Here is a 134,575-nt window from a genome sequence, read left to right on the forward strand (position 1 = left end):
GCTTCGATTCCAATAAACTTTCTGACTCTGAAGGAGAAGTTCACTTCTGAAGGGCTCTGAAAATGCTTTTGCAATCCAGTAATTACAAAGTAATATATGCATTACTTTAAAAGCAATACTCTATGCATTGCAATAAGCATCTGCCATTTATCTGAAGAGTACAATTCTACAAGAAAAGATTTTAAATGTGAAACCTTTGACCAAGTTGGCTGTAATTTGCAGTGTTACCTCACAAGCGGCTTTAAAGATAAAAAGTGTTCTTGTGTTGTTATTTTTTCTTTGACCGTCCCCTTCATGTATAATTTCATGTATAATTCTTTATCCTTGTGACCAAATGAAATAAGCAGGATTATGTTGCATTTGCAACAATCCATTAGATCACTGACTTTTCCATGCCTAAGGAACTCAGTGAAGCTCTGCTCTGTAGGTCAGTATAAGTTATATGAAGCTTAAAAGAAGATATGATGATGGAATTTTCATATTTGGGTGGAGTAACCCTTGAAGGAGTTTGTTTTGATCTTAACAGACCAGTGATAACTACAACTAAATCTAGTTTCAGGTACATGAAATAAAGCTGAATTAAAATAAAAAATTAAGAGTCCAAACACTGAAACAAACATGATTCCGATATTTTTCTGACAATGACCTGAAATTAATAAAGTAAAATCCCATGACCAGGTGTGTTTGTTGGACCAATCATATCTTTATCCGGCAGATTTATCCAAAACTGGTTTTATTTTCGAACACAAACTGAATTAGCATAACAGTTTCACCGTAGCTTTTACTAGATGTGCTCTTGAAGAGACTGAAATCATACATGCATGAAAATATATTGTCTTCAAAGCACGTGAGGTACATTAACCTTTATTATGTGCAGAGATTGCTTCCATTCCCAAAGTAAAAACAAACTAGAATTTTTTGACTTTTGATAAATTACAAATGAAAAAAAAAAAAAAAACACTTTACAATGATCATATTCACAGATCTGAGTATTCAATGCTTTCTCTTGAAAGCTGTAATCCTGTTATCTTTCACACCCAGCATTCTAAACAAGATATTACAATTCTGTATACAATCAAAATAATATATTATTTGTAATTATTGATTAGAATCCCACCTTTATTCCCTGATCAGCAAAAGCTTTTACTATAGAGATTCCCAAACCCAAAATAACTATAAAATCCAGACAATTATTTGTTCTTATAGTTCAACTCATCCAATTCGACTGCAGAAACAAATACATTTTCAATATCCACACTTACTGTATCACCACACATTAGTAAATCTATCATATGAAATATTCATTTAGTGCAAATGACAAATAAGGCATCAACTCTGCAGTTCCACAGGTCACTGAAGCCTCTGAGCACCCATGACTGCACCACACTTCCATTTCTTTCTATCGTCCAGTGTATTTTGTACAAAGGCTCCTGGGTAAAAGCAGTTGTATATCATCATATATAAGAGTCCTTGCATGTCTTCCATACTATAGAACAGAACAGAAGTAAGACTTTCTATAGAAGATTCTGATTAATGATCTTCTCAAGGTCTGTGAGATGTCTGTCCTTTCATTCTTGCCGTTTTCTTCACCCAGAATTATCTCTCTGCATTTCCGGATTATTGCAAGAGCTTTGGTAATGCAACCTATGAAAAAATGATTCATGGTGAGTTAAAATGTTCAACAATTTCACAGGGAACACGGTATAATAATAAACTCCAATATATATGCATATATGTGCATTTTTGTTAACATATGAAATATTTTTTACTATTTTTACTATTATCTACAAATATATAATCTACAATTTAAAATGTATATTATTTATATTATTACATTTAAATATATATAAATTCCTACCTTTTTGAGCTGTCTGATATTGGTGCCTCTAATGGAAGCCAGAAGTTGGTCCCTTGAGTTTTGAGCTCCTCCTCTTCCTCCTTTCCTGTCGTCTAGTTTCCTTTGTGACATGGGCGTCAGGGAGTTCTTTAGGAAGTCTCCGTCTAGCATTGGAGGTGGAGGCGGTGGTGGTCCTCCAGGTGGTGGTGGGGGCGGAGGTGGTCCACCACCAAGCCCACTGACCCTTTTCTTTTGAGTCAACTTGGGTGACGGGGTGGGTGACGGTACTGGAGAAGTTATAGGAGACGGTCTAGGCGAAGCTTTCGGGGAGCCTTTACCAAAGCCAGGTTTTGGAACTTCTAATGTGTCTTTCTTGTCTCCAGTGACTTGTGCCTGCTTCTGTTCCTGCAGCCGCTTTTGCCGCTGACGGTCCATATTGCGACTAAGTATATTGGTCATGGTCATACGAGGACCAGCTAACTCAAAGTGGTAGCCCAGTTTCAGAAGAGTTGTGTTTTCTTTCAAGATTTTGGTCATCTCCATTTCTGACTTTCCTCCAATGATGTGTCGTTGGTTGTGGAAGCGTAACTCAGTGAGGGTGGAGTTGTGTTGGAGGGCATGGATCAAGGCCATAACACCTTTGCTAGTAAGAAGATTGGAGTCCAGGTTGATGCTAATGATGCTTTTGTTATTTCGTAAGGTCCCTGCAATAGCATAAGCCACGTGGTCATCGGCACGGCAGTTAGCCAAAGAAAACACTTTGATGTGTGTGTTGTTTTTTAAGGCTTCGGCGAACTGAATAAGTGTTTTGGTTTTTATGACCTCTGAATTGTTCACATTGAGGTCAGTCATGCTCGAATCATTGCAACGAACTCTCTCCAAATCTTCATCAAACATGCTGGCCGACTCATCCTCCTCTTCCTCCTCATTTGTCTTACTTTTTGAAATAGTATCTGAGACACAGTTTCCAATTTTCTCTTGCTTAATGGGTTCATGAACTTCATTGTCAATTTCATTTTGTCCCATTACTTCCAACATAGGGCTCTCTTTCACCTTTTCACTTAACCTTCTTATTTGGTTTTCTTCATTGACCTTCTTCTCTTCTTTCGTTTTGTCTTCTAGAACCTGATTTTGCTTTTCCTCTAACCTGGATGTATAACCTTTAGTTTTGATTTCCTCTCTCTTCCTAAACTCTTCCTTTCTATCCCTTTCCTTCTCCTCTTTCTCCTTTATCCTAGAAATCATCTCCTTTGCTCTACTTTCCCCAGATTCCCTTTTCCAACAGTCTTCCTTTCTGTTTTTCTCTTTACTATCCTCCTTCTTCTCCTGAAGCTTGGATATTAATTCTTTGGTTTTGTTGCTACTACTTTCTCTCATCTCTCTTCTATCTTTGAATTTACTCCCATTATTTTGTTCCTTCACTTCTGTTTGCTTCTCACTCTCCTCGTCCTTCCTAGAAAGGGCATATGGGCCAAATTTGTCATCTTTGCTGGCCTCTGTGACTCTGCGGGTCCTGTCCTCCATTCTACCATCACGTTTAGAGAAAGAAGAGGTAAAGGGGGTCCTCTGAAGCCCTCCATCTTTGCTGTCAGACGCGGAGGTATTCTTCTCTTGGCTCAGGCCCATCTTACGCAGGTACTCTTGCTTCCGGCTCTCCTTCTTCGGCTCTCCCTAAGAATTCACAATGTATGAATTATGGACAAGCAAGGTGACATATGCAACGTTTTAGATTTTTTTGTTTTGGGGAGCCGACTGGAGGAAATGCCAGCAGCTTAGGCCTACATATCAATATTAAAATGTTCCACCGAAGACTGGGATTTGACATATGGATATACAAAACCTGTAATGCATGAACAGTGGATGTTTACACTGGATGTTTCAGTGAAGATATAAACTTGCACAGTGGCTGGGTGTTTGGTTTGTGAGCCACGGTCTTTTGCACTAGAAAGCTCAAGCCTTGAAAGACTTATCCTTAAAAGGCAGTGAGCAAAGGAGCAACCAACCAAGGAACTTCAAACGGGCCAACATTTCAAGAGACTTAAAATACAAAGATAGATATATCTCCTTTAGATATATCTTAGGAGGTTTTTTTCTCCTGTTTATCATGCCTCAAAAAGTAAACATTTATGACCATCACCGCTTTTACATTTAAAGTCATTTGTAAAAGTTGAAAAAAGATGTAAAAGATGTTAAAAGATGTAAAAATAAGGTGACTTTCGCCAGACTACTAGAATCATAAAATTATATAAATACAGAAAACATCTGTCTATTCAGAACCTGGAAATAATTGGCCAGAAAACCACATTATATTTATTGATTTGTTTTGCATTACTTTCAAGCTCCTACTGCATTAAGCATGTTGGTTCAAACTCAAGCATTCACATTTTCACAGATGAACTTGTACGGTAGTGAATATTTTACCTCGGTTGACAGGTTCCTCTGTAAGCGGGATCTGAAGTCATCGGTCTGGCTGCTTTGTTGTGATTCCCTTTTAAGTGGCGCGGTGGTTGGTTTAAAATCCGTTTGGTCCAAAACGATTATTTCACTCGGATCTGGATCGGGAACGACGGAAACCTCTTTCTGCAGCTCCTCCATTTCTTCGGGCGACAGGTTTGACAGTAAACTGTCGAGGTCCGGGTCTTCGCTCACCTGTCGCCCGGTTTTCGTGAGTCCCCTCACTTTCCTCCGGGACATGGCTGCGTTCAGTTGTGATACAAAGTAATATAGAATTCGCTGAAGATAGCACTGTTTTCCCACTTACTTTACCTTTTTTTTTTTTTTTTTTTAAATGTTCATCAACAGTTAAAGTTTAAATGGAGGAGGTTGAAAAGAGTAAAACTGAAGCCTTTCTGGATGTGAAAGAATCGCGTGAGCAGCGCGAGACACGATGGACTGTCAGCGCAAGTTTGTGCTGCTTGGACATTCCTTGAAATCCATCGCGAGCGCATGCCCATATTTAGATGGGGGTACATAGTCCTTTAAAGGCAATTGGGAAGGCTATGGTTTACTAAAACCCAAAAGCATCCCAGAAACAAACTGTTACTTCCTGGTCACTAAGGAAATCAGGATTCCTTGAGTACTGACAACATTTTTCCAGCGATGTTATAGAAAGTTATAGAAATATGTTGGAATAATAGGCTGCTGTGCTATTCGTTTAATGTGGTTCGAATAGTCTGGGCTATTCATAAATTTGAAGTGATAATGTCATCCAACCAAAATAAATAAAAAAATAAATAAAAAGGGCAGACTAAACATTTTTATTTATTTTGGTCTGGCTCAGCCTACTTTTCAATAGCTATAATTAACTGTTTTTTTAACAAAACACTACTGTTATTCTGTGGTATATAAAATATATTTGTTATACTTCAAAATTGTTGTGTGTAAAAATAAGGAAAAATAATGAAAATAGGCAAATGCTGATTTCAGGAACTGCATCAATGGAGACAGCATGCAAAGTCAATTCTGTTTTTATTGTAAAAAGAGATTATGCAATACTCCTTATCCAGTCTGTTCAATTAGACCTTTCTTACAGGATGATTAGTGCCACTACAAACACTAGTAGCCTATTAATTACACCCCCCCCCCCCAAGTTGAAAATACCTGTTAATATTCCACATTGTAAAAATTCTTCTTTATAGATCCTTTTCTTATTTTTACTTCACATTCCAAAGTGACAAATACAGGAGCATATCCTGTATATAGCAAAACAACACTGTTAATTATACATTAATTTAAATAACTAACTAGTTATTTAAACAATGCAAAAAGCATCACAACTAATCTTACAAATGTGAGATGATGAGGTAGCAGAAATAATTTAAAAGTAAATGTAACAAATGCAACAGATTATTTTTTTTAAGCTGATACTCATTTTAATTAGAATGTACTTTTAATTTACATTCAAATCTATCAATGAAAAGTGTCATTTATGATGAACTTTAATTAAGGAAAATTAATTAAGGTCCACTCTTGTTAATATGAATGGGAAAAAACCCACCTTTATGTGTGATCACATTAGTGAAATTTCAGCAACAATTTGTAAGCAAAAAGGTCTGTTGTTTGTTGTCATTAGTGTAGCAATGTATGAAGTTCCTGAATGCATTAAATCACACTGAAAATTTTGCCATCTCACAATTCCAATTTTATATCTTGCCATTTTTTTTTTCATATCACTATTCAGATTTCCTTCTCAGAATTTGGAGGGAAAAGTAAAGGAACTTTGTTTAAACATACATCACTGTGAAGATGTAACAAAACAACATAAATGACTGTAGTGTTTTATTATATTTAGTGTTTTATATCTATAAAATTGTTTTATAGATCAAAAAGCTTTTTGAAACAAATAAAAATGCACAGACGGACAGCTAATTGAATTCAAACATTACAGTTATTCCCCTTGACAACTGGCCTTCGTAGCATGAGATAGTTAAAGACATGCAAAACTATAACTTTACAGCTGCTCAAGCCAGATCTAAAAACAGTTGATGAACTGCAAATGCACAGATTGATGTTTGGTTGGATGCTATGAAACATGAAATTCATTCTTAATGTAAGTTCTCTCTTATATACATACTGCATGTTAGCTGTCTATAAGACATGAAAAGCATACAGCATGATTTGATGTTAATGATGCAAGTGACATGCTCGGATTAGCGGTCAAATAAATTACATTTTGAACATGTCTATTGCAGAATAAAGTGCAAATAATATAAGCTTCTTCTCATTTGGTTGAACAAAGAACGATATCCTGGGTGAATCAGAACTGGCAGCCAGTCTCTACTGCAAGACAGTCATATTTAACAGTCCATTTCGGAGAGATGGACAAAACATAATGGCACATTTAAAGCAGTCTTTTGAGTCTGTGAGTTGCTGGATTAAAGTGGGCACTGATTAGTGACACATGAAAGCTGTACATCAAACAAGAAAACACTCCGATGCGTGAGTCGATTTTGAGGTCAGTTCATGCTTCACTCAATAAATTAATCAAGATATAAATAACATAAATCATTTTTTAAAACGGCTTCTCATTCAAAGGATTCCTCACAAGCATGGGCCCTCCTCATCACCCACTTTATGGGTTATCTTCTCCTCATTGAGGGACTTCAGCTCTTTCAGTGCCCTGGGTACTGGGGAGGGGAATACGGCGGAGGAGCTGAAAACAAAAACAACACAACTTACAGAAAACGGTTATATTGTCTGTGCAACTATATGCAAGTATGGGGTTTTTATTTCCACTATACACTTTAAAAATGAAGCTTCTTATTGGAATTGATGGTCCATGAAGAACCCATAACATCCATGGAGATGTGCCATTATTATTTAAAGTGGAAAAAGTTTCTTCAGATTATTAAAACATTCTTCACAATAAGAAAAATGGTTCTTTTAAGAACTGTTCACTGAAAGCCTCTATGAAAAACCAAAAATAGTTTGTCTATACCACTGATGTGAAACACCCTTTTTGGGACCTTTGTTTGCAGTATGTGATCTCTGACACAGGCAGTTTGAATACCTGCTTGACTGTATCCTGCGTCAGGATGATTAGGAGGATAAGGACCCTGGACCATCATAGGATACTGGAGGGGGACACCTGGATACTGCGGCACCATTGGATATCCAGGATAATCAGGATGTCCAATGGGTTTACCAGAAGCATCGTACATGTGCTCCACAGGATACCTGGCCATTGGAATATGCTGGGCTGAAATTGAGACTCATGTTAGTAGGTGATGATTTTTATTCTTCATAAGAATCAGTTCATGCAAACAAGTATTTTGAAAATTAGCCATGGAATTGCAATAAGAAGCCACGGGTTAAGTATGATAACAAAGAGCAATGCAACTGCAATACCAGAAAGAGAAATAAGAAATCAATCAAATTATTTATATAGTGCTTTTCACAATATGCATTGTTTCAAAGCAGCTTTACAGAAAACCACAATGATAATCCTTAATAACTTCATGCCTTAAATTCACATTTAGCAGACTTGAGCTGGAAGATAATATAGTTACATTTTCCAATAATACAAATAATCAAGCTGTTGTAGTATATATGTGAGTGCTCTCTGTGTATACTGAAAAAAAATTGAACTTTACAAATAGAGCTGTGTGATATTATACTTTACGTTTTATATATACAACTTTTAGTATATGTACTATAAAATAGTTTACATTTTTACATGATCCAAACAATCAAGCAGCTGAGTTTTGCGTGATATTATATCCAGCATTATGTGAGTGTACTGTATATCCAGGTAGGATTTGATTTATTTATAGTTGTAGTATATCATGCAAGTAACCCAACAGTAAAAAATAAATAAATAAAAATGCATCAAGATACATGCTAAGTATTACATGTAATACATTCATGTGTCTCTTCAAAAATGTGATATTTACTTTGTTTATTTTTTTTTTTTTAAAGTAATTGTGTTTACCTTCATAAGGAGTTCTGCCGCGTTGCTGGCGGCGCTGGTACAGGTAACAACAGGAACACATGAAGCAACAAACCATGGTGGCTATAGCAGCCACAAAGAGCAGGATGGATGAAGCAATGCCAGCTATAGTGGAAGGGCTGAGAGAGGCAGGACAGAAAACTTGTCAGGAAAGACAACACCAATTTTTAATTATCTGACTTCTCTGGGAGAAACTCAAAAAAAAAAACTGTGGATAAAAGCATGATGATGCTTAAGATGAATAAATGCAAAATAAAATGCTTGCTGTGAGGTCTAGCAATCAGCACCTTCACCATTAAGATTTTTTTTATAAAAGTAGTTTTATTTGGCAGGCAGATGTGAGGTAGGGTGGCCATATGCGCTGTTCATACGGGACACGTTCTGGCCAGGATTTAATATTTAATATTGCCCAAAACATCCAGAGCAGTTTGACCAATAACATGCAGGTATTGGCCACCCTAATGTGAGGTTGAGGAGCTTCTCTAGGCCACTAAGTGGTCAATAATCTAGAATCCTGAAAAGTGTACCTGAGATGGAACAGCATGCAGCGCTTCTGTCCCGCCTCGGTGATCATCTTGAAGCCATCCAGGCAGCAGTAGCGGCGGTGACAGTTCCCACAGCAGAAGGATATGAGTGGGCAATCAAAGCCATTGTGCCAGGTGCCATTTTTGTCCACATACCACAAGCAGTCCTCATCCGCACTCACTGAAAGAAAGAACAAAGATAGTGGTTAAATACACACAGAGATATATTTCAGCATAAATATAACGCAAAAAATCATCAGATTTTCATGCTAGTCCTAAAAGTTGACAATGAGAACACAATCAAATCAGATGAAAATAATATATACTTTGTCATTAATTTATCCAAAAATTAATTGGAAAATTATCCAATACTACATATCTGTGAGAGGCAAAAGTATGTGAATCTCTAGGATTAGCTGTTAATTTAAAGGTGAAATTAGAGTTCATCTGTTCAGAGGTGTTTTCAATCAGTGAGATGACTATCAAGTGTCAGTGTGTGTCCTGTTTTATCTAAAGAACAGGGATCTATCAAAGTTTGGTTATGTTTGTAGAATTGTATCATGGCACAAACAAATGAGACATCTGAGGACCTCAGAAAAAGTGTTGATGTTGCTCATCAGGCTAGAAAAGAAAATGCATTTCAGCATAATAACCTTATCCCATCTGTGAAACATGGTGGTGGTAGTATCATGGTTTGGGCCTGTTTCGTAATGGTTGCCATTATTGATGGAAAAAAGATTTCTGAATTATACCAGCAAATTCTGAAGGAAAATCTCAGGACATCTGTCCGAGAACTGAATCTCAAGATAAAGTCAGTCATGCAGCAAGACAACGACCCCAAGCACGCAAGTCATTCTACCAAAGAATGGTTAAAGAAGAACAAAGTTAATGTTTTGGAATTATTGAGTAAATTTATGGACCTTTATCCAATTGAAATGTTGTGGAAGGACCTGAATCAAGCAGTTTATAAGAGGAAACCCACCAACACCACAGAATTGAAGTGGTTCTATAATGAGGAATGGGTTAAAATTTCTACAAACTGTCGTGCAGGACTGATAAGCAGTTACAAGAAACATTATTTGCAGTTATTGTCACAATACATACTTTTGACATAAATATTTAAAACCGGCTCATACAAATCAATAAATAAATTAGAAAATATATATTTTTTCTCTCCTCTGTTAGAATGGATTCTCTTTGTCTACCTTCAGGATTGATGTGAAAATCTATTTATGTTTTGGGTTTATATATATATATATATATATATATATATATATATATATATATATATATATATATATATATATATATAAATAGGCTTATCGTTACTTCCGCGTTGAGGAAAAAGGTGGATAATGTTTCAGTTAAGTTACTGGTTCTGCAGTGAAGGACCGGTGTTATACAGAATGCAGAAGAAAAACAACTGCAGCCTCGTGTGAATTTACAAATCTGAGGGGTTTGAGAGCTGTTTGCATATTCGTTTTTTTAACCACGGCAGCTATGTATATATTAATTGCATTAGATAAGCGCTATACGTGGCATTTCAGTTCAATTTCATTTAATCTGCTGATGAAGATATTAAATTATGAACAAACGTGTTTGTAAGTAAATATTTGAGACAATGAGGCCTATGAAGAAACTACATTATCATCTTACCCTGCCAAGCCGAGAAAATGATACAGAGGACCGTTATAATGACGGCGTAGAAGGACATGCTGTTTCCAGTACACTTTCCGTTACAGCAGACTAAACGGTTACGTTTGCATCCTTTGAAAAATAGAACTTAAATGATACAATCTGCCACGACTCGCAGACAGCGGAGCTCCGAATCAAGCGGCTTCGTGATCACCACGCGATCCGAGTGGAATGACACGCCGCCCGTGACGCTACACGCCAGGTCTCCAGTACCAGCCTCAGCCTACTCTCTGATCAAATAGGCTACACTAAAGGACGTTCATTTCGCCTGGCTAATGCTTAGATTTCGTACACATTAAAAGTGTAAATGAAGGGAATTATTCAGTAGATTGACCGCAGAAGCGCGAAATTCCACGAGGACAAATGATGCCCGTGGGCTCCTGTAGCAGCGCGCCCCTGCCTCTCTGAATAGTTCACATTTCTGGAGATAAATACACTCATTCACATCACATTATATGTGGAGACTACACTGTATCTTTGTTATGTTAAATTTAATGAAATATATGAGTTCGCAACACACACACACACACACATATATCTAATGATACTTGTTCCATTACCTCTAAGTTTGATAAAAAATAAAATAAAAAAATCCCATTTTTATCTGCTACAAAACAATTGTTTTAAAATTTACAACTTGTTTTAAAAATGTGTAAATTAAATGTAGTTTTATAACAAGGTTCGGGAGAAGCACGTCAGATACTTAACCTAATTAGCACAGGTGGAACCACTCAAGATAATCAACCTTAGGGTATAAATACAGCTGAATCAGCCTACCTGTCTCTATTGACGGTTTATCAGCATCCCCCCTCCACCCCTTCTCCTCCACCAGAGTTCACTTTACACTTCATATACGGGGGGGGGGGTACTCTAGGTTCGGGCCATTCCCGAGCTCGGAGCCCCTTCCCCGGACAGCACGCCAAATACGCATTATAATATTCAGTTAATTATATGTAAGTGTGAACTCGTGAATGTATTTTGTGCAACAACCGGTGTAGGCTGTACTGGAAAACAATTAAAACTTCATTTTTGAAATATATTTTTTATAAATCTGTAAATAATTGTGTAATAAAGTCCATATTTTCCTAAATATTAATTTAGTTCTTAAAAGTATATTTTTTTAAAAACAAAACTGCCACATTTGTTATGAAAAAAACAATGCTTCGTGACCCAACAACATACATCTTCTGTTATACACAAATACTTTTCCATTTGCGTGTTCATAATCAAATGATTTAAAATTATTATGGCAAAGTACAGTTAACTAACATTTGTAGCACTCTGCAAAATATATCTTTAAGAGTAAATGAAGATTGTTTACATAAAAAAAATATTAATCTCCAAAAACTTAATTTAGAAACTAGACACTTAAAATTTAGAACTTAACAGGCCTTTTATTTTGAAATTCTTCTCATAGCTCAATGGAGACAATGCTGCCAATAAGACTGTAGGATCACTTTGGTAACACTATATTATTCTTCATGCTCACCCAACAGTGTAGCCATAAAGATCATGCTCATGAGACCACGTAATGACAAACATGGAGAACTTTAATAAGGCCGCCAACAGTTCCAACTTATTTTCAAAGTGTAGATTCATCATCTGTCAGAAGTCTTTTTCCTTCCTCCACAGAAAGATTTTTAACCATCATGAATAAGTAAAGTGAGAAGGTACAAATGGACAGTTGATATTTTTAAATTATTCCTATAATGTTACCAGTCCCATTGCAAAAAAACATTCATCATTCTAGACAGGTCTATCAAAGCACAGTAGTGTTTTGACATCCGATGCACAGTCCTGTCTGTGTGCCCCTCACACCCTGATCTTATAACATCCCTGGGAATCATTGTCCATCCCTTCCCTTTATAAAACACAGGGAGAGGCACGTAAACCTTTAAGTCCTCTTTTGGGTTGTGGATCAAGAACGTTGTCCGAAAGGCATTCCGAGTCCACTCAAATGTTCCAAGTTTTCAGAAAGGATGACTGAGTGGTAAAGATGAAAACGAAGGACAAGGAGCCGATGTTGGGTATACAGGTCATATACCGATGGACTGCAGGGCTCTTCTCTCTACCTCATTCAAGTGGCTTGAAAACATGCTATAGCAAGGCTGCTGAGCAAACTGGGTAAGGAAATCTGTCAGATACGCCTGTGGAACAAAAACATGGAGACAAGAGCAATGAAGATTTGAGGTCTGGTTACAGTAATACTTTAGAGTCGATGCCAAATAACTTGCCTGAAGGTCAATTTGATATATGGGATCCTTTAGAGCATCTGGATCGTCCTCATCATCATCCTCATAATAATCATCATCTATGGGGAAATTACAATCAGTGTTACAGACTATCCATAGAAAAGACAATGTAGTGAATATTGAAAGATTTGTGTACTTAATGGTTTTACTCATGTTTTTGTTCTTTTGCTTTTACTAATAAATCTTAACATGTAAAGAATGGCATATGAATGTCCACCACAAAAGCATTGCAAAAGATGTGAAGCAGTTATTATTGTTAACTAAAACTATTAAAACATTTTTGTTCATTGAAAAAGCTGAAATAAAATAAAACAGATATCAAACTTAATAAAAAAAAAAGTAGGTAGCAAATAAGTAAACAAATACATTTAACCCCAGATAATTCATTTAAAAGTAAAAATACAAATATTTAATTTAATGGTATTTATAAAAACATAAAAATGACAAAAGCACATAAAGTACTAAAATTTAAAAGTAAAAGTAAATTTAAAAGAACACTAAAAATGTAAGAACAAAATTCTAATTCTAAACATTAATAAATCAAAATGTAATAGTTTACAAACACTAAAATAACAACAACAAAAAATCTTATGATATAGGTTTGATTCCAAGGAAATTATAAAATTTCTCTATGTCTCACAATATTTGTAATATTAATACAAACGTAACCCCGTGTTAGTCATTTGAGACTTCACCGTATTTGTTGGAGGCAATGAGATCAGACAGAAGCTGTCCTGCTAATCCTTCATCTTCCTCCTCCTCATCCTCTTCCTCAGCCAGATCATCCCACATTCCACCAGAGTCTGCAAAGTAAACGTTTTAAACTCAAGACGGCTCCACAATTTAATGTCATCGATCAATACTAATAATCGGTGTAAACCACAGAAGTACCTTGGCTCCAGTCTGCAGGATTTGCTCTATTTGCATTAGCCTCCACCACAGAAGACAGTTCATTGACTATGAGTTTAAAGATCTTTACCAGCAAAGGAATGTTGGTCCAACGCTGTGGGTCTGAGAGAAATAGGTCAGTCAGATATCTGAGACAATAACAATCATTCATTTGGTAGTTAAAGAGATCATTAACTTACTCTTGGCTGATTTGGAACGTGTACAGATTCCCTCGTCTGGATTAAAAATTTCATCTCCTTTGACGACTATATCTTGGAGGCGCTTGTCGTTTGTATTCAGACTGTGCTGGAGAAGTTTACACAAGGCAACAGCACTGTGGACAGAATGATTACAGTGTTATTTCAAACAGAAGCTGTGCCGTTCTTCAAGCACACTGTAGACATGACTGGAAACCCTCACCTGACTTTGCCTTCATACTGGCCATAGAACAGATGTTGGCGACTCATCCACTCAGCCATGACAAACTCTAGGGCAGGTTTTCCTGTGGGACCTGGAAGACTGCATAGGAATTCCAGCAGGGGATCCAACTGGGAATGGACCAGGTGGGCAAAAACCATGATCAGGGACTGTAAAAATAAAGAGCAAGAATGTATTTCACACCTCATTTGAGCCAGCAGCTACAGCACAATAGACTTATCTGCTGTACAAGAAAATTAATGTTCAACATGAAAAAATAAGTAAACAATTAGTTACTAATTATAAGTTATTATATTATTAGCTTATTAAGTGAGAGCTATTTTTGTACCTGTCCTAACATAACTTCACAACATTTAAAGTCAACATATTAACTTTGACAGCCCTGAAAATGAAAATCAGCATTGTGGTATTGCACCCAGACCAAAATTCTGGTATCAATCCAACCCTACCTGCATCACACTGAGGGTCTCGGCCTGCTGCATCTTGCTGAGAATAGCACGGAGTATTTGGTCCAGCTGGTCAGCCAACTGAGTGCCAGCACGGGCAATAAGAGTGGACACCAGACGACCTACAAAAGCAGCGGTGAACTCGGATGTGCGGGGGTCCAGGAGCTGACTGACAACCTGCATGACATACCACAGGCCACTGTGGCCTTGCTCATCTTGCCACTGGGCAATCTGTTCCAGCGCCACAGACACATAGGCCCTCAAGCATTCACCGCCATTCTGGGAAAATCAACAACAATGAGGTTAGATACCAACTGACAGGAGGTCTCTGAAAAGACCTATCGGATTTGTTTCTAGGACAATGATGCTACCTGCATTGTGGTGTTGTCATCTGTGCGGAGAGTGCATTGGGCCACTGCAGGAAAAGCTTGGCACACCAGCATGTCAGTCAGCGGGGGTTTAGTGTTACGAACAACCGTAGTTAGGATATCTATGGATGTCTGTAGGAACCAAAAATACTTATTACTTACAAATTACAGTAAGAAGAAGAACAAATGTAGAACTTTAACTTACAGAACAAAGGCCAGATGGGATTTTATCAGGCGGTGCCTGCATAATGCTAACAAGAGTGGGAATGAGGCGCATTTGCATGGGTCCTTGGCAGGCTTCTATCTGGGCAAGCTCCTTGAAGATGTCCTGCGCTAAAGACGCTACAACAGGATCTAACAGAAAAGGAAAAGCAAACATAAGCCAACAGTAATTTTCCAAATTAGAAATGATACTGGCTGTTGACTATAAAATAATCGTACCATTACTGTACTTAAGGAAGATGGCAATAGTGAGTGGGCAGATCTTGTTCTCAGCACTTGTGGTGAAAGCCGGATCCACGGTGCAAACAATACAGAGGGTTTCCATGACTAAAGTGAGAACTTCAGAGCTGAACTGAGCCGCGAGCTGCACCAGCCCTTCCAAGACACTGGGCAGGAAGGGCTGCAGGACGTGAGTACTCTCCGACAACTTGAGCTGATCACAGTACCTGTAAAACCGATATAAAGAGGGATCACTCTTTTTGTGGAAATCCCGTATATTAAAAAAACCTTGCATTATTTGTTGATTACCAGAGAGTTCAAATTACTAGCAATTATTTTAAATAAACTTTTCTAAATGGCATTACTGTTAGTAAACATTTTTCAAAATTGATTTTTGGCATAAAAGAAAAAAAACAATCATTTTGACCCATACAATGTTTTTTTGGCTATTGCTATAAATTTACCCCAGCAACTTAAGACAGGTTTTGTGGTCCAGGGTCACATATGTACATTTATTTCTCAAGATATTAATTATTTTATTCAACTATTTGAAAATGAAAAATTAAATCAGTCCATTATTAATGCTAAAAATTATAATAGTAAAGAACATTTTAAAATATTGGCATGTATCCTTCAAATATGTTTCAATTAAGTATTGCTTTAAAAGGGTCAAATGAAAACTGAACACCTCTGATTGGCCATTGCATTTTTTTTTTTTACATGCAAATGTGCTGATTCTGATACCAATTTGCTAATATGTATTATTCTTTTTTAACACAAGAGACAAGATAATGTTTTTTGTTCTATTGCAGGCAGTACTATCTGTATGCATTTAAAATTAGTGGCAACCACTGCATTTGAATCACGATCCAAACTAAGATGCTACATAGAGGAGCAGTTTCTGATTTAAATTAGATTAACTTAAGATGTCATTTCAAAATCTGGAGACAGAAAACAAAAGAGACTTTAGCTTTGTGAAATTATACTACATAAAACATATTTACACAAAACAAAACCAGCAGACGGACTGAATGAGAAAGCAAATTCACTCTCCGACAGCTGGTGACATTGGGTGGCACTTCCCAGAAGGCTCAGTGGTAGAGCATCGTGTAAGCAGCACAGAAGGTTGTGGGTTCGATTCCCAGGGAACATGTTAGGTAAAAATTTTTAGCCTGAATGCATTGTAAGTCGCTTTGGATAAAAGTGTCTGGTAAATGCATTAAATTACATTAAATTGATTAAATTCTTTGGTTGTGCCTAGAAATACTAATTTAATATGCATTATACAGAGGCAATATGAAAAGAGAAAACAGGTGGGTCCAAATTTATGGCCGTTCGAAAGTTTTCTATTACTAACATTTGCTTAGGGCAAGTGGTAAACGGTTGGCTCTTGGCTAAAGGAAACACAATCACATCTTTTAAAATAATAATTTTCCAGGACAACTACAAGATTTTCCAGGACATTCAACATATTCTTTCATTTTCCATGTGATTTACAGGATGCGTGGGGATCCTATAAAAGGTGTAGAACCAAATAAGATTCCTGAATAAGAGCAGCCCAAGCCATTTCTCATTTGAAAGTGTATTAAATTGATTTCAGGCTTAAATAGTGAAAAAGATATAATAAATAAATAAAAAATAACTGCAAACAACAACCTTATCGTTTGGCGCAAATGATTAAACACTGCACATGAGAGACTGGAAATGAAAGTCCTACCCCCAGATGGCTCTCACAGCAGAGATCCGGACAGAGGGTGGCTGGCTCTCATGTAGACCACTCACAGTGGCCTGGAGGAACTGCTGAATGAGCTCTGGGGACATTGCTGCAGTGAATCGACTGGCTGCCCATAAGGCCCGACCCAAGAGGAATGGAGAGGCTGCTAGGAATGAAAAAACATGGGGATCACATCCACAGGTCAACAATCAGGCCATAAACAGACATAAGATCAAAATGAAAGTTTAGGACAAGGTTACCTGGTAAGTTGAGGTCAGCAAGAATGACACTGGCAAGGAATCCATGCATATCGAAATTCACACGACCGTTTTTCACATTCTCAGTGATGATGGTCTTAACTGACCCCAGGGCCAGCATGCAAGCCTCATGCACCTTCCACCTGCATATTCATGGAGATACTGATGTAAGGCAGGGGCTCCCAATCTTTTTTGTCAGCCGAACCCCTTAGACCTAACATATTTACTAGAAGTACCACCAGACATAAGGGTAATACTTCAATTATTTAACACATTTGCATGTTTATGGTTCTCTGATGTTGGCTAATGATCATATGACATGCAACTGAACAGATAAAAGTAGTATCTCTTTTCTAGTGTTTTATTTAAATTGGGCAAATGTGTAAAAAGGCTATAAGTTTAGTTGTGACAGAGGATGTTTTTCTCTGTTTACCAGTGTTCACTGCCTGTGTTCTTGGCTTGCTCTGCCTCTTGTAGGTGCCGCGTTGCAGCCGCGGCTAAAGCAGCAGCACTCTCATTCTGAAACTCAGCAGCAACAGCCTGATGGACAAAAGAATGCATTAAGCATAAAGGAGGGAAAACATTTAAACACCTACAAACAAACTCTCTGTGCTCTCACCAGCAACAAATCCTGAGCAGATATCCGGACTGAATAAGAGAATGTGTCATCATCCTCATCCTCAACAAACTGCTGTGGATTGGCTGTCCATACCTTGATCTGTGAGACGGATGAGAACATGAAGATAAAGTCTATAAAAAAAGACACATGACACACTCACAATGCCCACAAACCTGATCCTCTGTGATCTGCATGTAGAGGATGATGTAATATATGAGCTCTGGTAGGGCTTTCTTCACTGTGCTCTTGAACTTCTTGTTCTCCAGCAGCGTGTGGACAAACTCGAAGATGCTGAAGACGAGGTTCTCAAAGCCAAGGACCTCACCTGTGACGATCAATTAACAGAGCTCAGCGCTAAATGAACTAGTTTGAATAACAATGATCAGTTCTTGCAAAAATCTAGTGCCACATACCATCAGAGTCAATTGGATCGTCTACTTCTTCTGTGTAGTTGACCTCAGTTCTCACATAAGTGCGTGCTTGGTTAAGAAAAATACTTCAACTTTCATTCTGAAATAACTGCCACCGATAAAAACATCAAAAAGGCCTGAGACATTAAAGAAAAGTTTACCCAAAATTTTTAATTTGCCTCAGATTTCCAAGATGGAAAAAGCAATATTATGGATGTTAATGAACTCTATTTTAAAGTTAAAAACATCTTAATGAGTTTTTAGTTGTTTATTACAAACACATCTTTTCACTTTCTAATATGTGAACTGATGGAATGGAGTCGTTTGGATTACTTGTGGATTATTGTGATGTTATTATAAGCTGTTTGAACTCTCATTCTGACGGCACCCATTCACTGCAGAGGATCCATTGTTGAACAAGTCATGCAATGCTCCAAATCTGTTATGATTAAGACAAAAATATACATTTTTGATGGCTTGAGTATGAGAGTAAATATTCATTTCTGGGTGAACCTTTTTTTTGACGGTGATACAAATAGCAAAATCTGTCATTGAATGGATATAAAGAGGCGCTTTCTGTCAAGGTGTTCCATACGATAGGTAGAATCTGTTGCATGGAGGACACCATGGGTTTGGGGAAGTTTTTCACAAGAGCCGTCACTGCCTATGAAGAGATAACTATTAATAAGTACATTCACATCATGTCATGAGGGTAAAAAGTTTTTTTTTGCATGATGCAACAGCTAGTCACCTTTAGCACTTCCATCTTCAGACCACTATCTGAAGTGGGACCATCTGGAATCTGCAGGGCCTGTATGAAGGCCTCGGTGAACTGCTGCACCACCGGGAAGATCAGAGTGTTGGCAGCACCCTAAAATCAAATAGAATTGTTTAAAATGTCAGTTACCCCTTTAGTACTAACTGTGAGGTATAAGGTATTTTGAAGTCACAAATTCCACTGCAAGTATTAATTTAGTTTAATGTTAACTGAATACAAATTGACATTAAAATGTATACATTACAGTTCACAACTTTGAGTTTTTTTTTTTATATTTTTGAAAGAATTTATAATTATTAATGCAATTTAAAATAACTGTTTTCTATTTTAATTTATTTTAAAATGCAATTTATTTCTGTGCCACAAAGTTGAATTTCCAGCAGTTATTACGCCAGTTTTAAGTCTCACATGATCCTTCATTTTGTCAGGATTCTTAAATAAATAAATAAAATTTTAAATGATTTTTAAAAAATGTTTTATGTGTTTACTGTCTAAAGTGTTACCTGTTTAACTAGAAAGAAAAAATATTTCACTGAAACCTTACCTTTGCTACTTCATCAATCGCACAGATGAGATTAGCACATGTGGTAAAGATCTCAACTGCTCTGGATCGAGTGCGAATACTGTAAACCTGCAACAATAACATACATTACACATGACTGTCTCAAAAACAAGGACTTGACTCTGTTTTTCAGCTGAGTATAATACCTCTGCCATTGTAAAAATCTTGTACATTTGAGGCAAAATGACAGGTGCAACATCCGGCATCTGTACATCAGTCACCTCTCGGGTAAATTCTATGAAATGCATGATAATATGTGGCTCAGTAACATCGCAAAAACATTGTCATTTGTTACAGTATTTGTAACTGTAATGAAGAGCTGTAGATGTTCGGAGTCATTACCTGTGAGGACCCTCATAGCGCCGTGTACAGCGTTAACATCCCCACTGGCCAGCATGTCCATGAGCAGCTTGAAGAGCCCAGGCCAAGCTTCAGGCCAGTCCCAGTGTGCAATAGCCGACACGGCGTAGGCCACGCTGGAGCGCACCTTACTGATGGCCTCCCGCAAACCACTTGGGAGAAGCTCACGGATCGCAGCTTTGGCCTGAACAGAAAGGGATATGGGAAACTAACTAACATAATGCCATATCTCAGATAACATCACATCTAATCATAAATACGCAGTTCTTACCCATTCAGTCGTCTCTGGGGGCCTGTATTTCTCTGACTGGGCACACCAGTGGGTCTCAACATACTGCTTCAGAATGACAGAGGCCAACTACAAGAGACATATAGCAAACAAATTAAGCAAATGTAACAGTAAGAATCAAATACTATCTGCTTATTTATGCTGAAAATATCTAGTCTTACTTGGCGAATAGCAAGTGCTCCGCGTGGGTCGACAGTGAGCTCTGCAAGGTGAACGCCAAACTCTACAAAACAGGTGCAAAAAAAAAAAAAAAAAAAGTTTACAAATAAATATGGGTGTAGTTTAAGCACAACCAAAAATCTGTCTGATTATCAATAAGCTAAGAAGCTAAGACCACAAATGCATTGGAAGCGAAGTCAGATGAGCACGATCCAAAAATCATGCTTCATTCACAGCACCACCATATCTTTCATCAACCATGGATTTAGCTCAATGAGAGACTGGTGGCCAACAGACAATGTTACTGCTGACGCTCGACACACAGAAGAACCCTGAGAGAGAGGCCACAGTCAGCGACCTGCTGGGTTAAACTGGCCAACTGATTTTCAAGGGCATTTCTACCTTTATGTGGGCATGTTTTCTTTCTAGACTTAAAAGCATATGATGTACAGTCCGTAACTAATCTACTGTTGAAAGATTTTGGGTCAATAGGATTTATTTTTAAAGAATCTACTACTTTTATTCAGCAAGGATACATTTAATTGATCAAAAGTGACACTAAGAATATTTATAATGTTACTGAGGATTTCTGTTTCAAGTAAATGCTATTCTTTTGAACATCCTATTCATCAAATATGATGGGGGAAGTCGTGGCCTAATGGTTAGAGAGTCGGACTCCCAATCGAAGGGTTGTGGGTTCTAGTCTCGGGCCGGACGGAATTGTGGGTGGGGGTAGTGCATGTACAGTTCTCTCTCCACCTTCAATACCACGACTTAGGTGCCCTTGAGCAAGGCATCGAACCCCTAACTGCTCCCCGGGCACCGCAGCATAAATGGCTGCCCACTGCTCCGGGTGTGTGCTCACAGTGTGTGTGTGTTCACTGCTCTGTGTGTGTGCATTTCGGATGGGTTAAATGCAGAGCACAAATTCTGAGTATGGGTCACCATACTTGGCTGAATGTCACTTCACTTTCACTTTAAAGTGTTTTCAGTATTGACAATAATACGATTTTTTTTCTTTAGAGACAAATCAGCATTATAATTATTTCTGAAGGATTTAATTGAGCTTTGTCATCAAGGGATAATAAAAATATAAAACAGTGATCTTAAATTGTAATTGAAACTGAAGAGAGTAGCATACTTTAACATGTCGAAAATTGTATGAAATATATGAAATACTGGGTACAAAAATACATTTTTCTAGTGAAATCATATAGCTTTCCTACGTTACTGATTCTTAAACTTGCACATTTTATTTTTGGCCATAGCTTCTGACTCGCATTCAGCCACAGAAACAAAATTCTGCTCTTTTTCTCCCGAGAGATGACGAAAGATCCACAAAACTCTAAGCAATACCTGAACTTAAAAAATACTGGGTGATGTAACGTTAACATTGACCTTGATGATTAAGGATAACGTTCCTCTGAATTAATATTGATAAAGACACTCCGAAACCAAACCTTAAACTATCGCTGAGGAACTTAACATATTCTCACAAAGATGACGCGTATTTATCAACACGGAATTACCATCATGTGAGTGATTTTAAAAGTGAAACTGACTAAATACAGATCGACAGAACCGAACTTCTCAATTATAAGAACATTAAAATTTGACTCCACAACCATTAACTGAAAATGCGGGAACATGTTGGACTCAGATGCACTTGCTTTCGCCTCCCCCCAACTCAAGCCAATTCGTTGACAAATTCACCGTGACTGCATGAGTTATAAACACGGCCGACAAGTATCATAAAATCAGCAACCGTTCACCCGAAATGACAAAGCGAGTTGCCCATGAGTAAAACTCTGCACTTCACATGGTGTCATGCATGTTGTGGCAGCATCTCGCGTCACTTCTTACCCTCCGTCACTTCCAACACTTTAATGCGCTCCTCCGCTGCAGAACGCACTTCTTGCACCGGCGACAGAATGGCGTTTAGCGCGTCTATAAGAGTCTCCTTCAGTCCTTTATCGACCTGGTCGAGGGTCGAAACCGGGCCGGGACCCGACGCGTTCATACCCGCCATATTTTCGCCAGTCCTGCCTAGGCTAACGGAGAGAGGACCGGGGACCCGACGGAAGGATGCACGCACAGCGCGCCAATGCACGTTTAGGGAGGGACTATGAAACGATGAAATGCTGCCATTCGTGAATCATTGGCGCTTTCATGACCATAATGGCTCCATCCACAGGAATGGAGGTTGAACAGCTATACTGAACTGCATTTTTACTTGGTCGCCACATGATGCTCAGATCTACGTGATACTCGTATTGAGTTACATACAAATAAAGACACGAAGGGCTCATGATATCAGAAGTAGATCAGTATTTATAGGTGAGAACAAACCATTTTATTCCACAATTGAATTAGCATCGGAAAAATCGGTTTTGAATTTTAAAGAAAGCCACAGTATACATCACAAAGTATATTTCACACAGCTTTTTCTTCTGCCTGCTACATCTCTTTTGTCTGACAACCTACATTAGGATTCTGTACAAACCCTTCTAATGCGTCAAGCAGATCTCAAGCTACTGGAAATCAAGTAACCAGCTGGGTTAATGCTGGGATAAATAAATAATATTTTATATTATTAGGCATGTGTACCAAAACAGTGGGTTCCAAAAATAATTTTAGACCATTTTGTTTAGTCCAATTAATATTATTTGGTGTAAATAGCCCAGATTGAAAAATTCTAAAGGTGACTGGGGAAAGAAAAAAATAAATAAAACCATAAATATGAAAAGAAAAATACATTTGCGGAAGGTGAAATTCCCCATTGTTTTGCATTTATGGGATGGAAACCCTGAGGTACATCTATGCATCACGTTCTCTAGAGAAGAAATACAATTTTATAGAAGGAAATCTTCAAAAAAACAAAAACAAAGCAGAAGAATCATATAGATTTTCGTTAACAGTCCTATGAAGAAGGCAGTAGCACCAAAGGAGCAGAGGAAGCGGGATTCAGTTAGAGGATGATATCTGGTGCATTCTTGGTGATGTAACTTATGTGCAAAACGAGGAGCCTGTTGACTATCCTTCGAAAAACATGCTTTTGGTCCTCATGCCGTCAGATTGTTTATTGCGCAGCTGACGCATATGTAGTCCTCTTTCTCAGCCTGCTCAGCAGACACTCCCACACAAATCTGGTGGAACCACTGGTTACAGCTGCCATCACACTGGACCCAGTTTACCTGTGAGGATGGGAAACGGCATCAATTATTCATGCAGGCAAAGAGAGACTCACAATAACCCAATTGTAGAAGCAAGAATAATGCAGTGGATAAGAAAACAAAGCCTCAAAGTATTTCAATTATGCCAGAACTAACCTCATTTCCTTCTGGCTGTTGACACTGCTTAGCAGAGCACACAGACCAATCCTCCTCTGAGTCGTCTGAATACGATAGATCAGAAAGGGAGTTGGAGGGGGAGGTGGTTTGTTTCTCCTCTCGTCTCCTTTCTTTCTTCATTTTAGGCTTCTTTTTCTTGGGCTTCTTTATCTTGTCTCTGTGCTGCCCTTCTATATTCTCTTTCTCTAGACGCCGTTTGCTGTTCTTCTCAAGCTTTTCGGGTTCCTTCTTGGTTTCTGACACTCCATCCTAGATTAAACAAACAAATTACATCAAAATCTGTCGAAAGTTCCGTTCTAAAACTTATTGAGCCGTCTCGCTGCCTACATAAACAGCGATCTTCTAAGTAGCACCTCAACAGTTAAGGAACCTTGTTATTATTTGATTTGGGCTTTCTACAAAAAGGCAGAAGTTCACGTAAATTGCACTCAGGTGGCTTCATTTATAACCGATTTATTGTATGACTTCTGTTGCTACACTAACAGCACAACACCGTAATCATACAGAACATACAAATATCAAAATATATATTTTAATTTGATTTTTAACAACATTCACTACTGAAGAAAATTTTTTGAATAATTTATCTTGCTAATTTGGAAGTATTTTCACATTAAACCGGTTATAAATTGGGGTTTCTTAAACTTGGTTTTAAGAGTTGATAAAAGCTAATAATTAAATTATAAAAATATAACATTAAAATACATAAATGTTTTTAAAATCAAATCAAACAACAAGCACGTGAAGCTTATTCCTGTCACCTTTATGAAGAAAAAACAACAACATTCACGCTTTGGTAAATCATGACTTGGACATTTTATCTCATAAGTCCTAATTTTGACTTTGTAAAAAGTTAAGATTAACAAAGTCAGAATTACTACAAAATGTAAATTGATTTTTTTTTTTTTTTTTTTTTTTTTTTTTTACCTTTTCTTCCATGTTAGTCATAATTATGATTTACCAATGATGATTTGCCCATGTGGCAGAATTAGGCATCCACAGAAACCTGCTTTTTGTTACAACTAACAAAATATTAAATATTTTGTTTACCAACATGTCATGTGACCATAAACTAACAAAAGAACCATAAATGTGAATGTTACATAATTGATATTAATGATGTCAAATAAAATAAATATTTTTTTCGGTTGACAAATTTTGGGAATCCTTTGTCTAAATCAGAGGAATTTGCAATGCTACAAATCTAATACTATTGGAGGACAAGTTAGGAATGTTTGCCCACCGGTTCCTTGTTGTGTGGGGGGCTTCTGTGAGGTGGACTTCTGTCTTGAGCAATGTGATACTGGTGATCATGTTCGCTGCTCTGCAGGGAGTGCTGGGATGGTGAAAACCTGCTGAGCAGGCTGCTATAAAGCTGCTGAAGCTCAGGTAAAGTCACCTGCAGGAGAAGACCTTCCACCAACAGCTCCTCCAACTCAGCACCAAATTCTAGAACACATAATACAATCCAAATTATTTTAATTCAAACATTTACAACCACTCTGTATTAAGACCAGGTGTGGTTTACTTGCCATTGAGAGGAATACAAGGCTGCAGCATGTAGAAAGAACCATTGCTCCCAACAAGTGTCTGAGATGATGCGATTCCAGAGATATGTCTCACCTACATCATATTAATAGAATGGAATATGAATATAAAAAAATTGAAAAAAAGTAATCTTCATTGATTTTCAAACTAATTAACATGTTAAACTCACTTTTCCATTCGGATGCGTTGTAGGAGGAACCTGTTGCACTTTGTGTTGCCAGCGCACCGTTCTCTCAATCACATATCGCAGAGCATCACCCTCTGGAAGACGAACCCTAATCCGCTGTAAGGAAGCGAGCAGGGGAAGCACCTTATCCAGAGGCGGCTTCTCTGAGCGCTTGCAGAGCGGGCATAACCACGGTAGTCCTGTCTGGATGTCCTTAAACCCTGGCACACAGCCGCTGTGGTAGGCTTCTCGACAGAGTTCACACTGTAGCATAGGGCCTGCTGGGACAGTGTGGCACAAGCACACTGTGGGGGCCAAACAGCTGGGTGAAGACTGAAACTTCGACTCATTTGAGGTCCTCAACATAGACAGGCTCTCCAGCTCTTTCTGATGAACGTCACTGAGTGTGGCCATCTGTTCGGAGAACACACAAGTCAAATACCCAGATGTCCATCGCAGATGTGTACAGTGAGGACCCAACAATAAGGACTGCTTATTCTAGAGCACAGCTTGGGGGGGTGGGGGGACTAAACAAAAACAACAGGGTTTCTTCAGAGATTTAAAAATCCCTTTAATTAAAGCTCTATGGCCAAACAAAACAAACAAATTCAACTAAAGCAATGTAACAGTTTATTATGCATAATGAACGACTTTTAAATCATAAGCCTGATATACACTGGTCCAGTGACTTTGGTTTTCAAAAAACACAATGGACCAACACCACCAGATGACATTGCACCCTAAATCATTACAGACGGTGGAAACTTAACACTGGACTTCAAGCAACTTGGGCTATGAGCTTCTCCGCCCTTCCTTCAGATTCTAGGAACTTGATTTCAGAATGAAATAAAAACTTGCTCTCATCTGAAAAGAGGACTTTGGACCACTGGGCAACAGTCCAGTTCTTTTTCTTAGCCCAGGTAAGACGCCTCTGACATTGTCTGTGGTTCAGGAGTGGCTTAACAAGAGGAACAGGACAACTGTAGCCAAATTCCTTGACGTGGAGTTCACTCAAATTAATGATTTGAGTTTGCTTGACAATCGTCATAAGGTTGTGGTTCTCTCGGTTGGTTTCTTTTTCTTCCCCACTTTTTGCTTCCACTCAACTTTCTGTTAACATGCTTGGATACAGCACTCTGTGAATGTTTGTGGTTTACCCTCCTTGTGAAGGGTGTCAATGATTGCCTTCTGGACAACTGTCAGATCAATCTTCCCATGATTGTGTAACCTAGTGAACCAAACAGAGACCTTTTTGAAGGCTCAGTAAACCTTAGCAGGTGTTTTGAGTTGATTAGCTGGTTGGCAAGTCACCATATTCTAATTTTTTGTTGAGATAGTAAATTGGTGGGTTTTTGTTAAACGTGAGCCAAAATCACCACAATTGAAAGAACCAATCTCTTTAAATAAGACTTTTGTTATACTATTTAAACGGGCCATGAACTGCATTTTTTTATTTATAATGTTCTCCAAGGTCAATTTATAATGTTAGCAAGATCATATAATGTTATCAAAAACATCATAATTTAAAAATAATAGGCTATTCTCTATCCTGTTTTTGACCCCTCTCTGAAAAACCATGTTTTGATAGGTGTACCGCATTCAAGTTCATGCAATTTTCCTAACGTCACACTGTCTCTACACTGCACACAAGAGGCCCAGTGTGACGCGTCTAAAAGCAATGGAACCCAACAGTTCTTTTTGTATGTTTATACGAAAAATTAAACAAACTTTTGGCAGCTTGGATCCCATCATAATCAGTGATTGCCTACTCTACACTGGCTGCAGCACTGCATAAGAACCGAAAAATCACTGACAGTAAACTGATGCAGAGCAGTACTTCCTACGCAAAGGAGAAATGGAATTCTGATGCAATGTGATGTGATACAACAACTGTCGAGTTAGGTGTTGACAGTCCATGCATTTGCCTTTCTTTAATCGCCCTAACACTGTTTTTCCACAACTTGGCAAAACACGATGTCTTGTAAACCTCGGAGGAATCTCTATAGTTTTGTTGCTTAACAAATCCTGTGTTTGCTTCTCTATTGTATGTACTCACCTCCTACTACATGTGTGAGTCAGTGGGTTGGGCTAAAGAGGCAGAAGTAGGCGATGCGCTTCTGCAGGAGTGCTTTTTCACTGTACTATAACTACATATTTCATACCAAAATGTGACTTACTGCTGAAGCGGTGTCTGTGCTCATAGAAAGCACCTTTTCCACATCAAAAAGGGAGTCCAGTTTTACTTCAACTTTCTTGCAGGGTACTGAGACATCCTTGCTTTTTTTGGACTTGGACTTCTGCGGTCCAGTCTCACACCTAGGACACAAAACCTTAAAGACACAAATACAAATTAATACAGAACAATACATTTTACTCAAACAAAATCACATTTATTAACATCCTAAATAAGTATGTACCTCAAGGAGAGAATGGGATGTGTTCCTCAAAAGGAATGTTTTAGCTGCACTCTCCTTCCAGGCCTGTACCTCAGATATTAAGCTTTCCAGTCGAGTTAGTGGTTCCAGCATTACCGAAATACCTCTGGCTCTTGACACTAGCTCAGACAGGGCAGCAAGACCAGGAACACGGCCTCCAGCCTGTAGCAATAAATGTTTAAATGGACTGAGTGCTACTTGCACAAGGTTCTATGTATCCAGTCAGAGTTACAAATAGAGCACTACAGAAATGTGTAAAACACACCTGAAGAGCATCTGCTTCCATTATCCACTCCCTGGCCCTGCTTACACAGTCTTTAAGTTGAAGACAGCTGGGCAGGTATGCTGGGATGCTGTCCACTTCCTGTATAGCTGCGTCAAGAGTCTCAATACTATGATGAGGCCTAAAAAAAACAAATGAGAGTTTTTATTATTTTACAGGTATAACAGGTAAAGATTAATATCCTTGGTTAAGAACAACTATCTAAATAGGGAAAATGCTGCTTTCCTTTAAGAATACTACTAATTTATATTAATATAAAAAGAAATTTGGATCCAGTAATGCATTTCAAATATAAATATATATGATATAAATATATATTATATATTATATGATCTTTTGAAGCAATAAAGTTTTGGTGTAACAGACTTGTAATGGAGGTACAGAAATCTCTCAAGTTTCATCAAACATTTCTTTAAAAAATAGTTTTGGAAAGACATGGGGATGAGTAAATTATGACAATTTTCATTTTTGGGTGAATTATCACTTTAAATCGCATTCATATTTAACAATACAAACCTCGCAGTGAGCATGTTATGGGCCTTTTCTTCCCAGTGTTCGCATACAGTGAGCAGCTCCTGCAGGCGGGCCATGGTTCTTTCCACACAGGCGTGTGGTGCCAAGCCCACTCCTTGATCTATGAGCCTCCTCATGCAATCTAGACTGAGGTCAGCCGGCTGATCGCTGGCTTCCTGAACGGCCTCCACCCAGCGGGCCTGCTCCAGCCTTTGCCTCAACACCGCCAGCTGAGGCAACTCGACATCCAGGCTTGCGCCCTCATCTAGGAGCCTCTGAAGAGCAGAGGAACCAGGCATGTCCTCTGCAAGGAGATCCGAGCTCTCCTGCTGGAACTGTTCAACACGGTTCAAAAGAGCCTGACATGGAAGAAGAGGGAGAAAAATGTCAGATCAACACATCTGGGAAAATTACATTAAGCCTGTTGTGAGGTTGGGTACCTTTAAGAAAGGGGTCTGTCGGATGGAACAGGGCAGGTCATACAGCTGGTTGACAAACAACCTCAGTTCCTCCACCGTGAGCTGGTTCTGGGACTTTCCCCCACCGGAGCGATACCTATTAACACAAATACAGATTTGCAAAAATTTTAAACTAGCTAAAAATGCAAGAACTTTGGATAGTGCTTCATAACCAAGGAAAGAATAAAATGTACCTTGTCTGTCTCTTGCCATTAAGGAGTTGTTGGGCCATTGATGTACACCTATCTGCATTCTGAATGACTTGACGCAGGTGACTTAGCAGGTCAGTCTCTGGATAACTCTTCTTCTCTGCTTCTACTACCAATGACCGAAACTCCTCCAAATCTAATAAGAGAAGAATACCTCATTTTAGATATGCTATAAAAGTGCATTTAACCCTCAGAGACCCATTGTAGAAGAACTGCAACATTTGTACAAAGCAATTAAATAATACCTAACTTTCACTAAATACGTGAAAAAAGAAAATAAAACAAATACTAAGCTAAGGGCTTATGTGCCTTCAAAGTCTGAACATAAATTAAGTCTAATAAAATGCAACACTAGGCTTTGGGGGTCATTCTTTTTCTACTGTTCCCACACAAGTGAGCCTATTCAGCCTACTGCTAATGTGGGTCCAGAACTTTCTTAGATTTAGGACTGCACGTTAAAATCACATGCAAAATTTAAAGCAAATTTTCAGTAAAGCCGGTTCTGTAATCAGCGGTAAATCTCCATCACCTGCGCACGTTCAAATGGAGCAGTATTTACTACACAGAGCCCTTGTTCACGGACAAGCTGCACAGAACATGAGCAAAATATGATCGCGTTTTATCGTGTGGTAAAATTCTGCAACCTTAAATGCTCAGTATACCAATTTTGCTAAACTTTTTAAAATGACACCACAATGCAAATGGTCAAAAAAAATAACCCTGAACTTCCTTAAGGGTGACCAAAGGTTGAAAAATATATATAATACATTATGAATATCAATACTTGGGATTTCTAAGGGTTAAAGACAAACATATTGCAATAACTCACCACTTTTATTATCTTGATCTGCCTTCAAAGTCTTGTCAACTTTAGATGCCCAGTCTTCATAGGACTCAGCACGAGCCGTCAAAGCCTGGAACAATGGCTTCAGTTCAGCAAGTGTGTATTTATAGCTGTGCAAGTAAAAGACAAAAAGATTATTTTAAGAAAACCTGCTAAATAAATGCACACACTCTTTTGCATTTGATCCATCATCCAGAGTTTTGCCCTATGCTTTGGCAAACACATACTTGAGCGTGTAGCTTCTAGCAGCGCAAGAGCAGAGGTCCTCGATGTGGTGGAGACAGACCAGCTGGTCGGGGCTACAGGGACAGGTGATGGCAGACAGGTAACAGGTGGTCCGGCACTTAGCACACTGCCTTTCCTCATCTGGCAGCAAATCATAGTCAACCTGTTGAGAGTGCCACACGCCCTAGAGAACAGAACAAACACAATGGGATCAATTAGTAATAGACAGACAGACCATGTATACAGACAAAATGAACCGAGATACATATGTGGGTAATGAAGTGCAAGTTACACCAGCTTAAACAATCTCACAACCTTTAAAATGGGCCACCCACCAGTTTATAGGCTTTCTCACGGAGCATCTTCTCTTCCAGAATCATGGCGCACATGTCCTTCTGGACAGCAGAGGCCAGTTCTAACTCTAGAGCGTTTGCCTTGGTGGCAATATTACAAGTCATCTCATCGTGGGAGAAAACACAGTATCTGTTGAGAGATCTGTAGTGCTCGACACACAGACGACCAAGAGGCATCTGAAACAAGACCGTATTTGAGTTAATTATGATTAGAACTTATTACAATTTTAATGCTTATGTTGCATTAAAGTCACAATGAAAGTAAAACAGCCACAGATCTTTTCTTCTGTATTGTGATGTCTAGCATTATTATTCCATTGGTTGTTCATTTGTTTTTCAGATGTGGGTGCTGCACTTATAAATTATATACATGTGGATGGATGAATCATTCACAATAGCATAAATAACATGCATTTACAAATGAAATGGGGTGAATTTTCATTTCATGCTTTTAAGTGTCTTTTACCCAGTCTGCTGTGCAGAAATTGACTGCCTCTGCAAAGTTGAAGCCCTGGTTGAAACCACTGTGATAAGACCTCGGGAAGGTAATGACAAACTCACCAGCACACTGGTTTGTACGGTAAATCTAAAAGGAATTAAAAATTGATTAAATGCACCTAAGATTAATAAACAGGGCTCTGTTTTATGTTATTAATGGTCCTTGTTTAGTCCATTACTCCACTCACTGGTACTCCATGCTCCATGAGCACATTTGGGTTCATGATGGTGACCAGCTGGTGGAGCAGGTCTGGCTGAGACTCAAAGAGCTCAGGGGCCAGGTTCTTCATCACATTCTCCAACTGCTCAGCAGCGTAGCCAGGAGCGCCATACCAAGTCTTTGGCTCTCCCCTGCAAATCAAAACAACTAAAGTGAGTGGAAAAACAACAAGTTCAGAAACTGTTCAAATGAAGCATACACAATCCATTTAATATGCCATGTACATGAAAGTTGATGAAGAGTGGATACACTCACTCCCATCTACCATGTAAAACGGGTTACTTTCGTTCTGGAAAGTGCGAGTGGATTACCAGTGCAGATAGTTGACGGAATAACTCCAATGGTCCTCAATGTGCCAGCAGAAGGAGGAGAAGCACATGCCCACATAAAGCCACGGGAGCTTCATCCCACAGATGTCCGCTGTGACATGAGTCAGCACAGATGCATCCAACACTGGCATGTTGTTGAGGTTCCAGCCACTGCTTAGATAACCCTGGGCAAAATGAAATATGACTTCATGAAACATGCATTTGTGAGGCTTCGTTCTAGACTTTCAGCACACAGATGGCAAGAACAAAGCATTTCAGGTCTGTTTTTTTTAGACTCTGTACCTCCTCCTCTGGTGAGACTTTAAATGTGCCGTTCTTAACAGGGAAGCCGCTTCCGAAATCCTTTGAAGCAATATCAGCCCCATACTCTACAGTAACATCCTCCTCAATGGTGCTAACCAGCCTCCAGAACTCCTTCTCCACCAGCTCTGTGGGAACCATCTGCCAAAAGAGAGGGCCGATCACTTCATATTCTACAAGGTAAGCAACCACATTCGTCTCACAAGAGTCGTTTAACAGACATACGTGAACAGGCATGTTAAAGTAGTCAGACTTGAAAGAGTCAGCCATATCTCCAAAGGTGCGGAGGGTATAGTCTCTGGAGGCCTGCTCGAACCCAAATGCCACCTGTGGCTTACCACACTCCTAAAGGGAGAATAAAGGTCAATCACCACAAACTAAATACAAGTGACGGTTAAGTACAATCCAGTGCTACTAAGCAACATCACATGTACTAACAGACAGTAGATAATAAGTGCAGAGAGCACAAAAAGTAGCAGCTGTAATTTAGTTAATGAAAACAGCTTCTAAGAATATGACTTCGTATTTAAGCAAAGGTAACATAAGTATCATATGAGGTCACCAAGTAAACGTGACAAAGACAAAGAAGCCGTCATGATGTCATCAGTTTGCAAAAGTAGACAGTTGGGAGTGGCTCACCTGAGCCAGGCACTTGGGGCACCTCCAATCACCTTTGGGGACGTCATGGAGGGGTGGGATCAGACAGAAGGTGTGATAACTGTCGTCACATCCATCACAAAGCAATAGTCTGTCTTCATCACCTCCACCCCCACATACCAAGCAAATGTACTGCTCCACCTGTGGGGAAAAAACAAAAACATTGCCATAAAGAAATACAGTAAATACTTTGTTGTGTAAAAACCAAATGGTCCTCTGACCTCCACCCTCACCTTCGATTTTTCACCTTCAACTTTTTGCTCAACGGGTTCTTCTTTCACATCCACTGAAATATTCTTTACTGAAAGAAATTTGTAAAGAGTAATATCATGAAATTTTAGCATTTAAAATAATTTTCTATTTTAAAACTTAATTTATTTCTGTGATAGTAAAGCTGAATTTTCAAAAGCCAGTATTTTTTTTTTATCATCTGATGTTGAAATTTACTGTGATAAATAAGTTAAAAGTCTTTACTGTCACCTTTGATCAATTTAATGCGTCCATGAAGTACTGGGTATTAAGGTCAAAAAAAAATAATTCAGTATTTTTGGGCTGAATTGCAATATATACGGTACATATTTAATTGGATTTTTTAAACCTGCCTAATGTTGTCCAATGAAACTAAATTACTAAAAGGCAATGAAACCAAATATGTAGGCTATGGGCTATTATGTGCAAAAAAAAAAAAAAAAAAAAAAAAAAAAAAAAAATTCACCTCACATTATAATCTTAGAACAAACTTAGTGATTTTTAAAAGGAGAAGAAACTAAACTAGGACTAACAAAAAAAAAAACAAAAAAAAAAGAACTAAAAAAAGCATTATATTTTGATTCTGGATAAACAGCACAATTGAGCCCCTTTCACACTGCCATTCCGGCAAATACACATATACATATGTTTTCATCGTGAACGTTGATCTTCCTTCAACACAGCCGGTAAAAGAGCTGCGCGATAACGCACGTCATTACTTCGACACGGAATTAGATCTGGCTTTTGTTCACACAGCGCTCGTCCCGGGTCGAACCCCGCAATGTTACTAGGTCCCCGACCCGGGTTCATTGGGGTAATCAATCCCGGGACGTGGTTGCTTTCACACAGAAGGCGACCCGGCAATGTTCCGGAAATATTGCGGGTCCGACGTGCAGTGTGAAAGGGGCTCAAGTGTCCTCTCTGTCAGCATCACATGTCTCTGCCAGAGCATCTTACGGGGCAAGCCGCTTTAAACAAGATTTTAACTACCGTTTATCTTAACAAGTAATTTAAAAGCCCTTAATATAAAGCATGTCTCATGTTTAGAATGAATCTGCATACACACACACACCTCGTCCAGCCCTAACTTCCATGCAGAATAGAAAGTATTTATTTATAAATAAAAAGTTAATTAGATGGATGTTAATACCAAGCCATGATGGACTTCAAACCATGCAAAGTGATTTTTGTTAGTACATGTAGAAGTAAAAAATATGGATCTGTACCTGGTTCTGGTTTTGCCACATATGAGCCCATTCTCCTCCTCAGGTTGGGTTTTTCACAGACCTCACCCAGTTCTGATTTAAAACAGCGGCCCTATGAAGAAAGGCAATGTCAGCAACAAAGGCATTATCATCTAGTTAGAATAAACTGGTCCAGGTATGAATCCGATTTCTGTATTGGTCCTTTACCTTGGTCCGTTTAGCTCTGCGGGCGATAGTGCAGGTTTCTACTGGTTGCACCGACTGACGCTGGGGCAGGTCATGGGGTTTGTACTCCTTGTCTTTGGTGTCATTAGTCAGAGTTGGCTTCTGTGAGTTCTGTTCAAGAAAGCTTTAATGATTAGGTTGGGCGATGTCTACCAATGATGTCTACAGTCAAACATTGTGTTGGACGATGACATGGGGGGGGGGGGGGGTCTCAACATTGCGATGTCCTTCAGCCATAGGCGATGGACGATGACTTATCAACCCAAACCTATTAATGATGACAATGTGAATGCAATAAACCCATATATTTACAATAAAAAACCCTTATAATAAAATGTTTTATACAAATGCATAGCTGTATTTATAACACCATTGTGTGTGCACATGTGGCTTCACTCTCATCTAATTAACCAGAGAGCCACACGACAGCAGGGTGGACATTATAAAAGCCAGTAACAGTGAGAGGCAAAGCAGATCACCCCTAGGGTATTAACCATAGGGCAAAAGCAGCAGGCATGTGGGTCTACAGCTCAAAGCTCATTGAATGAATTCACACCCCTTTATGGATAGGGGGAGGGGACCATGGGTACAGCACTAAAAAACATGCACGTCAGAGAAATCAGTTAACCACTGAACCCACAGGAACACCAAAAAACAGATGAACAGCCCTCCAGACACTCTTAAAGAGTAAAAACAAACTACAAATGACACCATCTAAAAACATACACAGGAACACCACCTCAAGTTTGTTCACCGTGAAGACATTTTCATGTAAATAACGGAGCACGCCACCTAATCTGCAAAGAATATACATGTTGAAAATAAACTAGGCCGCTTAGCAACAATGCTTCATACACTGGGGCACCCTTTCTGTTCAGATACAGATGAGCTCTTTGCCAAAAAAAAAAAAACATGGACAATGGCTGTCATGTGTGCACCAGAACAAAGAACATTTATCCTGATAGGGATGACATGAATGACATGAGGCTGGAAAGGGAAAAGGGGATGTTATACAAGCGCTTTAGCAACCTCACCATAAGATTAGCTCCTGTCTGGAAAAAATGATATGGGTAGAGAATCCTCTCATAGTGAGCACGAAGGTGAGAGCCAACTGCTTTGCCGGGAGCAAAGCCCATCTTCAGTGCAATCTGGGTCCATTTCCGCTCTTTACAGACCACATCAAAGCCTCCATCTTCTTTGACCAGCTAGACAGAGACAAGGGGGTCACCAAAGACATGTTTATTGCAGAAATTAAGCATTATGCTTAAAACTATAAAGATGACAAACTCTATATCTAAACTCCTACCTTGTAAAGCACATATAAGTCCAGAGTTTTGCGCTCAACATGAGGAATTTTCAATGTACAACCCTGCAGTTCCCAGAACTTTGCTATCTGGTCCAGGAAGTTGAGCTTCACTCTGGTCTGGGCCTACAAAACAACACAATCAAACAAAGACCTTGTTCTTTCAATAGCTTTGGGTTTTCAAAAGAGAAAGCCAAGAATTTAATAAATACACACACACAAAAAAAATAAAAAAAAAATAAAGTAGAAAAGAAAAATCACATTTTCCACAAAATTAAGCAGCTCAACTGTTTTCAGCATTGATGATGCTTGAACGGCAAATCAGCATATTAAAACCATTTGTGAAAGATCACATGACGCTAAAGACTGAAGTAATGACTGCTGAAAACTTTACATTAGAAAATATTACATTAGAAAACAGCTATTGAAATAACACGTCACAACAACATTAGTTTTTACTGTATTTTTCTTCAAAAAAAAAAAAAAAAAAGCAGCCTTTGTGAGCATTGGAGATATCTTCAAAATGTGTTTTTTTTTTTTTATCTTACAACCATATATATATATATAAACACACACGAGATAGTGGCAACAATGAGATCTTATTTTGACTTTTCTTTTTGATTGTGACCTTTTCAGAGTTGACACTAAACCCTGTGATTTTAAGTGTGGCAGACCAAAAAAAAAGGGTCACACTGGCTGCAAGTTTAGATTTAATAAGGCCACATCAACTTATCTGCAAATATCAAAATAATCCAGCAGGAGGCCAAAAAAAAAGGTCTTACCTCTAACTCATTGAGCCTCTGAATGCGTGGAGTGAAATGCAGTCTGTCCACGTCACAGGCAAATGGTGGCTGCCAACCCTGACATTAACAAAAATAAAAATGTTAGTTAAACTCCTGTCTAATGGAAGAATCATTTTTTCTTATATCTGTATCTGCATGTTGGTTTTTCCATTATGCCACCTTTCTATTGAACATAGAAAGGTGGCAATTTATTCTATGATATTGAATAATATATATATATATATATATATATATATATATATATATATATATATATATATATACACACATTCAATACTCAAAACAAGATCACGACTGTCTTAATTTCAAGAGATTCTGACTAGTTTTTACACGAAATCACTTTTGTTATGTCACGACAGAGGTATTAATTCCATACAATGTAAATAAAAGTTATAAAAGGGTCCAGGGGTCCACCGGTATGATTCTGGAACTATTAACATTTAATTTAAATATACTTGCTAAAACATTAGTCATGAAAGCATTAATGCAGTATGGAATGGTAGGATGGGTACAGATGACTACAAGACACTTCTTTATATTTCCACGAAGGCCGTTTTAGGGTGTTAACAATTGTGAATAAGATGAACGCAAAAATATGCATAGCGAACACAACATCTGTGTATCTTAAACGTTTAAAATGCAACCTAAACCAAACCGAATGTCTTTTCACTTGCGATGTTATTTACATCAATTTTCAGTTTCAAAGGCCAAATGCAAATTCACAACATGGAGGACAACGACCGAGACCAATTACGACACCTCAAACTTCAGCGAAATGTGTACATATTTGTTCCAAGATAAAAACTTAAACCTTAAATTATTTAATAAACGACAGAAATGTGTTGACAAATAGAGTCGGTTTGCGTTATTTGCTAGCAAAAGTGGCCATTGTTAGTCAAGACCGTATTTCCGTAGCACTGAATAAACAATACAAAATTCATTTGATAAATTTTTCCAAAACAGCCATTTTTACAACATCATAAAGGAACAAATAAAATGTTACATTTAAAAGTAAAAGCATTGACGTCAAAATGTAAAAATAGGATGTTGCATGGTTTAAAACACCAAAACGTCCAAGTTAGTCACAAAATGTTCTACACTAAAATGTAAAATTAATTTATACAATATTTGGCCTCGGTTTGAAATTCACCATCAAGGATGGTGCTTGTTTGGGTGGATGCATGCAATCTAGCCAACATTGTTTTTGGAACACAATAACAATCACTAAATTCTGTCCTCCAACATTTTCCATCAACCAAACATTTATTTAAAGTATCCGCAAAAAAACAACAGTGGTGCTCAAATTAGGGCAAGAGTACGATAGAACTCTGCTGAAAAGAAAGTGAGTGATGTTATTGTGGTCGCTTTTGGAGTAGACCGCACGCGAGCATTCACGCATAGCTAGTAGCTGCGCGCACACGCCGTTACGAACGTTCGCAATGGCTGGAGCCGCAATCCGCCATGTTGAAAAAAAACCTGTCTTCAGAAAAAGTGTTTCGGGATCTGCGATCTAAGAGTAAAAATACGACCGAGAGCTGGCGTTCATTTGACAGTTGTGTTATATGTCGAAGAAACTTACCGGGGGCGGTCGGATCTTGCAGATGCCCGTGTTTTCTGCAATGGGACGTATTTTGTTGATGAACCCAAAAGGGTCGGCAAATTCCTCCCAACTGGGCTCAAAGACAGGGCACTCCGGTGGAGGAATAAACTCGTTGGGTCGTGACTGGGTCATTCTGGGGAACTTGATCCAAATGATGACATGTAGAAACAGCAGTAAACTGTTTGAAGTTGAAGTAAATGTTTTAATTAGTCTCGAAAAGATGCCATAATAAAGAATGATTACACCTGAAGTCCGACAATTAACATCCTCATCCACTTTGGGAAACGTACACACAAGACGGAGTTCCGACGTTACAGAGCTTAGTATTCTTCCGCTTTCAAAAATAGAGACACCTGATTTCCTTTCTCCATCCGAAATTCTCACTAATGAAATTTAAAAAAAGTTGTTGTTTTTTTTTTTAATGTAAAATGCACATTTAAATTTTCCATAAGGTATGGCAAGTGTAAAAACCGCGTTTTTCAATATAGCAACATTTATGTAACGATCAATACTAACAAAGCATTTGGATTTGTAATGGTCAGCCATGATCAGCATGATACAATAAACACAACAAATATACATTACTTAATTTCATTATAGCAAACAAAATATAGAATTACATTTAAAAATTGACACACATGGCTTTTTATAAAATTAATCCATGTTATATTTTCAAACGCGTTTGCTTTTTTTATTCGCTTTATCCCCTCGTGAAAGTTTAAACATATTAATAAAAATACAATCTGTGTTCAAAACAAAGTTTTTTTATATGACAAACCCCTCCTTAAAAACTTTTAAACATCTATGCCTTTTAACGTCTCCCCTAAAGAGCTTTTAAAAGGCAGAAGGCTGCCCTGCCATTGAATTAAAGAAGTGACTTGCGCGGATAAATACACCACAGCTTGTTTTCACCGGAACTACTTCTTTAAATGGCCTCTTTCAAGTTACCCACACTAGGAAGTAACAGATGTTATCCAGGGACGATGAATTTAGTCACTCTTCACTCGACTTACATTTAAATTCACGATTAACCTCTGGAGCGGAGTGTCATCGTGCAAATGGCACATCAAAAACGGTCTGAATACATAATCCGTGGGCATTTGAACCGTCACATTACCCAATTGCGGAACACAGGATCCTTCATCGAAAAATGAAATATTGTGCCAAGATAGAACGTAGGCTATCTCACCGTACTGGCGTTGCGGTTGGCTTATGTCTTTACATATTTCTATGCAGAAGGTCCATCAGCATCCAGTGCATTAATCCATGCGAGCAAGATGTATGAGCACGTACCACACGTCACCTCGGAAGCTGTCGCCCCCATAACACACTGTCACAGGACAGATATCTCCGGTTCCCTGGCCCACATTACGCAGGAAATAGCCAGTTTTTCTACCGAGGCAGACTGGAAAACGCTAATGTGGACGGAGAGCGTTTTAAACCTAAAACGCACTTTCCAAATGGATCCGGGTTAATGTACACAGCACGACCTGATACCGACGAAATCAAAAACACTTGCTGAAATTAGTAAACCATCTTTGCTCATTTGACTTTTTTTGCTCAAATACGATATTTTACAACAGCAACTATAGATTTAGTTTAAACATGCATGAAAAATAGCATGCTCACACATACACTGGGTATAGAAAATAAACACATTTATTGTGCTTTACAGCCTGAAATGAAGACAGATACGGATTTTCAGTGGGGTTTAAGTCTCTTGGTAAGCCGTTTTCATCCAGTTTGGAGCAATGTCCTGATCCAGGGAGGGTCTGTATTGTTCCAAAAACCTTCCATTTCTTAATCATTGGCTTCACTGTGCTTCTAAGCTATGATAAAGTATTTGAAATGCTTCTGTATCCATCTACTGACTTGTGCCTGTCCACAACTTTATACCAGAGATCTTTTGACATTGCCTTGCCACCCATAGTTAATTATTTGCTGCAGTTGCACTACAAGGACTGAAATGCTCCAGGAAAGCTCTTTTCATGCTGAGCTGATCAAAACTACATGAAAACGGTGTCCATCTTCATTTCAAGCTGCAAATCAACAAAACTCAAAAACAAAATTCAGAACAGTTTCGTTTTATTTTTTTATAATTTTTTTAGGACGAATTATTGTTATTTGACAAAGACCTTAATCTTCTCATTCACAAAAGTCACTTAATGTGTTACTGATGGACAGATAAGAAGGATGGAAAGGCCTTGTGTTAAGGAATGTTTAAAAGCATCATCTCCATTTCATTATGGCAGACTATCATAGACAGGTGCAGTTACACGTTAGCATACAGTTTAGTGAGAATTAAAATGTCCCAATAATAAAAAAAAATACAAAAGAACAAAAACAGGACCTATAGTAATTCAAATATGAACCCCATATGAGTTATGTAGTCGAATACCACAGAATTGCCAGTAAGTGCTCTATTCGTGGTTCACCCTGTCCAATGCCACATAGAAGCTCTTCTTGTCATCCAGACAATGCCAACCAATAGGTCCGATCTCACAATCCGCACAAATAAGGTACTTCACGTTGCCTACATCTTTTGTGAAGCCCACATTCTCAAATGTGTACATGTCATCAACCAGCCAGTGAGATGCTAATGTGTCCCCATCCAGTGTCCCGTCCGACTGACCAATGGAGGTTTTCTTTCTCATTGAAGGCAGAAACAGCTGGTAAATGGAAAGGGGTGTTGCACAGAAAATGAGGACACAACAGTCTAGTGATATCATCATCATCATATAACATAAACTGTTTAATATTACAAGTCAGTTGTGCACACAGACTATAATTTTACTAATTACTTAGTGTAAATTATATTTAATTTTCATGTGATGTGACATATGAACCATAACTATGTTTAAAATGTTTTACCTCCTTTTCTGCAAACAGTGCCATGCCTGGGCAGAGCACTTTGGAGCCACATCTCTGGCACAACACTGCTTTCACATTTTTACCATCTTCTGACACGAGAGAGGGGTCTACAGATCCCTCAGGAGACGAGGTCTGCTTGCTGTCATCCATGTTAAGTTAGCTGTTCAAACTTAAATTAGAACATACTAGAATTTAACATATATTACGTGATTAAGGTCGGTCGGTCCATCAATACATCTAATATGTTATTATTATATATAGCTAACTAGCTAAATGAGTTACTAGTAAAGAAAGACTACTTGCCTCTTGAGTCATACCATGCGGAAACCCGATGCTGTTTAAGACATATGTATTTCCCAAATATAGTCTTCGAAATGTTGAGTATGAATATGGGTAATTAGGTATAAACACAATATTAGACACCAGTTAAAGAATACTAGCGGACTAGTGGTCGCTACTGCTAATATTTGCCCAACTGCTAAAGCAGACCGGTTGAAAACAAGTCACGAATTTTACGTTCCGCTCAGAAAAAAAGTCTCCATTTTCAAACGCTGTGTTCATGTTGTTCGCTCGATGAGAACACCGGAGTCAAGATTATATTTCACACAGTTACAATCTTGCTTTTATTTGTATAAAAAAAAAAATATTTAGACAAATATCGCAAATAATGTCATGTGAGTGTTTGTGCAAATGTATAATAAAGACTTCCAGGAATTTCATTATGAACATCTCCATTTTTACCTGAACAGTACATCCCCACCAAATAAGAGAAACTCGATGTATGATCCATAAATATTTATTGAAACATTTCACATTTCAATTAAATGTAAATGATTTACCACCTCTACATGTAACACTTGAATATATGGATAGTTTAGCCTTTGTGGTAAAGCCACACAGTTAGCTTATTTCATAAAAAGGATCAAACACTACTTTATTTTTATTATTATTATTTTAAAAACAGCAGTTCGAGAAAGTTCATCAATAAAGGTTAAACATTTTTATTTGTTATTTATGGAACCATTTTAATTATGTGATTGGATTGCTTGCAAAGTAAATTAACTCGCTATGTTTGAGACTAATCAAATTTACTACACTGTAGTTTTGGCCCATCTATTATTTTAATCCTATTTCCAGTGGCCTAAGGCACAGGAATATTCTAATACTTTACAGGAAAGTTTATACTTTACAGACTGCACAGATATATCCATGCAGAGGCTTCAATAACAATGATATTCAATATCTGTGCAGTAAGGTGCAACAGTTGACCTGTTTATATTTTCATTTGACCTAGTAGTAAAGGTTTAAAACTGTGAGTGTTCAAAGCAGATCGATTTTGCTGAAAACCCTCAAACCCTTATTTGCCCTCTGTGCATTTTCCAGTCAGTATAAATAAAAAAAGATGTCAAAGACATTGCTGCTCATCAAAGTTTGGACACTACTTTGGGTGTACATCAAATGATGTCAAGAATTGTTCTTTACAATAAGCAAAACTCAGATGCATTATTTTCTGAGGGGGCAACTTTAAAGCTCAATGAAAGTGCTTTTCACTACAAAACAAACAAGTTCAAACCCCAAGAGATTGTACTCAAATTAAAGTTTGATGATAACAAGGGTCATCACATTCCAGCTACCAGATACTTATTCAGCCTACGGTGCCCTTTTACCACACAAACACTTTAATCAAATTAAAATGGACTCTTTGTAACAGGGAACAAATGAACTCACGGACTCTTTGTAACAAGGAAAAAAGAATAAAAGTTGAAACAATCAGGAAAAAACTCAAAGGTAAATAAAAACAAATCAACGAATGAGTAGAAATATGGGCACTAAAAATCCTAATTGAAAAGGTATATGTTTGTAAGCTCTCAGAGGAGTGTGTCGTCAGTGCAGCCTCCTTCAAGGCCGTAGCGGAACTCCTGCAGGTTGGACACGCCATAGAAATGAATGAAGGCTGCTGCCACCACAAGCACATGGAATATCTGGTGTGAGTGAAACTAAGAGAGCAAAATATGGTGAGTAAAACATACGCATATCACTATACTTCAGAACTGATGATTATGAAAACCATTTCGCAACTGAAGTCCGAGTCACTACTAAAAAACTAAAATCAAAAGCACATTAACTTACCCAAATATCACACTTGCCCGGGAAAAATCGCTCTGGGATTCGTGCAGCATACAGCCCAGCACCTGTGATGTACATGGCGCCCATTAAATAGAACCAGCCCATCTGTCCAACAGTAGTAGCCTTGACGAAACCCTCCTCGATGGTGAAATGCATGGTGGGGACAATCCCACTCAGTCCAAGACCCATGAAAACTCCTAAAAAATGTTTTCAAATACATTTAATTAATGCACTGTTGTCTTGATGCAGTTTTATTTTAGTATCACTATGGCATGATTATATTTTTTTTATATTTTGAATTTGCTTTTATTTTTGTATTTTTATTTATGTTTTTTTTTTGTAACTTTGCTGTGCCTTTTCTAAATTGTATTAAATGTCTATATATAGTTTTTATTAAATAATCAAAATAAATATTGCTTTGGCAACTAGCAGATTTTTTTATTTTTATTATATTATATTTTTATAGTTTTATTTATAGTTACCTATTATATCTCTGTCTTGATGCAGGTGAATTAACCATGTATTTACTCTGCTAATCTAGGTGCAAGACAAGTTTAATGTGAAAAGTGCTGTGCAGCGTGACACAATCACAGCCAATCAAATGATATTTGATGTTTAAGTCACCATGAAATCTAAATTGATAATTCTTTAATGGAATATTGTTTATCATAAATTATTTGTTTTAATGTATGCACCCTTGTAATCTTCAATCAAAAACATCAACTTCCTCTCCACGTACAACAACATCTCTGATGGTATGTGAACTGGCACAAGAGCAGGACAATGCTCCCCTCTAACATTCTGTCACTCAAATGAGACTGCAAGAATTAGCAAATAACACTAATCAATTCCCGAAGGCCAGCCTTCGATTTTTTTCTCGTTCAAGCAGCCGTTTAATGTCAAAATAAGGGAAACAAGATCATTAGAAATTTCATTTCATAACTACAGTAAATTAAATGTAAAGTAATGAGGAGCAGTATTTTTAGACCAATGAGATTTCGCTGTGGGCGGGGCTACCCAGTGCAACACAGCAAAGTCTTTTGACTGGTTTCATGACTGGTTTCATGACTGGACAAATAAATAAATGGATGAGATTCAATGTATTCATTGATTTTTACTGCTTCACTTCAGGTTCAGTTTTTCAGAGTTAAAGATTGGCCTAAATGAACCAAAATTGATCCGTTATGGCAAATAGATCTCTGCCCACCTGCTCTGGTGGGCCTGTGGCGGGGAGTGGAGAAACGGTCCCACTGGGCAACAACGATTGCTGCTATTCCCAACACACAGACGATTGTGAGGTAGATGAGACGCGGCTGAGGAGAGCAGTAGAAGGAGTAGTAAAGCCAGGGTACAAAAGAGCCCATGATCAGCAAAGCAATGCCAGAGTAGTCTAGTCTGAGAAAGAGAGAGAACAGAGAGATTAAAGTCACTTAAAGTCATTTCTACCATGAGATAGATCAGTTAATAACAAGACAGAAAACTTACTTGGAGAAAGTGCGAGAGACTTTCTCAGAATGGCAGTAAACAGTGTGAAAAAGCCAGGAGAAGCTGAGGCACAGAACTGCACCCAAGAAGAACATCCCGAACACCACTTTCTCCTGCAGCGGGGCCATGAAGTACATATTGGGCCTTAGCATGGTAAGTGTGCCCAGGCCCAAGAATAAGATTAACCCTGTGGAAAAAAAACAAAAACAAAAATCAATGTAAAGCAATTTTTGATTTGTTTGCCTGGATCTTTCAATTCATTTTTAAAAAATACATTAAAATGCAATTCATACATATATTGGCATGGATCTATTTATTTTTATTTTATGATGAACATGTTCTTAATTTGTGAATAATTGTTTTTAAAAAGATTTTTGTGGAGCATACAGTAAAAAATGTCAGGGACACACAACGATCCTGATACAATGATGAAGAAATATATTCTGAAAATGTTATTAAAGGGGACATCAGATGCTAAATTAATTTTTACATGGTGTTAGCATATAAACGTGTCTTAGCAGTGTGAGGACACAACCACCCTAAATCCATTCTCTTCTTTTTTTTTATCCCCAAAAAAGCTACACAGTCTAAATTATAAAGCCGTTTTGTTTTTCTGAGCAATATGCCGTCATCAGAGCCACTGAGGATGCAGTGGATTAGTTTGGTTTTTGATGGTTTTTATAGTAACAATAACACTGCATTGGCATAAGCATCTTTATCACGGATGCTTTGTGACCAACCCTATTATACAATTTTTTATTAATTTAAAATTGTAATCTTATTGACAAAATTCTTTTTCATTTCAGTATAAGCAAAAGGTATATCCTGATCTTGCATGCACTCAAAATTAGAGCGGTGTTTGTTCATGTAACCGATCTGCTGATTACTTAATGCACTAAATAAATGTATGAGGTGCACAATAGCCACTATTTTCTGTTACAGCTCAACAGCATAACCTTAATCTTACCCACTAAATGAGTCCAGATATTCCCAGTCTCTGTGTGGATCCTGAAAATGCTCCCGAAGCAGGCACGGAATGAGGGCATGGGAGGCCGATGACCGTGCAGGAGGTAGTCATTATCTTTTAGCCACTCCGGCAGGACGTGAAAGGGAATGACCCTCCAGCGGCCCTCCCAGACCTGTGGAACAGTGATTCAGCATTCAATTAATTGCATTACTTTTTAAGCATCAAAATAGCTGTGATTAATGACCACACCTTATGCACAAACTCCTCCATCTTTTCCATTGCATGGTGAGCCTGCAGTGGTAGCGTCAGAAACTCTCCGACTTCTTCATCCTCCTCTTCATCATCGGCGAGACTGCTTGCTCCCTGTGGACACAATCACAATCAAAATGAGCCTGCAACACTGCCTGCATAGAATATGAAAGACTCCGTAATGCATTCAGATTAATAATCACTAGGCTTGCCTCTGACTGGGCTCCTTTGGCTCCTATGGGGCCATCCTCCTCCAGCAGGGGACCCAGCTCCATCAGCTCCACGTCGGCTGGGACATGGCATTCCTCTGTGACCTGGCAGTCTGCATGACTGGCAGACCTTATTTCGCCTGACATCAGATGACTGCCCTTTGACCCGTCCCAGACCTCTGAAGCCTCCACTTCAGTTCACTGTGTGCCAAACATAATATATATAATATAAACGAAACTTCATTGCAGAGTCAAGTCAGGACAACATCAGTGACCCATAAACAACAACAACAGAGACGGCTTACCTTTGGCAGAAGCTTTGAACACAGGCAGGTCTCAGGATGTTTTCTATCAAATTGCATTCAATCTTGGTTAATAAAAAAACATACACACAAACACACACACAGACACACATACATACATATAGATATATATATATATGTATGCACATATATACACAACTAGGTTTCATTGTTAAAATGGCATTTTAGCGCCATGTAAAAAAAACATCAACAAAAAAACCCTACATTTTGAGATTAAAGTTGGAATACTTGGAGACTATAGCCTATATTGTGCATGCAAATGGCCCGAAATTCCATTGCCAACTGATTTTAATATATGTGGTATTATTAGCACAAATCATGTCATGTGTCATACTCGTAGGGACAGTATGCTTGGAAATAATATTTTAGGTCTTGGAATACATTGCTTATTTGTAGCACACCAGCCACCCTATAACAACAATAAGCTTAGTGCTTTTGGTACTAAGAATTTAAAAGCGGAGACTTTGTTTTATATTCAGTCAGTTTTATATCTTAATACAAACAATGTCTTAAAATAATCTGATTTTCATGCTGTTTAATGTGGATCGCTGTATTCACTTCAGTTTGTGAATCAGCAGCATGTTAATCAATCATCTTTTCAATGTCAAGCTTTTTGACTTTATTTTCGTAATTTTGACTTTATTCTCAAAAAATTTCAACATTATTCTTGTAATTTTGACTTTATTCTCAAAATATTTTGATTTTCATAATATTTACCCCCCCCCTCAAAATATAACAACTTAACTTGTTTACACAGTCAATTGTCTATTTACCATATTTTTCGTACTATAAGTCGCACCTGTGTAAAAGTCGCATCAGTCCAAAAATACGTCATGCCGAGGAAAAAAACATAGAAGTCGAACTTGACTATAAGTACCATTTATTTAAAACCAAGAACCAAGAAAAAACATTAGCGTCTACAGCACGTTACAGTGCATTCAGGCTAACATTTTTTACCTAACATGTGTTCCCTGGGAATCGAACCCACAACCTTGCGCAGCTAACGCAATGCTCTACCACTGAGCCATAAATATATAAACATAAAAACTCATCCATTATTATTATTATTTATTATTATTATTATTACAAGGGCATACTTACTGCATTCCAGCAGGCTTCATCGCGCAGTGAATGCTTTTGGGCTCTCAAGACCCGTTTTTGTTTGGTTTATGCAAAATCGGTGACTCGATAGAGTCAGGTCTCTCGATCCAGCACAATAACAATCTCGGGAATGTCTTTAAATTATAATCAAGGAAAAATACCTTTACCGTTTCTGTTGTCGTCTTTTAAAAGAACAAAAAAACAAACAAAAAAACAAAGTTGCACTTGAAGCATTTTGCGCGAAAAATAACGAAATATAGCTTCCGCTTGTGAGCAGCTCGTTACAGTATCGAGTTCTGATCGGCAAATAAACGCTATGTTGTTTGTGAATTCTCCTAAGTAGATTATTTTAACATTTCATTTGCATTATAAATTCTACATAATACATATAACTAATCTAAATGGGATGGTAAAGGGGATGGTTTTACTAAGGGGGATGGTTTTACTAAGGGGATTGCTTTTTGTCATTTTTTTTTAACCAGGAGAATGCAATCCCCCCCCGCATCCCCCCTTAATCCGAGCCTTGATAATAATACTTGTGAGCGACAATGTGTTTCTTGAATCAGTGTAAACTCGACTCTAGTCACTCATCCGTCGCCACGAGCTGCGGAGAACAGCCACCGAGCGATTTTTTTGTATCAAAATCCTCACTAATTCGAATCGAACGTTCGAACGCACACATGGTTCCAAATACACCGTCTAGGTAGACAGCTCAGTAGATTTCGAAATAAACCCAATATAACTGACATCAATCTCTGTATTAATCAGCATCATACAGCTGCACTCATAACCATGACTAACGGAAATTAGCCTGATGGCTAACAACGGGCTTTAAATTTTAGGGAACGAGCAGTCAAAACACCGGCACACGTCATGATTAACATTTACAAGATACATAGCATACAAACAACGATATAACAACAACTATATGATACGAAAAATATGTCTATAACAACGATTAATTAATTTGTACGAAATTAAGCCTTTTAAAAACACAAAGGTGATGTAATAAAGCAGGTTAGCAGTGATACCGCTACGCAGCGCTAAACTACGGTGTCTGGATGCGTACATAACAACATGGGAATCATAATTTTGCCGTTACATTGAAATAATAATGCATTTTCTCGTCTAGACGGTTACCTGATGTCCAGATGCGCTGTTAAAGAAACTGGATCTCTTCCGGATGGCCACCAAACACCAGCAGGATGGAGAAATAAGAGTTGAAAGCTGCAGTATACTATTGCGCTGTTGTCTTTGAAATAATACCGCGGTGGCGCCGCCTGCTGGCGAAAGGCGGCGCTAGATTTTGTAAAGTCCCCACAGGCTAAGCGCTCTTTTGGGACACTAACCCATTTATTTGATTGTTCTTGTGAATGTTTCCAAATTTAGAGCAGTTATCTCCAGCAGGTGATTAATTTTATTATAAAAGACCAGAAAGAGGACTGCACAGAACATACTAAAGGGCTTTATCATACCGCAGGCTGTTTGTGTGATTGTCACATTTATCCAGCACGTGCTGGCAGGCTTTAGTGTGATAAAAAAAAAAAAAAAAAGATAATTCCACCTTTTCAGTCTTTTAGGATGGAGTATTTCTGTGTTAAACCCGCTGGCCTTTGCCGACAATCCCCTAAAATCCCCAATCCTCATCCTAGGCCGTCTTTATAATCGCAGTACAATGTGAGTATCATACAACCACAACATACATAAAATCATCCAATCGGGAAGGAATTAAAAACAATAAAATGCAAGTGAAAACAATTTAATAAGCACCTTTTTGTTGTTTTTTTAGTACATTACATATAAGACAACTGTATTGCTTTTTAAATTAAAATATGGTTAACATAAAAGATAAATATATATGGAGTGCAGCATGCATACAAAAATACTTCAGTGACCGCAAATGCATCTCATAAAAATGTATACATATATCAAGCATGAATGTCAGTCACGTCACAGGCACGTGAATTAAAATATTGTGCACACTGCTTCCTTTTTTAGTGCATTAAATTGGGGCTGTTTTGTAGTATTATCCTCTTATATTGAGGTTTTATAGCACATCAAGCCAAAATAATATAAAGCCTGAGGATACAGCAGATCGTCTCTGTATCGTATTAGAATAATAGGCTATTACTATAGAGAACCAATTACCTCCGGACAGACTAGCACTTAAACATTTAATATTTATTATATACTGTCCATAAAACGGATATTCCCTATATATATGATGATGAGATTTGTAATGCAACATTTGCTTAAACAGAATTGTGCAATGTAGCTTAATTTGTGAGTAATTCTGAGTAATTTGTGTCTGGGCCCGGAGCATTGAGAACGGTCTAATAGACGTAACGTTGGCTCTGCCTGTAACCCAGTTTGTCCAGGTTGGGATTACATGCAAACTGGATCATGGGAGGTGGACCACACATGAGGATCATAGAGTCATCACCGGGTGGAGGCAGGTGCTCCTGAATCATCTCAGCACTGATGAAGCCCTGACTGTACTCCCAATCTGCGGACACGTGAATGCAGGTAAACAAAAAACAAATATATATATATATGATCAATAAAAATATAAATCTAGTCTAAAACATGTCCCAAGTTTTTAGAAATATACTCTGTTTTTATGTTGGTTTCCCTTTTTTGAAAACCGTTGTATCTCAATGAGATTTTTGACTTGAACCAAATGAAATGTCAAAAAAGAATTTTAATTCAGAAATTAAAAACATACTCATCATCACAGGAGGTCAAGTCATTTTATGGATAAATTACAATTTTAAAATGTATTTATAAATTGTAAAAAAGAAAAGAAAAAGAAAAAAGTGTCAATGACCAACATACACTACTGTTAAAATGTTGAGGTTAGTATGTTTCCTTTTTTTTTTACTTTTCTTTGTGAATACTTTTATTTAGCGAGGTTGAATTAAATGGATTAAAAAATGACAGAATAATCAATGAATTATATATTTTCTATTTTAAATAAAAGATGTTTTTTTTCTGTTCTTTCTATTTATTGAACAATTGAGCAACTCTGCCAGCTACAGTTTTTTCCCTCTTTGTACATCTTCAGCGTCTCTGGCCTCTGTTAACGTCCTGTTTACAGACTACGTAATATTTCCACACAAATTTAATTTTAGAAAAATCTTGCAATTCAGTTTATGTGCAAGTCTGAAAAGAAACAAAATAACTGATTGCCAATTGTGCATTTTGAGCAAAAACAAGATTTTCCAGGAAATTTTACATGTTTTCTCATTTTCCATTCACTTTCCAGGATGTGTGGGAACCTGAAATATTTTTTAAGCAGCAAGTCAGCATATTAGAATGATTTCTGAAGGATCGTGTGACGCTGAAAGTAATGAGTAATGATGCTGAAAATTCAGCTTTGCCATCAAATAAATAAATTACATTTTCAAGTATATTAAAATAGAAAACAGTTATTTTAGATTGTAATAATGTTTCACAATATTGCTTAACATTATTTTTGATCAAATAAATTCAGCCTTGGTGAGTATAAGAGACTTTCAGAAACACAAACAATCTTACTGACCCCAGACTTTTGAAATGAAATGTATACCAAGCTTTATCATTTGTAGGTCACGTGGGAAGCCATATACCTTCAGGAGCTTGGTCCACTGTGAGCCAGAGTTTGAAGCGATCCGGATGCCTCGCCTGAATCTCCTCCAGATCATCCTTCAGCAGAATGTCCTTCTCAGTCTGGAAGGCAGACGAAAGGTAAACAGATTCATTTTAGACTTGCGGTTTAATCTGTCTAAACATCACTTTTATTTAATTTGTCATTATTGAACAAACCATTTCATCATGCTCTGAAAGAGATAGTTCACAAACACAAACACACACACACACACACACACACACACACACACACACACACACACACACACACACACACACACACAGCAGTTGGTCAGTAGTAAATTTGAAACAATCCCAGTTCTTATGAAACTCTAACCTGGTTGGCAAACAGCAGGCTACATGTCGTTGTATCACTTGGGTTTTTGATGATGTCACGAATCAGCTGCAACATTGGTGTAATGCCTACAAGGGGAGCAAAACAAATGACTTTAGTGATCATACACCTTCCTTATGACTACAAATGAGGCGAAATACACTCTACCTGTTCCTCCAGCTATAAGACCCAACGTTCTTGCAGTCTTAGTCTCAGCAGGGGTCTTCTTATCGGCCTGTATAGCAAACTCACCTGTTGAGATGAGACGTAGATGTAAGGACTGACCACTGTGTATGTAAATACATCCATCTAAATTCAAATATTGATATTAAATGTGCCGAGTCAGACCTTGCCCCTTGTACTCCAGCAAACCTCCTGGTCCTCTGAAGTCAATCACATCTCCGATCCTCAAACTTTCCAAGTACTGGGACATCTTTCCCCCTTCTGGGAACTTTGGGTGCACATTCTTAAAATAAATCTGCAGAATGAAATATGTCAGCTCTATACAACAGTTTAAACTTCAGGAGCTTTTTTTAGAAAAAGAAAGAAATGTACACAATCAGAACCTTCACAACAAGGTCAACAAATCCCTTGTCATCGTCGCTGGACACTGGTGTGTAGGGACGCACAGTCAGATTCCCATCAATACTAGCAGAGAGATAAACATGTTTGCCTTGAGAAAGAAAGACAGGGAGAAACAGTACTTTACTGTTAATAGTTGATACACACCCCGGTCTGTCCATCAAGTTCTTGTTTACACCAGGTATGAACGTCACGTGTTGTCATCTCAAAATTACAGTAATTACGACATGGCAAGAATGCAGCAGATGATATTGTGCTGCTCAAGAAACATTTCTTCTTATCAGAGTTGAAAACAATTGAACTTCTTAATATTTTTTTTTCGGAAAGAACAGCATTTATATGAAATAGAAATCTTTTGGAACATTGGTTAGTCTAACCAAAATCTGGTTAGTCACTTGGTTGATTTAATGCATCCTTGCTGAATAAAAGTGTATAAAATAAACTCAAACTAAATAGTGTAGATACTGATTTGTATATACTCTAGAAATATTTATTATCATTATTTTTGTCTAATAACTGTACCAGTGAATATATTAAGTTTGATGTGCATGATCTGTGTTAAGACGCTGATATCAGGAAATACTGAGAAAAGCATAAAACCGCTAAAATTAAAATCTCGTTTTAGATCAGAGTCGATTCACATCAGGACAGATCAGCATTTTTTGTGTTTCTTAGTAATTGGCTCAGATCCTGTCTACATCTGAATTTAGCGCCGTCCACTAATGTCTCATGTAAAGAGTGTCCAAATGTCTGTGATTGATTACTTTCAAGCTATTGTGCAGGTTTAAACATGCTGCTTTTTAAACCCTACGCTCATTTATCATTTAGCACACAGTTCTTTTCAAAAGCAGTTTACACAACAACAGCACAGGTGTGGGATTTCAGCATGCTTCAGACAAAACCCTGCAACCTTTGTACTTTATTAGCAAAGAAACAACCGACACAAAACCCAGTCCTCAAAGACTACCTACCTACTGGTAATCCCAAAACATGCTCTGGACTGGGCAGGGCGAAGCGAAACCTGCGGGTATCATGGCTTATGATCTGTAGGAAAATAAAAATATCTTATTATGTCAAAAGCATCTTGTCAGTAACAAGGCTGTAAATTGAAGCACATGGAAATAAATAGACAGGGCAAATACCTCTTTGTCTACTAGTCTCAATTTGTATTTTTCAGAGGGATTAATCAGGGTAATCTGTGGTTTCCTTTTCCTGTTGAAGTAATAATAACTAAAGAGACCTGCTGTTGAGACCAGCACCACTCCAACCGTCACTGCAACTGTAGTGGACTAAAACACAGATTAGTGCACATTAACACGGGTTAAAACACACTTTAAACACATGAAACAGAAAACGAGCAATTATAAATAAACGCTAAAAATGCATTCACTGATTTACAACATGCAACAGAAACGTGACTCAAACATTAACAAAGATCCTCCGCAGTTTAAAATGCCTGAATGAATCATCTGTCTCTCCTTAAATAACCTCGGACGTTTCTGCTTTGGTATCCCATTTCAATTAGAACTGTTTGCTGATTTAGTTTTCTGAAATTTAAATAGAAATGGCTGAACAGCATATCTTGAAGTTAGTCCCATGACTAGTCTATTTGCTGTGCTGATAAACCTATAACCAGCAATGTTAAACAAAGCAACATTTTGTCTCAATAACAGTTCATTGTTGCAAATAAGCTGTATTCTTTAAAGCTTTATGACTTACCAACGCGTAACTCATGGCAGCAGATGTACTTCTACAGAGATTCAGTCAAAACGAAGCTTCAGAATAAATTCGTCGGCACACCCATGAACATGCAGGCAACTCTGTTGGAGGCAAACAACGCTGCGCAGTTATTGTGCATAGCAAAACGATTCGAACAACGCATTGTTTGGCCTAATGCCATCCACATTACAAACCTATCTAATGTCTGCGGTCGGCGTCTGCCTCAGTGGACCCCATAAAACCAGATAAAAATGAAAGTCCTGATAATGTATATATCTGTGTATATATATATATATCTGTGTGTATATATATATATATATATCTGTGTGTGTGTGTATATATATATATATATATATATATATATATATATATATATATATATATATATACTTTCAACAATTAATCGCGTTTAATTTTATCCCAAATAAGTTTGTTTACAGAATGTGTGCGTACTGTATACATTTATTACGTATATATAAATTCTATAAATACACACACGTGTATGTATAGATTTAAGATAAATGTATTGTTTTTATATAAAATATATACATTTGTGTACCTATGTATACATAACAAATATACACAGTACACATGCATTATGTAAACAAAAACTTTTATTTCGGCTGAGATTATTTGTAATAGTTCATTAATTTCTAAAATTAAATGTTTTTTTTTAATTAGAGTGCAGATAATAAATTTCATTTGCATTCTTTTTGTTTAGAAAAGTGGTATATTTATTATTGCAATAAAATGTAAATGTAACAAAAATGAGAAAGTAATTAAATACCCAGAAGATATTTTATTTATTCAAATATCCACAACAATTCACAAATTCAAAAAAGTAGAAGCAATTCCCTGAAAAATCAATACAGTTAATAAGATGATAGGGTGCTTTTAAAAGTGGTTCATTGAATACAAAGGTTGCCTTACATTTTCCTAAATCATTTCTGTTCAAGCTAGTATCTTTTTTACGTAATTGCGAACATTGAAGTGAAGCTGATTCGAGGTGGCTGAGAAAACCTCCAATGCCAGAGCCTTTGTCTCTTCTGATCCATTCCAAAGGGCCCGATAAACTGGTAATGTGTACTTCTGTTTCCCCTGAACGCAAAACATGAAAATCAGTCTTTTAAAACAAAGTCAACAAGTTTCTATGCATACCAGCAATCTAATTATTAGTCTAAAGAGCTAAGTTTTTAATAAACAGTTGTACAAATTCTAACCTGGCTTGTGAGGAAGTTGCGAATATGTTGGAATCCTGGTTTATGTTGATTCTTTGCAACAATCTGTGCCCATCGCAGTTTCAGCTCGGCATTGTTGGACTCAATAATATGCGAGTAGCACTCCTCCAGCTCCTTTATGTGGCCTGTTAATACGGGGATATTGTTTATTTTACAATCTATCCAAATGCAACTTTTACTATATAAAAACGAGCTGTAAACACAAAGAAGTATTTGCACCATCTGGAAGTGGTGACTTCTCAAGGATCTTTTCCAAGAAGTAGACAGTTTGGTAGGTCTTCCACAGTTTTATATCTGTTTTGCAGATCGATTCCAAGTCTAGGTCATGATTAACCCACATTTCTGCTAACAGTTCTGCTGGTTTCATTAGCTCCTGACCAGCGGAGAGGTCAGGCACATATGGAGGCCAACCCGACACATTGAGCCAGCTGTCAAAATCCAGACCTAATAAAGCAACCGAGAAGAAACAAAACATAAACTGATGCAAAAGGCAGCCTGACCAAACAGTATGAATTTATCTTCTGCGATTTTATGACAAAGAAATGCTGCTAATGGTCTTTTTCTGCACCCTCGATTTTGTGGACATTCTTCTCTTTCAGGTCTGGGAAAAACTCCAGGTAGAAGTCCAATACGTCCTCTGCCAACACACTTCTGAACTTGAACTTGTCCACATAAGCCTTGAAGAGACAAAATGTAATCAATAATAACATTTCCTCTTCCTTAAATCATCCTGGTGACACATTTTTTAAGTCTTGCAACCCTCAGGTTTGAAAACCACTGGAACACACTGTCAATATACAAGCCTGGGGTTAGTGCGATTTTTGAAATGTATTTATTAATTATTCTGCTAACCTTGAGGAACGCGTCAAAGCGTGACTGATCTCCTGTGAGGTGCGCCAGGTAGGACACAAAGCAGAAGCCTTTCTCATAAGGCGTTTCATTGTAGGTATCATCAGGATCGACGCCTGCAGTTAAAAGACTTCATTAGTTTTTGCAATAAAAATAACAATGCTATGCGAGACTGCCATCTATTTTCTGCTCACAATGTCAAATTAAGCAGACCATAATCTAGTGGTGATCTACCTGGCTCAATCTTAACCCGGAGTTTATTGAGAGGATGGTCCTCTCCAGTGTTGTCCATGTGTTGACGTAGAAGAGCTTTACCAGTGGCCGCCTCCAGACAAGTATAAGCCTCTCCTGAGAATGAAATGGCACTTTTTTTTAATGAAATCTTTATTAGTGAAATATTACAGGTCAAATAATGTATGGCATACCATACAGCTCCCTGCAAACCCTGCGCTGAGCGTACATGGTGAAGCCCTCGTTCAGCCAGAAATCACTCCAGGTGGCGTTGGTGACGAGGTTTCCAAACCAGCTGTGGCAGATCTCGTGTACAATGACGTCAGCGAGAGAGCGGTCGCCGGCCAGCAGACAGGGTGTGACAAAGGTCAGGCAGGGGTTCTCCATCCCACCGAAAGGGAAGGATGGAGGCATGAACAGCACATCGTATCTAAACAATTACAACGACACAATTCTGTTGTAATGTAATAATTATGAAGTTCACTGAAGCTGTTCAAAAAAGCATACCCCACCTTCCCCAAACGTAGGGTCCAAACAGTTTCTCCCCCACGGAGAGGAACTCTTCGATCACATTATCATACTCCTGCTTGGCTGCCTGCAGTAAACAAGGCTCGGTCCAGACGCGTGTCCTGAAAATGAAGTTAAAAGGGTTTATAATAATAATTTTGATTTCAATGCTTTCTTTATAATAGGCTCACACGTATAATGTTAGTACAGCACTAAAAGCAAATGTAATTTAGTTTTGACATGAACATTTTCAACAACTGCAGCTTAGCTTGGTCTGTTTTTGGCCCTTTGAAGAAAGGGGAAGTTGTGGCCTAGTGGTTAGAGAGTTTGACTCCTAACCCTAGGGTTGTGGGTTCGAATCTCGGAGCAAGGCATCGAACCCCCAACTGCTCCCCAGGCAGCAGAAGCATAAATGGCTGCCCACTGCTCCGTATGTGTGTTCACAGTGTGTGTGTGTGTGTGTTCACTGCTCTGTGTGTGTGCACTTTGGATGGGTTAAATGCAGAGCACGAATTCTGAGCATGGGTCACCAATACTTGGCTGAATGTCACGTAACTTTCATGAAATGTTGAGTTCTTGAAAGCTACTGTTTGTTTTTATAGCTCAATTGACTTTTTTTTTTAATTCCAGAGGAGCAATAAAGACTTTGTGTGTTATGATAGAACTTCTTTAAAGTCAAATATCTGGGATTTGTTTTTTTACCTGGGTCCCACCTCAGCAGACTGCAGGTCCCCTACTGCCAGAGCTACCAGGTAAGCCGGAATGGGACGTTCCATGGTGAACAGGAAAGCGCCGTCTGCTTGCCTCTGTTCCCATTTACTAGCGCTCATAACTGCTGTGAAGCCATGAGGAACCTGATGATAAGAGTGTGGAACATCAAAGAAAGAAGCTTCTGTGTTTACGAGACAGTTCAAAGTGCAGCGATAAGAAATCAATCGTGTAGGCTGAGCTGGATCTCATCATTCTTGTGTTTCGTTCTTTCTTGAGAATCTGATGTGAGCCTATTGCCAACGATAGTCTCTGAAATTAAATATAAATATTAACCAATAATACATATTAAATATGTTTCAGACCAACCTTGTTTTATAATATATTATTTTCTTACGCATTGCAATTATTATATACCACGTTCAACAGTTTGGGGTCTGTAAATCTGACCGGCCCAAAGGCCTCACCTGAACTGTTGCTGAGTAGGTGCTCTTGACTGCTGGAGTGTCAAAGCAAGGGAAGAAGGAGCGGTTGAGTACAGCCTGGCCTTGAGTAAAAACATAAGGCTTGAGCTTTCCCGCAGTCTGCTCTGGTTCCAGCCAACACACCTATAAGAAGATACATGCGTTTGGTGAGACATTACCTGCACAACAGCCGAGTAAGTGCTCTTTGTCATGGGCGTATGGAAGCCGGGAAACAGGCTGCGGTTCAGGACAGGGAACCCAGATGTGTACAAGAAAGGCAGCGTCTTCTCAGCCGTCTGCACTGGGTCCAGCCATGACATCTACAGAGAAGTGATGCATGCTTGCTTGTGTAATAAATGAATGACTCTGGCATTATCAGTGCTGATCTGAAGAACGAAAGTGACTGATTGTAGAGCAGAAGAGAAACCAAAGTATTCTCGTTCCCCTAGGTCTCGTGATAACACCCCAACAAGTTTCAGTTTTGATCACTATAAAATGCCCAGGCTGTTATGAATGTATGTGGGTATTAATATGAACAAAAAATATTAAAAGCAGCTTGCATGCTTACCCCTGGTCCATCAGAAGCTGTATATTTGATTGCAAGTTGAAGTTTGTCATCGGAGTTGAAAGGCGTTGGAAACTTCACTACCAGTGTTGTCCCATAACTGGTAAAGTCTCGAATCAAAAATTCGGCTGTGGTCCAGTCATGTGAATTATGACTGAATGTGATCTCATGCACAGACAGCGTTGGATGAATATCCAGCTGTAACTCACTTTGACCGTCCTGAGTGCACCGCAGCTTTATTGTTTCGGTACCTGATATTGTTTTCCGCTCAAAATCCACTTTAAGATCGAGATGAAAATTTTCTATTTTAAACTGGCGGAAACTAGAGGAGGTAGCGACGTCTTCGGCTTGGTCTGAATACAGCGTAAATGATTTATCCATCGTACTACTGACCAAAAATATACAGCTACACCGGTTAACGTCCGTCAATCTGTTCCTGCACTCACAAGTGAACCAACCAACCGTGATGAAACAATCTACGGTAAGCGCCGGGAGACTAATCGTCATAGCATGTGGATGGGATTTACGCTATCATTCTCTGCGTTATTGCAGCGCAGTGTTGTTTGTCGTAAAGACATGACAGCTAGTCACATGTCACAGTTTTAAAAGTCTGGATGTCCTGTACAGAGCACATTCAGGGCTTTTCAGAGATACTAAATGATTGGATGTTTCACCATGACCACTCCTTCTCCTTGGCCTTTAAAATGGGTGATAATATTTTAGTGATCAAGTGAAACACCCTTATTGAAATATGCTAATATTTAGTAATTATCATTTAAATATAATTTAAATATATTTCAATATTCCTATTAAATATTAGATATTATTATGAAAATACTGCTAATTATTACTTCCATTATTGCACTTGTTCAATCTATGTTGCCACAAAAACACATTAGTATGCAAATTAGATACAGTTTATAGATACATTGTATATAAGAGAAAATCTCGTTTATAGCCATTTTACACACATTTTGCATAAAGAAAAGTGTGTGTGTGCGTGTGCGTGTGTTTAAATAAATATCTTTATTGTTGAGAAACATCTTTTGCCTTTTCATGTCTTTTTATAAAATAATAATAATAATAATAAACTCTATTTTAAGTCCTGATGCTCTCCACAGAGTCCTTTTTCCCCCTTGTAATCTGGAGGATAAGAGACAAATACCCGTCTTTGTCCAGCTAGGGCTCAAATAGTATTTTAAAGCCACTTTAAAATTTCAGGACGTTGTGTTATTGTAGCCTATACATTTTTATATTAAAATGTACTGTATTTTAAATGTATTTATGAAAATAATTGGTATCCCATATTCGAATAAAATTCCCCACCAATTCATATAAAACGTGAAAGAAATTCATAATTCAGAAACGGTGATAATGCAGTACTCAGCGATAGGCTGATCCACAACAGCGGTGAGAAATGTAACAGTTGGCACGTGACAACCCTGTACACTACTTCCGTAGCTATCTGAATATGCATTTTCTCGAATATTAAAATGGATACGGAACATTTTCCCCCCATTAAGAAACCATACTATAAGCCAATCTGTATAATATAATGGTTACCCTTTATAATTGCAAATTTCAGTGTTGTGACTTTCAAGAATGCTTCTGTGATCATGTCACCAGAATCATTGTGAGGTGACTTAACAAGTTTAAAATATTTCAGAAGCTGTTTTATAACACCAATTGAGTCACCATATATACAGGTCACCGTAATAACTAATCAGAACGAACATTGATTACATCATATAGACAATCTTTATTCAGAAAACTTTATTTTTTTCATCTTAGAATCAACACACACTAACCAAATAACATTAAAAACACTTAGTAACAAATTCGATTTTATTTCATCGTACAAAAAAATCAAGTTAATCTATACATAATCTATATATACATATATAAAAACCTATAAAACACTTTTTTTTAAAATTGTCTTTCACAGTAATACTTTCATCGATTTTGGGACAAGGCGTTTCATAGAAAATTATGACTGTCTTGACATCCCTATATATTTTAGTTAGATGTTAAAAAAATCTATATAATTGAATCTATCAGCCTTTAGTCCATCAGATTAATAAATTATTGAATAAATATGGCTGCTGTCAGAATGGTGTCCATGGTTTTACACCTGGCTGGCAACCTCAGAGTCATCCTCATACAACCTGTCTGGAGTCCTCAGAATGACCCGTTTCTGGGATACCTGGAGGAGCACAACAAGAAGAAAAGCGGTCATTCCATAGGAAAATTAGTTTGCACTGGTTTCTAGTAACCCTTGACTGTTGATGAAATGAAACTCAGGAGTGACTGCACAATCTGCAGATCTCTGGTGTTGTCTGAAGGTGTCATAAATCTGGACTGGGTTACACAACAGCTGGGTCTTAAATCATGGAGCTCGCAGTGTATTCTTACAACCAGAAAGGCCATTATGCAATGGATTAGATTGTATGAGCAGAATATTATCCCATTTTGTCCCAATAATTTCTAAACTACAGATTAACAGTACAGGAGACAAGTGTCTTGCTAAAAGTTTCCCAGATAATAAGATAATTGAGCTGTAGTCTTTAAGATGAGTCCAGCTGCCTCTGTATTTGAAACACACGTCTCTGGAAATCATTGCATGACATGATAAAGGACATATAATCCCACATATAATCTAAATATCTTCAAAGGGACGATCCGAGACCAAATGACTAAATTAACCAACCAAATGCATCTGAAAGTTTGTGGTTTTCAATTCCTGTGGTTTCTGTAAAATGTAAAAATGAGTGAATATGTGTCATTGCACAACCCAAGTTCCTGATTTTACTTGTATCCTGAAGGCATTCGTAGCTCAACCTAAATTTATTCAGCAGGGAATTTTCAATAATTTGTTATGTGACTTGTTGGTACATGTATACTGTTTTCTTCGGTGTTGGATTGCACATTTTTGACTGTAGCATAAATCACCTGACTCTCACGCAAATAACACTGTCTGACACCCACATTATGTTTTGAGAAACAGTTTCTGTATGGGAATGATCAAATCAGTAGTTCTCAAATGATGTGTCGCAACTCAAAATAAATGTTCTGATTGGGCCATAGACATCAGTGGGGGGAACAAACATTCGTGTCTGAATATGCCTACTTCCAAACTAGATGGAGGTGAAAAACAGTACATGAACAGAGTAGTATGTCTGAATTCACAGAATTCGAAAAATACAGATGACCTACTACTTCTTATTACTATTCAGTCTGTTAATATTTTTTCCATATTGTTCTGCTTACACATAAAATACAAGTTCTTTTTTATGTCATTGTTTAATTGTGTATAACAAACAGTTCTAGGTCCCAAAGAAAAACTACTGACATAGTCTGCTGAATATAATCTTCAGTCTCTATGACTTTCGATGTTAATAGAATGACTTTCGATGGAATACGACTAGTATTCCAATTAGTAATGGGTTCAAGTGAAAAGCATTAGGTCTTTGGGAATTATGCTTCTGACATCTTAACAAAGGACTCGATGAGTGACACCACAGCGTATGCTCAGGTTTACTGATGTATTATTGCCACCTAAAGTATGATCAAATTCAATGACAAACAATAGGAAAAAGAAAGAGTTAACAAATACACCAATCGGTTTCAGCTGGGAATATGCCAGCTATCAAAATGTTGCTTGAGGAGATACTGAAGTTGGAGTAAAAAGTGCATTGGCCAAACAAAGTATCTGGCATTCTCTAGAGAAAATAAAGGAGCTAATGGGCCGGGCCGCTATCACCATTTCCTTCCATCCAATCAAGCTTTTGTCCCTGAGAAATGCAATGCTCATATCAAGTTCACACAGTGTAGCCACTGAAAGCTTGAATGGAAATAAACAGCAGAACAGCCTTGACTGCATGTTTTCCCACTAGACTGTTGGGTTAATGGGAAAGTTCAGGAGCGCGAGGAATGGGGAAAAGCTTTGTGTGAATGAAAACCTGTGTTTGACAATACAAATGAACTCAAAGTAAGCAAATTATCCATCACATGAAGTATTTGTGGCATTTGGAGCGGAGTATGTGAGTAGACTGGAGTATGTAATCACACACCACTCCACAGTTGTAATTGCACCCAGTTACCGATCTACACTTTCTTTTAAAACATGTCTTTTTATATTATGATATATGAGGTCAAATCATGTTTGCACAGTTTCTGTACTGTTGTAAGGGTGATGTTATAATTCAGGGGTCTCCATCCCTGCTCCTGGAGATCTACCGTCCTGCAGATTTCAGCACTAACCCCAATCAAACACACATGAACCAGCTAATCAAGATGTTCAGGGTTATTTGATAATTACAGACAGGAGTGTTGGAGCTGAAGAAGGACGGTAGCTCTCCAGGAGCAGGGTTGGAAATCCCTGATATAATTGTTGTCAATTATCTAAAGTTCCCACGCCACAACTTCAGTGTTTTTTTTTTCTTCATTTGTTTGTGGTTATTAGATAAAATGTTAATGAATTTACATAGATTTAATTCACAAACAGCAATTTCTAACAATTAAGTATATTTTGGCATAATTAGCATAATAAGAACACATATTCACTTTAGAAATGTCCATGACTGTCTTTAAAGGCTCGGACACACCAAGCCAATCCTATGAACTCCAATGACACTTCCAGGAAAGCACTATTTTAAAATTCCCTGATATTTCCAGTTTATCCATGACTGTGGGAAACCTGAAAGACTACACATCTGAGAGGAGAAAGTGACATGCTACCCATCATTAGGTTTCATTTCCTTATACTGTATGACAGAGCATCTCTTAATTGTCTTTACATTTCTGTAATTAAAAAAAAATATGTATCATTTTTTTCCACTGTAAATCTTTAGTCATTCATACTCTATCATTAATTTTCATTTAACTTTTTTTTATTTTTTTTATCATGTTTCCAACTAAATTTCACGAATTCCATCTTTATTATTTTTGACTGGTAATAAATAGTCTGTCACCGCTGTAAACCTAAGATTAATTTTTTGTTGACATGCAACTGCTTTATTTATTAATGTATGAAATGCTCAAAATGGAGCGGTAACATTCTTTAAATGTGTGAGAACGCAGACACTCCTCATACTCACATATGCTACCATTCAAAATTTAATATTTTATTTCAGCAAGGATGCATTAAATTGGTCCGAAGTGACAGTAAAGACATTTATAAAGTCACAAAGGATTTGTATTTCAAAGAGAACTTTCTATTAATCAAAGAATTCTTAAAAAATGGTATCATGGTTTCCACAAAAATATTAAGCAGCACAACAATAATTTTCAACACTGACAATAAGAAATGCTTCTTGAGCACCAAATCGGCATATTATAATGGTTTCCGTAGGATCATGTGATTCAGTGACACTGAAGTGCCATCACTAAATTAGCATTTCTTTATTGTAATCATATTTAACAATATTATTGTTTATTCGTATTTTTGATCAAGTAAATGTAGACTTGTTGAACATTAGAGACTTCTTTAAAAACATTTTAAAACTCTTACAGTCCCCTAAACTTTTGCACTGATTTACAGCATTGTGTTCTAATGTCTCTGGGCAAACATGAACAACAAAATGACAATTATGATTTGTTTGCGGTTTGCTATTGTGCCATTCCCTAAACTTATTCCAATCAAAAGCTCTTTTATCTGAACACCACACCTAGAGCCAGCAGTGATCTCACTATGACGCAGCAAGAACACCAAGCGATACTTTCCCTGTTCCCAAGACAGGCCTGGGCACTGCTTAACTGATCTGCCTTCCCTGGAAATTCCTCACCCAACAGACTGATATTTGACAGAATGGTGATAGAGCTCTATTCTATTTCGAGAGCCAAGATACTTGCATATTTGGAGCTTTTCCTTTCTCTTTGCAGGTCAATACATTTCCCGCACATTTATTCTGAGTGACTGAGAGGAACAACTATTTACCTGCTGTTCCTGGTAATGTTGGTGCTGGGAATACGAAAGTGGGGACTCTTGCCCAGGCGCATTTCGGATGCGGAATGTGCCCTGCCTGTTTCGGTCCAGTGAGTGCGGTCGGAGTTGGTTGCGCTGGTGCCATGATTTGAGTTCCTCTGACACCACCTGCCGTGGCAGTCCTCTGCTAGGATGGTGAGGACACTCTCTCAGAGAAGGAGCCCGTGACAGTTTCACATGGGCGGGTATCATCCTGCAACTTCGCTGCTGGGAAGGCATAGCCTCGCTATAGTAGTACTCATAGTGACCATTAGAAGAATAAACAGGCATAGGGGCCTGGTGGCTTATGTACGACCTTCCACTGTCCCTTTCCAAGGGGTGACCCCATCCATCCTCCACGTACCCCCTGGAAAAACTTGGTGAGGACTGGTACTGAGGGTTCTTGTAGAAGTGGTTAGGGGAGCATCTTTGTGGTACATGGCTGTCATTAAGACTGGCGTATTGGTGTCCGTACTGGGCTTGGTAGGGCCATGGAAGTTCCCCAGGGTGCTCCTGACAGGGCGAGCTGGAGTAGGACTGTACAGAGTGCTCTGAGTTGCTGTCCTCAGAACTAGAGTAGTACAAAGGGTGTCCTACATTTAGACTTAAAGGAGAGTATTCTGATGGTGTCACTGCAAACTCTGTCAGTCGTCTCCTGGGGCCCCTTGAGCGCCCACGTTCCCGCTCAGGAGCATAAGGGTTGGATTCAGTGTTGGGAACTCTGTTATAATGAGAAATGAATCGTTTTGTCAAGATTTGAGATAGACATAATATCCATAAAACATAAAACAATATCACAGTGACAGAAAAGACTTTTAAAATATTATTAACTACAATAAATGTTTTTTTTTTTAATTAATCAAAGAACCGTCAAAACTAAATGTATCTGGGTTTCCAAAAAAATAAAAAATAAAATAAGAAACACAAAATTTTTCAACATTTATGATAATAATAAATGTTTTTTGAACACCTAATCAGAATGATTTTTGAGGGATCATCTGACACTGAAGACTGAAGGAATGGCTGATAAAAATTCATCTTTGACATCAAATGAAGTAACATTATAAAATGTTAAAACAAAGTTTTTTTTAAATTGTAATAATATTGCACAATATTACAGTTTTTATTCTATTTTTATCATAACAATGCATCATATGAAAAATATATGGGTTATAATTATTTAAAATACTCCTGTTTTCACCTTTTTTAATTTAATTTAACGCAGCCTCAATGCATTAAACATAAGAGACTGCTTTTAAAAATAGGAAGAAGAAAAAACATACCGTCCGCAAACTTCAGAATGGTATTGTATATACAAGGTTTGTGAGTAAACGGAGATCAAACCTAAGGGTATGTCTCCTGCGCAAGTGCATCTCTGGAGTGGTGGGTGCGCTGCAGGACTGTGTGTGTTTCAGGGCAGCATGGGTGGGTATTTGCAGTGGTATCCCGGCATCCGCAAGACAAACCTCCAGAGGAGGCAACGTGGGTGTAACAGCAGGACTACTGTGCAATGAAAAACAAAAACACTTCCTTTTACAATTATGAAGACAAAACCAAAACAGTACAGCTGCAGTTTTATGACGTGCTCCACTGACAACAATACATGTGTTCCATAAATCAGATGTTTGGCTTCATAGGCATTACAGAAGAGGGGGTGTGGTCATACCCATCCTTAACAATTACTAAACAATGACTTAATGACCAGATGAGTCAAAACTGCTTTTCAAAGGTCACGGATGACATGCTTTTGACATTTAACACCTGCTTGGCACAGTACAAAAAAATGTAAAGAAAAAAAAGAAAAGATGTATGTACCTGGATTTGATGCTACTAGATCTTTTCTTTTTCTGATAGGGCTGGTCCAAACTACTCTCCATCCAGGGAGAGTTTTGAATGGGGGCAGGGTCATGCTCTGAGATAGGACTCTGGCATGTGTGCAAGTCCTCCAGGGATTGTTGGGGGGTTCGATGGACAATGGCCTCCAGGGGCCGATAGGAGGGGGCTACAGGTGTATGAGGAGGGGCATTAGAGTTGTTTAGAGGTGAAGGGGGAAGGTCTACAACAGGAGCAGGAGGCTCGGAGGAAAGCTGGGAAGACAATTCCTCTGAAACACGGAGAGATTATTTAAATTAACAAGGGCAACTAACAAATAAAATGGAGATTGCCTTATAAAATGTATTTAAAAAAACTTATATTAGAAATAATTAATAAACAGAATAAAGTCTTTAACTAAATAATATTATACATAATTTTATTTTAAACTTTTCACATAACAAAAGTTTTCACTTACCCTCATCAAGAATAGCCGAGTCTGACAATGAGCTATCATCTGAAGTGCCTTGATTTAAAGACAAGATTTTTTATCAAACTCATAATTCATTACACAGTACATAATTGAAAAAGTAAGAGCTCCTATAAATCACTCACATCCTCTCTGTGTGATCATACCAGGGTGTGGTGAGGATCGGCTATGTTCCAGTCGCAGCCTGAACACAGCTTCCTGTAGATCTTTGAGCTTCCTTTCCTCACGCTTGTACTGCTGCAGACGACTCCTCTTCACCGCTTTGCTGAGATGCTCCTCCTGGCACAGTCTCTGGGCCGCCACGTATATCTGCTGCTGGAGAGCCAGATCAGCCTCCACAGAGCTCAGCTCAGAGTCCTGTGTATCAGATTCATCAGATTCAGACTTATTTATATGAACTTGATGGGTATCTTAGATGTTTAAATACTTGGAAACAAGTCGATTGTTATCCAGATCTATATGATTTCAGAAAATAAAGATTAAGTGCTAGTTCAGGTCATTACCTCAGTTTTATGTAGGATACTTGGCTCATCTAATTTAAAAGAAGCTCCAATGCGCCGGCGAATCTGAGGGGGCTTCTCTGCAGGTGACAGAGGATAGTCTGAGGACAAATGTCCTGTAAGTTCCTGAAGGAGAAGAGGGAACTGATTAGGGATGCATCGATATTACAATTGACTAAACTAAAATGGAATGTTTTGAAATTCTACAAGTGAATATTAATTTTCAGATTTGATAAAGACTGCATTTAACAGTGTCATTAAATTGTTGGTGCTTCTAAATATTAACTTTAAGTGGGCGTTAAATGGTGCCAAACATGATGTAAAAATAGTGGAAATGAGCAGCATAGTTAAATATACAATATAAATCATGAAAATCAGCTGATATTTAAGACTGGCATTAACTTTTTGTGGTGGTCAAGATCTGTAATTTGTCAGTGTAATTTGTAAGTATAATTACGCTAATTACATAGTCAGTTAATTAAGTCACAAGCAAGTTATCACGAACAGGCCTTTAACCAGAATTCCTGTTTCTCCAGTATGAAACCTTTCAGCTAGTTGGGACAAGTTACAGCTTTCAACCGCTACATTATGCAAGCCTGGTGTTGAAAGTTTCGGTTCTTGCCTAAGCCGTACTGAGGGCCCTACCTGCTAAACTAAACCAGCCATCTATTTTCTCCAAATCCATGCCAGCATATGTTTAGATACAGTTCTCTTTGAGACAAAAAACTCGGGACTACATATCCTTAAAAGCCACAATAAAGGTGAAGCCCATCAAGAACAAATGATACACACACTGGCATGACTTCAGACTTATGGTGACACATAACACCTGGACAAGTCACAGCAAGTGACTCCAACAGGAAACAATGATGCATTTCTGAGACTTAACAGCTTATCCAGAGGACTTCTAGTTCACAAAGCCTCTGGATCTGAAGATGATAAACCTTTGGGTGACTTGTGCACTCAGTCATTGGCATACTTTATTAAATATATTATATTACATACTCCTGTTGTGCTCTTAAGAGAGGTGGGAATGTTCTGATTAATGACATAAACAATCTTTAAGCATTCTGCAGCATTTGACATGCCTTCTGAAGTTATTTTGGGTGGAAAATTAAACTTCAAAAACATGATGGTATCAGGATGTAGTGGAAGTCCCCTCTAATTCCCATGTGAAAACTTCTTTATCTCTTTTCAGGAGTATTTTGGTGGATCAGGATGTGTTAATGAGTGAGGACGGTGACTCACGGCTTCTCTGATGCAGAGTTTCTTGAGCTCCAGTAAGCACATCTTCAGCCTGTCCTCCAGAGCTTGCTGCTTGAGTTTCATGACCCGGGTGTGAGTGTTCACATCTTTCATCACTGTGGCGGGACTGTCAGGCCCTACAACACAGAAACCACACCACGATTAGGAGCAGATAACAGAAAATCAGCAACTACATAAAGTACTGGTCTTTGCTTCAATATGAGTATAGTCAATATAGACTATATAACTTTAAATGTTGTCTACTCTAAATCATAACCAAATTATGATATAATATCACTGCAAAAAATCCAAATGATGCCAATTTGTAATCAGCGTTTGAGCGAGGGCATATCTTAAACCGGTGTAGACTTTCAGGAAACAAATACCATCAACACCTATGATATGATAAAAAATGAAATGAAGACTATGACTGGTGGTTTGAGTCACTTGAAAATGGCTAAATGAGTGACAACAAAGAATTTATGTCTTCTGTATCTGGTAACTGGAAGCTTATTTACTGAATTCTTAAACATACATTTCCAATCAATCATGTGACAGCACACAAAGAAATAACTAAGCAATGACAAAAAACGCACAGATTTGTTTTTTTATTATGAAGTCTAAATTACATTCCTTTGTCAGAAAAAGGCTGTTTCTAGTTTATAAGGGCTTTTTAAAAACCTGGTATAGCATAGTTACTTCCAATTCAACTTGGTTACACCATTACAGGTGTAATGTACATAAAAAAAAAAAAAAAAGAGACATCCATTACATACATTTTCAAATGTACGGAGCCCCGCACATATCAAAAAAATTGTGCACGATTTACTAATTAGTTCCCTCTATGTACTAAAACGTGCACACGATTACTATTGCATTCCCTCGATTTACTATTTAGTTCCCTCGATTTATAAATTGTGCGCACGATTTATTAATTAATTCCCTCGATTTGCTAAATCATGTGCACAATTTATTTATTTTTTCTAGCATGTCATATGCGGGGCTTCGTACAAATGTATGTAAAAATTACACTACTGTTAAAAATGTGGTCATGTTTACCAAGGCTGCATTTATTTGATCAAAAATACAGTAAAAACTAAAATATTCTTACAAAATAAAACATTCTTACAATTGAAAAAATATTTACAGATTTTTTTTTTATGTTAGATTTAGAAATTTAATTTTTCAGCAGCCGTTATTTTCAGCAGCTAGAAGTGTCACATGATCTTTCAGAAATCATTCTGACACAAAGGTGAGTAAATGATGATAATCATAATTTTCATTTCATTATCATTTTTGGGTAAACTCTTTATTTCTTTAAGCTCACAACCACATGCTATATTATACAGCATGCATCATATCATTGTACAGGCGAGGTTTAACAGGCTGAACCTACCAGAATGCAGAATAACCCCACTATCAGTATCACTGATCTCCTCTTTTCCTTCCATGACGGCCGGTCAAGTGGTCTTTGAAGTGAAAGCCTTGGTTTTCTCTTACTTCACGAGTTCCTAAAAAGTAAATACAACTTTATCACACTCACCAGAGACCAATTTAGCTGTTCAAGCCAAAGTGAACAAAAACTTGTCTCGTGGAACCACTCAGTCCTTCAGCTGTGACGGGTCTCCTGACCCAGAGCAACAGGGGTCAGAGCGGATTCCGGCAAACAATAGTTTTCACAGGGCCACTAAAAATCACAGTCTAACTATGCCTCTCAGTTATGCACCGTCAGCAGGAGCTCAGGGTGAGTTTTAACTAAGAGGCCATTCAAGTAAGTGCTCTTCCTTTAAACATCCAGGAGGAACAAGGCTGTGCTGTGCTTATATTACAACACTGGAATGTTCCCAACAGAAGAGGTTAATGATGTGGGCTGCTATGCCTCATTGCACTCACTTGTAATTAATTAACCTTGATTCACTTCTACATAAGTTTCTCTGACTACTTATAGTTAAAAGGAATGGTGATTAGCGACTGACTGGTTTTCACATCAACTATAATAACATTTATGGCAAATGCTTTTATATATTTACATATGTATACTTGTGTATATATAGTAACCTAAAAGTAACCAAAAATGGTAACAACTAAATTAAATATAAATGTTAATTTGTGTTACAAGTTGTTTGTGAATAGATAGGATCCCTAAAGTTGCAAAGACTAAAGTCTCAAACCCAAAGAGATATTCTTTATAAAATTAAAGACTTGTCAACACCCTCCTAAAACACCTCGTCTAAACACGCCCCCACATGTCTACATCACTGTGTGGGGAGATTTGCATAACTCCGCCCAAAAGTACACGCAAAAAAAAGAAGGAGTAAATTTGATAAATTTGATTCGCTGTAGTATTGTTGCCACTGTCATGTTGTGGAGGTACTGTGTTTCGTTGTGAAACGTTGTGTAAGACCAAAAGAGAACACGACTAGAAATCAGTGGTTAAGTTTTATTTACAACACTGTTCCAGAACAGTTTAACCCAAATGTTTGTGTAAAACGCATTTTACGGAGGACTGTTTCCTGAACCTGGGAGAGTACAAGGCCGGCTGTTCACAAAGGCCATTTTTTATATAGTTGGTCAATTTCAACTTTGCAAGGACAGTCTGGTGCTTTTGACTCAAAGACTGTAAGTACGTTTTCATATTTAAAGACTTTGCCACTGATGATTCCAACATGAGTTCTGAGCTGTGTAGAGTAATGCTTGTTGTTGTCGTTTCTCCAATCACAAATGCAGACATGGTTTTATGTTTATGCAGCGCTCACCAATCACTTTACAGCTCGCTTTTCAGAATGATGAGGTTTTTAAAAACATTTCAGAAAGGCAGGGCATAGATGAGCAACAATAATGTAAGGTATGTGGAAAAGAATGCGTTTTTTGAACCTTAAACTGCACAAACACTAACCAAAGACACAAAATAATGTTCTTTTTTGCAACGTCACATGACCCCTTTAAAATCTCCCTATAGTCAAAAACAACTCATATATATCTTTGTGGCATTTCTCAACAATATGTGCCATCACAGTGCCAAAGTCCGGACTCCTGCCAGCTTATGACACATATGTTCTGTGGTGTAAAACTATTACAAATCCAAGAGTCTCACCAGCTTCCTGTCAGTATGTCAAAATGTTATTCTACGTCATGATGACAATTTCCTGAGTAAGCTGTGAATATCTACAGCAGGGACAATGACTAACAGATGTTAGATACGAGATCTATAATTGGTCAGCAGTCGGTTTACTGTCAGTGCATTACAGCTGTGATTTTATTACTTTGAAACTGCAGAAATCTGACAGTCTCTCAGTCACTAATAGTGCAACTGGGTCAAACATTCTCATTATCACAATCTTTAAAGAGATATAACACAAAGAAATAACCTCGTGTTAATAAGGTACCAGCAGTATTGAATAAAATATTAAATGCTAACCAGTAGTTGTTATGTTTATGTTGGGAATCAATTTTTGATTACAGTTTTATTTCTGCATTTTATTATTAGTAATATTATTTAAATATAAATTTTGCTTTTGGGCTATAAGTTAACATTTCTTAATTTGAGAATGAATGGCTTTAAATAATTGGTGTCATTTTTCAGTAGACTCAATATTAAAGAACCGATAACTGATCAAGTAGAGAAATCAGTCAACCCGATGCAGATATTAAAACACACTAAACTGACCCACAGAAATGTTGCTTGTTAGAATTACAACTGACATATCACACAACCAGTGAGAACATTCTCTAAACAACAAAAAGAGAATACAAGACAACTAAGTATGAAAGCATTTAGCTGAGCTTGCATGATACCATATACGATAAACTGCAGTCATTATTACATAAACGTACTCACATATTGTAAAACACTGATTTCCTTTAAAGTATGAGTGTATCCAGCAAACAAAATCAGTTGATTTCCCCGAGATGTCTAGCTCCACACTGCACTCTAACTCTGGATGAACACCGGTAGGAGTTCGTACTGTAAAAATGAACCTGGGCGCGTCTTGTGCATATCTCTTGTGTCTGTGTGTGTGTGTGTGAGAGATATCACAATGTCACACCTCTTGTACACACTTGACGAAGGCTATAACTCCCCCTGTTGTCTTTGTTATCAGAATGTGCACATACACGTATGTAGCAAGTGATGAAATCACATCATAAAAGTGTGTAAGTCTAAACATTGTAAATCTTGGACTCAGAATGTAATTCAGACTTGGAAAAAAACCACAATAGGCTTTCCATACTTTAAATAGTTAAATAAAGTTAGTTTTTCTAAAAACCTGGGTTAACAGAATCCTGGGTTATACTGCTTCACATTTCACACTGCTCATACTTTACACAAAGTTTTCCTATTTACTCCATTTCATGTGTTTTCTGTCACTTTTATTTTTCCACTCAAACACTGAAATGACTGTTTATATAAAAAAAGAACAGGGTTTCATAACCCCACGAAAAAAAAGCTAAAACCTTTGGCTGACCCTGCTTCTTAATCACAAGTGTGAAATGTTAAAAGTGGAGTGTAATGAAGATAACCCCGGGTTAAGAGCAGTGTGAAAATCCCTCATAAAAGTTTAGAAAGCTTTAAAACAAAGAAATAATGAATAAGAATTACTTCAGATTCTTTAATATTTCTGGGTCACTAATCAAAAAAGCAAAGTTGTCACAGTGATCATGTTAACACCATGTTAAAATCCACTGAAGGACAAGATGTTCTGGATCCTCTGAAATGCTTAAGAATATGATCATCATATGTTACACAAACTTAAGAAGTTTATGCAGTTCAAATGTAATTATTAAAGCAAAAGGGTGAAAAAAAGGTGACATGCATTTACATTTTTTGGTTTAACTTTTCAAACCAATTGGTATGCTTAGGCCTTCACAGGTCTGTGTTTTAATGAGATCCTGCTGCCGCCTAATGGAGACACTTAGACCAACACCATTTTAAAACCATTTGCCTATACTTTATTTTTTTTTCTCAGATGTCCCAGATCACCCCAGTTTACCATTTGCATTTAACTGATTCGAAGATATAACACCAAACAAGCAAGCAAAGCAAGCAAACAATCTCCTTGTTCAATGACAATTTTAACAGTACTGTAATGTGAATGCTGTTGTCACACTACAGTTAGCTCAGTGAGGCACTGTAGACAATCATTCCACTCTAACATTCTGACCCAATAGGAAACCAACCCACACACAGATGTCAGGGGAAGGCTTTTCCAGAGTACTGTGGGAGACGCTGCACCTGCTGCTCTCATGCGCCATTCACATACATTCAGGATCCTTGTTCTCACACTGGCTCTCCAAGAATGTAGGAGTCACCAGGGCTGCCAGACGGGATAGTATCCTATCACCCAAGGAAAGACGACTGCTGAGGCATACCAGTATCTGGTTTCACAACTCTATACAATTACTCTGCATCAAAAACAAATCTGGCTACCACTTATAACAAAATTCTAGGAATGGGTTGGTCACTTTGCACATTTGACTACTCTAACATAAATTTACATTTATCAAAGCTATAAGCATTTCAATTTTTATAGGAAAAAAAAAAATTTGAATCTTTGATTCATTTTTTCTTATAGTCACTTGATTATGATCCGTAGCTATGTTTGTATGCACCCAAATTATACATTTATAATCTGACTGCTGGCTCAGTCAGACTGAAATGCATTCATGCACATTAACCAATCTGACTGACCCTAAACCAAATAAAACTTTGATTGGATTTAAAAGAGTGGTGTACAACTAAAATGATCCAATCAATAGGATAAAATTAAACATGTAAATGCTTTAATTTGACTACTTTCTCAATTTGATTCAAAAATACCTTGCACAGTGCTGTGACACATATGTTCACATACGTTTCACATCATATGATTTTTTTTCCTCTTAGGCCCTAATTTGTATATCTTGACACTAAACCAGGATAACATAAATGCAACAGGGTTCAATTGGGATCATGTCAGCTTTTTAAAAGGGATACATGTTTTCAAGATTCAAAAACATAAAAAACACCATTACAGTATCATAAAGTGGTTGATTAGACTCATGAGCTACTGTATATGTCAAGTTTTCTGAGTCAATTTCTTTGTCCAAAATAGAAATAAAGTCATATGGGTTTAGAACAACATAAGGGTTTGAGAAATTATAGCAGAATGCAGAAATCACTACTTGCCTTTGCCTAACATAACCATGGGCCGGGCTCCACAAACACTGAATTGAGGACTGGACTCTGAGCTGACCAGATTTAGCCACAAGACTTAATTAGGAGGTAATTGAGTTTTCTGGATCATGTTATTTGTGTCAAAATAAATCCCAAAGGGACGTCCTTGCTAGGAGGAGTTACTGTAGGCCCAAGTGTGCTATTTCAAACAAATCAGGCAAACACAACTGATATTAAGTAGGGAACTTTCTGAGAACTGCACAGTAAATGCACAAAGGGTGATAAAAAAAAAAAAGAACAGTTCATTAGTGTTTTCTTTAACTATTGGGATGACACTAATTAGTCAATTCTAGGATAGTTTCTTTTTTTATCTTCCTGTAGCTTTTTTTTTAATCTTCCTGTAGCTTTATTAAGAAAGCTAAGAAAGCTCAAATCCTTTGCTGTAAAAAGTGTTTCTTGGGTCATGTCAAAAGTGCATGTGAAGTTATGTAGCAATAAAGTCTGCAAGGGCAGCAATGGGTCACAAATCTAAACTAGCAAACTGATCAAGACAGCTGTGATAGAATTTATGAACTGTTTATTTAGTACAACACCCACTGGATTTCCATAGGATTAGCTGTCTATAAGTTGATATATTGTATAGAAGCCTGTAGATTCATATCTCTCCTGTTCCCGGGGATGTGGGATATGTCGGATTAGCATGTATGGGAGCTGGAGAGGGTTTTATTATTGTGGGGATCTCCCCCATCCTGCCCATTCAGAGAGGGAGCTCAGGCATGCTGGGAACATCAGTGAACTGTGACGGTCGCATATTAACCTTTACTTATGGCCTGTCTACACCAGACACACAAAGAAATAAATAAAATAAAATACTAATTATGAGAAGGAAAAGGTCATTTGCATGATACTAAATCTTTTGCCATTACATACAAGGGAAAATAGACTGTCAAAACATTACTAAGATTATACACATACACTATTTTAATAGTCTGGGATCGGTAAGATTTTTTAAATGCTTTTGAAAGAAATCTCTTAAGGCACCAAATGTACATTTATTTGATGAAAATTACAGTAGACTTAAGTACAGTATTTAGCCTTAATAGGAATAAGAAGGGCCTCAAATTTGATCTTAACTATACACTCCGTGCATCGATGTCAGTAATTAGTGACTTGTAATTACTTCAAACTAGTATCCATAGTATGAAACTAGATAATTAAAGCTTTGGTGTGTGAAACTGAGAAGGAAAAGGCCTATGAACACCCAACACCGCACCCTGGCATTTGGTAGTTGTGTGGCCACAAGGCACCCTTTTGGGAAAAAGAGGGTGTAAAGTTGAAATTGGTTTCAAGTGAGCCAAAGCACAGCTGGATTCTCTGATGTGGACTGACATGTCATGCTCTGTACCACCAGCACTGCAGAGTGGCACGAATCCCTCAGACTGCAAACCCCAGAAGTACTTTCCCTCCGTATATTCATTACAACTGCGGCAAGACTCAGCAAATGAAACGGACCTCACATAACCTGGCTTAACTCACTCTGTTCCACTCAGTGGTATGTATGCTAGTGGAAAATGTTTGTGGCTAATTCACCCTTTTGAATATAAATCATTATAATAGGGCATAATATGGCATTATGTTGATTACTACAAGATTTTTGACTTTCCCTCCTCTCATATTATGCTTTTTCACTTTATTAATTTTAGTCAGTGTCTAGTGTTTATGTTTGGGCATAAAATATCTACAAAATTACAAATCTCAAAGTCCACTCCAAAGGGAGATATTTTGTAAAAAAAATAAATAAAAATAAAACTTTTTAAGAACTACAACGAACAGCTCGTTTGGACATGTGGTGTCACAAAGCGTCCCATTAGAATATCATTAAAATACAGAAATTAGAAGAGTTGGAGGGTGGGGAGGGGCATTTAGTGCAGAAGACAAGACGAAGATGAAGAGGAAGTGCAGCTACAAAGTTAGTGCATCAGAGAACACAAAGAAGAAGAGCTGCAGTAGCATCAAGTTTTCAGTATGTCTAAATTTGGTCGCACACCGGACGAGAAGCGCAGTGCCATGTCTAGATCCATTCTTACAACAAGTACGACATGACGTATCTGGGTGCCGGCAGTGTGCGTACACTCATAGAAAATATGGTGTTCGAATTTTAAAGACGTGGCGTGACGTGACTCATCCGGTGTGCGACTGCCTTAAGAAACATCTTTGTTTGGGCTTCCGAAAGTGGATGATGTCAAGAAACACTCACTGACTGCGTAAAATTCAAGACTTTGTAAAAGAGCATAATAGGACCCCTTTTTAAAAGAAATAGCAAAAATCTGTTTTACAGTGAGGCACTTACTTTGGAAATGAATGGTGCCCAAAAAAAGCTATTTTGTTATATCCAATTTTACAATTATATTAATTATATTCTGCAAGTTTACAGTGGAATATTACTGTTACACAAAAAAAATTTAATAAAATAAATAATACACGGGGCAGCATTGTATTGATATTCTTTTATCTATTACTCAAGAAAACAATATATTGTTTTAAACGTCCTTTCTTTATCCAAGAGGATGTGCAGTGTTTCTCTGAAATCAGTGTGTTATGGCTACATATGGCTTTAGTTGGTTCCTGTTTAGTCTTTGTGTCAAACACAGGACAGTAGATAGATATTTTACATATGTGACTATGTAACAGTAACACAGTTTAATAAAAGGCTTTTTATTACTAAATCCTTCAGCTTTACAAGTGCTGAATGATGATGGATGTATTAGTTTATAAGAAAGGAAATAACTCACTTTTCAACTGTTTTGACTCGTATTACTCTAGACATCTTACAGTACAATATATTTTGTATGGAAAGGAAGGTACAGTACAGTAATCACTGTATGTTGAAATATGTAATTTGGTAGAAATTAGAATAACACAACACAACACAAATTAAGTTAAATCCAATATAATGCATTGCCGCACAAGCGGATGAAATAGAAACATCACTACAGGCGCCTGTCATTGTTTTATTTAGGCCACATCCAGAGGTTCTAATGAGAGCCTTAAAATTGAGCTGTCAGCAGCAAACAATACACACACGCTGCTTGGCTCCGGCTTGGCCGACCCTGGCTATGAATCAACAAAGCCACAGATTCCAGGGCTATTCACGTTCAGTGGTCTACACACCTCCCTCTGATGCCAGCCCACTCAAATCATCCTTGATGCTCTGAATCACACTGATCACTGGATTCCACAGCACTTCTCAAGGACAAATAATTCAGTTGTGTTTCTTACAATAATATCCACCTTTAGACAATGAAACAATACATGTGATTCTCATACTGCAGCTAAAATACCTGTGAAGGTTTCTTTCCTCCTTGGGTTCTAAACAAAGCTTTACAACTTCTCTACTCTGTCCATAGAATAATATACTTCCATATAAACAACAATCGCAAGAGCTGACTAACTTCACACTTTAAAAATGTTTTCATCAGTATAATATGTTCCCATCCATTCTGCAGTTCACAATACAAAATCATTTTTGTCATTTCTACTTAACTGTGTGAAAAAAGTATAAAAATGGATTTTCTTAGTTACTAATAAAATTAGTACCAAAAGAGGTCAAAATTTAAAAGAACTTATCACTGCAGGTTGTATGTTGGCATCATTTAGATTTTACTTAAAAGTTTAAGACAGTCAATGAACTTTGTAATACGGACTATTTATTTTAAATGAAACCTCAACCAAAGAGTTTACATATGATTAAACATGCAGATATGTTTCAGATAAACTTCTGCAGTGATAGTTTTGACACAATGTCTGTATTTGTCATCGTTGCAAAATTCGAATCTGTATATTTTGCGACATTCTTGATTAATTCAAATAGGAGAATGTAATGTTACTTTGTTCAATTTCGTTCAGCGTACGCTGTCTTAAAACTACATAGAAGTATCCTAAATATATAGAGTATAAGATTTCTTTATAGATGTCCAACTTTGAATAGGTAAAAAGAGTTTGAATACTGGCAAAACTTTGGTTGAAGTGGATATGCTGTATAAAAGCTTGTGAGCTTTGTTAGTTAAGCCTATGTGTAGGTATTATCGATTAAGGAAAATGTTACCATACCTTTTGTCGTCATAACAGGAAAACCGATTGTCGTCAAATCGTTGTGCAATGCATTATCATGGGATATTATTTAACCACGCTTTCTCCTGCGCCGCGTTCCAAATTGATGGAAGCGAGATTCTGAAGAATGGACGATACCAAACCACGCGATCTAAGATGTTGTTTCTCACGTAGATTATCGTCGATGGTTCTGACAATAAAAATAACCTTTAAAAGAAATTCGTAAAGCAGTGAAATTAACATGAGTCGTCTGAAGAAGTGGGAGACCTGTATTATTATTCTTTATAATTTTACAACAGCACTTTTATGGAAACTTAAAACCATATCCCCCATGTGACAATGGTACGGCCCTCACCCCTGCAGAAACTTTTTTCACTGCGCTGACTGAACTAGCTATGGGAAGTTCGACTCATTTCCTCGAATCGGATCCTTAGAACAACTCATTTCAAATAACCGGTTTAAAACGATTCTAAAACCTTTAAATAGTTGTAGTATATTACTATATTATTAACAATGATAATATGTTTAATAATACGTGTGCTTATTGTAATTCCAGCTCTGTTTGATACAACCACGATAAAGTATCTTCTCCCCAATCATTCAAATCTCTGGTTCACCCGAGATGTTATAGCTAACTAGGATCATTACGAATCTGCCTTGTCTGAAAAAGACGGTTTTCATTTTCTGTTGACTCGTAAACGAAATGTTCAAACCGATTTGGTGAACCGGTTCAAACGATTCATTCACAAATAGGACTGAACACGTGCGGGCAGCTTGCACAGTTAGATGGCCCAAATCGTTTGCAAAGTATTGGATAGAAAATTATGACTTTTTAAATTTCTTTAAAAAAGAAAGCAGTTGAGCTTCATTCAATGTAATGTGCCATTATGTGACTGCAGGGTGCTGGTGTCTTTTATTAACATATGAAAGATTTCACCTTGAAAAGGAGACGGTTTCACAGTAAATGCTCAAGCGTTAATCACAGAAAAGATAGAAGTGTTCACTGATATGCCGAAAGGTATTTAAACATATAGTAAAACAGTTTCGAGACATTTGGAAATCCTGCGTTAGCGTTCTTATTTTATATATTTGACTATGTCAATATCGGATGCGAGAGCAGCTCCATAACATCTCCATAGTGTCCGTCTGTGGAAATGTCACCACGTAGATCCTTCGGTTGTCTTGCGTGTTTTTAAACAAACAGAAAAAGAAGAAGAAGAATAAAGCGGTTTCCGTAACACAAGACTGGATTTACAGTCTGGAAAAGTTTCTGCAGAGCATGAATATTTAATATGGTAAGCACTAAATCAGGCTATGATTGGTTGGCTGTTCCTCAACAGTTCGGTGTGATTGGCCAAACCATAGATATCTATATACAAGCGAAATGACCAGTAGCTTTAAAACAACATGACAGCTGGGTTGGCTGTAATGCGAAAAGTTTTTAAAATATTGAGTAATAATAATGTCACGTTATAATGCAGTTATATGATAAGTGATGGTTCCCGTTTGTAACTTGCTTCGCACAACGTGCTTCCAAAAACCTACCGCTAGATGTCAGTGGCGAGCTGTGAGGTTTCTTTATTGTTTTGGAGAAACGTTAGTTTTAACATATAAAAATTCACTAATATGTTTTCGCTTATACAAAGTATACACAGATCAGAATATGTAAGGTAATGCAGTAATTCATGTATTCAGTCTGCTATTACAGAAAACATAATCACTTGCATTTAGAACATTATGTAATATAATCTACATTTAAATGAAATACATTTAAATTCGCTTGACATTTTAGAGTAACAGTTCTGTGTAATTCAGATGGGTCTGTCAATATTTTTCTTTGCCAGTGCGGCACTATGTGGTTTCCCCTAAGAGAAAAAAAAAATACATAAACATTTACTTTGCAACGCACTAATTTATAGTTCTTTTGATCTGTGTCTCTAGCAAAAATATTATATTATTATGATTTACAGACTTACCATTGGCTGCAAAGCATTTAAAAGTGAGATTTTTGTTTCTCAAAGTTTTTATTTTATTTTTATTAAATCTAAAGTTGTGAGAGGTAGGTTTAAGGTAGGGAGATAGAAAATACAGTTTGTGTTTTTTTGTAATTTTTTGTAATTTTTATTTTTTTTAAATAGCCTTATAAGTGTTACTAAGTTGTTTTGCCAGCACATTAAGCACAGAGAGTAAGTAGGAGATGTTGTGAAACTAAACCATGTGAAAATGTGTGAAAATGTGTTTCCTGAGTGCATTAAATTGTGTTTCTGTGGACAACATTATTGCTTTTGTCTAGACTTAAGCCACAGAGCATCATGTGATCAAACTGGTTCAAGAGTGGCATTACAACATAATTTTTTCTTTTTTCTTATTTTCAATTATCTTATATAACTATATATAGTCTTATATTTATATACCTATTTATATACTCTTTTTGCAGTTTTCCACGTATTATACACTGAGTTTTAAATTGTAAAAAAAGGGGGAAGTTCTTATCTCATATTGTATGCAAACCTTTTAGTTTTATGAAAACATTCCCTTTGTTGTGTGTTTTGAATTTGTGGACAGAGTAATTGTGAAAGAGGATTTACACTCAAACCGAGAGCATAGCTTATCTATGCAGTGGAAGACGTTCATGGGAATGTTTGTGACATAACATTCTCACCAGGGTTTTCATGTCAACTTAAACTGTGGTCTGTGAGGGTAGTTGTACAACTTGAACATAAAAGTAAAGCATAGGTCATAACCTATTTTTTTAGGAAAATATACAATTCTGATGAGCCGGGGCTAAGGTGGCAGCTGTTTTTGTTTTGACGGCGTAGAAAGTAAGTAAAGTCAGTGAAGCTAGTTCAGTTAATTAATTTGTTAAGTTCAAATGAGGCTGGACAAAATGTTTATTGGAGAGTTTATCAATGGATTATTTATTTTTGAAAAAGTAACAAAAAATTACATATCTGAAAATTACATCGGTAAACTGGTGCATGATTTCATTTTATTTAATTTTTTTATATTTGTATTCTATCATTTGTTTTTTTTTATGCTGATGTAATGTACAGCTTTAGTGAATGGGCACCATTCAGTAAACTTAAATCTGATGATTTTATTTTATTTTATTTTTTAAACTAGGTGGCATACCTACAAGAAAACGATGAACCATCGAACTTTCAGAAACATCCCACTCAGTTACTGAAATGAATCACTTACGCTGGGAACAATTTAACTGACTCGTCGACTCAGACACTGACCGTTCATTTCAATTTTATTTTTGAATTGTTTTAAATACTATTATATATATATATATATATATATATATATATATATATATATATATATATATATATATATATATATATATATATATATATATATATATATATATATATATATATATATATAATTTAATAATTTATTTCACAGTGGAAGGCAACACACGGAAAGACTTTTGTGTAGCTGGTCCACTGTCAGTGTCTTGTTTTGGGGAAGCTTTTTTCCCCATGCATTTTCACATAAAGTATTATTTAGTTTTTTGAAAAAATTGTGAAACCTAAGTTGTGACCTAAGTTTGCATTTTGAGCGGTACATATGAGGGTCATTTAATTTCAAAACTTGCCGTGTGATTCATTTTAGAAGAGCAACTGCAGTGCACCCCACTCATTAACACATACGTACATTTTTTTAGAATAAATCGAAACTTTCATTCTAAAACCATATTCCATCTTCATTTTTTCAGTGATTAAAGTGATGATGACTGATCAGTGCCTTAATTTTGAAGTAGAATACTAAATCATCAAACACTCCAAAGAACGGTAGGCGATTTTGCTGTGTAATAAGAGATAAAGGCTGATAAAATGTTTCTCAAAACTATTTGAATTTAAGAAGAGTTTGCATATATAGTGATTCAAGTTTTATATTTAAGCTATAAAATTGAAAGAGATTATGATAACTGTAATACATACACAAGTAAATCTAAAAAAACTTAACTATTTATTTTAAAGTTGTGTATGGGAATAATGACCATTGATGATGCTTTCTAGATTACTTAAGATTACTGTCAAAATATTTATATAAATACTTTAACTGCTTGCAAATTTTTGAAATGAATCTTCTACACTATGCAATATGTTGACCAACACATAATCCATTTTTATGTAGGAAAGTAAATATGGAAATATTTGGAGCATTGCTCAAGAATTATATAAAATAAAAGCAAAAATATTCACAATATTTTATTACACTGTTATACACAAGTAAATATAAAAAGGAAAGCATTTGTTTTAAAGTTGCTAGAAGAGTACGAACATAATAAAGTCTGAATATTCACAAGTGTCACTAAATTGCTACACAATGACCAAGTACATTAATAATGCTTTATAAATTATTGAATACTGTTAAAATGTGTACATAACAAAATGAATCTTTTACACTACGTGATGTTTGCATAATAAATGTGGGAAATTAAATATAGAAATGAATAGAACATTGCTAAAAAATGTTCACTTTAAATGCTCTAAATTATTCATTAATATCTCATTTTAGCAAATGCTTAAAACTGAAGATCTTAATGTAAGCTTTATATGACCGTTTCACTGATAAAGAGAGAGAGCATTCTGAAAACAGCAAACAGAAAAGCAGGTTTCATTCCTTTATAGTAAATGAGAAAAGCCGTCCACGGGTTGATGTATTTGCAGAATAAGACTCAGATGTGCCATTAGAGAGAGAATTAGAGGAGATGTAAGTCTGTTGCACGTCTCCTTGACCCAGGCAGCTCAGACACATGATTGAAGCTCTTCGCCGGAAATGCTGATCCAAAAACAAGTAGATGGCTGGATTTACACAACTGTTAAGAAAGGCCAGGCAGGAGGACAGTGTCAGTCCATTAAGTACAATCACTTTTGTTTCCCCACTAAGATTTCCTGTGCTCATCATTTCGATGACCTGGATGGTCTTGAACAAATTGAAGGGAAGCCAGGATACCAGAAAGGCCAGAATTATGGCGAACACGATTTTAACTGAATGCCGTCTTCTGGCTTCTGCACGAGAGTTTGCTGCGGTGTGACTGTGACGCCGCAGGTTAACCAAAATTGACCCATAACAGAGGCCGAGAATCAGTACTGGGAGCAGAAAGGTTAAAAATATGGTCAGAAGATTAATTCCTTGGACAGTAGGGGATTTCGGATCCTCCCAACACACGGTCTCATCTTTCAGCTGACGGTACACCAATGATGGAATTCCCAGGAAGAAAGAAATGATCCACACGACGCCACAGGTGATCTGAGCACAGTTACTGCTCCGCAGAAACTTAGAGTCCATGAGACGCACCACAGCCAGGTATCGGTCTACACTCATGCACGTGAGGAAGAAGATGTTTGAAAAGCGGTTGACCGCAATGATGAAGCTGCTGATCTTGCACAAGGTCTCGCCAAAGGGCCACTCACCAGAATGGGCCGAAACCGCCCACAAAGGCAGCGTGAAGACAAACACAAGGTCGGCTAATGCCAGATTAATCACAAAGGTGTCCACAAGCCGTCCATATTTCTTGCGCCGTTTGCCGATGACCAAAATAACAAACAGATTTCCCAAGAAGCCAGTGAGGAACATGATGAAGTACAGCACAGGAATGTAGATATTGGACATGGGCAGCGATATCGAATCATTCTCGTCAGGAGTAAAGTAGTCATAGTCATCTGTGGAGTTCACTGAAAAAGCATGAGTATAGTCATCGGTTGTGGAGCTCGTTTTAACATCAGAGAGTGCCATCTCTGTGCTGCTTGCCATCTGTGCACAAGTGATGGGCAAAGTAGAGAAAACCTATGTCACATGATTCGAAACCACAAACTGCAATAACAGTCTCTCTCTCTTTCTCTCTCTCTCTGTTTCCTTAAAACATTTACATTTATCATAAAGAGATGCATTTTTTTTTTAACTCACAGTTCTGAAATGTGGAATACTGGTATATTGGTATATTTCCATCATGTCAGTATAGATAGAGGGACTTACTGCTAATTGGTCCATGACTATAGTTACTTTTTAAAATCTTGAAAAAGCTTTCCTCAGCAGTTGATGTGAGTATGTGAATGGCAAATGTTTGTCATGGGATCTTTTGTCATGAGAATAAATAATGTTTCATCAGTTCTCTCATAAATGCAAAATCAGTTCCTCTTAGCAAGACTATGAGAAAACCAGCATGCATGCAGCTAAAAAAAGAAGTGAGAAAATGATGTAGTTGCTTAGTAGGATTTATTTTTGTAATTCAACGAAGAACAAGAATGTGAAAGGTCCAGAGCTTTTTTGAGAAATCTTTAGAGCTGTTGTGGTTTCCTTTACAGGGGTACCACACATGTTTTACACTAATCGAAGATATACAAGACAGGATATAAATATTCAATATAGGATTACATTTGTGGCTTTCTGTCACAAAGAAATGAGAAATAAATGAAATGGACACGTAAAGGTGCAGTAGCAGGAAATTTTGAGGGAAAAACGTGTGTTGCGAGGTATGAAACAGCTCACAGTAAAGTTGCTTTCCAACCGAGCAGGTTTCTGTTGGTTAACATTGCGAATGTGGCCAACCTGAACTTGTTGCGAAATGAGTGAGGAAATCTTTTGCTTAAATGTAAGTCAAGTTCTCCCACGAAAAACAACAGTAAATGTAATTACATCTTAGGGCAGGCGAATGAAGAGGTGGCCTCCAGTGTTTTAGTTGTAGTTATACTATTTCTAGTTTCAGATTCCTTAAAAAAATTCTAGTTTATATTTTACTCATGATATCTGTATGCATGTGTACACCCGTTGTATTATTAGGATTTTAAAAAAAAAATTGTTTTGGAAAGGACTGCCTATTGATTTTCCTGTTTTGCACTGTAATTTTCTATCATGCACTGGGTTTAGAGGTGGTTACAAAGCACTTAGAGATGCTGGCACTTAACCTGACGTCTTGAAGATTTCCTGTGCTGATCAGTGTGCAAGTCAGCAGAAAGAAAGCCCCCTCTATCGAAATTCTGCAACACACTGTAAAGACTACATTATTTAAATGATTTTAAATTAAAGTAAATATTAAACTACTCTCTATTTATGACAAAATATCAAACACCGACCGCTTAGATTCCCAGTTTATTAGGGCCAAATGTTTCAATGAAACTGTAAAGCCCCTTTGAAACTATATGTATTGTGAAAAATGAACAAGATGTGAAGCGAATACATTCAAGCATCTAACCTTTGAGTAAATTATAGTGTGCATTCTGTTTTAAGATTCTGTATTCTCAGCCAAAAATAATCTCCATCAAAATAAACTTTCCTTAAGAATTCAGTACAGGGCAAATGCTGTAGAAACGAGCAATAAAAACGATGAATTAGGCTACTTTTAGTATTTAGTACTTTTTAGTACTATTTTACTTCAACACATTATGACTCTCAAGTCTCATCACTTTATATTTTTTTCAATTCTGCAAAACAGACATGACCTTTACACATTTGAAGTTCAAGGCACTCGGTGAAGCACTGAGTGTTAGCTTTGCATTTAGAGGCCAATTGTATTGTCAATTGACATTTTTACTTCTAGCACTGGAAACTTCATGACCTATTTGATGTGCAGATGCATCATTTTTGTGTAGACGATTTTCTGTTCAAACTTTTCTGCATTAGGTATAGACACAATTAATATTTGTAAAGATATTTTAATTATCATATACAAATAAAATGTGAAGTGAATGTAGACATTCAAGTATCTAACCTTTGAATGAACTGCAGTGTGCATGCTGCTTTTAGATGGTGTATTCTCAGCCAAAAATAATCTCCATCAAAATAAAATGTCCATAAGAATTCAGTGCAGGGCGAAGTAACATTGCTGTAGAAACGAGCAATAACAAAACTATGATGAATATGAATTAGGCTACTTTTAGTAAGTAGGCCTATTCTATCACTTGCTACAGAGACATCAATGTAATTTCAATGCAACAGTGTTTGAAAAATTAACTTGGCAAATGAATTCGATCATGTTGAATGAAACTCGCCCACTGTAATTGGGAATAAATCAGTCAGAAATCAGATGAACTCCACGATGTCGCGTTTGGCGCATTTACCACTACAAAGAGCAAATTAAAGGTAGTTTCACTTCCAGTATTCAAAATACAGATTAGGAGCAGTCTATTTTGTCTATTATTTCATATAAATCAAAGGTTCACTTACCTATTAACAGAATTAAGATGGATGAAAGTACCCATGTGCTTACTGCAGTTCACAAAAATACTGGATAGTCATGTTTTATTTCCTTTCGAGCACAAAATACAGTAAATGTGTGTGTGTGTGTGTGTGTGTGTGTGTATATATATATATATATATATATATATACATATATACATATATATATATATATATACATATACATATATATATATATATATATATATATATATACAGTGGAATGCGAATGTTTGGGAAACCGTGGCAGAATTTGAGAAAACTTCATTAAAAAAAAACAATAAGAGAGATCATACTAAATGCATGTTATTTTTTATTTAGTACTGTCCTGAGTAAGATATTGAACATAAAAGATGTTTGCATTTAGTCCACAACACAAAAAATTGCTGAAATTATTAAAATAACCCTATTCAAATGTTTGGGGACCCTTGGTTCATAATACTGTGTGTGGTCACCTGGATTATTTTTATTTTTTTGAGATGGTGGATGAGTCCCTTTTGTTTGGTCTGAACAATTAAAATGAGCACTGTTCTTCAGAAAAATCTTTCAGGTCCTGCAGATTCTTCAGTTTTCCAGCTTCTTTCACATATTTGAACCTTTTCCAGCAGTGACTGTATGATTTTGAGATACATCTTTTCACACTGAGGACAATTGAGGCACTCAAACACAACTATTAAAAAGGTTCAAAGTTTCACTGATGCTTCAGAAGGAGACAAGATGCATTAAGAGTCGGGGGGTGAAAACTTTTGAACACGATGAAGATGTCCAAATATTTCTTATTTTGTCGAAATATATATATATTTTCCATTTAGTTCTGCCCTTCGTAAGCAACAGAAGATAGTTGTATTCCCGGAACACAAATTAAGTACAATTTACCTGGATCTTCAAATTCCAAAAGTTTTCACCCCCGGCTCTTAATGCATCATGTTTCTTTCAGGAGCATCAGTGAATGTTTGAACCTTTTTAAATAGTTGTGTTTGAGTCCCTCAATTGTCCTCAGTGGAAAAAAAAGTGGATCTTAAAATCAAACTGCTGAGTTACTCGGTGGAGCACTAACTGCTAACTTTGAATTTAGAGGCTGATTTTATTGTCAAATTTACATTTTTTTTCTAGTTTTAGTTTCTGTTCTCTTTCTGCATTAGGTAGAGACAAAATTGATAATATATTTATAAAAATATTTTAAATATTCCTTAAGCATTAATAATACAATTCCGCTTTTTTTGGGGGCTATTTTCAAAAAAGTATGGTCCTAACAGAGTTGTTGGGCTCTATAGGTTTAGAGAATATCATTATTTCACGTTAAAGCATAGTTCCTTAACATCTTGTATTCTTTCATCTAGCCCTTTGGGCCTCTATAACAAGGGCTTTGTACTGGGTAAAGGGTAGACTTCTATATCCAGAGCCTCGATGTTATATTGTAGCAAGCAAGTCACTGAGGGAACGTGAAGATCTTTGAACAAACCACGGTTGCATTTCCTCAGGCGGTCACTTCTGTGAAGAATTATCAGGTAACAAGCAAAGAGAGAGTTATCTATTGTCAGTGTAATTGGGATAGGAAGTGCAGAAAATACCCGACTGACCAAAAAGAACTTTCTCACACTTATCTCTTTTTTTCTGCAATAATGAGTTGTTTATGCACTGTTGAAAAGAACAGTATATGCTGGTTAGGTATGTTTTGATGCTGGGATGCTGGTACTTTGCTGGTTTACACTGGTCCTTTTGCAGGTTTATACTGGTAATGTCCTGGCAAAGGACCCGCATAAACCAGCAAAGGACCAGCATAAACCAGCATCCCAGCATCAAAACATACGTAAGCAGCATATGTTGTTTTTTTCAGCAGGGTGAAAAATCTGTTGCTAGTCTCAGAAGAGAGAGGAACTCAATCTAAATGTTAAATCTAGATTTTTGAGTTCAGAAGTGATTATGTATGCACTGATAGCCATGTGAACAAATGCAGAAAATGCAAACTCAACAGGAAACGTGCATAGTAGTACACTATGTGAGCTGTAGAAAACAGAAATCAGAATTTAAGTAATATTGGCCTCTGGTGGTGAGAAGTCGACAGAACATATTTGCCTGTGTTAGTAAGATTGGATTCAATGATTTTCAATGCTATTTTAAAGCAAATAATTTTCCCTGCTGAAAAAAATAAACAGCTAAAACCAGCTTAAGCTAGTTGGCTGGTTTCAAACTCTCCTGACACGTTTCGACAAGGCTCACGAGTTTAACAGGGCAGTTGATGAGAGCTGTGTGAGAGGTTTTCTTTGTGCACACATTCAAAGGGCACACACAGACAGCCACATCTCACACAGCGCGTCAATACTTAATTGACTTCTCTGTTTCTCTACCTGAAAACTTATTTTAGACATGGAAAACCTGAAAAGCACCAACGAGACTGCACTCCCCCCCCCCCAAATATTAAATAAAATTACTAATACTTATAGGGGAGAGTGGGGCAAGATACTTATGTGGTCCTCAAAAAAAATAACGCAGAAGATCCTATCCAAATGAAAATATTCCTATAATTTAAAAAGATCAAAATGTAACTAATGTTCTAAAAATATGGTTTCTCAAAAAAATTAAAAAAGTTCCCATGCATGGCTCAGTTTGCTCTGGGTTTTGGGGTAAGTTGACCCGAGTTAGTAGGTAAGATGCACCTTCTGGGTGTAAAATTACCATCTGACCAAATCAGATTCAAACCCATGTGAAATAAATAACAATTTAAATGACAACTAATTTAATATTTTCCTTTTACAAACAGTCATATTTCTTTTCATAAAGTTAAATTTAACAACATTTCAAAAAACACATTGTAGTTTAAATTTCGGTATTTATTTGTTTGCATTTCTGAAACAATATGCTTAACAACAAAGTTAGGGTTAGTCTATAGACTAGTCTATAGTCCCTCACGTTTTATTACAGATGCGCACACTTTATTCCACATCTTCTGAACTGTTGATAACAAACACCTGTTTACCCCCATTGAAGGCTTGGAGGAGCAAGGACAATTTTTAATATAACTTCGATTGGATTATTGTGAAAGAAGAAAGTCATGTACACCTAAGATGAATCGAGGGTGAGTAGAAGATGGACAAAATTTAATTCTCGGGTGAACTAACCCTTTAAAGCTCAAATTTTAAATTTGCCCCGATTGCTCTTATAAATTAAATGCATTTACAGTAAAAGTAAACTTTCTCCACTCACTTTTCAATGCATTAATTGTGATGTAAAACAAAAATATACTACAAATAATCACAGCTCTCTAATCTGTACTGAAACTAAAAAAAGAGGAAGAAGAAGTAAAAAACGGCACTCTAACCACAGAGTGGTTAACAGATTGCTATCAGGAAGAAAACATAATTCCCATACCAGAGTGCAAAGAAGTAACGAGAGGCCCAAGGCCATCTCAAACATTTCTCATACAAGATGGAGGCAGTAGTGATGTTTCTCTTGTTTTAGATTAGTTTTTTACAGCCTCCTAAGCTTTTTCACTGGATTTAGTGCAAGAATTGCAAGAAATGCAAACTAGTTGAAGAAGTTCTGTAGGCAGACTGTCTGAACTAAGGAGTCTATGCTGATCCCACAACACACTCAATTCAGAAACGTATTCTGACTTCACTATCTCAGGCGTTATGCATTTCGCTCATTGATTGTGAACATTTCTTGCAATTTGAGAGAAATTCTTTATTTGGCCTAATAATACAGCAGAGTTTAAGGAAACCTTAACATTAATTTTTCTTTACTTAGAGCAGAAATGTATATGTTATGTTTGTTTTACTTTCTGCCCCCAAATCAGGAAGAGGATCTCCTATGCACTTCACCACCTGATGCTGCATGCTAATACTGTGTGCCTCCTAGTGGTAAACTAATTTTTCTTTCTTTTTTCTTTTTTCCTGGTAAAACAAAATCAGCATTTAAAGTAGTAGATTTAATTATTTCATTTTAACCCAATAAAGCATCTAAATGATCAACATAATAAAAAACTTTGCTGAAAAACCTTGTTCGCAGTCTACTAGCCATCAGATTGATAGTTCTTCTAACATTTGGTTGTTAGTTAATTGATAGCATTTTTAGCAAGTAAAAAGCCTTTTAGTATAATTCGACAACTGTCCTCCTTCAGATCATGTACACATGGTGACGTTTACAGGTTTTTACAGAAGTAAAAATAATAGTAACTCTTATATTGTTGTAATATTTCAAGATGAACACTTACTGTACTGAAACAATTAATGTGTACTTGATTATTCATGCATTATTTAATCATGTTAAAACGTGAGCATCAAATATGATAAATCAGACTTTTGAGAAATGTTTTTTTTTCTCTACATCTCTCAATCATCATTGTCTTCCATTGCATTGTGTTTTGCCCATAATTAGAACAAAGAATTTAAAACAATCTTTATAGCATTCAAAACATATTATATGCAGATAGAGAGTCACAACTGATATTCATATGTATTTTCTATGTAATTAGTCTCCTATATTGTTATAAAGATCTCATTGATTTACAAGTTTTCAGAATTCCATCTTATGACCATATAAATATCAGCAGCCATATTTTTTCCTCCTCACATATGAGTTCCACATTGTCACTGTATCATACTGTTTGAGCCATATACGTATACGTGTTCCATAAATGTAAAAGAAAAGATTAATATTTTTCTGACAATTATTTAACATCATGTTTTATAGGTTTAAGAACATTAATGTTGCTTAAAAAGGACCATGCAAGATTTCTGATATCAAAATTGTGCATACTTACCCTTTATATTTCAATTCTTGATTCCTGAGGCAGTGACATTTTCGCCCACTTTAAATTTCAATCATATTTCACCACAGACCAAAAGAGCCACAAGCAAACCATTATCTATGATTGTTTCAACATGTTCCTACACTTTGACTGATCACTGTGAATGATCTTCATGAATTTCATTCTCCTTGGACTGAAACAGTGCCTGCAGCTCCATGGTTTACACTAGACTCAAATGTGAGTCAGTGACGGGAAATTGTCTAGTGTTATGCAACAGACTGAATGTGAGCCGTGCTGTTCATCCAAAGAAATTAAAGCTGAAGAAGAACAAAAAGGGTAAGAAAATCAGTAAATACTATCTTTACTGTCTAACTGGACTGAAATATGAATAAAATAATACTGTCCGGTCATTAGTAGTTTTTGTGTTTTACCAGAAAAGGAACTGGAGGTCATTCAGCTCTCCATAGAAAGAGCTGCTCCAGATGTGTTAGGCTCCTCCTCTCGCTCTGCTCTTTCTCTAAACATTCCAGCCAACTCAGTGCCTCTGCATGAGGGCTTTTCCACTCCACCTAACATACGCACATACTCAGTGTTTCTAAAGCAGTCTCCTCCGGTCTTTAAGATGAGAGACATCCAGCTCCTTGTCCTCATTCTCTCTGGCCTGGTGGGGGCTCAGCAGCAGGCCCTTATGGACTACTTGGAGAGAAGACTCCTTGCTATTGAGGTAAGAACAACAATGCTCTCCATTCCATCGATCTCCACTCTGGCATCCAGATACAGGCTGGCATAGAGGTTTGAGAAGAGTGAAGCATAGAGTAAAACAACAGACAGAGTTTTGGATGAATTGTGAATTTATGTATATGGTAGTTACTTGTTAGATCTTGTAAAATTTTGTCGTTTAGGTTCTGTTAGGTATATATATATGCAAAACAGGTCCAAAAGTCCGACATAGTGCTGGATAAAAAAGGTTCCTAGTGGTACTATTTATAGCTAAATTTGTCATACATGCACACTATAATGCTTCCTTTATGCTTTCACTCTGTTCCCATTGCCAGGATTCTTTCTCTTTGAGTCGGTCACTCGATCTCCCTCTGTGTTTTGGATTAGGCCACATGAAGGACATTTTCTCCAGTTTTTACTCTGTGCTGACTCTGCAAGTGCAGTTCTTCTCAGACAAGTCATTGTGTGTGATTATGCTAAAACACACCTTTCTGCTTCTTTCCTTCCACTGAGTCACAAATTAAATAAATTAAATAAATAAATAATAATTGATGCGCAAATGATGCTGTTCCAATATCAAAGTCCTCATGAATTCCAGCAGCTGTCAGGGGAGGGTTTACATTTGAATAATTTACACTCATGAGGCTGCCTGAATCAGCATTTACATTGCTCGAGTTCACAGTCATAAATGTATGATTGCTTAAAGCATGCATGTGCATAAAAGCCATCTGAAATCAATGTCTGCATAATGTCAGTCAAGTCAAATTTATTTATATAGCACTTTCAACAATACGGGTTGTTTTAAAGCAGCTTTACAGAAAATCATAATGTTAATGTTTATAATATATTCTCATTTCTTTCACATTCAGCAGATAAGAAATGGGCAATTGTTTATTTTACTTTTCGTGAAGATACAAGAAATCCAGCAGCTGAGACTTGCTATATTATATTTATCTGCCCCAGACAAGACAACATGTATGGATATAAAGTTGGAACTTTATGTAAAGAGCTGGGTGATAAAATAATTATAGTCTGTGATGATGTAAACAAAAAAATCTAACAGCTGGGATTTGAAATATAGGCAAGTATATATATTGCTTTTTGTAGGTATACTATATTTACACAGATAAATTAGGATATACTATAAATCCAACTTTAAATATATCACTGGGCAATAATATACTTTACATTTTTGTGATGATATAAAAAAAAATATCAAGCTGCTCTGATTTGTTATATAGTTGATATAATTTTATGTGAGTATACGTATGCCGATAAAGATATGCATGTATACATATATTTCAGACAGGAACTCTTTGGCAAGTTTACTTGAGTTTATTGAACAGCATTTATGGGAGGGTGGGTTGCGAGCCGTTGAGCATACTTAATGAGCAGTGGTGCCACGTATATATATATGTCCCGTCGCTAATAGGAGAGTGGTAGTGATTGGAGCGATGACAGCTGACCGCATCAGCTGGTCACAGCCTATGCCTCCATGGCCTGACTGAACTAACGCTGCGCTCGATATATATATATATATATGCACATTCAAGTATACTATAGCAATGGGCCGCAATCACCATAGCATTGTGGTGATGACTTTTAACCAGAAGAACAACTCACATTTAATTTGAAACAAATTGCTAGCCTTCACTTCATCTTATTGTATGATAGATGGCAATTTCACAAGACATGTTTATAGCTGATTAATTCAAATCTCTTTTACTGAGGCTCTTGAGACTTGTTTTTGTTTATTTCTCTATTGGAAGGATCGCATCTCCTTGTGGCATGAGCAGACCAGCCGCTACGCTTCAGAGCTGCGCGAGTTCAAGCAGCAGATGGTGGCACAGCTAGAGGGCCTGGACAAGAGCAAGGAGGCGCTGCAGAGCGAGTTGGACACAGTGGGTACACGCGTAGACCGCGTGGAGAGAGAGATGGACTACCTCGAAACACAGAATGGAGTGCAGCCTTGCGTGGATGTGGATGACAAGCTGGTGGAGCAGCAGGTGACGGTTGTCAAGGAGAGGAATAAAGCCAAGTACGCTAAGCTCACAGGTAAAGAGCTTTAGGTAACATTACACAGGCTTAGATACTATTAATGCATGCCTTGCAGCATGATGGTACCATAGCTGGTTCATTTAACATATCCAGTACTGCGAAAAGTTTTATTTAATCTTTTAAATCAGTTTTATTTCAATTCCTGAAAAAGACTAATAGTTTTAGTTAAAAACAACAAACTGTGACAGAGTAAAAAAAAAAAATCTAGAAAATGAAGAGGAAAATATAGCTAACTTTTGAAAGTGCCTGCTACACTTCATATATTCAGTTAAAGAAGCTCATGATGAAGCAGCTTCTGGGGGTAAGTGGCACGAGAATGACAGAGAAGCAATTAAATCAGATGAAGCTCTGAGCTATTATAACTTGACAGACTTTAATACATAATGCATTAAATAGTGGGTCTAATCTTCCTAAAGTCTTCATTTAGAAAAGCACTTAGAGGTAGTAAATAAAATGTATTATTATTCCATCATTGAGAGAGACAGTAATTATACTGCTGGAGGACAAATCATGATACTTTCCGTATAGCGTCTCTACACTTCAGCAGCTCTGTATTGTCTTTTCATAGCAAAACGCCTCCAATCTGATTAACCCAGGCTGTCATTATTGTACCGTGCATTCCAATTAGGGTTTAGTGTTAAACCAGACTTTATTGGAAAGCACATAGCAATTAATATCATGAGGAAGGGGTGCACTTTGAAACGGATTGGTAAAGGGCAATACTGGTATTCTAAATCCAGCAAGAGACAGACCGCACTGAATATTTGATGATTCACATGATGGAAAGTAACTGAAGGAAGAATTTGTTTGCCATTGGGGTGTTAATTTACTACTAACCAAAGAACCATGCTTCAATGACAAGCTGCGCATGAAAATCGCAGCCTTTGCCAAATCACGACTGCAGTTTAATTTCGATTAATCGTGCAGCATAGTTTTCGGATATGGAAATAATAACACAGAAATCGGATTCGGAGCAATAGGATCCCAGCAGCCAAATACAGTAAACTTGCAGCTGTCTGTCAAACAACAAAAGAAAAAGAAAAATCTGCTCTTGAATGAATTTTCTTTGTAGCTTTATTACAAATCAATGTATATTTAATTCATGAAGAGTATGCAGTGTTTCAGATTTACATTTGATACAGTTTCTGTATTAATCCTTATACTAGAATGCTACTGTAAAATGTATCTAATATACTATAGGCCTACCTGAAAGTTAAAGCACTGTATATTTAATTTGCATCTTTTGTTATATTTTATTTATAGTTCTTATTTTTAATAACAAAAATAACTAATTGGTGTCCACCCCTAGTTTCAAGGGTTTTTGTTTACCTGGATGTTCTTGATGTTAGGTCTTGGGCTGAAATAACTATATATTACCCAGCTGAGTGAATAGTTTTTGATATTTAAATAGAGGCCTTAATTCTGTTTGTTTGTTTGTTTACATTGATGTTTATATTACATTTTCAGATTTTAGACATTGCCTTTTAATGTAATGCTTAAACACTGCTCGTCGCTTTCAGAAGTTGTAGTGATGCTTTCTTTTCCAAGAAAGAATGTAAAAAAGATATATTGGTTATATAATTTTTCTATATTTTTCAATATAATTTAAATCGACTTCACACACTTAAAGCAATATTGCACTGCATATAGAATATCGCACTGTTTAACGGGGTTCACATATTGCATTTTTCTTCAATATCGCACAGTCCTTGTTATTTCAGGCAAAAATGTACATTATTTTGACTTTTCTTTATGTTTAGACTGCAGTGACATGATCTCCAGCATCAAAGGCATGAAGATTCTCAAACGAGTGGGTGGCGCTAAGGGAATGTGGACCAAAGATATGGGAAGGGGCACTGGGAAGGTGTACATCTTAAATGGGACTGAGGATAATACAGTGTATGAATTTGGTACAGTCCGTGAATTCACTTCCTCCCAAGGCACTTCTGCGGCCACCAGCATCCAGCTCCCTTCGTCCTGGGGTGGTATGGGTCATGCCATCTACAACAACCGGCTGTACTATCTGAAGAAGGGTGAGGAGATGAAACTAATGAAGTTTGATCTTCAGAAGAACATAGTTACAGACAGTGCCGTGTTTCCAGCTAAAAACCATCTCCCAGTGTACAGCCTGAATCCAGAGACCTTCATCGATTTAGCAGTTGATGAAGAGGGTCTGTGGGCTATCTATGCCACTCAGGAGAATGAGAGGTACATCTCTTTGGCCAAGATAGACTCTAAAACACTAGACATTGAGCAGATGTGGGACACTCCTTGTGTGAGGGAGAACGCAGAGGCAGCATTCGTCATCTGCGGTACCGTCTACGTGGTCTACAATTCCAAACTTCCAAGCCGCTCTCGAATTCAGTGCGTGTTTGACGTTAGTGACATGGTCACAAATGATGACGCTCCACATGTACACTTTCCCAAACGATACGGCACTCATGCCAGTATCAAATACAGCCCAGTGGAGCAGCTGCTCTATGCTTGGGACGATGGCTATCAAATCCTCTACAAACTTCAAATGAAAAAGAAGCTGGAGGTGTAAAAGTTGTACTGAAGCCTGAAGAAAGCAGAGCTGGAGAGAAAATGCCCATGTTATTGGCTTACTTTATCTTATGCAAACCAGCTGGGTCACACATCAATATGTTGAGCTTTGTAGTTACAAAGAGAGCACAACATATGATTGATTTAACACAGGTTCAATTGTTTACTAGAGATTAATGTACTGGGCTCAAGAAGACCCATTTTAACTTTGTTTGCCAGGAGCAGAACAAATAAAATGATTTTATATATTATGTTGACATGAAATGTGCTGGTAATAAATAATTTTACAAACACTTTAATTTTACTGTTAATAAGTCATTGCAACAGTACTTATATAGGCCTACTTGCAATATTCACAACTACATAACACTGATATATCTAAAAAATTATGTTGTTATCTACTCTAATTGGGTTTATATTTAGTTACTATTTTTTTAATAATCTTACCTGTTACATGATCTTACCTAATCTTAAAGCTTCCGCTAAAAGGGAGAAATAGTCCAATTTGATATTTATTGTACTTAAAACCTAGCACCAAGACGAACTCTGCAGCAATATTACAGTATGAAGCCCTTTGAGGTCATTTTCACTAAAACCGATATGACGTGTAATACGAAAAATACGAAGTGCGTGAGGAAAAATAGTAAAAGTATTAAACGAAATGTAACGTTAATGATGGCGACTTATCTGACATATATGCATCATAGACAGTAAAAGAAATGAACACAGCGACCCCATTGGAACTCAGTTGAGACAAGTGAAACCCATTGTTAGCGTTTTTTAGCACTTCCGTTTCTGACGCGCAGACTCAAACTAAGCTTGATGACGTCAGCAACCTGTCTGACAGATGGAAATCTTCTAGTAGCTGTGCGTGCAAACTGCCATCGTTAATCTTGTAGAGACGGCGAGATTGAGCGGGGAGTTCTTTGACGTGAGTTAGCAGGAGTAAGTATTCTGATTAATTATTTTGTATAGTATTTTAAAATGTAACGCCAGTACGCCATATTAAGTTAATTGCCTGCGAGCTTCTCCTCCTGTCTGTACGGTAATGCGACAGAGAGTCGAGTGGTTATGACACAATCGTTAGCCTATTTTTACAAAAACTGTTTCTACGGGGCCATAATGTAACATAGAAGGTATTGGAGCCCTTTATACATTGTCGTGTATCTTAAGAAATAAATAATGGACAAACGGAGTCTTTAAACACCTCAGATGTAAAGTTATTCGCTGTCAAAGTGACACCAAAATGAATGGGAGTCAATGGGAATGCTAACGCAAGTGAAGTTCTGCTACAAGATGGCGGCACGCGGCCGACTTCAAGTTTGGGTCGACTTCCTTGCCGCCTGATATGCATGCATGGTGCGATTGTTCAGAGAGCTGCGTAGCACAACAACGCACGCGGCTCGCGGATGACATGGCGTTCTAAAATTAGCACAAACCCTCACGTTTAAAATAAGTTTCATTTTATGTAATTTTATAGTTCACCCAAAAATGAAAACCATGATTTACTCATGATTTAGTGTAAACAAAATTTTGTTCTCAATAGACTAGCACATTCTCACCGGAGTTTACACTGCACCTGAGTCATCTGCTGGAACGCCATTCTCTCCTGAACACAAGTAGGTCAGTTTGCGGAAGGTTTATATCAGGGGTGGCGAACGTTGGTCCTGGAGAACGGCAGCCCTGTAGAGTTTTATTTCAACCCTAACCAAACACACCTGAACAAGCTAATCAAGGACTGAAGGGTTATTAGAAAGCTACAGGCAGGCGAGTTTTAATTAGGGTTGGAGCTGAATTCTGCAGGTCTGAAGCTCTCTAGGACCAACGTTCGCCACCCCTGGTTTATATGGATGATTTATGATATTTTTCTTACAAAAACACATCAGGTGGTTATAACACCTTCTATTTAAGAGAGTCAAGTATACCTAGGATGGCTCGAGGGTGAGTCATGGTAATGAACATGGTAATTTCACTTTTGGGTGAACTCTCCTTTTAACAAGGAATGAAATTAAAAACAAAACAGATAGAAGCAAGGAATTTTAATCACACCTTTCAAGTACAAGGGGATAGCTGTACATTAGAAATACAAAGTCTCAATATAAAATTGGAAAGTGGCTCTGAATCAGGCATTTCATACAGAAACACCAATTCCAGTGATTATTTATATAATGAGTTGCAGCCAGGCCAGCCAACAAAATCTATAATGTTATCTGAGAAAACACCTCAACGGTAACTGGAAAAATACAGAACAACATTTATCACATTTTATGTAAAATACGAAATTGGTCTTCATATAACAGTGCTTCTAATTTACTGTACATAATGATATTATTTCAAGTCTTGTTAGAAAGCCAAGGATTTTTTGCATCCTTTAGATCTAAAACACAATTCTTGGCATTCATTATAGTTTTACTTTGGAAGCTACAATTACTGTATGGTGAAATTATGATGACTGTACATTATAGACAAAGCTGTGCATGGCTGCATTTAACTGAGGTGAACTTGATCAAAGAGAATGATGGAAAATTATTTATTTATTCAAAATACTCCTAGAACAATCAGCAACTTAAACATTTAAATACAGACAAAGCATTTGTAGACAGGATACAAATTATTCTTGGCATTGGCGCTTTTGGTGGCAGAACAGTTTCACTACTTCACAAACAAAATGAAGATAAATAGAATATCTCTGCTCTATAAACAATAAACATTTAGGTTAAAATATTTCAATAAGTTTAAAATATTGAGGACTTAACATATCTCTCCGATCATAAAAATCTCTTAACACTTGTATTTTATTTTCAAAGAAGACAAAAAAAAAGTAAGGACATTAAGGCTAAATATATCATAAACTATATATTCATATCAGTATAATTTCAATTAAATTATAACATATATCTACCAATTATACAATATTAATTAACACCCTTTTAGTCTTCTGATTTGCTCATCTTAAAGTGTATCGGTCAACCTCTTTGGGTAGCTTGTGGATTTACCCAACATTAGAAAGCAACACTTCAATCCAAACACAAAGAAAGGTAAAACTCAGCTAGGCTTAGTTGCACTTGGAAAAGTTTGGACGGCGCCCTCTTTCTTCCTGCTCCATCATGTACACACAGACATAAGTTGTGTCACACGTTGTCTAAGGACATATCTTGGATCTCACTATCACTCCCTGGGAGACACTTGGCTTAAAGGCATAAGGAGAGGCCATCTAGTCCTTATGGACTGGAGGGGAGTCTGGGAGATGGGCAAGATCCCTGACTGTCAAAGCTTGCGGTACGAGTCTTCCACTGAAAAAGAGATACAGAGATGAATATATTGAAATCAAAATGTATTTTCCACTCTGGAAACTTTTAAGGAGAGACATTCACCTCCTTCTCAGACTTCTTGGGCTCTAAGAGTGGGTGCCAGTGAGCGATGGGTTTTCGAGGGTAAGCGAGCATCTCATTCCAGTGGTCTCTCCCAAGGCCCTCAGCATGGCTCCCTACACGACAGACTCCAATGATCTCATTGTGTCCCACTCTATACAGCAGGAGAATGAAGAATAGATTATGAAGAGCATGCACAACATAATATTTGTAGAGCGAAAATATCACAGATTGAATAATACTCACAGATCGTAGTCCATAACTGATATGTGTAAGCTGACTTGATCCATATTCTCTGGTGGAATGTCAAAGATAATAGCCTCATTATATGCTGGATTCAGCGTGTTCTTTTTTATGGAAGTTTTCTTCTTTTTCAAGCGTCTCCCATCACAAATCAGTGACACCTTCACATACGGATCTGCCAACAGAGCAGGGGGGTGTGACAATTTCTCAGCATATCTTTCTTCTTGTCTTTCATGGTCTGAATATGTCTGACTAAAGGACTTGTAATTTGCTTGCTGACAATGAAAAATGTGACTGTCCAAATAAATAAACAAGAAGGTGTAGCCAAGCAGACAGATGCAAGAAAATAAAAAGACACAGACAAATTAAGGAAAGCATCATACCTGAATAACCGGTAATATCCATGGCTTTGAGGTTCCTACATTTGATGACAGTAAGTGTGAGCCTCCCTGCAGTTGGCAAGTAGCAGAGAGAGAACATTGTCTCTCCAAGATCCACACTCTCCTGCAGAGTCAAATGGAGATGCTCAAACAATGTTGGCATTAATAGCAATATTGACTAATATAGTTATATTAGTATTGAAAATGATATTATGCTGAGGAAATAATAATTTTGCGAGTCACTCAGGAAGATGGCTGATATATTAGTGATCAGTGACATTCATCACTATGCAGGGATTCCATTCTTTTCCATTCCAAGAATTGATTATGGACATTTAATTTGTTTTCTCAGTTTTAAATATTAAACTGTACAGTATGTACATGATTTGGAGAGGTAGTAAATAGCTACAGTAACATGTGTCAAATTTAACTAGAAGCAGTTGTCGTCCTTGGTGAGACCACACAAGCTTCAGAAAGTTGGAGATAGTCGGGAGGAACTGAAAGTGTGCTGCACCATTCTGTCAAACTGCTGCGGGTGAGTGATACAGAAGTTAAGTGTGGATCTGAGAGCTTTGCCCTGGAGAACCCTAGGCGAATGCCTAATTGTCTATGCCAGAATCCCCCAACTGTGTAGAAGAGATACAAACCTGGAACTCAAAACACTTCACTCACTGACATGTAGTAGTAAGAGGAGCTCATGTACTGATGCACCAAAAAAAATCAGAATGTGCACCACATTATTATGATGTAAGTTGCTTAGAAAAGCAAAATGATAAATAGTCTTGCAAGGCACTGAGCGTCTCTGCCTTAACCAGATACCAAAAAATCTGCACAGAAAATAATCCTGAAAATAACTCAGTTGGCAATAAACAAAATTCATTCACAATAAAACAAGTTAAATTATTAGATTGAAAATGTCACAAAACAAAATGTCACTTCTATCCTGGATCCTATGGATATTTTATAATAAAAAGGAGTTTTTGTCCATACAATGAAAGTAAAAGGGCACTAATTTTGTTTTCGACACAAATGTCTTATCATTTTATGGACAAGCAGTTGAGACATTATTGAAAATATTTATTATATATTCCACAGAAGAATGTAAGTTATAGAGGTTGAGAGACGTTTCATATTTTGGGTGAACTATCCCTTTAAAACAGCTGAGATTATTGCAGACTCAGTAGTGTCATATAATAAGGCAATCATTTTTGGCCTCAATGTTTTTAGAACTTAATATATGTACATTGTACAATTTATCATGTTTGGTAATTACAGTTTCAAATGACAATTTCACACCCCATAGGACATTATGTCTACGAATCATCTAATTATTCATCTTTGTGTTTTCAGAAAAATACTAAATACAAGTGGATACCTATATTAGAAAACCAAATCATTAGGGTGATATTAATGTGACATACAGTATTGTTCAAAATAATAGCAGTATAATGTGACTAACCAGAATAATCAAGGTTTTTAGTATATTTTTTATTGCTACGTGGCAAACAAGTTACCAGTAGGTTCAGTAGATTGTCAGAAAACAAACAAGACCCAGCATTCATGATATACACACTCTTAAGGCTGTGCAATTGGGAAATTAGTTGAAAGGGGTGTGTTCAAAAAAATAGCAGTGTCTACCTTTGACTGTACAAACTCAAAACTATTTTGTACAAACATTTTTTTTTTTCTGGGATTTAGCAATCCTGTGAATCACTAAACTAATATTTAGTTGTATGACCACAGTTTTTTAAAACTGCTTGACATCTGTGTGGCATGGAGTCAACCAACTTGTGGCACCTCTCAGCTGTTATTCCACTCCATGATTCTTTAACAACATTCCACAATTCATTCACATTTCTTGGTTTTGCTTCAGAAACAGCATTTTTGATATCACCCCACAAGTTCTCAATTGGATTAAGGTCTGGAGATTGGGCTGGCCACTCCATAACATTAATTTTGTTGGTTTGGAACCAAGACTTTGCCCGTTTACTAGTGTGTTTTGGGTCATTGTCTTGTTGAAACAACCATTTCAAGGGCATGTCCTCTTCAGCATAGGGCAACATGACCTCTTCAAGTATTTTAACATATGCAAACTGATCCATGATCCCTGGTATGCGATAAATAGGCCCAACACCATAGTACGAGAAACATGCCCATATCATGATGCTTGCACCTCCATGCTTCACTGTCTTCACTGTGTACTGTGGCTTGAATTCAGAGTTTGGGGGTCGTCTCACAAACTGCCTGTGGCCCTTGGACCCAAAAAGAACAATTTTACTCTCATCAGTCCACAAAATGTTCCTCCATTTCTCTTTAGGCCAGTTGATGTGTTCTTTGGCAAATTGTAACCTCTTCTGCACATGCCTTTTTTTTAACAGAGGGACTTTGCGGGGGATTCTTGAAAATAGATTAGCTTCACACAGACGTCTTCTAACTGTCACAGTACTTACAGGTAACTCCAGACTGTCTTTGATCATCCTGGAGGTGATCATTGGCTGAGCCTTTGCCATTCTGGTTATTCTTCTATCCATTTTGATGGTTGTCTTCCGTTTTCTTCCATGTCTCTCTGGTTTTGCTCTCCATTTTAAGGCATTGGAGATCATTTTAGCTGAACAGCCTATCATTTTTTGCACCTCTTTATAGGTTTTCCCCTCTCTAATCAACTTTTTAATCAAAGTACGCTGTTCTTCTGAACAATGTCTTGAACGACCCATTTTCCTCAGCTTTCAAATGCATGTTCAACAAGTGTTGGCTTCATCCTTAAATAGGGGCCACCTGATTCACACCTGTTTCTTCACAAAATTGATGACCTCAGTGATTGAATGCCACACTGCTATTTTTTTGAACACACCCCTTTCAACTAATTCAACTAATTGCCCAATTGCACAGCCTTAAGAGCGTGCATATCATGAATGCTGGGTCTCATTTGTTTTCTGAGAATCTACTGAACCTACTTGTAACTTGTTTGCCACGTAGCAATAAAAAAATATATGAAAAACCTTGATTATTCTGGTTAGTCACATTGTACTGCTATTATTTTGAACAATACTGTAAGCCACATTAATGTGATGAATCACCAGTGGGGTCTGGACTCACTGAGTAGTAAAGATGATAAAGTGTCTTACGCTAGTGGCATACTGGATGTCCTTCCAGATAGATGTCTCCCGGGACAGGTCTGAAACTTCAAAAAGGTTTTCCAGTATCACCTCGCCAATCATGTCATGCCTTGAGAAGCGGTCAAAGTCAAACACGCTCAAGTGGAGCTTTCTGGACCCCAGCTCCTCATATGGCACCGGAAACTGAAAGGTCTCATCAAATGTGGGATTGAGTGTCTTGCGGTGCACGCGAGTTTGGAATTTACGCTTACGGTCTGGGAGCAGGTAGATCTTGACATAAGGATCAGAGCTGCCACACAAATCCTTTGCAGGTAGGTCAAACGCCTTGAGGATGGTAACGAGGAGGAACGCTCCCTCGTAATCGTACTTTAGGGAGAAGTTGATCTTGCCGCATGTTTTGGCAGTGCCATTCTTAGATGACTCCTCAGCATCCATCATGCTCTGTTTGTAAAGTTCCGGTTGGATGCGGCCAAGAGAGGCAGCGGTGCAGGTGGGATGGTCCTCCACATCTAAAAATTCACTTCCACGATCCAGACTGGTCACATGGTGCATCTGCCTTGGAAGGTGCTTTTTGAAGGAACTATGCCTGGCAAAACAAAATTTGGCTACTGAATCATCCTGATCTGATGTGCTGGGTCTTTCACAAAAGACACACCAGGTGTTAATCTACATTTGAATTATAACACATGATCGAATGCAAACTGATGCTGATAATTCTGGATTTGCTGCAGGGTTCCCACAAAATATGTTTTTACTCTGGACGTAGCATGCTTTTCCATTATCTGACCTTCATTTTAGTCAGTAAAACCCAGAGTCCTACTTCAAGTCTAATTCTGTCTGACATTTACATGATTTCCTAAGTAATAACATGATTAGGAATGACTGGAACTAACCTCATAATGGCTTTGTATATACAGTACTATGATGTAACTATGATGACCTATATGAAGGTCTTCAGACGCAAATTTTTTTTCATTCTATCAGAACACTGACCTGTTAGAGGAGGCTGGCTCGGTTGTTTGCCGTGAGATACGCGTACGTCTCAGCAGATGATCCTTCATGGACAGCTGCACGTCTGCGGGGATATCCGGCGATGTATGACTAATCTTCACTGCCGCCTCCAGAAAGTTCCCAGGATCCTTCAGCTTGTCTGTTGCCATAATGTCTCTGAGGCTTGGGTAGTAGTCACTGTGACCTTCTTCTCTGTGTTGGTGCCTCTCTGGCCAAGTGGGGGCAAGGGCAGTGGCGCTAGAGGAAAGCACTTTGCTGCGCCAGGGCACCCAGCACAGTTTCCAGGTGGCGACACTTATGACACCCAGCAGGGCCAAACCACACACCACAAATACAAGCAGCAGGAGATTGAAGGAAACGTCTGGACAGAAGATACAACATAGACAGAAGTGGACATTGTAAAAAATGCACATAATAGATGGACTTAACAAATGGACTTCTAGATTTTAATCAATGTTTCAGTTACACAATTAAAAAGTGTACTAAAACTGGTTTAAAAGAGTGTATGTTGTGTACATCTCTTCTGCTGTTTTCATTCTTTTTGATTGGAACAAAAACTTTATATTTGACTTGAACATTTTGACTAGAACTACAACTTGTTTTTACATATCTAATTAGAAAAATAAAAATATATAAATAGCAAATATTATTAGCAGAACTTGGGTGTCTCAGAAGTTTCAGCTGCATGTTTCTTTTTTATTTTTGACGGGGGAAATATTTTTTGTTTAATTTGCATATAATTTAAATTAAGTTAAATTGTTAGTTAAGGTAAAATAATTACATTAATAATAATAATTTATTTTTTAAAGGAAACATTGGATGCAAAATCCACTTTTACATGGTGTTTGCATATAAACGTGTCTTAACAGTGTGGACACAACCACCCTACGATTTTCTGAACAGTATGACATTATACTGTTAAGGCCCCGCCCACAACCACTGATGGACTGTCCCGTATTAGCATATTTCTACCCTCTGCCAGATGTAAACTGTACATCATTTTATCTGCACTAGAGCAGCTTTAGCAACAACAATGTCTTGTAAGAAATGCGGATGTTTTGTAGTTGGATGTAAAAGTAAAATAAGAGTTTTTATTTTTATTCCTGACATCAGAGCCACTGATGACGCATTGAATTAGTTTGGTTTTTGATGGTAATGCCCCACAAAATACACAAAATATTGGAAGAAGAGATGGAAGGAGTTAGCAGTAGTTTATTATCATTTAAAGAGACATGCACTGAAACAGGTCGCTGTGAACAGAGCTGTTTTTGACAAGGTAAATAGGTTGTTGTTTTAATTTGCTATTTCATGCATACTGAGTTTTTTTACACTGTTAAAGAGTTGGATTCCCATGCTAAACATGGACAAAGTTTCAAAAATTAAGTTGTACGTTTGAAGGAGTATTTTTGTTCCCAAAATACTCCTTCCGGTTTGTCACAAGTTTCGGAAAGTTTTTTTCGAGTATGGCTCTGTGTGACGTTAGATGGAGAGGAATTTCCTTATATGGGTCCTGGGTCTGCCGGAAGAGCGCGCGCTCCTGTATAGTAGAGCACTGAGAGGCTGAGGACAGGCATTCACTGATTCAGAGCGAGAGCGTCGCGAAATGTCACAAAAGAAGTGTGTTTTTGGTTGCCAGGGCAAGACAACCCTGCACAGATTACCAAAAAAAACAGCATTAAGGGACCAGTGATGGAGGTTATTTTTACAGAGCATCGACGGAGTTGTGCAAGTGTTTGTGTTTGTTCCCTGCATTTCGAAGATGCTTGTTTTACAAACAAGGCCCAGTTTGACGCCGGATTTGCGTATCGTTTATTTCTTAAGGATGACGCAATCCCAACGAAAAAGGGTCACGATCGTGTGTTGGAACCGCAGGCGGTGAGTAAAACTGCTTCAAATATCTCTGCCTCCTTGTTAGTGCGTCCCCTCCCATGCCGGAGACCCGGGTTCGAGCCCCGCTCGGAGCGAGTCGTTGCTGCTGCTGCTGTCGTTCAGTTTCAGCCTCGGGATCTGATTCTGGATCATAAATATACGGATGAATCTGACTGTTAGCCATGGTTTGTTTTGGTTGGTTTTTTCCTCACGGTGTCACAGCTTCCACATGCTCTCAACGCAAAAGCCTACTGGCGCTCGTGATTCTTTAGCTCCGCCCACACGTCACGCCTCCAGTCGGTCGTGTTTTTCCGGGAAAAATCGGTACAGACTATCTTTCTCTTATGAATATAATAAAACTAAAGACTTTTTGGAGTTATGAAGGATGCAGTACTACTCTATAGGTACTCAAGGATATTGAGTGAAAACGAGCATTTCACCCCCCCTTTAACTAAAGTATTCTGCAGACATTTCATGAAGACCCTAAGAATCATACCAACCTGTGGATAATGGGCATCCAATGTCCCCTTTAAGTTGATCTATAGCACCCTTGGAAGTTTGCTAAAGCCCTTGACACCCACCCTTGTTGAGCTAGATAAAACCTGAATGGCAATTCAGCAGAATTTGCAACAACATTTAAAATACATCACATGAAACCAAATGTTTACAATTTCAAGGTGTATATAAAGATAATTTTCAGTGGAAATGCAGCATTGACTTAAAAGGATATGTAACCATTTCATCAACTACTTTTGAAACCCTTTCACAATGGCCCTGGGTCAGCGGGCAGTCTATTTTGTTGAGCCCTGCCTTATAAAATCAGAAACAGCAAGCAGATCTTTAAAAATGAGATGAAAAAGAGCCGCTTATACATCAAAGGGAACGCGTAGAAGCTAAGCCTCTTTTTGCAAAACTTGACAACAGCATTTATTGGTTTACTAAAACAGCAAATTTCAATGAATGATTTGTCTCTTTGCTTTAGCCTGTGGTGAAGGTATTAAAACAAATACCCTGATCATTGCACGACTGCTGCACACTTCCTGGTCAATCATTACAGAGCACTCACATAAATATTAATCAGCACTTACTGAGAAGACAAACTTCCAACATAGTTGTAGAAATGATCATTCAGTGAGTGTAATGCTCCATCTGATGAGGCTGTTTGCCTTTTTATAGGGATGGCAATTGGTTCTTATGCTTCTTAAACCCATCTCTGTGAATATCACAGGGTAATGAATAAATCGCCAGACCACAGTAACTTCCCACCACCATCACGTAGACAGAATTAACACTGAAGTTCACCCCCCTTTCAGATGGAATTGCAAATGAGCTATATGTAATTACATAGACCTACGTCTTGATACAAGAAGAGCGGGTCATTTTTTTATTCCTGCTCAATAACAACAATTTTATTATCTGAGTGAATGAAAAAAACACTGATATAATGATTATTACAACTCCAAGTGCGTGCCTCTCAGGGATGGAGCACTTGGCTGGCAGCCAAGAAAACAAACAGGTGCCGCTTCGATGTACATTCTCCTTTCAATCACACTCTCACAGTTATTTGCTTCTCCAACTGAGGGACTGTGGGAGCACATAAACAACTTGACAAAATAATTAATGTGCCAATAAATGTGGAAAACTGGCCACTTGGGAGGCTTTGTGGAAGAAAATTATAAACGTACACCACACGCTCTGAGATTAAAATGTAATAATTCATCACTTAATTGCAGATGTGTTCTGATTTCTGTACACTAATCACAGAGCAAATTCACCTGAGACAATCAATCTGCAAATACTTGGTTGCTCTCGTATATATAGCTCTTGTCTTTAATAAGAAAAATAAACAGCAGGACCACCTCTATCATTATATTATTATTTATAGTTTTGTTTTTAAATGCAATAGTGCTCTCAGCACAAGTCCTGTTAAGATAAACCACACAATTCCTCTAAATATTATGTAATGCTGAAATTATTTTTTAGCTATATAGCTATTAAAACTTAAAACATAATGATTTTAACTGCCCATTAAAATTTTTTTAACAAATCCATCAAGACATTTTAACTTTAAACAGTCCCATCTGGCCATAATATATAATAACTCTTCCTCCTGTGTCCATCAGTCCATCCCCGTTGTCTTCTCACATTATTGTTTACAAATGTTTTGGACTGTATTGCTTGTAAACAGTGCATGATCTGTGCATATTTTTGGATTTGTTTATTACAAACATGCAGCTTTGGCTTCACAAGACATGAATTAATGGACTGGAATCAAGTTTCTATCAGTTGTTTGGACACTGATTCTGATGGCACACATTCACTGCAGAGGATCCATTGGTGAGTAAGTTATGTAATGCTAAATTTCTCCAAATTTGTTCCAATGAAACTCATCTACATCTCGGATGGTTTATTATTCCTTAAACTGTCCAGTTTTTACCCTTCTGCAGTTTGTGTGAAGTATGTATTGTTTATAATTCTAATGCTTTAACCATCACATAATAATGCTATCAATTTCAATGATGATATGACTTAGACCATCATCAGACCAGATATGCAGATAAGAATCTATTAGCCTCTCAGACAGTCAGACTCTTTTCTGCCACAAATGAAATATTAATGGGTGTGATGCAAGGTTACACAACCATTACATTGTTTACACTTTGACAGCTTTACCTCAAAGAAGCCGGAGTGGATTAACATTAACAAGAACCAGCTGGAATCATCCAAAGGCCTCCAAGACTTTTCAGAAATACGAATGATCGTGTTAACATGCAGAAACAAAAAGACAACATAACAGTGCTGCATTCTTCTCAGTATTCTTGTGGAAATTTGAACAAGTGTATGTAGTGTTGAACAAGTGCAGTAGGCACTGATGACTTTAATATTGGGTGGATTTCTACATTTGAAAATAAACTAATTTACTTCTTGTTGAGCTTCATAATATCAACTACCAAGTTGATTCGTCTGCACTGATTATCAAGTTCTGAATTTAAAAGTTTTAATCACATAGATTGATTCCACATGAAAAAAGTTTCACAAATATATCTTCACAGTATCCATTTATGGATTGACATTATTATAGTGACACAATTAAGGAGCCTCAAAATTATTTTATATGGTTCCCTGACCAAGATGGTCAAGTTTTTAATTGTTATTTATTTTTATCACTGAATTATAAGATTGTACTAGCTAATAATTAATAAGCTATTGGCTGAGTAAAATGCTAAGTATTAAATGCTGCTTGAGTAAAGTAGCATAAACATGCTCCAAATTCTCTGTCTAAGCCAGTGGTTCCCAACCTTTTTCAACTCGCGGCCCACACAACCAAACACATATGTATCGCGATTTTTTTGATCAATTTTGCAATTGTGCTTTTACAGTCATAAATGCATTCAGGATTAATTTGAAACATATTTCCAAAAGAAAACCAATCAGAGCTTTATCAAAAAGTTGTAAAATCTCTAGAACAGACATAAGTCAAAATTATCACTATAGTGAAGATGTAAAAAAATGTATAGACTAGTTGCAAAAAAAATAAATAAAAAAAAAATCCTGTATACAGGGACTTTTTTTTCTTTTTTGCCATGCATTGTTCATAGAGCTCATTAATTGTAGCGGTGCCTCAGGTGTTTGCAGTGTGTATACAGTATGTGTATGCGGTCAGCAGTGAGAGCGCATAAATATAACGCGAAAGCACATTAAAATAATGCACGAGTGCGAATCTCTCTGTTCGCAGCAGATTTCCTTTGCTCTGTCACAAAACCGGTCGTGCTTGCTCAGATACACGCTGCTTTGCGAGGAGAGAGTGTGCACACTTAAAACGTGTCTCCTCTCACTTAAACTGCATCCTGTTCACTAACAAATTCACTCTATGCTCATGTGTTAGACATGAATTATTTTCGCATGTTTTTATTTCTAGCCTTTTACCGCAGTGAGAACGCTCTGATCCGTCAACATTGGCTCAGAAAAAAGGTGCATCACAAACAGTGTGTGAACCTGGAGTTAGGCATATGCGCACGCTCAAATCGTGATTTTAGGACGTTTTCTTTTAATCGCACAGCCCTAGAATGGACTGGAAATGAACAGAAAATAATTGGCGGCCCACCTGCAATACCACCGCGGCCCGACCACAGGTTGAAAACCACTGGTCTAAGCAAAAGCTACACTTAACACCACAATTTGAGTGACTTAACAATTCTGAATGCCAACAAAACTGAACATTAAACACAATAGAATTTCCCCAATTTCTCATCTTGCTCAAAGATAACAATTGTTATTTTTTAACCGTTTACTCTCCCCATTAAGTCCCATTCAAAGCATACTGGCAACTACAATGGTGCACAGTAGCCACATAATTTAATCTAGAAGATTACTTTAGATTACTATAATTCTCTAAAATGTGAAATTGCATTTAAAAAGAACACAATTTTGTTGTATATATTACAAGTCATACATTGCAAAATCGTTTCCCTCAATGTACTAAAACGTCCACACGATTACTATTGCGTTCTCTTGATTTACTATTGCGTTCCCTCGATTTGCTAAATCGTGCACATGAATTAGCAAATCGAGGGAAGGAATTAATAAATTGTGCGCACAATTTATAAATCGAGTGAACGCAATAGTAATCGTGTGCATGTTTTAGTAAATTGAGGGAACGAATTAGTAAATCGTGCACACAATTTAGCCTACTATTTTTTCCTGCATGTCATGTGCGGGGTTCCGTATGTGTGTGTGTGTGTGTGTGTGTGCATTCATGTGTGTGTATAAATAGAGTCCAATTTGATCAAATATTATTATTTAACCTGCTGAGGCTGAAACAAATCCAGTGAAACATTTCCTGTGACCAATAAATCTAATTAAGGCTTGTTTGATTCCAGTGGCAGACAGGAACCAAAGCTCCAGGGCTTTTTTCTTAACTTTTCTTTAAGTGTCTTCCAATCTAACCTGGTATCCAAAGAAACCTGTCCATTAGACATATCCCAACCCCTATTTTAACTCTGCTATACTTGAGAAGTAAGGGTTTAGTGCCATTGTCGATGGTGTTGCTGTCACTGCTGCAAACCTGCAAACCAAGGCTATATTTTGCTTTCATCTGTCATGGTTTGTTAGAAATGCCTTATTCAGTTATCCTTATACTTTCATGCAATCATAAAAATAGTGCTGAACATGTTTGTCCAATCAGTTACAGTACAGTAGCTTTGTGATTTAATAGTTGCGGTATTGCCATCAAATACTGTTCTGTTCAGCCATGAGAATGAGCTTAAACAGAAAACTGATGACATTACATTTGATGAGGTAAAGTGCATAATATATTATAGCAGAACTAAATGCTTTCTTTAAAAAATTTTAATAATAATTACATCCAAGAATCTATTACAGCTCTTTTTTCCAGAACAATAAACCATTCAATTATTTACCTTATTGATTTGCCATATAAAGTAAATCAAATGCAACTAGAAAAGAGATTTATATAGGCCTAACACTTCCTTTCAACCTCTAACTCTATGTAAGCTCCATCAAATACTACTGAGCCCTATCAAAGCTCTGGAGGGGAGAGGGTGAAATCCAGTTAAATGTGCTCCTGCTATTAGCTTGGAGCCATTCACAAGTCCCTGTGGTATACGGTTGTGACAGCTGTGGTCAGGGCCGGCAAAGAGAACATAAGGCTCGAGCCCACTTCAGTGAATAGAACGGCATGCTTGTCATCAGCAATCGAAACACAGGTCTAATGCAGATACAAAGCATTTTAATAAAGCATCTCAAAAGTGCTTCATTAAAATCACACTATTTATAGTTGTTGCGATGATTTGCTCATTTATTTTATTCACTGCAGGACCAAGTATTCCCTGCATGAACAAACTGCAGGGTAAATGGATGCCAGTAATAAGATCTTACATCCTGCAGACAAGCTGGTAGTCTTTATATAAAGCTGGAAATAACACTGAATGCTTGATTCAAATGTGGGTTAGGGTTTAAAAAAAAAGTAAAAACTCCTAAATCAGAGTGGATTAAATAAAAATAACTGCCATTAATATTTCCCTCTGCTCTTGCCCCCCATGGCCATGTTGATAACATGGGAAATTCCTCTTCTTTCACGCCCTACTCTAGCAGCAATCTGCAGACAAGCAATTACTCTGATTGCTGAGCGGTAATGACCATAGGTTAACATACGATTACCTCTCTATTGTAATTCCAGTGCCCCTAGTGCATAAAACCCATTTCATCTGTACAGTTATTGGTATACTGTTCCACATTAGTGCAAAACATATATGGATAATATTCCATTCAGTGAAATCCATCTGTAAGAAAAACTTATGATCATAAGCACATTTGAAAAATTATCACAAGCACATACTTGATTTGGAATGCTAATTTGATGGCTAAATCTATGACTGCATTCTTCTGTTTATTTGAAAGTGTGATTTAAAGTGGATTCCAGACTTCTAACTTTTTGACATTTAGTATAACAGCACTGGGATGTTTTATGTTCAGCAGGACCGTGTTCTGTATTTCAGACCAGACTAAGTGAACAGTGGGGAGAGTTGTGAGATTAAGCCTGAAGCAAGGAGCGGGTTTTTTGAAAGTCGAAATGCATGTGTTTCTTTTCGCTGCGGGATTGCTCGAAGCAGGGTTTCTCTTGCTCCAAGATTGCTCAGAGCAGGGTTTCTCCCAGAGCAGAGTGATTGCTGGGACAACTCCTGATGCTCCATACACTTTTACACACAGGCCAGTTTCTGCATTACTTGGTGACATGCAAAATATGATGCTTTAGCTTATTTTTGATTTTTTTAGTTAGTAGAGGAATGGATAATGACAAAATACTGCTCGATAATAGAATAGAAAGTAGAAAGGGAAAAATGAAATGTAAAAAATAAATAAATTGTAAAATACATTTATTGATCACAGTAAGATCTGTAACATGCCTTTAGAAAATACATATGGTGAATGTCTATTCTATATCTATATCTTTAATTTCAATTCAATTTCTATTACATTAATGAGTTGGGGGGGGGGGGGTTGTTGATATAATGTGTGTAACTCAATTTATTTTTTATTGGTTTTTAAAAATGTAAAATAGAAATTATAAATCTGTATGCAACTAGAGCAACAATATGTGAGCAACAAAACTTTAAAAATAACCATTTAGCAAAGCCTTAAGCAGTGTTGGATTTAAAAACATATACTCCTAGTAATTAAGCGAAGCAGAAAAATCTCACTGCAGCTTTAACAAGTTATTAGCATGTTCCTCGCCTTCATTGCACCCCACCGGCTGATGTGTGTTCAGCACAGAAGAGAGAAGAAGGAAGTGCGAACTGAGAATGCTTATAAATGCAGCTCATTACATGCGAAACTCTAAAGCATTGTTTTCAACCTAAAGGCCACATGCTTCGGATACAATTCACGATGGTGTCTTTTCCAGATAAGCAAAAGAAATCACATCATGTGCCACTTTAGAAGTGCCATCACCTTCCTTTAGGTTGAAACTGGGCTAGATTAGCATTTGTTGTGCAAGCGAAAGGGGAGTGTGAGCCAGAGATAAGACGAGAGAAGAGCTAGCTTACTGGTCTTGATGGACATGGCCAGTCATTCACAGAATAGGTTGATGTGAGTGGACAATGCCTGTATTTGGCTACACAAATACCCATAAATCCTTCTGCCAACAGATTCTGAAGGGCAACAACGAGGGTCCCATGAAAGGTGAATTGAGGCATTTACGATAAGCATTTGAGGACAACAATATGGGGTGACACAGTAGTAGCCATAGCTTCAGTTGACTACAGCCTTAAGCCTAAAGGTAAAAACTGTCTCTTAGTGTTTCCATCACATGTAGTGTACCTTGTACAAGAAAAAAAGAAAAATGAACAGGAGATGCTAGCAGCTTTTAACAAAAATCCACACAGGTTTTAACAAAACATATCAAGGTTGCCCATATAGTTCAACCAAGTCTTTAGTGCTGTACTGATGACACAACGCCAGTGGTACTATAAAGATATAACCCTGTCAGCATATAGGCAACCAATATTAAGCATCCATTATCGGTAAAGCTGATAATAAAACCCTGCTACATAGTTTAATGACAGAAAAATGTCTTATAATAAGTTTACTAGCATGAAATCATAATTACGTCTCATGTAGATCACAACAAATAAAATACTACTACCATTATTAACAATTTCATCAAGCAATCATTGTAGCCTCTGTATCTCTCGCCAGTGCATTGAACGCAACCCCTGATGTTGAGTCTATCTGCTCTAAACACACATTTTGGGATAGTTTCCCCCATTCCCACTTGTACTATAACAAGCCATTCTATCATGGACGGCTAATGCACTGGCAGCACTGTCATTATCACCTAAAGGTTGGGACAGTGAGTCAATGTAATACTAAGGGATGATAAGCAATGCACCACAGCCAGCTACATCTTTCATTTGCCTACATTGCAGTTTTGGGAGATGCAGCTGACAACAATGCTTTAACACTATCACCTCAAGTGTGATCAACTGCCAATGCAGGAAGAGGCTCCAGACAACCTGCTGAGAGGAACCGTGATGGACCGAACTGCCAATGCACAGGGAAGCAGGTCACTGCACTTGCACATAAACATACACCTAAACACACAAAACAAAGCATACTGCATGGATGATAATGTATGTGTTTACACACTACATTCATCCTGCCTTTTTTCAGCACCCAATCATTCACTGGATCTGCACACAGGCTGTGAGCTTGAATGAACATACAACTGGTATAAAATGTAAGCTGCTGCCCTAAGCAGCCCCAGGGCATCACCAACACTTTCTTTTCACTGTCATATGCTCAAAGCTTAAGCAGCAACACACTATTGTGAGATCAGTAAAACACATAAACCTTAGTACTTAGGTCATAAAGACTTTCCCTGGGACGAAACAGCCACAGATGGTGCCTATTAAGAGGTGCTAAAAACTAAAATAGAAGAAAACGACATTAAAGTCTCCCACCCTCTCTCAAAGTTATGTTTTATGCAGATTTATTTCATAATTAGTCTATTATGAAACAGGGCAGCCTAATCGCCTCTGTAGTCGAGGGAGCTTGAAGAGGTGTTAACGCAAATCAACTGAACACCTGCATGAAAATCCTATCAATGCTGCAGGAACTTTGAACTCTCAAATTAAACAACATACACAAAGAACAAAATTATAATGTATCTATTTTAAAAAGCACAAATAGTCATCAAGTCAAACAATATAATGCGTCTTTGTAGGTAATGCGGTTCTGTCAAAGCACGTAAAGCACTGATACAGGGGAAAAAAACTCCCAACTTTATTGATGTTAACACAAATATATACATGAATTCTTACCGCTAAGCTTTTTACCGTGTCTCACTTCTGGTATTCCCACTTCAACACGCTTTTTTTTGTGCAGTTTTTGATACCTCCTGCCTCCTGCTCTTGTCTTTCTGCAAGCTCGTCTCAGAATGAGCTCTCCACAGCAGCGCGCACGGGACCGCGTTTCTATGGCACCGCGAGGAAGCCAGCCTTTGCTCAGCGCGAGAGATGCCGTTTTGTAATTTTCTAGGGGCACGCGCAAGTCGGAGAACGGTCACAACTGCTTCAAACGCAACAAAAGTCACTTTTGTTTATTTAAAGTAAAATTAAAAACGTTAACCTGTTACCTTACTGTAAAAATTATATTAGATTTAACGTATACTGTAATTGTATTAAATTTACTGTAAGCTGTCACAAAACAGCTTTTTAAGATTTAAAAATTCATCACCACAAACTACGCAATAAAAGTTATCTGTGCAATTATATATATATAAAAAAAAAGAATGCGTCACCATATAACTGATGGTGAAAATCTATATTATAATAAACAAGATATATTTAACTACCTTTACAATAAAATACAGGCTAGTGGAGATTGTATTTAGCTAATTATATGATATTATTGTATATTTAAATTATGTACAAAATTGCTATTATTTAAAAAGTTAACCATGAGAATTCATAATGAAGGAAGGGTGATATAAAAAGCATGCATGTTAATTAAAAGCCTCATGAATTTCAAAAAACACTGACAAGAAAGGCTTAGTTGTTATTTTAAATTAAAATGATTAAAAGGCAGGAAGGGTATCAAAGACTTAAAAGGTTCAACTTTGAAATGCAATGAATCATACAGGAGACTGTTTTGTCAAGCTTCAAAATGACAAAAAAAGTATTATTACAGTGATTCACACACCTTATATTTTTTTCATTGAAACCATGAACTTGAATTGATTATTTTTTTTAATGAGAAATTTATGTTATGTCCTTTTCCCTCATTTTGGAGCTTGACAACGCAGTGCCAATTCAATTTTATTATATGTGAAATAGATGCAAAGATATTAATTAAAAAAAAAAAACAATCTTTTTCGTTCAATAGAAGAACGTCAGCCCTACAGGTTTGGAACAGCATGAGGGTGAGTAAAATGACAGAATGATCATTTTGGGTAAAATGTTTTAATCAAAGATCCATGCAGGATCTAGGTCTAACTGTGTTGTATGCTCAGTAATGCATGCATGGCCGCATGAATAAGTTCCTCTGTTGTATAAACCCTATGCGTCTTGTTCTTACATTTCTGTGGTTTGCTGCTACTTCTCTAGCTGCGATGTCACCGTTCCCCCTAGCTGACTTCTAGACAGATTAACATCAGTGATCTTGTAGCTGCATTGAGAGGGGGATGTGCTCTTGGATGTAGAGGGAAGGGTGGGTAAGCAGAGCCATGGACTTTCATCTCTGTTTTTCTCTAAGGCAGTTAAGCAACTCTGAATACTCCATCCACACACTTTACTAAAACATACTGAAAGATATAACCTGGTGTGAGTGGCTCACAGATATTTGCAATTTCATAAATACTATATAAACATTTACACCAGTCTTGCAATGGTCCAGTGCAATTTTCCATTTATCTTACATGGTTCATATTTCTGTGTATTTTAAGCATGATACATCACATCTTTTATTAAACACACTAATTGCTTAGTGGTAATTGTGGCCCTGTTATCTTTTGTATCAAAACACGATTCAGGATTTTAGATTTTAACATATGGGCTTTTAGACAAGGATGCTAATGACGGCAGAGAGAAGGTAGAGGTTTGAATGAGGAGCCTTTGGAGGGTTCAGTCAGAAGCGCAAGGTCTGTTTTAATTTCAATCTCCTGCCTACAATGAGATACTGTACAACAAGGCTTATTCTAATGTTAATCATGTTGTAATTATGTGCACTCTCAATCACATGGGCTAGGTTTTTCTCTGGACATGAGTATGTGCTGTAAGGCAGTTGTCAGCTATAGAATGGTAATGTGCAGGGAACAATTAAAGAGAAAATTCCATTATTTTATTTTTTACAATTCTGCAACTTATCTTTTACAATTCTAACTTTTATTCTTGCAGTTCTGAGTTTATATCTCACAGTTTGTATTTTTTTCCCGCAATTATGAAATTTTTTACTCAGAATTCTGAGTTTACATCTTACAATTCTGTCAGTTTCAGTTTACAATTACGGATCCCTTTAACTTACTGTATGGACAAAAACAGTTGAATAATTCTTCAAAATATCTTGTTCAGTAGAAGAAAGAAAGTCATCCAGATGAATTTTTGATCACATCGTTTTTATTTTTATTTTTGGCTGAATTATATTTGTTAAAAAGTGGGAAAACATGCAGGTTATATAATAAATATATCTATCATGTCACACAATGAAATTATAGTGGCATAAATACTGAATATTTCTGCATGGGTACACAGAGATTCGTTATTCTATTGCATAAACACAAAGCATAATACTTTCCTGTAAAGTAAAGAATTCAAAGTTTGTTGAGAGGTGGGAAAACCTGCAAATCACTTAACCCTTTAAATAGTTGGAGATGGGGAACAATTCTTGATCATTCATGTGTTTTGGTCATTAATTATACTAAATGGTGTATTAAGATATATTATTGCATGTTACTTGAGAATTTTTTTTCCCCTTTGTTCAGTCCTGATAAATCAATATTCATAAGTTTGGATAATGATTCTGCAAATTTATAAATACCAAGTTAATGTGTATGAATCTAGCAGTACTACATACTGACACACATGAAAAGAAAATAAATATTTGCCTTCTTTATGCTACAAAAATCTTGCCCTCTACATGTATGCAGATAGTGTGACCTCTGTGAAAAACAGTTCATGTGGAACTGTTGAATAAAAAATGGAAAAGGGATGGATAAGCTGGTGAGCAAAACGTCTGGAAGAAACTTAATTAAAATAACTTGAGATAAACTCATGCCCTGGATAATAAGGAATAAATTAGAAAATTAGGTGAAATAGTAATTGCATAAATCATTTCATAAGCATTTATGTATTTGCAATGTGTACATTAGAAGCTGCCTTAATTTGTGGTTCTTTACATTTTCATTAGATTTTATTATTAAAAAAAACAAAACACTTAACCTAAACTCCAAACAAAACAAACAAACTTTTTTTCCATAGCTGTATGTATGAAATATACATACTAAAGTCACCAAACCAGCACACAATACAGTATACTCGACTTGGAATTGGGTTAAAAATGCAAAAATGCAATATCATATTTACTTATGATAGCTCACTTCACTCATTGAATTAAGTGTCATTTCACACTTAATATTTATTTTTGAATAATTTGCAGAGATAAACTTTTTATGTTTGCATCTTTAGTCAACCATCATGAAGTGTGACAAGAAAGGAAGGAAATAAATAACTAGAATATGCAGATATATGAATTTATCTTTTGATTGTCTGTCAGTGTAGAAATATGCCCTTTGCAATATTCAACAGGTGCATTATTCACATTTAGCAACAGGGGTTAATGGGAGATGAAATTAAGTGCAAATGGTACAGTACAGGGTATCTCATGTGATACATAATTATTAATTTTTATATTACCTTGTGTGACCAAATCAAACCTATTGAATTGCAAGTTATATGCTAGTTACAGTTACTTTGACGTCTGAGCATTTGGCTAAGATTACACTGATAAAATTATACAGAAATGATGTGTGAGTCAGAGCCTATACACTGATCTAATGAATGTACAATATGACAGTAGATGAGTTTATGAACCCATCAGCTTGCCTTGGAACCACTGCAAGACTGATTGTGCCTCTGACCTCTCATGAATATCGGTCTCAATGGCACTTTGCATTTGCCGCTGTGTAATAAGCATTATGAGATGAAAAATTGCGTGTTCTATTCTCAGGTTGTGAAAATAGTTGACTCCTGTTGCCAAGAAAAAAAAAAGCACTCCAGGATGTAGCTCCAGGATGTTTGTGCATTTAACATGTTTACTTATTTTTCACTCTTTAGTAGAGCTCATTGTCCAAGCAAATGCTGCATTATATTTATTCATTCTAAAGAGGCTTTTGAATCAATTCTGAAAATTGCTCATAGTACCAAACACATCTTGCAGTTACTTGTGTGTAATTTAAAAACACATTTGATATTTGTTCCTGAATGACTTGGACTTGTACCTTCAGTTATTGATACCAATGTATTAATAGTCTGCCATTTATTTTACAAGTGAAAGTATCCAAAAAAGGATGTATAAAATATAAATAAGCAAAAATTAGATGAGATACAATAACCTGCTATTTGCACAATACTGTTTAAAAGTTTGTGGTCAGTGAGATTAAAAAAGAAAAAAAGAGAGAAAAGAAATGAATACTTTCATTCAACAACAATGCATTAAATTGCTAAAAAGTGACAGTAAAGAAGTTAAACAGAGTAATGGTTGCTGAAAATTCAGCTTTGCCATCACAGGAATAATATACAATTTTGAAATAGATTAAAATAAAAAACAGTTCAATTGAAATAATATTTCACAGTATTATATGCATACACGTTGTTTAATCTTTATGTGTTTAATATTTACACATTTAACAGATATACCTTTGCATTCAGGATATACCTTTTTTAAATCAGTATGTATGTTCCCTGGGAATAGAACCCACAACCTTTTGCACTGCACAATACTTTATTTTATTATTGCTTTAATTGATTTAATAATGAATGCATCTTTAAGTTAAAAAGGGTACACATTCTGTTTAACTGTGTGACCCGATTCTCCAGAGAAATATCATGAATATTTACACTTCTGTGCTTAGATATATCTGTGATGGATATTTTATTTTCATCATCAAATTTGATATCATTCAATACTATATATCACTCACTTTCAGTAAAACACATAGCACACACATCATGCAATAGTTGTGCAAGCCCAATACTGCAATAAATATTGAAAATGCTGTTGTATTTCTTTTGTGGAGAGTCTTGCGTCTGAGAGGTAATATAACTGTCAGAATCCACTTCTATTCGCAGGGGTGTCAACAGCCACATGCATGACTTGTTTACCTCGGCCCATGCCACTGAACAGAAAACAAATTTAACACAATCAGGGATAAAATGTCACAGTCACCCATAACAGGCAGATCATGGAAATTAGATTTTAGAAATGAGTCCATTTGGATGTTACTCTCTGCCCAAACCCCCTGTTTTTTTTTTTTTTTTTTTTTTTTTAGCTCGCCTCTCATTTTTTTGAGATGGTCACGACTTAAATGTGTTGATTCCTAGAAGTGATGCACATGGAGATATCTGAGAAGACAACAGAGATCAATGTTCTTTGCAACGTCTAAACACATTTGGCACAAAAAGCCTCCAGTATCTTATTTTCAATGGCCTCATCCTAGAGGGTTATGTATGAAAGAAAACAAGGACGGATTTAAGTAATGTAGCATTTTAGGGATAGCTTACCCAACAATTTAAATTCTGCCTTTTTTTTTATTTTTTACTTATTTTAATATATAGTTCAACACAAGTTTGCAATTCTGTTTACGAATAATCATTGGATTCAGGAAACAATAAAACAACAACAGAACTTGCGACTACTTGGCTAATGATGTTTTGGGAAATGCACTTCTGAATTATTTGTCACTTGACTTGAATGATTTGTCAGTTGATTCCATTGCAGTTAACAGTTTGGAGTAGAAGATTATCAGAGAAAAATGACTTAAATTTCTTATCTTTTCACACAAAGCTGTTGGGAATATAGCACAAGTGTCATATGGACTACTTTTATGTTTCATTTTATGAATCATAAAATAGACTATATGACACTTTAGCATTTTGCAGAAGCTTATAATCCATTTAAGGTGAATAAATGATGACAGAATTTTCATTTCTGGAAGATTTATGTAGTTAATGGAGCATTTGTTTTCCTGATACATACGGTCTGATGCTAGTGTGATATTGTGATGTTGTGAGACAAGGATGAAATGCTAAACTGCTTCTCACATTTATTTCACTAGACATTGGGTGTCTGGAAGTCTAAATTTACATAATTCATTCTTAGGTTGATGCACCACCAAACTCCCAGCAGATTTCGCTATTATAAGAATAAGCGTAGTGCAATTGAGAATGCTTAAGGCCTTTAAAGAAAAATGACAAAGGAAGTGATTTTGGCTGTGCCTAGCCTACACCTGTTCAGTAATTAACAAAGTCTATAAAGGTATGGTCACAAGTTAGCTTGGCACACTGCACTGGGGTATGCTAAATAATTTAATTAGACCTCACAGGACTTCACCGGCACACAGGAATTCCCCACTGGGTTACTGAGAATAAACTCCCCCAGCAGTTATTTTACACACACAGCCAAACAAAACTCTATCTATTTTGTTCCTTCTTCAGCAGGGAGGAGAACACATTGACAGAGTGTGTATGCTATTTTCCCTGCTGGTCTGATGTCTACTCGCTGTTTTATTTATTCATGGCCACATAATGCAGTAGCTGCAGTAATAGGTCTAGAATAGAATGAGTGGCTGGCTCGCTGCAGTGAAGCCTAGTGTGCTGCTGAACTACTCTTCGGTGGCTAATAGTAACGTTCTGCTCAATGTGCTATAGAAACAGGAGGAGAGGTGCCACTTTGTAAAGCGACCGGCATTCTGCATGGTTTCTTTTCCTCTTTTTCAACACTAGTGAAGAGAAATGAGGTCCCCAATCCACATGCCCTCTATCGCTCAACTATTATACCCAGTCATATCCCTCTCGTCATGTTTGAAAGGAAATGTAATTGATTTAACCTTTAGGGCTTCTATACAATAGAAATGGAGTGAAAAAAATGGTCATTCCTAACATACTGTATACTTGATTGGCATTATATTGACTTTGACCGTTTTAAATTCACCTTCCTCAGCACTCCTTTTATACAAGCTCGTCAATAAACTTTTAATGCTTGTTTACAGTGTTTACATTTTCAAGTTCAAGTCGACTGATGTTAATCTACTCTCCTCTCTGGTTTGTTTGTCATACAAAATTACAGATTTGGCGTTATGTTTGGTCAGATCTCCTGTCAATAAAGCTCCCTGTGAAGTATCAATTGCAAATTTATGTTTGCACCTCAGATCCTAGAATTACGTAGTGTATGTTTAAATAATAATGCAAAATGAACAAATAATAATGATATAAGGTAAACTAAACTAATGTAACTATGGCAGTTCTCACAATCTGTTAGCTGTCTGTGTTTGATTCACTAAAAAGAGCCACTCATTTGAGACCTTCGTTTGCGAATCAAGACTACTCTGGCTGAACTGCTTTTGGTTCACTAAAAAACCCCAAAAAGATTCATTTGTTCTGGAACTGAACAACACTAGTGGCGCTGTATGCTTTTGATTAACTGAAAATGTTGCTGCTGCATCAGCGAAAGAATGTATGTGGGAAAACAAAATTAAGCTTCCCTTACTGATGGCCACATACAAATAAATACAAATTTAATTGCTTCAGTGTAACATAACACACAGGAACAAAATGAAAACACCTGCAGATGCATCCGATATTACATATATCTATTCCGCAAGCTATTTCATAATGTGGTGGAGGCATAATTGTTTGTGGCAAAAATCCTTGATGCCTGTGGACACAGGTAAGACATTTCTTTGTAGCTCCATTACAAAGATGGTATACAGTGTTTTTATAAAAGCATAAAGTGTCATGCAGGCTTGAAAGCAGGCCCTTGTAAACATTCTTTGAGAAAAAGTTAAATATAGCAAAGTTCTTTGATCTGTGGGAGGCAAACCTTGAATTATTAAACAAACAGCATTTTTGTTACATTTAGATCTGACATCTTTGAAATATTAATTCATGAGAAACTGAGGCATGACTTCAACACAAGCATCCCATAAATTCCTAATAGAAAGAGATGCTTTTTACTACAGTGCAGCTGCAGTAACACGTGGCTCTTCCACTTGAGATCTATTCAAGAGGGATGTTGGACAATTGCTTCAGACAATTAGCAACAAACTGCAGAGTGTTGATCAGTGCCGCCCTCTGTTACGTTCTCAGTACTGCTCTGTCGTGTTGGGTTTTGGCATTGCATGAGTGCTGCACCACCTGGCTCTCCTGATGCATGACCTTTGCTTTTTGGCAGACTGGGTGCAGTTCTCGCCATGGGGTTGCGGAGGCCAGCGTCAGTCCTCCATTCATCTAGTATTACTGCCTGTGGACTGCAAGTTCCAGAACCTCCCTCCACTTCTAGTCAAGTCAGCAGGCATCTCCCCTTCACACACTCAGCGCTTCCTTTCTAATTAGAACTCAATCATAATGACTTTATAACATTATGAGCTGTGTTTCTTTTTTAAACTGTAGCATTACTCATGGAAAAAGTAGTACAGATGATTGGTTTTGTGATTCTTAAATCAAAATACAAGTGGCAACCCAAAACAGTACTAAGTCTAATGGGTATTTATGGGTGGTTATTTTCTGTTTTCTTGTGTAGTTTTCTTTATGGTTGTCCATGGTTTTCAGCATGTTCCTGTTTTTCAGTGTCAAAATATGATTTGATTGGACACATGGTTTTGACATCAGAAACAAGTAACATGGGAGCATTTTCTCTTATTTAAGAATATTTATTTTAATATGTTAACTATTCACAGTTATATGGCTTATAAGATATACTTATACTTATATATATAGTGCCATTTTATTACTTCCATTTGGCTTTGTTTTTCTGACTGGACTTATCACACACCATTTGTGAACTACTTGTAAGAGTATAGAGTTAGTACTCTATATCAGTATTTGTATTATGTGTTGGTTTCTGTAGTTGCTCTTGAAGTAGCAATAATACATGTAATATATATATTAAAAGTGACTTCAGGCATTTTTAAAGAGCTGGCATTAGCATTTTCCTGTGATGTCAGTAATTCATGTTTATTTGTGGATAATACACAGTGGCATTCACTATCCCAGTGGTTGTGGAAATGATACAGGTCAGGGTCTGCAGTGGTTTATTTGATTTCTCCCATGACAGAAACTCAGAGTGACAATTAGATTCTGTGTCTTCCTCCATGGCAGTTCGCCAGACTGGGAATTCATTATAATTTGTACTGCTTCAGACATTCCTATCACCTGCCATCTCAGCTCCTTCGATCTTGTGTCCAAAATTCAATTTCATGTCAATTTTACATTTTGTGTCTGCCATGAACCTGCAGTGTGGAGCGGTGCATTGTAAGACAGGAGCATCCATCTTTCTATAAAGCACATCAAAGAAACTTCTCTAACCAAAGCTTAATTGTACACTTGTCATTAGACAGCGGGGAAAAGGAGGTGCCACGGTTATAAATGATCTAAATCGCCAATGACTAGCATCCTTAGCTTAGAGGAGAACAACATCAAACACATGCAGGCTCATTACGCAAATAAAAAAGTGCCAGGTAACTAATGGCAATTCATTATTTATACAGAACTTACATTCAAAAAGTCTGTTGGCTTGGTTTTAATTGCAGAAAGTGGGCATATTTAAAAGGTCACCATCCTTTGAAGTCTGCCTTACTTTCGCACATAAATATAAGCACGTACTCCACCCAAGTCACCCCCGACAAATGAGCTCTCCATCAAATACCACAGGAAACTTACCTCTGCTGGAGATGTTAGGGTTTTCATTGGTCAGAAGCAAGAGGAAATCCTGACAGGTGTCTGGATCTAGTAGAGGGCTGTCATCCAGGCAGAGGTCAACGATGAGGGCCACTGCCTTCTCGCAGAACACATCCTGGTCCTCGTTGGCGATTGCACTCATTCTGTGAGCCTAAATCCCAAGTGTTTCGTCCCTTTATCATCTAGGAGGAGTAGACAAATGGTGGTCATAGCACATCAAAAATAGATGCAACTATACAAGGTCGCTCTCTGTAACTCTTGGAAGTTGGTATGTGGGTGTGTGATTGCGTGGGAAGGGGTCTTAATGAAGCAATAATACCCCCAGGTGCTCTGGGAGCCAAAGTGCTGCGTCACATTATGTCTAGATATTCCTCTCTTCCTCTATTCAAGCACAGGTCACACGTATGTTTTTGTCCACTCCCCTCCCCTCCCCTTGATCCTCCCTTCTCCAGTTATTCTCACATCAGATAGGGGAAAGGAGAGCTCCTCCTCCCGTCCATTGCTCCTCTCCCTTTCTTGACACTGAATTTGTTAGAGGTTTTTTGTTATAGACTATATACCCCAAAGTTTCCATTATTTAGTTCAATGGAGTACCTACATTCACTTCTTACATTCTTGTGAAGGTTTTTTTTTTTTTTTTATACTACAGCCAGATTGTGGGATCTGAATGTTTTTTAGTAGCTATTGATCCCCTGATGGTGCATTTTTGGTTCAATAATGGTAAGCAAGATCCTGTAGGGAATCAAATTTCTTTGCCCCAAGTACTCCATCAATCAATATCACAAAATAGGGGTAAATGTCTCTTTTTTTACTTACTCTATTAATAAAATATTCCATAACGGTCAGTGATAAATTCCTTTACTGACCTGTGTCAGTTGATGAGCCATAGGGCAGAAGAGGTGATCCATGAATGTTTGCAGTTTCATTTAATTCATTTTGGCTTTGAATAGTTTTTGTTCTGTTTATACATTTATGGATATTTAATATTTGTATGTAAGGTGTAAAGTATCAATTTCTTTAAAAAAAAAAAATTGCAACATTTGAAGCAGTTTTTTCTAATAATTGATGCTTGGATTGTGTAAATATGTAGTTTACCGTGACAAGTAAAATTGATCTTTGTGAATGTTAGGAGAACATTTAGGATAATTGCACTTCAAAACTGTCTCGGTTTTTAAAGAAGACAAGATGTGTAGAAAAATCTTTTATTAAAAATTCACTAGGAAAGTAGAGGGGAGAGTGTAGCAGGGACATGGCATCACTGCTGCTCTGCCTAAAACTTTTATGTTTCCATCTACAAAGCTTTTCTTTGCACACAGAGAACTTGAAGCATTTGTGTTACCAAGAGAGTGCTGAATTGAGAATACATTAAAGAGGGTTCGCTGTCATTGCATTCAACTGAAAAACTCGTCTTTAGATTTGGTACCATGATTCTACAATTTTGATTCTTTAAAATAAAGAAATTCAAAATCTTTTAAAATATTTGAAAAGCTTTTAAATATCATTTAAACTCTTTTAGGTAGACTGAAATCCTTGAAAGTGTGAGTTTTTGTGAATTGGGAAGGTCTGTCATAATTGACTTTGCTTGTTGGATTTCATTTAGCATTTTTTATGCTGGTATGGCCCCCAAATATACATATCTCCTTACAAAGAACCCATAAAATGTAAAGACAGCTATATATTTTCATATACAGACATAAAGACAAATAAGAATATATGTGAGAAATATTATCTGGAAAATACAAAAGTAAAACAATTGACACTTTATCATTGTTTAACTGTTTTATTTATTTTGAACTTTTTATTATCTTCTTTAACTTTTAATTAGAAAACCATCTATGTGCCGTTGCTTTAAGTATCCAGGCATCCAAAAAAAAAAATTCTAATAGGGTAAGAATTATTCGCAAAGAACCATCAAAATTTTATTTTCGGGGGTGTGAAGTGATTCATGGCACCATAATTATCGTATTTGCGTTTAAATCAAACGCGTCTACAGAAATGAAGAAAAGCCAGTAAGCAATAACATAGTCAAACAATCACAGGCAGAGAGAGAAAACTTGGAAGAAAAAACAACAACAACATCAACAACAGAAAGCTTGTTCCTGCTCATATTCCTTAATAGGGAGCATCTGCTTGGAACAGGCTTATCGGCTTCTTCCGTGGAGGCCTTGAACACTGATTAATATTTAATATGCAAACAGTGTGGGGCCTCAGCTGCAACCTGTGACTGTCTCTACGAAGAGCATCTAGAGACACACAGAGACCAGATTTGGAGAAAAATAGCTGGTCTCTGGAGAACTCATTTCAGCTATTCCATTCTGTATCAGATGCTCTAAAACAGGTGATTATTTTGAGAGGTGAAAATCATCTCTGAAAAGCACAGCAGGAGCCATAAAACCTTTTCTTCCCAGTCAAACCATCAAATCACAGGAAGTATTCTTTCACTAACACATTCTAATATTGCATAAACTTAAGTGTAACTTATTCCTTTGATGGCAAAGCTGAATTTTCAGCATCATTATCCCAGTCTTCAGTGTCACATGATCATTCAGAAATAATTTTAATTGAATATTTTTTAAACAGTAGGAATAAATAATTTTATTCACCAATTCTGCATTAAATTGATCAAAAGTGACAGTAAATACATTTACACTTAAATTTTTTTTTAATTCTGTTTCTTTTGAATTTTCATACACAAACACACACACCCACCCACCCACCCACACACACACACACACACACACACACATACAGTATGTAATGATCTGCACAGAGAAAGTTTCATTTATTCTTGTTAATATTCTTGTTAACATCCTGTAACATCGAACTGCATGGTCCCACATTTCCTCAGTTTGATTTTGAAGCAAGTTGCTGATCTCTATATGACCCTGGCTCAGATTTACTGTATACTGCCTGCATGCACGCCTGGGATAAAACTCATTTAGTATCAGTCCTGATGCACTGAATCAGTATGCACACATTTTCATTCAAACAGAGGAACTCTACAGGAAGTAATCTGTACAGTATTTTCCCACACAGTACATCCAAATTGTTGAATCACCTGTGGGAGTTAGAGTACATGAACATGGCAGGTTAGGTCAGTAATATACGTGGGCTGTGCTTTAATTTTACAGTGGTTTCTGCTGTCTTACTGAAAGTAATTTCACAGCATTTTAAATGTTACTATAACTGTACTGCCAAAATCTGCAAACTTTGCAATCCTGTAATGTAGGCCTGTCTTAATTCAATAGCTCAAGATATATAGGGGTGGTATAATAGCTGATTAGAAATTAACGTAGAATTTTAATGTGCAGTATTTTTGCTCTTCGTTTTATTAATTAAACTGCACCATCATCCCTTCCAAAACTAAATTCATCTCTCTTCTTGCATTAGGGTGACAGAACAGTTGGAATGATAATAAGGTGCAAATTCCGAAGAAGGGCAATGCATGTGTCACCTTTTGAAGATGCTATATTGACAGAGGAATCTAATGTGGCTGCTAAGCACCAGCCCGCAAACATCCTCTCATCAATTTCTCACGCACATGTCATTCGAAAGATGTATAATGTTTTTATTTTCTTTTGTAGAATATCAAATTGAAAGATTATTAGAATATCTAAGTTATTTTTTTCCTATACAGTGAAAGTGAAGAGGGGCCAGGAGCCTTCAAGATGGTAAAAGAAAAAAAACAAAAAAAAAACAACGTATCAAGTAAACATCACAGTTTCAACACTTCAAGTAAAGTAGAGTCTTCTGAATACAGGAACAAACTGAGTTTAAGTCCATGTTCACTACAAAGACTTGTTCAATATTAATTGAATCACAAGTACATTTTTTCCTGAATTCAGCATTGTTTTTGGTTTCCAAGGCTTTAATAAAAACTTCAGATTATTAAATAGTGATTTTGGCTAAAAGTCTTAATAATGACACACTATATATAATTACGATAAATACAATTAAATACAATACAAAGTTATAATTATGACATAAAAAGATGAAACTGAGATACAAAGTATTATTTATGAGATAAAAGACATGCTTTTATGTCATAATTTTGACTTTATTTAATCTCATTATGATTTTTTATTTTTATTTTTTTTTTTGTGGCAGAAATAGGCTTCCATTTTATAACTGAAGAGAAAAATATTTTAGAAAATACATACAAAGGCTCATCCATAAACCCATCCATAAAAAAATACCCTTCTGTATCCGTTCCACCTCTTATGTAAAATACATTTAAGACAGCACTTTGCAATGCCTTAGACAGTAAAAGCATCTCTTCTTTGATTCTGTGTTTGTGTTGCTATAGACACAGAGTCTAATGTCCACTGACAGAATGGTTAATTGCATCTCAGTGGCATAACAAATTCTGAAGGATGAGTCTTTACTGGCTTAAGGAAAGTAAATACAGTATAGGACCAACATGTCATTCAGTGTTAGAGACTGGATTAGAAATACCAGTAAATTTTCACGTCTAAAATAAAAATGTATACTAATTTTGCCAATTATATTAATACCCAGAATCCATTTAGATATAATATTTTTCCCTTGGACATTCCACTATTGTAAAAACCTACTTCAAAGGTAATTTTCAGCTATTCAAATGAAGATACTTTTTTTTTTTTATATACACATTTTTTAAAATTCCATAGGCCTTTATATTATTCTCTTTCTTATTCTCTTCTCCTGATTCCTGAACTTTTTTTCCCTCTTAAACAAGAGACTATAATGGAAATGTTGATTTCATATTAGTCTCCCTGGAGTCAATGTGTCTTCATTGCTCTGGTGATCAATACCTCTCTGCATGTGTTTGGATGGTATTATAACTCCGCATAAATACAGCGTTTATATAACACCATTTGCTAATGTACATGATCATGTGGGGATTTACATAATTATTTACTGTCAAATGTAAAGATGTTTCTGAATCTCTTATTGTGTATTTAATCCTATTTTCATGTTCGGCCATCTGCAGTGCTGCTTATCAATGAAGACAAATGATACACATAGGAATGCTATGGTGGATACATGGCTTCAGGCCATCCGAGACTGTGGTATAAGATGGATGTCAGTGGATGCTAGAGTTAAGCTGTGATCTACAGCCGGGGTGTCTTTTTTCCAGATCAGAAAACAACTAATGCAGAAAGGTCTCATTAGCTATCAGTCTATGTCCTGACCTGCACAACCGTGACATACCAAACAGAGATACAGAGAGGAAGATTAAAGGATCGGGTGAGGCAAGGAGGATTGCTTTTACTTTAGAGGATTCATGGCTGTTTTATCTGTCCGGACTATCATTCTTAAGTCTTTGTTAAAGTCAGCAAGTGAGGTTGTACTCTCATTAATCTGCAGATCATCGAAATAGATTTTTGAACACCTTATTATGGCACTATGGGAGAATTTACAGTGCTTTCTGTTAAAAAAAATTAAAAACCTCTAAAATAAATTGTGTTCAAATGTTAAATAAGTTACCACATAAATTCTAAATTATAAGTGAACGAATGTAAAGCAGTCAACTGGAACAAGCCCAGATCATCAGTCTATAGCTGTCAATTTCTGTTTTGGACACCAAGTCATTCTGCACAGATTGTTTTATTGTTTATTTTCCATATTCCATTTACCATGTTATAATACTTTTACTTATTCCTGATTAATTTACAGAGAGAACTAGTAAACCACTGATTCCTCTGAAACTGATACGGTGATTTGCAGCATTTTAAAACATTATGTGCCGATATTAATCTATGACCAACACGGACCCAAAAATGAAAAATAAATCTAAAATGAAATAAATAGTTTTAAATGTAACAAGTGAATTTATGTATTTTGGTATTCTAATGTAAACAAATATAGTAAATATATTTTCAAAACATTATATATTTACTGATTCTGTTTCATTTGATATATACTGTATTCTATTTACAGTATCTAAATTAAAAATAAATTATTGCTGTTTTAAAAAAATTTCAGGATCAGAATATCAGCAAATGTACTGAACATCAACCAACTAGATAAATTCAAACAATCTCTGATATTTTGCATCCCTACAAAACTTTGACCGTCCTTGACAGCATGACGCAGAAACATTTTCTCAACCATTGGTGATAATTTGACACACGAATGCTACTTTAAATGGGCCAGTGGTAAAAACAGTGGCACCAAAATGACACTCATTTGCCGCTAGTTTCCGAACCTTTTCATGGACAAGAATTAGACCATTTGATAGCCTCATACCAGACAGAAAAGCTAAATCAGTACCTCTTCTGTGTTTATTGGCTTTTACAACATGAACTAAACCCTGAACAAACCTAAAAAAAAAAAAAAAAAAGCCCTCATGGACATGTCATAACACTCCATGGAATCGGGCATTCATTATTCCCTCTTATTGCGATGGATGAGAGCTCCACTGTAATGCAATCAGTCTAGAGGGGCAACCGAAATGAGAACTGTGAGCGATGGAGCTCCTGTAGGCTACTTAGAAGACTGCAGATCTTTAGAGGCCATCATCCATTTATTCACTTTTAGATTTCTGCGTGTGGACGTGAGTGGAATGCTTGATTCTGGATCATTCCAGAAGGTTCATTTAGCTTCTCAGCAGCATATGCTACAGTACGACTGAAAATACACAGAAACCTCAATATAGGAGGTTTCAGTAGGGCTACTGTAACTGTGAGCAAGTTCACCATTGTTATCTTTGCTTCCTTTAACTGTGTCTAAGGAGAGATAAGAAGCTGCTGATCTCAGGTGGAGACACTCTGGCATGTGGCTCTGTCTTAATGAGGTGAAATCCAATAGTTTGCTTTGTAATGACTGGGGGTCAGCCTAAAAGACCCACGCCTGTGGGCTAATCTGTAAGTATTTTCCAGGTGGGAGGATTGAAAATTGTTTTGTGTCCATGGTGTGCCCTGTCTAGGCTTTATCTCTATACAAAGTTGAACCCGCTCAGGAAGCGGGTGGCAAAAAATGTAGCCGCCGGGTTTAGAGGTTGTTTTAAATGTTAATTAGAATGGGCGGTATGTAGACGGAGGTCTCAGATGAAGCTTAAAATTGTCTATAACAGCTCGACAAATGATCAAGGTAAGGAGTATTCCTGTGAAGTGATGTAACATGGAGAGTGGACAGAAGATTATGCTAAAGTTAACGTGCAGCAGCTTTTCAAACCAAAGAGCAAAAGTGTGTACAGCCTGTGTTTGTGTGAATGTGGGTGCATCTATTAAGTAGAAAACAGAACATGGAATTCACACATTCAAATCATTGGGATGCTATTTATAGTTGCTAACTGATCTTTTTGCTTCAGCATTAAGCTTCTTATCAAAGCAAAAATTGTAGGCTGCCATTATCATTTCACACATAAATATTACTTTAAGTCACACAAATGTGGATTCACAATTAAACATCTAGTATCGACTGATATAATATCCAGTAATGAAAATACAAAAATAAAAAGATAAAAAAAAGTTAAAAAAAAAAAAAAAAAAAATCAAAGACACTATTTCATTGAATACATTAAAGAATTATTTCTATTTTAACTGTTCTTTTGAACTTTGTCTTTATCATGAAAGTAATGTGTAATGCAAAAGAAACCGTGCACCATTTTTTTCCCCAATAAATTAATGAATTACATTTTGAAATATATTCGAATAAAATATAGCTATTAAATAGTTTTTAGTATTTCACAATGTTACTCAGTAAACTTTATTTTGATCAAGTAAATGCAGCCTTGGTGAGTATAAGAGACTATTTTCAAACATAAAAAAAAAAAGAGACCGACACCAAACTTTACCCAGCCTTATCATTAAACCAAACTGTCATGTAATCCTTACTGCATTTGTACATTTTCATTACAACATGTTCATAAAGCCTGTTCAAAATATGTTCATTTTCCCTGTAAGAAATGTTTGCCCACAATGCAGGTGATTTCAGGTTTTTATGATCCTTGAGGATAAATATGAACCTGCAATGCAGCTGCAACTGACTGACTTCAAACCCACTCTGCTTTTGCTGTTGATGATAGCCTGCAGGCTGGATACACTGAACTCAGTATATTTTGTGCCTGAGGGAATGAAATCTGACAGCGTGAGCCCAGAAGGATATCTAGCAGCACACTCAATCTCACACACTAGTGTTAACAGCTCCTGTCACCAGGAAAGATGAGGCATAAAGGCCCAAGTGACTCAGTTTGTAGATTCGTGTGATGGCAGAATCACTCTCTCTGTCAAACAGTCCTGTATTTACTAGGATGTACCACCAGAGGGAGTAGATACATAAGTATCAAAATCAAACTTGGTAAACCAAAACAAAGATTTACTTTAGTCATAGTCAGGCTTGCATTGAAAATCTGTATCTACAGAACTCAGAATTGTCAGTTGTTTATTAAATGTTTTGAATAGTTTTATGGTTTTAGCAGTTTAGCCCAATAAGCATGTAGGCTTACTCGGTTTGCTTTTAACTTGTTTTATTACATATAAGTGAATTACGCAGATTTCGCAATAACAATGCAATAATTTCTGCAGGTTCCAACTTGCATAGTTATATCTTTTTAATGATGCATTAGAGGTGGATATGGAGGAAACAAAGCAGAGAAAGTATAAAAACAGATATGAGGCATCAGAAACTAAAGAAACTGAAGGAAAGGGTAATACAGTGGAGAGAAAGACAGGAACTGATTAAA

At 37.1% G+C, this 134,575-nt stretch overlaps 12 protein-coding genes across 21 annotated transcripts; 1 reads left to right on the forward strand and 11 right to left on the reverse strand.

The window, feature by feature from the left end:
* Positions 1 to 848: 848 nt before the first annotated feature.
* On the reverse strand, positions 849 to 4,773 carry LOC113055184 (leiomodin-1-like). Its single transcript, XM_026221217.1, has 3 exons — positions 4,259 to 4,773; positions 1,859 to 3,508; positions 849 to 1,644 (listed from the first exon to the last, which is right to left on the reverse strand). The coding sequence occupies exons 1-3, from the start codon at positions 4,529 to 4,531 to the stop codon at positions 1,618 to 1,620; spliced, it is 1,950 nt and encodes a 649-aa protein (XP_026077002.1). The 5' UTR covers positions 4,532 to 4,773; the 3' UTR covers positions 849 to 1,617.
* Positions 4,774 to 6,102: 1,329 nt separating this feature from the next.
* Positions 6,103 to 10,906, reverse strand: shisa4 (shisa family member 4). Its single transcript, XM_026221218.1, has 5 exons — positions 10,466 to 10,906; positions 8,813 to 8,990; positions 8,268 to 8,404; positions 7,347 to 7,535; positions 6,103 to 6,989 (listed from the first exon to the last, which is right to left on the reverse strand). The coding sequence occupies exons 1-5, from the start codon at positions 10,521 to 10,523 to the stop codon at positions 6,949 to 6,951; spliced, it is 603 nt and encodes a 200-aa protein (XP_026077003.1). The 5' UTR covers positions 10,524 to 10,906; the 3' UTR covers positions 6,103 to 6,948.
* Positions 10,907 to 11,878: 972 nt separating this feature from the next.
* Positions 11,879 to 22,609, reverse strand: ipo9 (importin 9). 2 transcript variants are annotated; one of them, XM_026221223.1, is made up of 24 exons: positions 22,349 to 22,609; positions 20,488 to 20,549; positions 20,309 to 20,395; positions 20,020 to 20,221; positions 19,824 to 19,912; positions 19,660 to 19,746; positions 19,089 to 19,208; positions 18,901 to 19,001; positions 18,341 to 18,399; positions 18,101 to 18,252; positions 17,928 to 18,026; positions 17,742 to 17,848; positions 17,312 to 17,451; positions 17,055 to 17,214; positions 15,338 to 15,564; positions 15,102 to 15,250; positions 14,900 to 15,028; positions 14,532 to 14,807; positions 14,065 to 14,231; positions 13,845 to 13,978; positions 13,648 to 13,767; positions 13,452 to 13,559; positions 12,739 to 12,815; positions 11,879 to 12,651 (listed from the first exon to the last, which is right to left on the reverse strand). In XM_026221223.1, the coding sequence occupies exons 1-24, from the start codon at positions 22,512 to 22,514 to the stop codon at positions 12,541 to 12,543; spliced, it is 3,129 nt and encodes a 1,042-aa protein (XP_026077008.1). In that variant the 5' UTR covers positions 22,515 to 22,609; the 3' UTR covers positions 11,879 to 12,540. The 2 variants fall into 2 exon arrangements, with proteins under 2 accessions (XP_026077008.1, XP_026077007.1); XM_026221222.1 differs by having other exon boundaries at positions 17,055 to 17,217.
* Positions 22,610 to 22,796: 187 nt separating this feature from the next.
* LOC113055186 (lysine-specific demethylase 5B-like) lies at positions 22,797 to 39,676 on the reverse strand. Of its 2 annotated transcripts, XM_026221221.1 has the most exons (28): positions 39,448 to 39,676; positions 38,238 to 38,436; positions 36,638 to 36,715; positions 35,859 to 35,981; positions 35,587 to 35,757; positions 34,535 to 34,663; positions 34,349 to 34,439; positions 33,107 to 33,174; positions 32,856 to 33,014; positions 32,442 to 32,561; positions 32,199 to 32,357; positions 31,899 to 32,080; positions 31,556 to 31,718; positions 31,336 to 31,455; positions 30,852 to 31,046; positions 30,519 to 30,700; positions 30,277 to 30,401; positions 29,433 to 29,583; positions 29,221 to 29,335; positions 28,784 to 29,139; positions 28,250 to 28,388; positions 27,967 to 28,146; positions 27,727 to 27,879; positions 25,553 to 25,963; positions 25,368 to 25,458; positions 25,079 to 25,284; positions 23,815 to 24,084; positions 22,797 to 23,679 (listed from the first exon to the last, which is right to left on the reverse strand). In XM_026221221.1, the coding sequence occupies exons 2-28, from the start codon at positions 38,388 to 38,390 to the stop codon at positions 23,548 to 23,550; spliced, it is 4,422 nt and encodes a 1,473-aa protein (XP_026077006.1). In that variant the 5' UTR covers positions 38,391 to 38,436; positions 39,448 to 39,676; the 3' UTR covers positions 22,797 to 23,547. The 2 variants fall into 2 exon arrangements, with proteins under 2 accessions (XP_026077006.1, XP_026077005.1); XM_026221220.1 differs by lacking the exon at positions 39,448 to 39,676 and having other exon boundaries at positions 38,238 to 38,597.
* A 650-nt stretch (positions 39,677 to 40,326) lies between these two features.
* Positions 40,327 to 41,624, reverse strand: LOC113055192 (guanine nucleotide exchange factor MSS4-like). 2 transcript variants are annotated; one of them, XM_026221230.1, is made up of 3 exons: positions 41,433 to 41,624; positions 41,130 to 41,289; positions 40,327 to 40,927 (listed from the first exon to the last, which is right to left on the reverse strand). In XM_026221230.1, the coding sequence occupies exons 2-3, from the start codon at positions 41,277 to 41,279 to the stop codon at positions 40,679 to 40,681; spliced, it is 399 nt and encodes a 132-aa protein (XP_026077015.1). In that variant the 5' UTR covers positions 41,280 to 41,289; positions 41,433 to 41,624; the 3' UTR covers positions 40,327 to 40,678. The 2 variants fall into 2 exon arrangements, with proteins under 2 accessions (XP_026077015.1, XP_026077014.1); XM_026221229.1 differs by having other exon boundaries at positions 41,130 to 41,298; positions 41,433 to 41,623.
* Positions 41,625 to 41,909: 285 nt separating this feature from the next.
* On the reverse strand, positions 41,910 to 48,882 carry adipor1a (adiponectin receptor 1a). Of its 2 annotated transcripts, none has more exons than XM_026221226.1 (9): positions 48,731 to 48,882; positions 46,472 to 46,514; positions 46,170 to 46,367; positions 45,958 to 46,071; positions 45,709 to 45,880; positions 44,742 to 44,928; positions 44,464 to 44,651; positions 43,260 to 43,453; positions 41,910 to 43,126 (listed from the first exon to the last, which is right to left on the reverse strand). In XM_026221226.1, exons 3-9 carry the CDS (start codon positions 46,311 to 46,313, stop codon positions 42,998 to 43,000), a joined length of 1,128 nt encoding a protein of 375 aa, XP_026077011.1. In that variant the 5' UTR covers positions 46,314 to 46,367; positions 46,472 to 46,514; positions 48,731 to 48,882; the 3' UTR covers positions 41,910 to 42,997. The 2 variants fall into 2 exon arrangements, with proteins under 2 accessions (XP_026077011.1, XP_026077012.1); XM_026221227.1 differs by having other exon boundaries at positions 42,998 to 43,126; positions 46,472 to 46,533; positions 48,731 to 48,876.
* Positions 48,883 to 49,333: 451 nt separating this feature from the next.
* LOC113055191 (NADH-cytochrome b5 reductase 3) lies at positions 49,334 to 53,995 on the reverse strand. Its single transcript, XM_026221228.1, has 9 exons — positions 53,853 to 53,995; positions 53,276 to 53,422; positions 53,105 to 53,177; positions 52,118 to 52,224; positions 51,900 to 52,029; positions 51,720 to 51,803; positions 51,555 to 51,640; positions 51,199 to 51,298; positions 49,334 to 50,096 (listed from the first exon to the last, which is right to left on the reverse strand). Exons 1-9 carry the CDS (start codon positions 53,865 to 53,867, stop codon positions 49,924 to 49,926), a joined length of 915 nt encoding a protein of 304 aa, XP_026077013.1. The 5' UTR covers positions 53,868 to 53,995; the 3' UTR covers positions 49,334 to 49,923.
* A 636-nt stretch (positions 53,996 to 54,631) lies between these two features.
* Positions 54,632 to 58,920, reverse strand: rnpep (arginyl aminopeptidase (aminopeptidase B)). Of its 2 annotated transcripts, none has more exons than XM_026221225.1 (11): positions 58,418 to 58,920; positions 58,029 to 58,169; positions 57,380 to 57,531; positions 56,683 to 56,799; positions 56,365 to 56,600; positions 56,174 to 56,287; positions 55,943 to 56,055; positions 55,659 to 55,767; positions 55,310 to 55,534; positions 55,073 to 55,215; positions 54,632 to 54,950 (listed from the first exon to the last, which is right to left on the reverse strand). In XM_026221225.1, exons 1-11 carry the CDS (start codon positions 58,793 to 58,795, stop codon positions 54,804 to 54,806), a joined length of 1,875 nt encoding a protein of 624 aa, XP_026077010.1. In that variant the 5' UTR covers positions 58,796 to 58,920; the 3' UTR covers positions 54,632 to 54,803. The 2 variants fall into 2 exon arrangements, with proteins under 2 accessions (XP_026077010.1, XP_026077009.1); XM_026221224.1 differs by lacking the exon at positions 58,029 to 58,169 and adding an exon at positions 57,853 to 57,993 and having other exon boundaries at positions 58,418 to 58,916.
* Positions 58,921 to 60,165: 1,245 nt separating this feature from the next.
* LOC113055193 (innate immunity activator protein-like) lies at positions 60,166 to 79,017 on the reverse strand. 4 transcript variants are annotated; one of them, XM_026221233.1, is made up of 10 exons: positions 78,685 to 79,017; positions 69,820 to 69,934; positions 68,427 to 68,560; positions 67,182 to 67,304; positions 66,804 to 67,035; positions 66,667 to 66,714; positions 66,192 to 66,480; positions 65,721 to 65,879; positions 64,350 to 65,097; positions 60,166 to 60,617 (listed from the first exon to the last, which is right to left on the reverse strand). In XM_026221233.1, exons 2-10 carry the CDS (start codon positions 69,872 to 69,874, stop codon positions 60,540 to 60,542), a joined length of 1,866 nt encoding a protein of 621 aa, XP_026077018.1. In that variant the 5' UTR covers positions 69,875 to 69,934; positions 78,685 to 79,017; the 3' UTR covers positions 60,166 to 60,539. The 4 variants fall into 4 exon arrangements, with proteins under 4 accessions (XP_026077018.1, XP_026077020.1, XP_026077019.1 ...); XM_026221235.1 differs by lacking the exon at positions 78,685 to 79,017 and adding an exon at positions 72,262 to 72,442 and having other exon boundaries at positions 66,825 to 67,035; XM_026221234.1 differs by lacking the exon at positions 78,685 to 79,017 and adding an exon at positions 72,262 to 72,442 and having other exon boundaries at positions 65,721 to 65,876.
* Positions 79,018 to 82,895: 3,878 nt separating this feature from the next.
* On the reverse strand, positions 82,896 to 84,833 carry LOC113055195 (probable G-protein coupled receptor 25). Its single transcript, XM_026221238.1, has one exon. The coding sequence runs from the start codon at positions 84,454 to 84,456 to the stop codon at positions 83,317 to 83,319; it is 1,140 nt and encodes a 379-aa protein (XP_026077023.1). The 5' UTR covers positions 84,457 to 84,833; the 3' UTR covers positions 82,896 to 83,316.
* A 5,829-nt stretch (positions 84,834 to 90,662) lies between these two features.
* LOC113055194 (olfactomedin-like protein 3A) lies at positions 90,663 to 97,239 on the forward strand. Of its 2 annotated transcripts, XM_026221236.1 has the most exons (5): positions 90,663 to 90,737; positions 91,830 to 91,963; positions 92,062 to 92,351; positions 94,117 to 94,402; positions 96,166 to 97,239. In XM_026221236.1, the coding sequence occupies exons 2-5, from the start codon at positions 91,843 to 91,845 to the stop codon at positions 96,948 to 96,950; spliced, it is 1,482 nt and encodes a 493-aa protein (XP_026077021.1). In that variant the 5' UTR covers positions 90,663 to 90,737; positions 91,830 to 91,842; the 3' UTR covers positions 96,951 to 97,239. The 2 variants fall into 2 exon arrangements, with proteins under 2 accessions (XP_026077021.1, XP_026077022.1); XM_026221237.1 differs by lacking the exon at positions 90,663 to 90,737 and having other exon boundaries at positions 91,828 to 91,963.
* A 1,734-nt stretch (positions 97,240 to 98,973) lies between these two features.
* LOC113055196 (synaptotagmin-6-like) lies at positions 98,974 to 126,435 on the reverse strand. Its single transcript, XM_026221239.1, has 7 exons — positions 125,890 to 126,435; positions 105,053 to 105,431; positions 104,069 to 104,645; positions 100,947 to 101,067; positions 100,567 to 100,738; positions 100,324 to 100,474; positions 98,974 to 100,242 (listed from the first exon to the last, which is right to left on the reverse strand). Exons 1-7 carry the CDS (start codon positions 126,047 to 126,049, stop codon positions 100,171 to 100,173), a joined length of 1,632 nt encoding a protein of 543 aa, XP_026077024.1. The 5' UTR covers positions 126,050 to 126,435; the 3' UTR covers positions 98,974 to 100,170.
* Between the last annotated feature and the right edge of the window lie 8,140 nt (positions 126,436 to 134,575).

The sequence above is a fragment of the Carassius auratus genome, chromosome 36 (assembly GCF_003368295.1).
Source record: "Carassius auratus strain Wakin chromosome 36, ASM336829v1, whole genome shotgun sequence".
Taxonomy (NCBI): domain Eukaryota; kingdom Metazoa; phylum Chordata; class Actinopteri; order Cypriniformes; family Cyprinidae; genus Carassius; species Carassius auratus.

Coding starts and splice junctions, on each gene's coding strand:
- LOC113055184 (XM_026221217.1), bottom strand. CDS start 4,531: ATGTCCCGGAGGAAAGTGAGGGGACTCACGAAAACCGGGCGACAGGTG. Junction 3,509..4,258: donor AGAGGAACCTGTCAACCGAG/GTAAAATATTCA, acceptor GTGAATTCTTAG/GGAGAGCCGAAGAAGGAGAG. Junction 1,645..1,858: donor ATATCAGACAGCTCAAAAAG/GTAGGAATTTAT, acceptor ATTTTTTCATAG/GTTGCATTACCAAAGCTCTT.
- shisa4 (XM_026221218.1), bottom strand. CDS start 10,523: ATGTCCTTCTACGCCGTCATTATAACGGTCCTCTGTATCATTTTCTCG. Junction 8,991..10,465: donor CATTTTCTCGGCTTGGCAGG/GTAAGATGATAA, acceptor TCTTTCTTTCAG/TGAGTGCGGATGAGGACTGC. Junction 8,405..8,812: donor TGCATGCTGTTCCATCTCAG/GTACACTTTTCA, acceptor TGCCTCTCTCAG/CCCTTCCACTATAGCTGGCA.
- ipo9 (XM_026221222.1), bottom strand. CDS start 22,514: ATGGCGGGTATGAACGCGTCGGGTCCCGGCCCGGTTTCGACCCTCGAC. Junction 13,768..13,844: donor ACGTTCCAAATCAGCCAAGA/GTAAGTTAATGA, acceptor TATTTCTCTCAG/ACCCACAGCGTTGGACCAAC. Junction 12,816..13,451: donor CATTGCCTCCAACAAATACG/GTGAAGTCTCAA, acceptor ATTTCCCCATAG/ATGATGATTATTATGAGGAT.
- LOC113055186 (XM_026221221.1), bottom strand. CDS start 38,390: ATGACCCAGTCACGACCCAACGAGTTTATTCCTCCACCGGAGTGCCCT. Junction 30,701..30,851: donor GTGAGAAAGCCTATAAACTG/GTGGGTGGCCCA, acceptor TCTGTTCTCTAG/GGCGTGTGGCACTCTCAACA. Junction 28,389..28,783: donor CATAACATGCTCACTGCGAG/GTTTGTATTGTT, acceptor TGTTTTTTTTAG/GCCTCATCATAGTATTGAGA.
- LOC113055192 (XM_026221230.1), bottom strand. CDS start 41,279: ATGGATGACAGCAAGCAGACCTCGTCTCCTGAGGGATCTGTAGACCCC. Junction 40,928..41,129: donor CACTGTTTGCAGAAAAGGAG/GTAAAACATTTT, acceptor TCCATTTACCAG/CTGTTTCTGCCTTCAATGAG.
- adipor1a (XM_026221226.1), bottom strand. CDS start 46,313: ATGTCAGGCGAAATAAGGTCTGCCAGTCATGCAGACTGCCAGGTCACA. Junction 46,072..46,169: donor CCAAAGGAGCCCAGTCAGAG/GCAAGCCTAGTG, acceptor TTGTGTCCACAG/GGAGCAAGCAGTCTCGCCGA. Junction 44,652..44,741: donor GTCTCTCGCACTTTCTCCAA/GTAAGTTTTCTG, acceptor TCTCTTTCTCAG/ACTAGACTACTCTGGCATTG.
- LOC113055191 (XM_026221228.1), bottom strand. Junction 53,178..53,275: donor TGAGACTAGTAGACAAAGAG/GTATTTGCCCTG, acceptor ATTTTCCTACAG/ATCATAAGCCATGATACCCG. Junction 51,299..51,554: donor GCCTGCTGTTTGCCAACCAG/GTTAGAGTTTCA, acceptor TCTGCCTTCCAG/ACTGAGAAGGACATTCTGCT.
- rnpep (XM_026221225.1), bottom strand. CDS start 58,795: ATGGATAAATCATTTACGCTGTATTCAGACCAAGCCGAAGACGTCGCT. Junction 56,288..56,364: donor GGTTTGCAGGGAGCTGTATG/GTATGCCATACA, acceptor TTTCATTCTCAG/GAGAGGCTTATACTTGTCTG. Junction 56,056..56,173: donor CCGGGTTAAGATTGAGCCAG/GTAGATCACCAC, acceptor TTTTAACTGCAG/GCGTCGATCCTGATGATACC.
- LOC113055193 (XM_026221233.1), bottom strand. CDS start 69,874: ATGGAAGGAAAAGAGGAGATCAGTGATACTGATAGTGGGGTTATTCTG. Junction 66,481..66,666: donor CTCGGCTATTCTTGATGAGG/GTAAGTGAAAAC, acceptor TCCGTGTTTCAG/AGGAATTGTCTTCCCAGCTT. Junction 65,880..66,191: donor TCTAGTAGCATCAAATCCAG/GTACATACATCT, acceptor TTCATTGCACAG/TAGTCCTGCTGTTACACCCA.
- LOC113055195 (XM_026221238.1), bottom strand. CDS start 84,456: ATGGCAAGCAGCACAGAGATGGCACTCTCTGATGTTAAAACGAGCTCC.
- LOC113055194 (XM_026221236.1), top strand. CDS start 91,843: ATGGTTTACACTAGACTCAAATGTGAGTCAGTGACGGGAAATTGTCTA. Junction 91,964..92,061: donor GCTGAAGAAGAACAAAAAGG/GTAAGAAAATCA, acceptor GTGTTTTACCAG/AAAAGGAACTGGAGGTCATT. Junction 94,403..96,165: donor CAAGTACGCTAAGCTCACAG/GTAAAGAGCTTT, acceptor CTTTATGTTTAG/ACTGCAGTGACATGATCTCC.
- LOC113055196 (XM_026221239.1), bottom strand. CDS start 126,049: ATGAGTGCAATCGCCAACGAGGACCAGGATGTGTTCTGCGAGAAGGCA. Junction 105,432..125,889: donor CCCTAACATCTCCAGCAGAG/GTAAGTTTCCTG, acceptor TCTTCTGTCCAG/ACGTTTCCTTCAATCTCCTG. Junction 104,646..105,052: donor GAGCCAGCCTCCTCTAACAG/GTCAGTGTTCTG, acceptor TTGTTTTGCCAG/GCATAGTTCCTTCAAAAAGC.